A 144,179-nucleotide genomic window follows, 5' to 3' on the forward strand; every position below is an offset into this window, starting at 1 on the left:
ATGCGCCGCTTGCTACTTAAGTGAGACACCCGGTTCTTAATACTTAGAATACTGCAAATGCAAGGACTTTCATCGGTGGCCTGAGGCTCAAATCACGGTTGCGTTACCTCATTCGGTGGATGGATAGTGACTTAACAGACATTGATTTCAAGAAAATCTTCGAGATTGGCACTTTCATGAATAACAGCATAACAGACTTCTGTCGTACTAGCTGCTTGACGAAGCAACTTTACAGAGTCTCTAAAAAGTGCCTACCTGTCGAAGGTAAGAGGGGAGGGGCTTCTCTCCCTTCTCCAGGGATTTGATCTGGCTGGGGGTCAGCGACTGGAAGTTGGCTTGTTCTCCCTCCAGCCTGGACCTCTCGGCGCTGATCTTCCAGAAGGACGACTCCTCCTCGGGACGGCGGCTTGGCCCGTCGCCTCCGGACGCCTTTCAGAGGCAAATGCGACACAGCCTCAAGAGTCGGGTCCATGCCCACATACTTATTCTAACCGCATGCTTATTCCTCCTGGTGTAGAAATCTCTGTCAGCGTGTATTAGAACATGCCAGGAATGTGCAAAGCGGGTGTGTCGGAAGCTAGAAGGATTGTTGTCTTGGTAGCTCAAATACAGATATAGAGGAAGTTGAGCTTTACACAGACAGCAAAAACACACAAGATGAGGCTTATGGTCTCCTCATGAGGATACCTTGTTGCTCGCTGTGCTCTTGGAAGCCTTTGAGTCGGAGGAAGAGACGCCCTGGTCCGTTACACCCGATGTCAAGCTGAAGTCCAACTGGCTCTGTACGACAGGAACACAAACATGGCATTAACATGGAGCTTCTTTGGTTATTTCAAAGCAACTATAGCTCTGCATCAGGGTCAGTGTCCATTAAAATATATTTCACATTCAGATTGGTATTAAGATACAGATGAATAGCTTTTTGCTTGGTAGCTTAGACTTTGGGCAAAGCAAGAACACCCTGCCTGGCAAATCTAGGACAAATGCTTAAATCTGTGTTGGGGTTAAATGATCTTGAGACATGTTTACAGATCTATACTCGACTGCATCCTAAAAAAAAAGAGAGCAGAACAATGACTTCAGTACTTAAACTAACAAGCAAAAGTGCAGGGAGGCTAAAATAAGGGAGGCCCTGCGGCTTGCCACGGTGGTTGTAGACAACTTGGCAGAATATTTCTGCACAATGTGGAACCAGGCCTCAGTTGATTGACCAAGGAAGCAAACACGGGCATTTCAGTGGTATTGTTTAGAGGATGGAAAGGCCAAAATGTCACATATTAGATAGATTGATCTATTCGTAACCAGAGGGAAATTGCCGTGTCACAGCAACTCACATCAGAACAAATAGGCAATGGCAATAATGTAAAAAAATAAATAAATAATACACCATACAAATATATTTTCAAAATGTAAAGAATTGAAAATATGTATTAAAATTGGCAATTTATAATAAACATAAAAATACACAAACCAAGAAACCTCTATCTATAAACTGTATATAAGCAATATTAGACACGACGGACGCATTTCAGTTAACTATTTAGTGTCTAATCGTGAAGAAAATATAACTGAAAAATAAATTGGAAAAAAATGAATATAATAATATAAAATCTAAATATAACATTGATTTTTTTCAGTTGGAAACAAAAGTCACAGACGACAAAAAAAAAAAAAAAAAAAAATCTGTTTAAAAGTTGGACATACTTTCCAGTGCGATTGGTATTTTTAAATGTCTCTCATACAGATACGGCAAATAAGGCCTTCTTTGTGGATAATTCGGTGCGGTTTCGTGGGTCTTTACCTTGGTTTCCCATGAGAAGGGGGCAGAATGCTCATCTTGCCAAGTGATGTCCTACAAACAGGGACTAGGATTAATTGACATACACACACACACACACACACAAATGATTCAGGCCTTATCTAAAAATACTATCAATAAGCAATGCTGATCGTTGTCATGGCGGCTTACACCGAACCAGCGCGACCTAAAAGAAGCACCAGCTGATGTGTCCATTTTACTACTGGGCGAGTCTCGTTTTCAGCCTGACGTTTAACAACAACAACAACAACAACAACACATATATCACCAGCCTAGGACGACAACAACAACAACAACAACAACAACAACAGAAGTATATCACCCAGGTGCCATCACGAGTTTCATCCCAGATACCTCGTCCCCGAAGTGCACTATTTTCTGCCCGGTCTGGAGGAGTAGCTTCGGGTAGCAGACCGCCTCATCGCGGTCCACCCGGTGCATCGCGTAGCGAGCCCGGATCTGGGGATCCATCATCCAGTTGTCGATGGCGTTGTCCTGCTCGTTCGGCGTCATCTTCTCCCACGCCGAGCCGTGCTTGCTTTTGATCTTCTCCCGTTCTTGCATGATCTTTTTCGCCATCGAGTTGATGGACGAGAAATACTCGAACTTCTTCTCCTCCATTCTGTGGGCATCGAGCCCTGCCATGGTGGCGGCGGCCATTTTTAGCCCGAGTAGCAGCTCTGTGTGTGTGTGTGTGTGAGTGTGTGTGTGTGTGTGTGTGTGTGTGTGTGAGTGAGTGAGTGAGTGTGTGTGTGTGTGAGTGTGTGTGTGTGTGAGTGTGTGTGTGTGGAGGGGGGGGTGTCTGGGGCCACGGGATGACGTCAGAGTGTAAACACAATCTTACTCTCGTTTTTGCATTGTTATGAATATCTATCTTCCGATGCGCATCTGAATATTAAGGTATTGCTTTCGTCTTCGACTTGTTTTATTTCGTTTTAAAATCATCTATTCATTTGTGTATTTTGGGTTTATTTCATGGCTCCATTACTATGGAAGCAGATCTACGCCCACATTTAATACGAAGTAGAAAAAGTAGTAAAGTAGTAAAAACAAATATATTCATATACAGTATTTATACCATATCTCGTATCATATATTTCAATTTACTGTTTTCATAGATTAAATGCAAAACGTATTGTAAACTACCGTACACTTTGCTTGCTGGTTTTTATTTTGACTATTAATTATCCAATCAGGATCAGATTATAATTTATTTTTTTGATTTACATTTCAATATACAAGGAATGTGTCTTGTTATGGGTTGGTGTATTGTTGTTCTAACAATTAGCATAAAAAAATCTTAACAGTATACTAAAGAAAAATACAAAAATATTCGATAAGACGACACTGATAATCATTATTGATCACTTTTAATTCAGGGGTCACGGGAGCAACAAACAGTGCAAGTCAAGAAATTATAAAATAAAAATAACATGTTGTATACAGAATAAACAACGTGTTTTCTGCACAGGATGAATTTAATTAAAAGGCCATGTGATGATCGCTTATGGTGTGGGTATAAATAAAAATATAAATTGGATATTCTGAAAAGGATGAATAGTAATGAAATGTAGGTATATAGAAACGTATGTATACAATGATACGGGCATGGATAACAATGGATGAGTTGATCTGAATTCTTAACATGTTATTACTAATGTAATTGCATGTATAAGTAATAAGGATATAGTTTTCAGTGAAAACATTTCACAATCCCATGTTTCTGTTTCCTGTTCGCTGTTATATTTGCTGCTTATTTTCATCTATACCCTTGTTCAAATAAAAAAAAATGTATTTTTGCATTGTAGGAAACTGCATTTTTTCTGTATTTGCAATATATACGGTTACAACCTTCATACTTATTTACATTTCAAAATACAAGAACTTCGAGTAAGATACCAAGGTTCATATTTCATTTGTTGCATTGATTACCCACAACGGTACATTGGGCTCCCTTAACCTTCACTAAGCGATCATTATGTTGTTCAGATCGCCGATTGATTAATTTAATTTAACTCAAACAGTTCTCTTAAGTTGAAGTGGAAAAAAAAAAGATTTGTGGGGATATTGAGGCATATCCCATCCAAGTTCTCCAGAAACAAACCATGAATTACTCTCCAGACCTTTTTTGGTATTTCTTATGGCAGAACAAACAGATCGCACAATTTTGAAAAAATAAAGCTAACAAACAAGACTTTCAAGCCGTGTTCTACATCAAAAATGATGACATTGACTGTCAACGTGAGCAATCCCGTAAATATGACGGCGTGTTCCAGCAATGTGACGTCAGCTTCTCGATTCAAGATTCAAGGGGTTTATTCGTCACATACATATACAGACTTTCATACATATATGCAGTGAAATGTAATGAAATGCTCCCGGTGATAACACTAAATATGTCCTGGGAAAATTTCTTTCTACTAGACAAACTAACTGATTCCTAAAACGTAATGCAGTAAGTCTAATACTTATAGAATAAAGTGAAAATATATAGAATAAAATAAACTAAAATAAAATGGAATAGATAAAGGGAATAGGCTTACGTATATGGGATAGACTTATGTATATGGGATAGACTTATGTTTATGGGATAGACTTATGTATATGGGATAGGCTAATTATGTATATACAGATATGTGCATTAAAGTGGCATGTGAATAAAATGAGGTAGTGTTTGTGGGATAATACAGCACAGTATACAACAGTACGGCGCAGCAATACAATACCACCGAACAACGCAGAACAGTGACACAGTATGCGGTACAGTATGCTACATACAGTACAGTAAGGTAGTGGAGCCTATGTGTGTGGCTCAGTGAGGACCCCTGGTGAGGTCAGCATTGACAGTTTTAATGGCTTGCGGGAAAAGACTCCGTCTCAGTCTCTCTGTTCTCGCTGTGGTGACTGCGGAGGCGCGTGCCTGACCGCAGCAGCTGGAACAGGGTGATGTTGGGGTGATGAGGATCCTTCATGATCCTGTGGGCTCTGCTACTACACCTCCTGGTGTATAAGTCCTGCAGGGAGGGGAGGGTAGTTCCAGTGGTACGTTCAGCTGAACTCACCACCCTCTGCAGGGCCCGCCTGTACTGAGCAGTACAGTTCCCAAACCAGGCAGTGATGTTGCCTGTCAGGATGCTCTCCACTGCTCCAGAGTGCCTGAGGTGGTAAAGACGCTGCCTCGCCTTTCTCACCAGAGTGTCTGTTTGTGAAGTCCATGTTAAGTCCTCTGTGATGTGGACTCCCAGGTACTTGAAGCTGCTCACCCTGTCGACAGAAGTCCCATTAATCACCAAGGGCGTGTGCGTCCTCGATTGTAATCCTCGCCTAAAGTCCACAATCAGCTCCTTGGTTTTGCTGACGTTCAGGTGGAGGCTGTTGTCCTGGCACCAGAGTGACAGGTCAGCCACCTCCTCGCGGGAGGCCTTCTCATCGCCGTCGGTGATCAGGCCCACGTCAACGGTGTCGTCAGCAAACTTGATGATGGCGTTGGAGCTGGACCTGGCCACACAGTGATGCGTGTACAGTAGGGGGCTGAGGACGCAACCCTGGGGGGGGTCCTGTTTTCCTCTTTATTTAAAAAAAACCCAATTTGTTATAATTACATTTCAGATAAACATTTTTTATTAGTTCTGTCTTTGTGCAAGTTCAACTGTTCCACCGCGATACAAACTGTGAGCCACCTGAATGCTCGTACTTGCGATAATAAAAACTATTCCGCGTGTTGAAAGCGCCACATACTGACGTGATTAGAAACAGCACCGCGACAAAAAAAAAAAAAAGATAAATATCGTCATCCCTGCAGAACCACAACGTGTTGTTTTTTTTGTGCGAGCGGACGTGTCACACGATTCATTTCACGAAGAGAAGCCAAATGACGGGAACGATCAACGTATTGGAAAGAAAGCTGTCGGTGACGCAAGATTCGCGAACGATTTGTTCGTAGCGAATCATTTAAGCGACGCGTGTCGGGGCTCGGTCGCCTCAAAAACTGGAAACAATTCATGTAGACTCAATTAAAGTCCAAGGCAAAAAAAACAACCAAAAAAAAAATTGATATTATTGATTTGCGTGTTTTTTGACAGAACCCAAATACGTTTTTTTTAAGAGAATTATCTTCAAATACCCCCCCCCCCCCCGCAACTCAGAACGAGCCGACTCGTGTGACTCTGGTTCGCGGTGAACCGCAAGCGCTCCGTCGCACGCCGTGCGTTAGACCAAGCGAATCACACGAATGAAGAGTCGGGAAACCGGAGAACCCAACGACTCTCCCTCTCTCTGTCTCTTTTCTTTTTTTTTGTTCCATACACGGTCAAAGAATCGAATCCGAAACCAGGAGCCGAAGCCTCCGTCGCTCCGGAGTCGCTGCCCCTGAGTCATCGCGGAAGCCCGGACCACGTGACGCCGCCCCGTCACGTGCGGGCAGCGTCACGTGACTCGGCCAGCCCCTGCTAGCTGGCGGAGCAGACTCCGCAGGCGCTTCGCTGTATCATGTAGCGCGGGGCGTCCGTCTTCCAGCGAACAACAACTAACACGGGACAAAAAAAAAACAACAAACAACAAAACCCCCGAAAAACTCAACAAAAACATGGGGACAGGGCCCGAGGCAAATCGCCGGGTGTGGCGGACAAGCGGCCCGGCGTTACTCGTGTGGCTCGCAGCGGTGCTACTGGCGGCCCCGTCGGTGGCGGACGTTTCAGATGACAGCCGCCCCTGGTACCAACCTCTGTGCAGGTAAATACAGAATCATAACCCTGTGGAGGGGAGCTGAAATGAAGCAAATCGGTGAGAGTAAGGTGTTCAGGCTCCCTTTTTTATATATATATATATAAACACCCCGAAAATACGCCACCGAGCTGTCCTCCTCGCTAAACAACCCGCATTGTTTGCACTGAGCCGGGATCATGTCTCCCCGCCGGCATGTTGTCGTCGCTCACTGGCGTAGCAGGGACAAGCTCCAGTCTGAAATAGACTAATAAATGAGCGATAGACAGCTCGTCTACTGGTGGAACCAGCTTCGTTAATGTGTTACACCATGGCGCTGTTGTGTGCCGTCGCAACCGATTTCCCTGTGTGAGATCATGACCAGCCTCTATTTGCAAAGTAGATGTACACACATACAAGGGACCGGTGGCGTCGGTGTTGATGGTGTGGAAAGAAGCTCTTTCGGTGTCTGGTTGTGTTTGTGGTGTCTGGTTGTGTTTGTGCTTGCTACCCTGAAGCGCCTGCCCGGGTTGGAATATGTGATTGCGAGGGTGTGAGGGGTTTCAGATGAATTGGCCAGCCTGGTCCCTGGCCCTGTTGCTGAAAAGATCAAGGAGTCTGGGCAGGTTGACCCCTGTGATCATTTCTGTGATCTGTGATCTGTGATCAGAGCCTCTCAGCAATAAGAGCTGGGCACCACAAGCCCTTAAAATGTTCCATTCTTGCGCCTAACTTTTTCATATTACTAACTCTTTCCAGTTCTATTGCCTAGACCCCTATATATATATATATATATATAATAGAACATGCAGGTTGATCCTCAACCATTATCTGCTTAATGGTATGCTACTTAACATGTTGAACAGTCAACATCCCATATCTGAAAAACCTGTGTATGCAAATTTTACAATTCCTTACCTAATAACCTAGTTTCTGCTTCAAGGTGCTTTTGTAAAATTCCTTCTGATTCAGATATCAAGTTCAAGTTCAAAAGATTATTTGTCACGTCACCAATGTTATTGTACCTTGTTTGTTGTCTTTCAGCTATAAATGGGAAGCCATTGACCAGGATGATCATGTGAGATATACTATGAAGCTTTGTGACACTTCTCCAGACACGGATTGTGGCGCAGGCACTGCAGTTTGCGCCCGAAACCTCTCTGTGAAGACGGACCAGTCAGTCGGTGAGTAAAATGTGTTTCAGTCTGATTTGAGTCTTATCAGAGCGCCACTGTTGCATCTCACATCCCAGGAGAGACTGGTGGCGGACCAGTACAGATACAGTATGCCCTGGGACATCAGATTATGGAACGATAAATGAGTTAAAGTTGAAGTCGAATTAGGTCAGTGGAGACAAAGGCGAGTGGAATAGAATAGAGTAAAATAGAAAGACACGACATATCCTTGTGGATAGCCAGTGCTGTTGTGCAAGATGTCTATATTTTTGCTGTTCAGAGGGAAAATCAAAATCCAATGAGTTATTTGGTCATGCTGAACATTGAGTATATGTTGTAGCGGTCGCTGTTGCATGAGTCAGGGTGCCAGTCAGAGTTGTGGTCTGACAACATATGATGTCTATAATTAATTACAGCCAGCAGAACCCTACAAAAGACCTGATGTAGTAACCAGCCCCTTCACGAGCGGTGACACAGAGTTTTAACATACATGAACAAGCAAGTCAAGAAACACACTTGTTGGGAATTGTTTGGCTTGTTTTGTTGTTGTTGTCTATTGACATGGACGATCTGTGACCCTGGGTCTGTAACCCACCATGATGAGACATCTTATCCCTCATTACCTGAAGCAAAGCTTACATTTCCAAGTGTCCTTTCCTCTAAAAGAGTACACAGCGTAATATCAGAGCATCTTCGACCACATCTTTGATCCTTGGCCTGAGGGCTGACAACTCCACAAGGACCTCAGTTTCTCTGACTGCGCTTTAACAGCACACAACCTGGCATCTGCAGGTCTCCACTCCCCGCCACGTGCTGAAGGGGCTGATGTACACATTCTAAATGCTGATGTACACGTTCTAACCGAGGTACGCTCTGCCCCAGCAGGCCTTGGGGAGGCCAACAGAGTGCTTGCACCTTGGCTGATATCAGTCTCTACGGTGGAAATGTTGACGCATTCACAAATATTTAATGCGCTGTCAGTAGAGCGGGCCATATGGCAGTTGTCCCATGCCAAATATCACATGCTCTCTTATAACCCATGCATCCAAAACAGAGGGTGGATTTGCAGTGCAGTTTTCTCAGGATTTGGAAGGGATGTCAAGGATAGACTCCCTTTTTCTTGGTTTCCCAGGTCAGTAAGGGTTCCTGCCCATGCTTTTGCCCTCTTGGCACAAACGGTCAGAGGCATTTCAGAACAACACAAAAACTTGTCTCGCTGCCTCAGGTTGCGACCTTCCCTTCTCTGACAAGTCTGTGTCTGGCCTGGAGCCAGTGTCAGCGTCATCTGACCCAACAGTGGGAGTCTCCATGTCAGGTGCCAGGCGTGGGCTGAGCTTTTGGGGCGAGCTGCCCCTCACTCTTCCTGTGCTCAACAAAGACCCTTAGCGGTGTTGAATAAAAGGATGCAGGTTTGCTTTTACTCTTTAGTTGTTTTTTTCCTTGTTGTAGTTCTTCACATACTATTCTTTAGTGAGTTTGAGAAAAATAAACATGAAGGCTGGCTGGCTACCCTCCTGGGCAGCCAGCCAAATCGGCTGGCTGCCTAGGCGGGTAGCTTTCTTGAAGGCAAGTTTGGAAAAAGCCATATTAGCGATGGACCAATACCACTACCCAGGCGATACCAAATTGTAACTTTTTAAGTATCAGCACACCAGTACTGAACACAGATTGCTTATAATAAACAGTATGGACTTTATTGAATGAATATTACTTTGAGCTTATTACACAACCATTGACACACAATAGAGTTTTCTCCTTAAGACAGTTACCTTCTCAAGGCTTATTCCTCTTTCCATGTTATTTTCTGGGAGACCTTGTCCAGATTGTTTCAGACTCTAAGGGATGCCATTGATTTATATGTCAAATGTGGGCTATAATTAATGGCCATATAAATAAATTTGACTCAACTAGAGACAGTTTACATACAGTCAAAGAAGCAGAAGATTTGGTCGCTTTTCATTAAAGGCCACTTCCACCTAATTTCCAGTCCTGCTCCCTCCCACTGTTTTTTCCTCCAAAGGCAACATGGCGTTGTGGTTTGCAACCAAACTGCGTTACACCTTCGGTAAATGGTGATAAGCAAAACAAATGATCTCAAACACATCGCGCTAGTGTCAATATCCGAGAGCGAACGTGAACATGGCGACCACTGAAACAAAAGTTTTGAAGTGGAGTATTTTTCTGCCCTTGGCTTGCTCATTACAATGCTTGTAAACAGACTGCAGACCTTCACTTGCAAAGCAGCAGAATGAGTGAAGAGGGTTGGAAGATGTGGTTTTATTTGTCACGTGGTGCCAGCTATCAGTCAGTTCCTTGTCTGGATAGGTCTGTAGAAGTCTCATTTTTATGCGTGGCTTGTGTGGATAAATCTTCAGGGATTCAGTTAATGGCTGTTCCCGTGCTGTGAGGGCATTATTATCCTCTGCAGTGCTGACCAGAATGCTCATGATGACCTGGAGCAACATCCAGAACGTTCAGGGAGAGTTTGCTTTGTTTCTTAGAAATACAGTCTGTTTCCTTGCTGTTCCTGTCGCCAGTGTGTCCTCTGGGGGAGTCATCGCCTCTCCTCTTACGTGATACGGCCGGTGTTAATGGAGCTGTGATGCTTGATTCAGCGTTTATCAGAAATCAAGGGAGAATAGAAGAAAGGAAAAAATTAGTGGATAGACAGATGGGGCATAGAAAAGAGCGGCTTCTAAAGATCTTCAATCTGCCTTAACAAGAACGAGCACAAAGGTAAACAAAGAGCAGGATCTTGTCAGGTTCAAGGTGCGGTACATCAGCTGACTTTGCCACATGACATTTCCATTAGGGATGCATTTTTTAAATTTATTTTTTATTTTTAGCCGCTCCTCGTTAACCGATCATTAACTGTTAACTGACGAATGGGAATGGGTGCACAGAGGAACTCCTGCCCTGTTCCTACCTTCCTCTCTGCGCCCATGCACTCCCCCCGTCGAATATTCTAATTAAACAGTGGAATCCGATTGACTGACAAAATCCTGAGTTGGGTACAGCCCTAGAAATAATGAGTAATAATGATGATAATTATAATAATGGGACACACAAAAGAAAACCCCGTTATGTTTAATGGACTGTTCCTCCCACTGACGAGTGGAGCAACTGAAACGTTTAGGTTCTCCAGAAGGCCTTGAAACAATGATTATTGTGTTTGTATTTCATATCCTCCTGTAACTTTCACCAGCAAAAAAATGAAATACAGAAATATATATAATTTTATTTTATTATTTGCGGTGATTACAGTAACGATCCCTAGTTGCACATGTTGCAGCCATGACTTGTATTGAAGAAATAGATTGTATAGCCTATTTTTTACCACGCAACAAACTTTTTTTATTTTCTTTTTTTTAAACATTATTTTTTAGCTGTTTAACGGTTAGTATTAGTCGGTCAAAATTCTTATTGTCGGTCAAGGGTTAAATGATTACTTATGAATATCCCTAATTTCCATGATAAAGAGCACACACACACTCACACACACACACACACACACACACACACACACACACACAAACACACACACACACAGAGCTCAGTGTTCTATCCACTTCACTCTGTCTTGTCTTTAAGCTATCATCCCAGTGTTTCCCCTATATTTCTATTCCCAAAGAGTGGTATGTATTCCACATACATCGATTCTTCTTCCTGGAGGCAAGGGCCGCAAGGGCAAGCTGTCAATCTCAAAGACAACTGACAGATTCCCTAACCTGCCCGCTCTCTCCTTCCCATCTTCCATTTTCTTCCCTTTTTTTCTTTTTTCTTTTTTCTTTTGTAAATGTTTTTTTTTTTTTTTTTTGTGCACCAGTTAAGAAATTGCTTACATTCCACTCATACATATTATTCCCTATCCAAAAAAAGAAACGTCAAAGAAGCGTCCTCCCAAAAATTCAACTATGCTACAACTCCATCCAAGGGGAAACACTGCATCCTGTGTGTTTGTCTCTTGCTCTCTCTCTTTTGCTGTCTCTCCCAGTCACTGTAACCTGCCACACACACACACACACACACACACACACACACACACACACACACACACACACACACACACACACACACACACACATACACACACACACACACACACACGCACGCGCTCACACACACACACACACACACACACACACACACACACACATTTCTTCATGCCAACAAAAGGCCAATGGGCCAACTGTGTGTTTAATCTGAATCTGGTATTCTGTTTGTGTGTCTGTGTGTGTGGTACAGTACATGTTGTGGCCCAATGGAGGTGACCTCCATCTAGTTGTGTAGTTGGTGTTAGTAGGCCATTAGGGAACAGCCATACTGCTGCTGAATAGCATTCCTTTATAGCCCACTGGAGATTGGCACAATAGAGGTAAGAGACTTGCCGTGCCATAGACCGAAGAACACGTACATGTGCATAAGTGCTTGTCTATCTGTCTGCCTGTCTGGCCTTCAAGTTAGCTCTCTTCACATGCATTCCAGCAAAACAAAACCGAAAGGGGAATTTGAATTGAAACTGCGTGAATCTGAGCCACTGTATGTGGTCCTGTGGGTTGGGAGGGAGTCAGTATGATAGTGTAGTAAACAAACAACTGTTGGTTTAAGAAAATCCAATGTTCCATTTTCTTGTAGTGCTTCAGTTTTTGTACCATAGAAACAGAATACTCAGAAGTCCACCCAGAGATTTAGTATTTGAAATAAAAATTCTTTAACAACAATTCCTGTGCATCTTGTCTTGTTTGTCAAGCTAGTGAGATTAGACCAAACACACAGTATCTGTAACAACATTTTTACAGTGTTGTTTGTCACTCAGCACAAGACAAAGAAGGCTAAAAACCTCAACCATCACATAACTAAAGATTAAACATTAAAATCAGTTAAAAAAATATAATAGAAAAACCTTGTGCGGTTAGGAGAGGATTCTGAACCACTGACTACTCCTCATACATACCCAAGTAGCTTCCTCCATCTAACCTCTATTCCGCAATAGACTGACCCCACTGTGGACAAATCCTAACCCCTTCAGGGTCATAATATTAGGAAGCATTCATCATCTGGCTGCTGACCATGGGAGGAAAGGGGAAATGGGAAAATGGTGTTCATGTTGCCTTTCAGAGAACTTCCCACAGTTTCAGTGCTCAGCTTGAGTTCTAAAGGTTTTGCCTGCAGAATCAATACCTGTGAGGTTGCTTCTTAAAAAGACATTCCCTCCCAACATCAGGAGTGTTATCTCCTTCTGATATTTTACTTTAACAGCCCCACAGACTTTCCACTCTGATTACTGAGTAACAGCTGATCTCTGCCAGTTATGCACAGTCATGTCTTGTGCATTTATAGGTGCTCTATATGTGTTTTTTTTTTCATTGCGATTAGTTTTGAAAACCAAGTCAGAAAAGTAAATACCAACATAACTACCCTTAAGATTTGTCGATTTGTAGTCGGAAAAGAACCACTGCCTCAGCTACTGCTAAATATTATTTTTTATTGGTCTCCTGAAAGCTTCAAGGGAGATTCAAGGGAATGTCAACAAGCAGTTTTCAAGAAATGTGGATGGCTATCTGTGCTACTATTTGGTTATGATGGGTGATGGGGTTGACGCACTGTTACAGACATTAAACAGCGTTTGCTAATCAGAAAATCATTAACTCATGTTTATATCTATTCTCATATAAATTGGAGATATCATGGTCAGAGAAACACAAATATATGATCAATAAATGGCCAGATTGAGAAAAGCCAAACCAAATTTAATCCACGTTAATCCGGGGCCCGCAGATTGAAGTTGTCGCTTATAACTTTTGATGCTTTGGGGTTAATTGCCAACATTTTAGAGCCTTGAGAAGCCTTGTCTATGGAATATTTTTTTGCATTTTGTCATTAGAAAATCACACAAGCTAAAGCTAAATGATAGTTAATATGTATGTTTTTAAGTGTTTTTGACTCCTATAGTTTGTATGTTACAACTGGCTCGAATGCCGCAGTATAAGGAGGGACACAGCACTGGGTTAGTTGGGAACAGAATGGGTTTATTGACAAAAAAGGCAAAAGCGATAAAATGAAAATCCCCGCAGACATCAAGCAGGTAAGACGATACAGCGGCGGAGGGAGAGAAAACAGAAGCAGGGATTCTGGTCAGGCCTACTTGCTAAGCTAAGGAAACAATCATGACAATCATGATCATGACGAAAACCTGGCCTCGCTCGCAAAGTCCCAACACTGCGGTTCAGCTACAGACCGTACAATCTTCCGGCAAGACAAGAACATAGACTTGGGTAAGAGCAGAGGCGGAGGACTTTGCATCTATGTGCACAATGACTGGTGTACCAACAGCAAAATTATTGATAGTCACTGTTCCCCCGACCAGAGCCATATCATATGCAGACCCTTCTATTTACCACGAGAGCTAACAGTAGTTGTTGTGACGGCTGTTTACGTACCACCAGATGATAACGTTAGCACAGCTCTCTCCCACTTACTCACTAGCATAAACAACCAACAGCATGCTCATCCAGATGGTGTACACATCATAGGTGGAGACTTTAATCAAGCATGTTTAAAGACAGTACTCCCTAAATTCGTCCAGTATGTGAAGTGCCCCAACAGGGGCAACAACACACTCGACCCAGTCTATTCCAACATAAAGCAAGCTTACTGAGTCGCACCTCTCCCCCACCTAGGACAATAAGATCACCTCTCACTGCTCCTCATCCCAGCATATACTCCCCTCAGGAGGAAAACAGAGCCAAGCACAAAAACCATCAACCTGGCCTGAGCTCTCTCTCAGCTACAGGACTTTGACCACACAGCATGGGACGTATTTGAGCAACAGGAGTTAGAGGGATATACAGAAAGGCCTTCTATTCTATTCTAAATTGTCATAGTTTTTCACTTATTCCTGCTCCAAATATAGATCAATATAGATCAAACTTGAACCATGAGATGTCTGAGACGTTCTGCTTCTAACAAGACTCCAACCATGTCCGTGGGTCCAGCGGTTGTCATGGGACACTTTTAGCCCGAAAAATGCCAAGGAGAATAATAACAATAAAACTCCTAACTCTGCGGGCTTCTTTTGCGCATCACGATGTGGTGTTACTTCCAAGACTTAAAATTATTTTTTAGTAACATTTATCATAAAAGTTATGTTCACCAATGGCAGTGCCTCATCGAGACTTATCACATTCAGTTGGTCGTTGTTTTGGTATTCGTACATCTCGGCTGTGCCTGTGACTTGCCAATGGATTCGTTCTTCACAGCAAAACAAGAAGTTTCATCATTCCCTCTCCCAAAAAAGTATTCTCATCCTCATCCTCAATCATTTTGTGTACTTTCATATACTATATAGATAGCATTGTGACATGTGCATGTACAGCGAACCAAGCCATTTAGGCGAGGGCTTTGAAAAAGGTTTTGCATGAAAACCTTTCACAATTAATCTGATGTATGTATTAGCGGTTGTCGCAACTGACAATTCAGTTTTCTTCTCTGCTAATGCTCTGTACCGGCTTTTTGTTTACGTGTGTGTCTTTGCGCATAGGTGAGCTGTCACTTCGGAGGCTGTCGGGCACTGTGTTGGATTTCAACACAACTGCGAAGTGCCCGGAGGGCGGAAATAACGTCCAGACCAGCATCAGTTTCCAATGCGGGAAAACCATGGTAGGAGCATAGTGTGTGTGTGCGCACACGCACACGCGCACACGCACACGCACACGCACACGCACACACACGCACACACACACACACACACACACACACACACACACACACACACACACACACACACACACACACACACAAAATTCCCAAATGCAAATCCTGAACTTCAACTGCTGCTATATAACAGTAGGCAGGTATGACCAGAACTGGACATTGTAGCATAAAAGATAATCACCAGTTGGTCGTATTTGGTTCTGACAAAGAAGCAGTGTGTGAATCTAAACAAAGTATTATATTTAGTGAGCACTCCGGTGCCTTCTTTTGGCTCATTAAAACCCCCCTCCCATTCCACTTAGCACCCGAACACCTGCATGTCTGGGTGAGACGTTTCTCCTCTGTGGTTCCCCTGCAGCTCTGAAAACCATCTGCTTTCAGTGCGGAGAAGCAGTTATGTAATTAGTGCATATGTAAAGCACCCATAGAGAGGCAAAAGGCTTTTGGCTATTTGCTAGCCAGCAAAAGTAAATTACACTGGATCTTTAACAATGTTAAAATCTTTAAAGTGGTAATATGTACGATTATTTTATACAAAAATCCCGTAACTTATAATGTATTCAGCTTACACATTATAAGAAACAACCGCTCAATGTATTTGTGCTATGCATGTTCTCCCCTATATACCGATGAACATTCACAAAAATGAACACCATCCTGAGACGCACAGATGATCTTATGGATTACCCTTTTAAAATCGCTTTGAAATCCAGTTCGTTTTTTTAATTTTTTATGTCTGATATGCCTACATTTGATATTGTTAATATCAAGTGTGTCTGTATTGTCTGAACTGTTGGTCTGTAGCCTGTGTTTTTGTTGTTTGTTTTTAATATACATGTTTTTTGTTGCAAGATTAAATATTTTAATCTCAAGAAGTCAATTGGGTAAAATAAAGCTCTCTCTCTCTCTGTCTGATGCTGCAGTGGAAACGATGTGTGAATATAACACTGATGTGCTCAAGGTTTCCTCTCTAGTGTGTTTCCTGCCAGGTGATGATGAGAGGAGTCAAACCACAAGCATAGGCCACATCGTCTCCGATCAACAGTTTGAAATGATGTAATGGATATTAGAACAAATTCTAGGGTATTACCGGCAGCAGAATATCAGAAGAGATAGATGGGTCGTTGACCTTCTGGAATTACTGCAATTAAAGCGTGAAAGATGTTTGCTTTCAAACAGTTTAAGAGCACTTCATTGTGACCATAGCAAAACCGAGCCATTTCCTTTGTCAGTGCAATTTCATATTTAATTCACATGTTTCTCGTTGTAATTGGGACTTGCACTGTTAATTACGACAGGTTTTTTTAAACTCTTAACATCAGTGAGCAATGTGTTCTCCCATCCGACATGTTACATACTACATGTTGGTTCTGTTGTCCAGTGTACTTTAACGTGCGTTTAATGTTATCTAATGTTGTAAAACCTTGCTATTGTCTCTCACAACCACCATTCTTTCAACCCAAAGATTCAATGATTTCATTCTGCTTAAAACACCTTAAGCGTTGCCCTTATTGCATCGCACGTAGACAAAGAGGAAATCTCTCTCAGATATCGCAAAGAACTGTTCTGATCCATGTGGTCCTATCAACTGGTTGCCTTTGGGTTCTAGAATTGACTTGGGGATTTTTGACGGATACTTTTAATGCATGGATGCTTGGGTATGTGCTCCAAAAGGAAAGCATATACGTATGTTTTTAACTCCTCACAAGTTGAGTGTTCAGTCGTGGACGGTGGCTACAGTAGCGAAGTCGAGCATCTGTTTGTCTCTCCAGAAACCTCTTATTTCAGACTGGCTTGAAAAAAACAAACCTATAGTCAAGTTAAATGTAGCCACTCCCATGATTAATTACTGATTCGTTCTTATTATTATTGTTATTATTATTTTCAGGGGACCCCGGAGTTTGTGACAATGTCCCAGTGTGTGCACTACTTCGAGTGGAGAACCTACGCGGCGTGCAAAAAGGACACGTTCAAACCACACAAAGAGGTGAGTGGGACATCCAGTGGGCACACTGCTCCTGCAGGACACCGTGGATGTTTCACCTCGTGTTTGTAGGAGTATGTGAAATGATGGTAGCCTTGCTGTGGGTTGATAGAGAGAGACAAGAAAGACTGAGCAAAAGTGTGTGTGTGTGTGTGTGTGTGTGTGTGTGTGTGTGTGTGTGTGTGTGTGTGTGTGTGTGTGTGTGTGTGTGTGTGTGTGTGTGTGTGTGTGTGTGTGTGTGTGTGTGTGTGTGTGTGTGTGTGTGTGTGTGGTTAGCATACATCCTTTGTGACAACTGCCTGCGAAACTTGAGTTTCATGACACTCATTTTTGTAGTGGCGCGTAAGGCATGACTGTCACAAGGAGTTCTGAGAACAAGACACGCTACATGTTTTAGCCCGTAGAACGGACACTGGGAAGAAAGTGTGACCAAAACAAAAACTCCCCGAGAGGGACGGAACGTAGCACAGCCAATCTGAATTTCACACACGATCAGATACGATAGACATTGGAGTATGGGGCCTGTGCGAAATCCTGGACGTTTATTTTGAATCTTGGAAGTATTTTGAGGTGTCGTCTAGATTAGAATGTGCAGTGCAGTTCATTTAACGTTCATTCAACGTTCAGGTTGTGTAAAAGTATGTATGTATACTGTATATGCAGTATATCAGGATATCAGTACCTCAATATTATTTCAAGATGATTTTCCAATATTTTGTGGAGGGCTATTGATGCTTTCATAATATATTTCCAGAAATGTAAAATATCTGAGAAACAATCCTAAGAAATGTGCATGTTATGACCAAGCAGGTAGAGAGGGCATTGAATAGAACAGCTAGTCTATAAAGTTCAGGAAAAGTGCTTTCTGCTTTTCTTTACTGTAATGCAGCCTTAAAGACGACATTTAACTATGTCATAATATTATGGTCCCGGATGATATCCAGTCTCACATCACAATATAGATATTATAACAATTTATCGCCCAGCCACGGGACCAAACTTCTTCTTAACTCCAAATCTTTTGAATTAAGCCTTTTAAGCACCAAATATCAACGAATCCTAATCACAATATGTCTTTATGACATCACTACACACTGGAAGCCGATAAACGTGAATCATGGAAATATCGCCCAGCTCTGATTTGGGATCTAAATTCTGAAAGTCTGTAGAAATGGGGTGGAAGAGAGCTACCTTTCCAGTTAGTTACTACTACTGCGAGTTACTACCCTTCGTGAGGTCACCATGTTGTGGGGTAACGACTCCCTTATCATAACGACTCCCTTATCATCTCCCTCCGCATGCAGGTGCCCTGCTACGTGTTCGATACGGACAGCAAGAAGCACGACCTGAGCCCGCTGATTAAGCTGAGCGACGGCTACCTGGTGGACGACGCAGACAACTCCATCGATTTCTACATTAACATCTGCCGCAGCATCAGTAAATAACCTTTCGCTACGTATTCGTCCTCACTCTTGGTATGAATCTTGTCCTGATGAACACAGAGCTGTATTCTGGCTCCAAGTGATCAGTTGGATGAATTTGATTTTGGTCCTGCAATGCAAGCTAGTTTCCATTATACATTTTTTTTCAATGTGGAATTGAAAACTGACCAGTTAGCTTCTTATCAGTTCATGGACTGAAGTCACGGGGTGTAGTGGCCGCAGGGTGAAGCGTGGGAGGGCTCAGCAGTCTCAGCAGTCTTCTCCAAATTTAAAAAAGCAGTTTTCCTCTAGAAGAAATTAAATTGATGTGTTCTGACTGTTCATGCTATATCAGTTCTCTCTGTCTCTCTCTCTCTCCCCCCCAGATCGCCCAGAGAGCTCATGCCCCCAAGGCTCTGCAGCCTGTCTGACCGACAGCCAGGGCTCCTACACCATGGGATCTCCCAGCAGGCAGCTGGAGCTGGTGTCCAGGGACAGGTACCACACGCTAACTCCAGCTTCATCATCTATTATACACGGAGAACGTTTGCAACTATCTGTGATTCACCCTCGCAGAGACCACTGCTGAGCTCATCTTGTGAACCAGGGAGTGATGACTATGTGCCCTGAAGAAAGGTCTCAAGAGGAAGCTGGTTTCGGCAGTCCTCTAAATGATAGGGTGGCTATTTATCAACCCAGGTTTTATTAAATTGTTAGTTCCCATCATTCATAGCACAACCGGGCAGAGCGATGTGGTATTGCAAAACTGCAGCTTCTCACTGTGCTTAAATGCATTTATTAGAGGCAAATGTTTGGGCCATAAAACAATGTTAAATCTTTTTTTGGAAAACATAAACTTGCATTATTAACTTGCATATTCACACAAGTCTTGGCAAATTATTTGAAACAGCAATATCACATTTTATTTAAAAATACTCTCTGCAGTTGCCACAGAACATCCAGAGTGTAACGCTGTCTACAGTAGGTTGCCAATAGGTAGCGGATCAACTTCTAGTCTCTCATGTTGGCACGATGGAGGTGCAACAGTTTATAAAACCCTTAACCAAAACTTGATATAATGCACAAGTTGCAACCTATTTTTGGAATTACAAATAATATAATTTCTGACCGCATGTGACCACAGTGAGATGCTGCAACAGAGTGGTAAGTTTCTCAATAGCAAAGCATTGTTGTGCTGTGAACAGTTGGTCATGGGAACCAACATTGTAATAAGGCCTGGGTTGAAAATAGATGAACCTATCCTTTAATGTTTAACAGGATAAATTGGCACATTGATTCAAGTTGTTAGATGCAGCCATTCTATTTATTTTGCTCGATAATAAAAAATGCTTAAACCACATAATTATGCCTGTTTCTGTAATATCGTTCAACTTCACTCACTGCACCAATAACTACGTGTGTTATGAGTTCATATTTTTGAAAGCTGGTCTGCAGCAGTCTGCCACCATTGTTATTGTCTTCCTGATACTTTAATGCATAAATAAACTGACACTTCCTGTACTCCAGTATTAGTACTCTCTACCAGCCCTAACAGTACACTTGCACTGACACACAAAATTTATGCTCAGAAAGGCCAAGTACTGATAAAATATGAATGGCCAGTAAAAGTCAATATTTTTTTTATCACATGTAGCCAGTAAGGGAAGATTTTATCTTCAACCTCACATGAAAGCTCACTTTCAGTAGACTTATCTGAATTGCAAAATGGCAAAACAACGGTGGGTAAAAAATGGTTTTATTACCTGGTGTGAGGGCCTGTCAGCTCAAATATTCATAGGTTTCTTTTTGCCAAGAGTTTTTGAGGTTCGTAGTTCATCAAAAATGTTTCAGTGACAGTGAAATCCATGTATTGCAGCAGGGAGCGCCATAAAACACCATTTAATAGCTCAAAATTACTTGAATACTGGAGATGGCCTTTTAAATGCAGAAAAACAATATAAACAAAAAACATCTTAGAATTTTTCTTTCCACTCATCTCCAAGGCTGCAGCTGCAATATGAGGCCAGCGACGGTACTACTGCTCCAGGCTTCTGCAACGGACACACTCCTGCTGTCACCATCACTTTCATCTGCCCCTCAGGCCGACATCAGGTCAGAGTCACACACGCATAAGACATGGTATGCGGAAAACACTATTCAATATTCTAGGTTTGGAGCCTACTAGATGGGTAGATGGATGGATGGATGGATGGATGGATGGATATATATATATATATATATATATATATATATATATATATATATATATATATATATATATATATATATAAAATTTAATCTTCCTCAGAGGGAAATTGGAATGTCCCGGCAGCTCAGATCAACAATACGCAAAATGATAAGGCCATAAAACACTATAATAAAAATAAATAAATAAAAATGGCAATATATGTAAAAAATAACAAATTTGCCAATATTCACCAAAGCTAATGATAAACAGGTATAACCTAAAAATATAACTCCAGGCTGCAATCACGGGGTCCAGTAAGTCATGTGAGGTATATATTACAGCTTTCGGAGGTTCCCAGAATCTGTGCTCTGTGATCATATGCGGGGACGTTTGGAGCGGCGTCAGCTCCGCGGGGCCTCATCCCCGCTGTGTGCTGCGGCTAGGGAGAGAGAGGAGGAAGCACCGGTGCGGTTGCTGTACGATTGGCTGTTTGTGTCACATGTTTGAAGTGACCGAATTAGGGATGTTTACGAAGGTAGTCGAACTTACGTAATTTTAGTGGTGACTTCTTTCCTTGGATTACATTTCCAATAAGTTACGTTTCCGTGAAATATGAAAAGACGTTGTGGTATTTCTGTGATTAATTATCCATATCACAGCTTCTATTTTTACTGACGCCTTGCTGGATCTTGAACGCATCACTCACTTGCACAGTTGAGTGGACTTGACTCGACGTGGTCCCGAGTTTTTGTGGACTAATCTTTTTTTTCTGGATCCGCAAAAGTAATGGGGAACAAAGAGATAAAATATCCATCAAACACATCCACAGACATCTTACCAGGTTAAAAGGTACATAAATACACGTGCCTCAGCGACGCAGTCTACACTGGACACAGTGCGAATGTACATTCTGAATCAGAACCTGCACATTTATAGTACATAGTATGATGATGTCATAAAGCGGTTTACTGTAAATCTCATCTCGTTCCATTCGTTTTCGAACATTGGCGTGCGTGTCTGTGAAGCATGACAGCCTGGAGACTTGGGGCCAAATTTGGTCGGTTTTTCACTCATTTCTGCTCCGTATGTGAATCAATTTGGATGAAACTTGAACCATGAGATGTTTGTGACATACCGGTTCAAAGGACACTTCAACCGTGTTCGTAACTTCTGTTGTTGTTGTGTTCAGATGGTTTTGTTGTAGATACTTTGGCGTTCTATGACTTACATCGTGTCTGTGATTTGGGTCAGATTTTGTCGATTCTGCTCTGTATGATGCTCGATTTGGATGACAGTTGAACCACACGATGTTTGTGACATGGCGTTTCAAACGAGACATCGACCGTGTTCACAACTTCTGCCGTTGTTCTGTTTCAAATAGTTTTCAGACAATTTTCAAGATTTCTGAGAATTTTTCCCAAGCAATTTTAATAGGGGATTGTAATGACAGAAAAGCAATAACATATAACAGTCTGAAAATAAGACAATGAAAAGGTTATGTCCAAAAATGAGATATATGGTCCTATACAATAACTTATGAAATAAACAGTGAAGCAGACTCGCCTGTAGTACTAAATATCTTTAGAGTAGAGAAAAACACACTCCCAAATATATTTTTTGCAGTAGCTCTAAGTTTGCTAGCCACTCAGCCACTGGTAAGATAAAAGGCTCGTAGTCTTTTGTGAATTTATTGGATTTATTGGATGTCGTTGATGCCATTTTTCTCAGGCGGTGTTAAAGTAAAAGCACAATGAGCAAGTATAACAGAGCTCTGGAACAATAGCTGACATTTTACTTTCTAATAAAGATGAAATCTCATTTTGAAGATCGAGTGTGCTTATTATTCCAAGTAATTGAATAATCTTCATTTTGTTTATTTATTAATTATTTCATTCTTGTAATTCATATGTAACTGTCATGTTATGCTGGTGTGGAGTTTAATGTATGAGGGCAATTTGTACAGGTACAAGTACATAGTACAAGTACATAAACACAGAATCAGACTAGCTACCCAATACTGGTGTATGAAAGTATATTATACAAGGTTCTTACCCTGTCCTTGAGGGGCTTGAAGTACTTGAATTCCTCAGAAATGTAAGTCCTGGCTACATATAAGGTATGCATCAAATTATAGTTGATATATGATAGTATATACTGTATGTTTATGTTCATGTGAGAGTAGAGATGATACTCCATGTTTCATGCACCCTCATACACGAACCTACATATTGGAGCGTTGTATTGAGCCTATCATGAATAAAGTGCTTCTTTATCCTTAAAAGTGCTTGTTTAACCATTTTTGCTCAGAACTCATTCTCAGTGCTATGTGCTAACGGAATTTTATAATTCTTAGTATCTTCTTTAATACTAATCTTATTACTGGCCGTCCAGGGCAGTGATCCAAGGCTGACAGCCAAGGCCAACTGTCGCTACGAGGTGGAGTGGGTGACGGAGTACGCCTGCCACCGGGACTACCTGGAGAGCCACACCTGCATGCTGACGGATGCCCAGCATGACATCTCCATTGACCTCACTCCTCTCACACTCACCTGTGAGTAAACACCACCTTTACTTTTTAGGTCCCTATCTGATAAACATTGCATTTCAGCAGCTAAGTATTTGAATTCAATGTTAAAATACATGCAATCTATTTTTTGCAAATTAAGCTCTAGACCACAGAGAACAATTAAATTATTCTTCTAGTCATGCTTTAAATACACATGCAGCCCTATAGCCTTCAACAGATATGTGGCACCACATCCCAACCCAGCACAATTCGCAACAGTGTACTGTTGGCTGTTTTTTCTTTTTTTCTGTCTGAAATTAGATTATTGCAGATTTATATTCCTCAAGTTGTCTTCTATGTCTCAATGTATTTTCAAAACTGAGTTTGATTTCTAAATATTAGAAATCAAATATTTAAAAGTCGAGGCCACATGCTCTGTCAGCATTAGTTAAGTTACTCACCAACAAGTTGTTGAACAAACGGCGATCTTATGCTTTGGTGCAAACATGCAGATTGACATCATCCTTCGATATTTTGAGTGATATGTTGCGCTGTTGCTGACGTCACTTCCGTAAACGATGTTTTAAAGAAACAACAACAAATAAGCAAGAAATTTCACTTCTCTGTGAAAATGTAATCTCCCTGTTTTTATGGAATATGAGAAGTGGGTGGCAGAAGCTCTCAATGATATTGCTGAACTGGCAGCGGGAGGTGGCGGAGCGGGGTTCTCCCAGAAAACAAGAATGGACCCCGCCATTTGCATTCTGGGAATTGCTGTCCTCCGGTGATGTTTTCATGTCTGCGATCATATCTTTGTTATGTTTAGAAGTTACAGAATAATAGAGGGGGCATGCTTGTACAGTAAGCATGAACTTAGAATGAAAAAAATGAATTTAAATTAAAGGATTAACATCAATTATGCATTTTCCCTCTCTTCCGATTTTCACACTTCCAAGTGTGACCGACGTTTAGTGTCTGTTCAGACTTAAAAATGTGTTACGTGGCCGCTGGCTGTGCTCAGGGGCAACACCAGCCCCTTGTCCAAGGACATCAAGGCCATCTTGGGCAGCGTAGGAGTTGAGGCCTTGTCTTAAACAAGGTAATCAGTGAACTGAATGGGAAAGACATCAATTAAGTTATGAACTCCGCCTGCTCCAAGTTAGCCTCTGTGCCAGCTGCTGCTGCTTAGGTGGTGGTGGAGCTGCTGCAGCAGGGGCTGCTCCTGCTGCTGTGGAAGAGAAAAAGGACGAGAAGAAAGAGTAATCTGGGGAGTCGAATGAGGATATGGGCTTCGGTCTCCTTGGTTCATCTGACTTCTGAAAGCTTAAAAAGCAATAAAAATGTAAACATTTTCCAATATTTTTTTATAAATGAATAATTTAAATATTATTTCAGAAAAACCCATTCAACACTATCTCATTGGAGGAGTACAGCACTATCCAAATGTAACCATTTAAAGTACTAATGTTTCTAAATGGGTATTTTGTGCCGCAAAAGTCTGGAAATGCTCTAAAACTTAAAAGCCTGATTTGTATTTGCATATCTCACACACACACACACACACACGCAATGGAAAAGCAAACAAGGTGAAAATAGCAGCCGAATGCTACTAACTATTTTTTGTTAAGTTTAAATCTTCATAGCTTGTACACTGTTCTCTAAGGGCTCGGTTACACTTAGTTTCAATGTGACCTTTGTGATCCGATCACGCCGGGACGCATTAACTTTCAGCTCTGGAGAACCAGATCGGATCTGAGATCATCTGAGATCAGCCAGACCACATCCCAAGGGGGCTTGGCTCGCATAGAAGTGTGGATTCCACGTGCATCCACACACATCTAGTGCATCCCTCCACAGGAACCCAGATGGAGTACAGTAATCACATCTGCTGTGATCTCTTTAAAATTGCCCTACCACTAAATATCATTTTAAGATATGCAAATAGCAAAAATGATTCTGTTGTCTGGCGCATCTGATCACAAGAGTCGCATTGAAATGGCAAGTGTAACCAAGCTCTGTGTGTGTGTGTGTGTGTGTGTGTGTGTGTGTGTGTGTGTGTGTGTGTGTGTGTGTGTGTGTGTGTGTGTGTGTGTGTGTGTGTGTGTGTGTGTGTGTGTGTGTGTGTGTGTGTGATAACTCAAAAAGCATCTCATAGTTGAGGGAAGGAAATGACTATATGCACCCACGTAAAGTAATTTCCTTCCCTCAACTATGAGATGCTTTTTGAGTTATTTTAGGCCTGGACTAAACTGACCAAACTAATTTCCTGAGTAATCTTATTGACCTTCCTGGTTTTCGCACACTTCTGTGCCTTGTCACACACTGTGTGTGCACGTCCTGTGACATATCACGTGTGTGTGCCTAACGCATGATGAATGGTTTTTACTGTTCAAAAATAGAATTGAACTATAGTGATGCGTAAACATTGAATGGCCATTTGGTTCAATTAGTAGAGGAAAAATATCTAATAGGGGATCTTTTTTTTTTTTTAACAATCATAATAATACATATAAAACACATTTATCTCATAGATTGGTGGCTTCACAGTACAGCAAAGCACCGCTTGAGTCCAATCACATATTTGACAAAGTGTACGAAACCTAGAAACCCTGGTGTTCTATTGTGTCATGCCATACCAGGGGGGAATTTTTATCAGAACATATTGCTTCCGAGGCAACAATTGGCCATGAGCGAGCACGTACCCGACCTATTGAGCGCCATGCCGTTGTGCCCAAAGGGCGCACAAGCTTGAAGCGTGTGCATAACGGACCTGTGGGTTTGCAGAATGACTGGGGCACGCGCCCAACCTAGTGTGCATCAATGCGGGACTGTGACCAAGGGCTACGTCATCCAATTCGCCCGTCCCCTGCCACTTTCAGGGGAAAAGTTGAGTCCGGACAATCCAGATGGAGGTTCTCGTGAGAGATAAACTCCCTGCTAGAAAAAGTGGCGGTACGGAGTGTCCCAAGAGAGGGAGCCCATACGGACATGACAGCAGATACTTTGTGGTGTTGAAAAAATATGGAAACTTTTGCCTGATATTTGACCTGCGAATGTTAAACAAGCATGTAATGAAGATGACATTTCAGCAAGATTTATTCGACCAAATGACTGGTTTGTGAAACTAGATCTGAAGGATGCATGTTTTCTTCCGCAACCTTTCATCTCCAGCCACTGCATTACAGAAAATATCTGAGCTCTGCCTTCCAGGGCAAAGCCTATGAGTTCCTCACACTCCCCTTCAGGCTTTGATTAGCTCCACGGGTGTTCACGAAATGTGTGGAGGCGGCGATAACACCATTATGCCTGCAGGGGGTGAAAGTGTACAACCAGTCGGGGAAGTCAGCCAGGCGGCCATTTTAACTCTTTCTCACCTGAAAAGTCTAGGCTTCACTATCAACATGGAGTATGTGTACTAACCCCAAACCAGTGCGTCCCCTCTTTACGCATGGAGCTGGACTCTTGTTTGGATGATGGCCCGTCTCTCTTCAGCCAGAGTTCTGGCCATCAAGTCGTGCGCGTCACAGACAGGCACCTTCACCCCCAGGCGGTGGCGGACATCTGGGCACAGTTTGGCCGGGTGGAGGTGGGCCTGTTTGCGTCACCAGAGACGACACAGTGCCCATTATGGTTCTCCCTGTGGGGACCAACCCCCATTGGGTGTAGACATGCTGGCCCATCCTGAACAACATGTCACTGCGGCTGGTGACTCCCTACTGGCCAAGCCACCCATGGTTTGCCAATCTGTGCGACTGTGTGGGTTAGGAATGCACTGAAATTCCGGACCGATACCGATGTTTAACAATAGGAACCAATAGGAACTCTCAAGTGATGCTGAAGTGACTTAAGCCAACAGGGTTTCAGCATGAGTTCCGTGTTTACTTTTTATTTACTCAGTAACTTTCACTTATTTTACCTTGTCAGTCGATCAAAATATGTTTCTGAACAAATTTGAGTCCAGTTGCTGAATTCACTCATATTAGATCTACAAGACATCATTTAAAAGTTTGTTCAGACTTTCATAAGGCACGAGCTTGCATCGGGACAGCACACAGGGATTTTTTGTTTAATTTGTTTTGTTTCAATGTCAGAAAATACAATAAATCTACCATAACTTTTATTTTTATTAGTTTATTGGTAATTTTTTGTTACCGTCGAGTGTACATTGACTGGTCCCCACCCAGAGCGATGGGACTCAACCGGACAGACCGTGGACTTGCAGCTGGACCAATTACTGTGCACTTATGTCGCTGACTGTTCCTCTCGTGCCGGTTAATCCCTGCCCGGAGCTCAAAAAGTCCCTCAAGAACAGCGTTCTAAGAACTGCAAACATTCCTTGTTCCTGAAGTGCAGACACAAAAAAAGGGATGGTTCCTCCAAAAGTTCTTAGAACTATGAAAAAGTTCCTGCCAAAACAGCTATTGTCACTTGATATTATAGGGTCCCATGAGTAATAGATCACCGTCCCTGTGATAGGGAATGTCTAGGTTGTGAAGGCAACCATAGTTCCCTGAGAAGGGTCCAGATCTATTACTGCACTGCGTTATGGTGCCCCTCCGAGGCACTCACCAGCGACAAGTGAAAGAGAGGAAGGTGAGCTGCAGTTATGTACCCCCTGCTGTAGGAGTGCAGCATTGTCATTTCCTCTGCCATTCTGCGTGAATGAAGAGTATTGGATTACATTATCTGTCGATCAGTTCCATGAGTAATAGATCTGGTCCCATCTCAGGTAACCACGGTTGCCTTCGCAAACCTAGACGATATTGAGATATATTGTGTATATGTATGTGTATATGTATGCATATAATGCAACTCGTCTTTGACCGCACATCTTCCTTGTACTTTGCGTGCAGTGGAGGAGCACCCGTACTATGTGGAGTCCAAGCCCAGCGACGGGAGTGAGAGCTACATCTACTACCTGAACGTGTGCGGGGAGACCAAGGCCGGGGAGTGCGGTGACGAGAGGCGCTATGTGTCCGCCTGCCAGGTGAAGAGCAGCGGAGATGCCAAGAAGATAGCTGGCAGATTCCAGAACCAGACACTCCGGTACAGAAAGTCTATCTATCTATCTATCTATCTATCTTCGTCCCCCATTAAAAATAACAATAAATATAACAATAATAATACATTGCAATGTTGACAAAATCCATTGGAACACACACTCACACAGTCTCTCTCAATCTGCCGCTGTCCTACTGTCCTTCCTATCTCGCTCTCTCCATTTATATATATATATATATTTTTTTTTTCCCCCTATATATTTTATATTGTTTATAGTGCTTACCTTGATATGCTCTCTATTTTCTGCTGTCCCCTTTTTGCTGCTGGAACAATGTAAATTTCCCCGGTGTGGGAATAATAAGGGTTTATCTTATCACACTTGTCACTCTCCCTGCTTCTAACTGAATTCAATAAACCTTTGGCATGGCTGATTGACCTTCAGATTTACCTTCAGTATTACCTGAGAAATGCTGGACTGAGCTCAGGGTCTGCCTTTATAGTTGTATGGAACAATATACATGACAAACTTATTCCATTCCAATAAATTCCATCGTGCTTAATATGTCGAATCCCTTACTTTGACACATTTCCTGGCTCATCAGTGCTCTGGCTCCCCTGCCCCTCCGTCTCTCCGTGCAGCTACTCGGACGGGGATCTCACTCTGATCTACCCTGATGGCAGCAGGTGCTCGTCGGGCTTCCATAGAATGACCATTATCAACTTTGAGTGCGACAAGGACGCAGGTGAGAAGTGCTGCTTCAATCTCGTTTCACTGCTCCTCGAGAGGATGAACTCCATCTACAGTGGGGCAAAAAAGTATTTAGTCAGCCACCAATTGTGCAAGTTCTCCCACTTAAAAAGATGAGAGAGGCCTGTCATTTTCATCATAGGTATACTTCGACTATGAGAGACAGAATGGGGGGAAATAATCCAGGAAATCACATTGTAGGATTTTGAATGAATTAATTGGTAAATTCCTCGGTAAAATAAGTATTTGGTCACCTACAAACAAGCAAGATTTCTGGCTTTCACAGACCTGTAACTTTTTCTTTAAGAGGCTTCTCTGTCCTCCACTCGTTACCTGTATTAATGGCATCTGTTTGAACTCGTTATCAGTATAAAAGACACCTGTCCACAACCTCAAACAGTCACACTCCAAACTCCACTATGGCCAAGACCAAAGAGCTGTCAAAGGCCACCAGAAACAAAATTGTTGACCTGCACCAGGCTGGGAAGACTGAATCTGCATAGGTAAGCAGCTTGTTGTGAAGAAATCAACTGTGGGAGCAATTATTAGAAAATGGAAGACATACAAGACCACTGATAATCTCCCTCGATCTGGGGCTCCACGCAAGATCTCACCCCGTGGGGTCAAAATGATCACAAGAACGGTGATCAAACATCCCAGAACCACACGGGGGGACCTAGTGAATGACCTGCAGAGAGCTGGGACCAAAGTAACAAAGGCTACCATCAGTAACACACTACGCCACCAGGGACTCAAATCCTGCAGTGCCAGACGTGTCCCCCTGCTTAAGCCAGTACATGTCCAGGCCCGTCTGAAGTTTGCTAGAGAGCATTTGGATGATTTAGAAGAGGATTGGGAGAATGTCATATGGTCAGATGAAACCAAAATAGAACTTTTTGGTAAAAACTTAACTTGTCGTGTTTGGAGGAGAAAGAAAGCTGAGTTGCATCCAAAGAACACCATACCTACTGTGAAGCATGGGGGTGGAAACATCATGCTTTGGGACTGTCTTTCTGCAAAGAGACCAGGACGACTGATCCGTGTAAAGGAAAGAATGAATGGGGCCATGTATCGTGAGATTTTGAGTGAAAACCTCCTTCCATCAGAAAGGGCATTGAAGATGAAACGTGGCTGGGTCTTTCAGCATGACAATGATCCCAAACACACCGCCCGGGCAACGAAGGAGTGGCTTCGTAAGAAGCATTTCAAGGTCCTGGAGTGGCCTAGCCAGTCTCCAGATCTCAACCCCATAGAAAATCTTTGGAGGAAGTTGAAAGTCCGTGTTGCCCAGCGACAGCCCCAAAACATCACTGCTCTAGAGGAGATCTGCATGGAGGAATGGACCAAAATACCAGCAACAGTGTGAAAACCTTGTGAAGACTTAGAGAAAACGTTTGACCTCTGTCATTGCAAACAAAGGGTGTATAACAAAGTATTGAGATGAACCTTTGTTATTGACCAAATACTTATTTTCCACCATAATTTGCAAATAAATTATTAAAAAATCAGACAATGTGATTTTCTGGAAATTTTTTTTCTCATTTTGTCTCTCATAGTTGAGGTATACCTATGATAAAAATAACAGGCCTCTCTCATGTTTTTAAGTGGGAGAACTTGCACAATTGGTGGCTGACTAAATACTTTTTTGCCCCACTGTATGTGTTGTAGTGGCGTGTCGTGTGACAAAGAAAGATTCTTCTTCTCCTTCTCCTTCTTCTTCTTTTTCTCCTTCTTCTTCTTCTTCTTCTTCTCTGTAAATCATCAAACTTATTAAAAAAAACTAAAAACAAAATGTTAATACTATTTTGATACGAGTTCAGTGTCAAGTGATGTGATGGATATTATGACCAAGTATGTAGAGGCGTTGATTAGAACAATCTGAAGTTCAGAAAACACTACTTTCCTGTGACGCAGCCTTAAAAACAACATTGAACTATCATGATATTACGATAAGCAAAATCCCGGTTGATATCTATTCTCGATATCTATTCTGAATGTATGTTTTGCTGTCTCAATGTTTTCATGTAAGGAAGTTAAGTTTGAATCTTGTCCTGTTTTTGTCCTTTGCTCATTATGTTAGATTTCAGACACTTTGACAAATTTCAGATATCAATAGATATCAATCAATAGCTGTGTTGTATTTGCCAGTTGTCAACATATTCCATAGGCCTTTCTAGTGTTCAGAATTCAAATTTGTCTGTGGAGGCAGCGAACATTGCTTTCTAAAACAGACAACAGCACAGACTATTTATAATAGTTTATATAATTTAAGTCTACAAAGTTGGATCAGTAAAGCAGTGCATTTATCTTCGATCCCTAACGTGTGCTTACTGTGGCCCCTACCTGCTTCTTGTTACTCCCAGATCTACTCCTGCCGGTTTCAGTCTGTTGATTTAAAAATACATTTCTCATCTGTTGCACTTTTAGAAAACATTTATATAATTTCAAATTCGCAGACAACAACGGCCGTGGGTTTCCTGTGTTCGCGGGCGAGACGGATTGTACCTACTACTTTGATTGGCAGACGGCACACGCCTGCGTCAAGGAGAAGGAAGATGTGCTCTGCAGGGTCACGGACGGCAACAAACACTATGACCTGTCGCCACTAACGAGATACCCAGGTGAAACATTGAGGAGCAGAGAAACAAATGAGCATATATGAAGTAGTTTAGATACTGTTCTGCTTTCCCGCAGTCACTTTGATCATAAGCTCAAGCTTGGTTCAAAATATCTTGTTCATTAATTAATTCACAATGCTCTCTTGTCTTCCAGAGGCGGAATTGGCTCAGAACTGGGAGGCAATGGATACCAACAGGCCAGAGTCGGACCGACGCCGCTTCTACCTGAACGTCTGTCACAAGGTCATTGAGAGGGGTAGCGCTGAAGGTTGCCGGGGTGACGCCGCCATCTGCGCCGTGGGTGAGTAGCTGGCTATCTGAAAGTTTCTGTCCATTAGGTTTGTCTGTGTCCAATGAAAAGCATTTAAGTGTTGAGTATATGTTCTCATCCATTTATTTTTTTCTACGCCCTTTATACTTCAGGCACGGACAATAAATCCACCAATCTGGGGAGGTTCCTCTCCTCCCCGCAGAAGACCCAAACAGGAAATGACATTAGACTCATCTATACCGATGGCGACAACTGCCGACAGAACATGAAGATCAAAACCATCCTCACCCTCAAGTGCAAACCAGGTGTGTGTGTGTGCCTGCGTGTGTGTGCGTGCGTGTGTTGCTGCTCGCTATACTTCAATCCCAATTTTCCCTTATCCTTTCTAACGTGCACTGCCCCTCCCTCCAGGTGATCTGGAGAGCCCCCCCCTGATCCGTAGCATATCCTCTGACGGCTGCATCTACGAGCTGGAGTGGCACACCGCCGCCGCCTGCGTCCTCTCCAAGACCGAGGGTGAGAACTGCAAGGTGGAGGATCCCCAGGCTGGTAGGTGTCTACACACACATTCTGTCATGCCAGTAATGGAAACCATGACACATTCTTTGCAAAAAAAAAAAAAAATGCTCAAGCAAAAATGAAAATTGTGAGTTAATTAATTGTAAGCTACAAAGATCTCAAAAATGTAATTAGTGAGTAAAGAAAACAGTTGCCGTATAAGATAAGCTAAGACTTTTATGTTTTACTATTGATGCCCTGAGGGAAATTCAGGCGTTACAGAAGCAAAAAGAAATTGCAGTCAATGAGAGAGATGGAAATTAAAAGAGATAACACATACTGTTTGTACACTATCTATCTACAAAAGGTAATATTATTAATATTAAGTAATGCTATACTAACTAGTAGGGCTGCCCCCAAATCGTCGACCAAATGTTAGCCAACGAGAAGAGTCTTTGTCGACCAAGTTTTTTATTGGCTGGCTAGTCGCAGGAAAAAAAACAACTCAATTCAGGATCCGTGCCTCATCAAAATGAACCTTAAAACCTATATGGCTGGACCTGTGTATGAAACGCTAGGGGGCTTTTAATTTGAAACAAATTTTAACAAAAATAAATGTTGAGTCTCCTTACTGGTTGTTACGACACATTCAGAAGAATAATTACAGCTTTTTGATGAGGGACTTTTTTTCTGTAATTAACAGGCGGCTCACTTCTGAAGGCGACTCACTACTGATGCCCCAAAAACATATATCGAAATAATGAAATTAATATTGTAGACGTGCAACGATTAGTCGACTAATGGCTTGAACCGATGACTCATAGTCAACGAGGAAGATCTTTAGTCGGGTGCAGCCCTACTAACTACTGACTAGTGAGCCCAATATGAGCAGGTGGCACTTAGTCTACGGTTATTACAAGTTAGTGTTGCGGTATAACTAATAAAAGTGCCATACAGTAATAATTACATATACAGTAGTAATGTAGGCTGAAATCTCCAAAATTAAAAAAAAATTTACTTCAGCAAAGGTAAAATGAAGATAGATAGAAAGATGGATGGATGGATAGATGGGTGGATACTTTATTCATCCCTGGAGGGAAATTGCAATGTCCCAGCAGCTCATATAAAAACAATAGGCACTAATAATAACAAACAATAGAATAAAAATATAAAAAAATATACAATCAGGGGGGATATCAGTGGCTGGCTATATCAGGGGGGAAAAAGTGAAATATACAATAAACTTCACAGTTAACTGTACACATTCAAATAAAACTGGCTGGATAATGGAACATAAACCTGAACATTTTAGGCAGTATAAACCTGAGGAATTAAAGCAGTAAAACGGAATAATGGCAATACAGCCTTAAAATAAACCTTAGAAACCGAAATTGGTCAAGTGTGGCTACATAATAACACCCTGCCCCGCCTCACCCCCATGCAGGTTTCTCCTTCGACCTGTCTCCCCTCTCCAGGGCCAACGGGAGCTTCTACAATGTCTCCAGCGGCGACTATGACTACTACATCAACGTGTGCGGCTCAGTGACGGCGGCCCGGTGTCCCGAAAAGACTGGCGCGTGCCAGGTGGACAAGAGGTAGAGTCCACCGCCGCTATGACGGGGAAACTGGTAGACCCAGCATGGAATGGAGGACAATGTCTTTTTAGGCATTATAGGAAGTGAAATTGACTCCCACAAAGATGACGTCAAGCATGTTGTGAACACGAGTTCTTGCAAGACACGCACAACTTTAATGAACTCTGTGTGTGTGTGTGTGTGTGTGTGTGTGTGTGTGTGTGTGTGTGTGTGTGTGTGTGTGTGTGTGTGTGTGTGTGTGTGTGTGTGTGTGTGTGTGTGTGTGTGTGTGTGTGTCTGTGTCTGTGTGTGTGCGCGCGCTGAACAGAAATGCCAAGATGTCCCCTTTATATATACAATAGGGATGCCACAGTGAGGATTTTTTCCCACCGGTTAATGAACTCATGACAACACCGGACATTTTACAATGGGACGCCCGCCGAGTGTCCCCGTTAGGCATGGGAACTAATTACGCATGGAGGGAGACAGACCTTAGATCTACAGTATACCTGATCGAAGGTCCCCTATGGCCTCTCCTCCCATGATAAGCAGACTGTGCCGCAACTCTGCTGTGTGCACAAGCAGACACTTTACTTCTGTAGCATCAGACTAAGTATTGATAACACACTTAGTATTCTACCAATTTGATGTTTTTTATTTGATGAACGTCGGTGATGATAAGTGAAAATTAACTAAATGGGTTTTATTTGTATTCAACCAAAAAAAGCAAAACAACGGGGTTGGACAAGTAATGTAATTGGCGTATGCCACCATGTAACACCAGTAACACCGATAACCTCCGTAACCCTAATATTCAGTATACTATATTTAATATTTTTCCTCAGGAATATCCAAAACTAAACTTCTTTTGAGATGCTGAATATATCCCACAATTCTAAACAAATGTTGGGAAAAAATGGGGCTCACAAAAACGGGTTCAGCGGTAAGGATTAGGGATGGCTCGATACCTCTTTTTCATGTCCGATACTGATTCCACAAGTATGAGTATCAAGTAAACAAGTGTGATGTAGAATTTCCATTCAAATGCTGTATCTTTGTCACAAACACAACAATGTTTTAGAATTTGTTGTTTATTATAGGCATAATCATTTTTAAAGAAAATTGTATAATTTATAGTACCCAAAAGAATGTATTCTTCTGCATGCAAACATCCCTTTTTATTCTTTTTGTCTCTTATATTTTCTTATATATTATAGTTTGTTAATTTTTCTATGCTCTTTCCTTTTTATCTATGTTACTTAAGGCACATTTGAATTGCCTCCCTCTCTCCCTCTCTCTCTCTCTCTCTCTCTCTCGCTCCTCCCATGCCCCCCCCCCCCCCCCCCCCCCCCCCCCCTCCTCAATGAACAAAGAGTAAAATGGAAACGACCCGACTTGTCACGAACAGAATCCTAAAAAAAAAAGAGTAGAACTTTTTATTCCTGGACTCAGGCGTGAGCGCGCAGAGCGTGTTTCACGGTCTCTACGGAGTGAAGAATTTCCAAACTTTTTTTTTCATTCTTGCTTTATGTTGAGAATTTATTTTGGTGATGGGTATTGTTTTCTTATTAGTTGTGGTGTGTAGATACAGCGGGTGGTGCTTGTCTGACTTCACCAGGTTGACACGGAAGCACGGCTTTAAGATCTCCGCTGCCTCCCCATGTTCCGTGGTGGAGTGTGCGCTGGCCGTGGCGTAGGTTGTGACACATGTCGCTCAACTTTTAGTTAAGCATTTACGTGATAGTTTAGGCTAATGGATGGCATCGGATTATACTTTTTTTCCCCCCCGATATCCGATCCAGTGAGCGTATCAGATCGGGGCATCCCTAGTAGGGGTGAATTTATATTTTACAACACTGACTTCACCAGTTTTGTAAAATAAGCCTGTCAATGCACCATGAAATGTGTAAAAAGACAAAAAAACGAACGAACAAAAATAACCCTGTGAAGTAGTTCATCCTGTCAGTATTGATTTTTTTTTTGTTTTGTTTTTAATCCAAATTTCTAGGCATTGATAGCTGTCTTTATATGTTTGTATGAGTTTGAGCCCTGTCCTGTCTTATTCACTCGCACTCTCTCTCTCTCCCTCTCCCTCTCTTCAGCTCCAACTCCTGGAGCCTGGGGGAGTTTAACTCCCACCTGTCCTATTATGACGGGCTGATCAAGCTGGGCTATGCCAACGGATCCCAGTACAACAACAGGGAGCACACCCTGCGCTCCACCCTCATCTCCTTCCTCTGCGACAGGGAAGCAGGTGCCGGCGCGCCCGAGTACCAGGTAGAACAAGAACCCACCCCCCCCAAAATCTCAATTCAAAGCTGCTCAAACGAAGCTCATCAAACGTCCCTGTAATTTCAAAGTGCAGAGATTGTTTAGTAACAAAGCAATTTCAGGCTCAGAAATTTTCCAAATAAACACAAAGATTCCCATGTGAAATGTCAAAAAGTAAGGGTTAGGGTTAGGGTTAGGGTAGTCATCTATTCTGCCGCATTTAAAATTGTTTGTTTAAGAGGAGTTATGTAGTACAAACAAATAGCAATTGTGTATGAAAGATCCTGGTTAATTGGGGGGAAAAAAGACCAGGGTTAGCCAGGACTCCATGGGTCACCCTACTCTACTACTCATCTCCGTTCCTTTCCCTTTTCTCCTCCTTCTCTACTTCCCCTCCTCACTATATGCAATTTTTCCCTGCTTAACTGTAGCTGGAGGACAAATTCACATACAACTTCCGCTGGTACACGTCCTATGCCTGCCCCGAGAGGCCCCACGAGTGTGTGGTGACGGACCCCACCACTCTGGAGCAGTACGACCTCTCCAGGTAATGAAGAAGAAAGAAGAAGAAACAGACTTTATTTATCACGCAACACACCACACTATAACACATGCTTGCACACACACACACACACACACACACATGCACATGCTTTGATGGTGGCCGGTGAAATGGATTCTCTGCTTTTGACCCATCCTGGCTTGTCCTTCCTCCGGGGGCACAGCCAGGAGCAGTGGGCAGCATACGTGGACGCGCCCGGGGACCAGGTGATAAATGTCCATTGCTGGTCAGACAATGATGGGTGCATGTTTTTGGTGGGGGTCCTTACTGATGTGAGGTGGAGGAAACCCCATGTGAGCACGGGGAGAACATGCAAACTCCACACAGAAAGGCTCCTATTTGGGAGATAACCCGCCGGAGCACTGTTGCTGGCTAATGCTAATGCTGGCTTATCTTGTGGATGCGAGAAGATTTTCCTCTCTCAACTGAACTACGATTGAGGAACTTACCACTCTGTTGCAGCTTCTCACTGTGTGTAAATGCAGTGCGGCCAAAATCTGTGCATTGCGTTAGGTTTAGCGTTTTATTGACTTTTGCTCCTCCACAAATCAGCTCTTTTGGCTAAATCCATGCTAAAGTAAGAGAATAGAAACAGGAGGTCATGCCGTTTCCTACCGGCAACCTACTGTCGTCAACGTTTAGCTTTGGAAAGGTTATGCCGTGAAAAGTATTTTAAAATAAGAACTTATATAACTGTTACTTAAAACATGTTATTATGGGGATAATCTCACTTCAACACGCCTGTTGAAAAGGAGTATAATAGGTCCCCTTTAAGCACATTGAGAACCTGCCTCAGAGTGGGAAGTTTCTCAATAGTAAAGTGTTCAGCAAATTTGTACTATAAACAGTTGATAATGGGAACCAACATTTTAATGTAGCCTGGGGTGAAAAATAGTGAACCTATCCTTTAAATTTTCACCAAATTGTCTCCCTTCTCAGCCTGTCTCGCTCCAGCTCCACCAGAAACTGGCAAGTGATAGATCTCTCCGACCCCGACAACCACCGGAAGTACTACATCAACGTGTGTCGTCCCATCGTGGCCGTTGCGGGCTGTGACCGCAACGCCTCTGCCTGTCAGATGAAGTACGATTGGCAGCAGGTCCGTCCAGATCAGTTCTCACACCATCGCACGCCTACCTGTTCATCCGGATTCATTTAAAGCAGACTGTTGAGACCAATGTTTCAGCCTCTCCCCCTCCGTCTCGTAGGGCACTCTGACAGAAACCGTCTCGGTCAGCAACATGGGGGTGGCCAAGCGAGGGCCCATCATCGAGGGCCGTGACCGGCTGCTTCTGGAGTTCACGGACGGCTTGTCGTGCCAATCGGATGGCCTGCACTTGACCTACACCACACGCATCCACCTGGTCTGCTCCAGGGGGGCCGTGGTGAGTCAGGGCATTCGGCAGAAGGCGGAAATATGGTTTCTGTATCGCAGAATACTAATACAAAATTCTCAATTCTCACTAAAATTGGATATTTAAGAAGAATAAAAAATAATTTTTAGATTTTTTTCGTTTTTATATTACATGTTAGATGTCCCTAATTTGGGAAAATTTGATTTTCTTAATTGCTGTGTTCTGCTGACCCCAAACAAACTATAGGGGACGTTTTTTTCGCAGACAGGGTTTAATATAAAGTCAAATCTCTCAGATAATCCTATGTAAATAAATCCTGAATTTCTGAGAAGTTGTTTAATTTAAGATTAATTAGTTCTAGACTAGGAAGTCCAAAAGTAAGGTAATGAAAGACTAATCAGCTCCTTCTGTCTGGTCTTGGTGCTGGTCTTAGTCCAGATAATCCATTTCCTCTATTGTTAAAGTCGACCTGGAAGCCCAAATCTATTAATAGGGGTGTTACGATTCCGATCTGAAATAAAAAATCGATCAAAATGAGCATTCGATTTCGAACATGGAAATTCACATACAAGCAGGTTTGCGATTCTTCCTGTATTTTCTTAGGTGATATTCTCTGACATAGATCAAAATAAATGTGATGTCTAATGTAAATGTCATCTCTAATGGGATCTCTAATCTCATTCAATAACATATGATATATTTTACAGTATTTCCGCTTGATATGTCCACTTGAGAGGGCAGAAAAGAGACAGCAGTTTGTGAGAAGTGCCAATACGCACCAGTACACGCTCCGTAATCGTAGTGAACCCTATGGTTATAATATGGATTTTGATATCAAAGATTATATAATCATGTTAAACGGAACATGATGCTGTGATGTGAGAAAAAAGTCAGATTAGAGAAGAACGTACAGAGCGGACACGGACGTGGTTGGCGGAGGAGAAGAGACACTTGCAGTCGGGTTGAAAATGTTTGTTTCTTTTCAGTGAGCCAGATGATCAGTTCAGATTTCAGTTTGTCCAGATTTAATTTAGCTGTTAGCTATTGGTGTGTGCATCCCGATTCCCCGATGCATTACGATTGCTATTCTTTGGAATAATATCACTAACGAAATTTTCCTATAGTATTTATATGTTTTATTTTTACCTCAGTGTGGTGAGAAATACAGACATGCATAACTCCTCTATTTACAGGAGCTATTAGATACACGCTGGAATTGTTTTGTTCCATTTATTTTTTTTCTTTCCTCCAGTCGTCTGGACCGAGGTTCCTGATGTACCAGAACTGCACAGCTAACTTCATATGGGAGACCCGCGCTGCCTGCGCCATCAGAACCGCCGAGAACAACGTAAGTCCAGAGCTACGCAGAACTGCGTAGCAGCATGGGAGCAAAACTTCAAGCTCATCATATTCCACACTGGCGTGATCGATATGTTTTCAGTGATATGTTTGCTTTTTTACTGTAATGATGTGCTTCGCCAGAAGGTCAAAAATAGGAAGCATTGAAATTCTCACAGTGCAGACTTATTTACAGCTGCAAACAAACAAAACTGGTACCAAACAAAAAGTAAACAACAAAAAAAAGACTGAATACAACCGAGCTACAAGTCAAACTCACACTTAAAATCGTAAATACTGGCACGTGTCTGGAGCAGCACGTCCAAACCTTTCTTCCCTCTGCAAAAGACATAATTCATCTACTTAAATAGGATAACTTGGTGACTGGGGGTCTGTCTGCCAGTAAGAATTAATTGAAAATTTGGATGAGCTATTTACTAAATAAAAGAAAACAGGTATCAAAAAACACATTGTACAATTTATAATTCAGTAATTTCCATAAACTCTTTTTTTTGGTAAACTTTCAAACTTAAATGTATTGCTTAAATTCTGTAACGCAAAATATCTATTTTGAAATTTAGAAAACATGCTCGATGGGAAGTGCAACAAAATTACAGTTATGACAGTGGTACATGACAAGGATATTTTAACACGACAATCAGTGACTAGCATTCATTTTTCCTTCTTTTTTACAATTTCTTACAATGCAACTAAACAAGGTAAACATCAGGAGACGTGACAGTTTGAAAAAAAATGGCTTGCACACGTAACAAGAGAAAGAAATTATTTCATATCGTCATGTATTATATTTTAGACCTGTTCAGTGGTGGACCCGAACACTGGCTTCGAGTTCAACCTCCAGCCCCTGGCCTCCAAGACTGGCTATATGACCAAGGGCAATGGCAAGACCTTCATGGTAAGGACACGCATACACACTCGCAATACACCAAACACAAAAAGGCACACCTAACTGCCGCTCCTCTCTTCCCCCTCACCTCTACCTGCTCTCCGCACCTGCTCCGCAGGTGAACATCTGTTCCGACGTGGCGGTGTGCGGCTCGGGGGCTGCCGGCTGTGAGCTGGAGGGGGACACTCCCGTGGGCCTCGTGGGGACAGAGAAGACCCTCCACTACTCCACCGACGGGCTGCTCATGCTCACGTACAAGGGAGAGCTGGACAAGCCCACAGGTAACTCTTGTCGTATTCAAGCACATGAGCTCAAATTAAATCCATTAGGCCTCCCTGTCCCCAGTTCTTGAACAGTAAGGGTTCTCAAACTTTTTTTTTTGTATTGTTGTAGCCTTTAAGCAACAGATTGGGGATAAATAAGAATCTTTCTGACTGTACTTTCAAAACTGACAGTGCATTACTGCTCAGCGTTAAAAAGTGGATATTCCACATTGCAAATGAGGCAACTCTTACATGCAAATGTATTTTTCTCACTTCCACTCAATCAGGGACCAGGGACACGTTCACCATTAGTTTTGTGTGTGACACCGACTCCCACCTCGGCCAGCTGAAGCTAGTGAAGGAGGAACTGGGAACACCCACACACACACACACCACCCACGACGTGTTCTTTGAGTTCTCCACAGCGCTGGCCTGTATCCCCGCGCCGGTGGCTTGCCAGGTGACAGGTAAGCACCAAGATTTCTTTCCCTTCCACATTTTGAGGTGTTTTCATATATATCATGATATTGGGTTCAAAAGCCCATCATAAGGATTTCCAGTAAGTTCATTAAGTTATTGTATGGGAATTTACAGTATCATATCAGGCTAGATCGAACACCTGATGTCATTACAACATTTGAGTTCCTATCTTCTCATCACCCTTAATTTAGATCACAAAGTTGATCATTTCCTTTGACAGGACAATAATCTTTCAGCCTCAATACCAGTGAAAGATGAGGCAACCTTAATATCTATGCATCGTCCCCCCCCAGATTCCCACGGGAACGAGTATGACCTGAGCCACCTGACGCGGGACGAGGGGGACAGCCCCTGGATGCCGATAGACACCTCGGCGCAGGCCCGGACACGCAGTTTCTACATCAACGTCTGCAAGCCGCTGCCCCCGGTGGATGGCTGTCCCGGTCAGTACCTCAGATTGTTACTTACTTCCCAAAATACTTCAGTACTTTGTGATTCTTCGGTCATCTGATTGTGCGCTTATTATTTTATCTTGTTTTTTGTTACTGTATTGTAACTTTAAGATACTGTGTCATATTATTACATACTGTATTGTACACAGTGATACAATAATATTATATGACTTTAATATAATATTGCATACTGTATCACAATATTACTATATACTATAGTGTAACAGTGATATGTAATATATTATTTTCATTTTTCTAAATCTTTATACCTTTTTTTTTTTTTTTTTTTTTTTTTTTTTTTGAGGACCTTAATTTAGGAATGTAAAATTGAATTATGTATCACCATGTAAATGACATTGCAATGTATTATGTGAAAGATACAAGCGTGAGTATTGCCCTGATGACTTACTTACCGCCGTGCAGTGGGCCCGCTGGGGGCCTGCGGCAGCCTGGGGGGCACCAAGCTGAACCTGGGCTATGTCCAGTCCAGCCCGCAGGTGGCGGAGGATGGCTCGGTCAGCATCGTCTATCGCAACGGCGACCGCTGTGGCACCGGCACAGCGCGCTACTCCACACGCCTCATCTTTCAGTGTGATGACAGCCCAGTGAGTATTATTTATTAACTTAAAGAAGTAGCTTGCTAGTAAATCAGCTGAAAAAGTAATGACGTTTTTGTGTGTCTCTCACTAGGGTTCCCCCGTCTTTGACCGGCAGGATGATTGCGAGTACGTCTTCATCTGGAGGACCTCAGACGCCTGTCCTATCAGGAAATCTCAAGGTGTGAGATAGAGAGCGCGAGCGAGAGAGAGAGAGAGCCTCACATTGATGGTCTCCATTTGGTCTTAGCCTAAATCACACTTTTTATCTGGACTCACTGAAATGGCTTTCTTGGTCATAGTTTAAAGAAGTCTCAGACTTGCCCTAGTCTTGGTTTGAACTGAACCAGCACCAAGACCAGACAGAAGAAGCTGACTAATCCTTAAGTACCTTAGTCTAGGACTTCCTAGAACCCAATAAGCAACATCTCAGACAGGCATTTTCAGTGTAAGTAAAATGTAAGTAGGATTACCCTAGTCCTGATTTAGATGAAACCCGTCTTCTAAACCTCCCCATAGTGTCGTAGAGCACCTCCACTAACTGACTCTTCTAAACCCATCCCCCCTTCCCCGTCAGGCGACGACTGTCGTGTCCGGGACCCCCGGAGCGGCCACGAGTTCGACCTGAGCTCTCTGAAGGGCAGAGATTACCCCGTGCCCAGCGGGAAGTACATCTACCACCTTTCCGTGTGCGGGGGGCTCAAGCGGGAAATCTGCACTCAGCCGACTCCTCTCCCGGGAAATGACCTTGTCTCCTCCTGCCAGGTGTCGGACAACACCCACAGGATCGCAGGTAAACCAACCCGGGGATGGAGGGTCCAACTTGGACCATGTGTAGTATAGCCTCGTTCTAACTGCATTTTCACAATTTTTAATTCCCTGTGCCTTTCCTATCCAGGCATGGCGTCTCAAATGCTGAGTTATGTGGGCGACCAGCTTATTCTGAACTACACCAATGGAGAGACCTGCCACAAGATCTACCAGCGATCCACTGAGATCTACTTCTCCTGCCACCCCGACATGCACCCTGTGAGTCTCTCTCTCTCGCTCTACACTATTCCCTCCAATTTCCTACATGACCTAAAACAAACTATTGCCCCATAAAATTTGATCTTGCCTGCAACCGCCAGCTTAGGCCAGGTGTGGGGTATTTCTCCAGAATTGATAAGCCAACACACTAACCATTCCTCCAATCTTCATGATACAAACTCAAATGTTAAAGTGTGTTGTTGTTGAAAATGATGGACCACATTGCTACATAACGAAGTCTCCGCCATTGGTGTCAAGTCATGTGATGTTGCTTCCCATCTGTAGGGGGCGCCAGAGTTTATCAAGGAGACCCCAGACTGCACCTACTTGTTCAGCTGGCGCACCGCACTGGCCTGCGTGCCGGTCAAAACAGCCAGCTGCTCCTACAAGTGAGTATCCCTACACACAGACACTTACTGTATATGCACGCACATACTTCCTTCTTCCTCTCCGCATGATCTCTTTCTTTTCCCATTTCCTCTTTTCTCAATCCATTCTCATGTACCTCATCGTATGTTCTTCTTTTTCTCCCTTGTGTTCCGTTGCTATGGGACTTTATTTAGTAAAAATTTGATGTTTTTGTGTAAATACTTTACTTAAATAATAAATCCTGCACTTCTGTAACGGAGAGGCTCTATTTCCCAACAAGACTTTAATATGACGCTTTGAAATAAGTGCACTGCAGAGACAATGCAGACAATAACATAAGTGTTAAATATATGTTTGTTTAAGTTCAGCAATTTTGTGTCTCATTTGTTATCATTATTAAATTGTTGTATTTTATCAGATGCAAAACAAACCCAAAAACATGATATTGGCATTATATATCAGCCACCCCGATCTCAGCATCAGCCATTGAAAAACCCACATCGGCCGACCACTAGTACAAATGCCTGCGATACCTGATGATAAAATCCATGTCACCATAAAATGCATAAGCCTAAAAACACCTTTTAATACTATATTTGGCCACAAGTGTTCATGAATATCTAACCACTCCAGACACAAAAGACCTTGGTGGGGCATCATCAAATGCATGGAGAGATAGATGGGTGTTTTCTGCCTTGTAAGTGTCTGACTATAACTATCGTATCATGTGTGTGTGTGTGTGTGTGTGTGTGTTTGTGTTTGTGTGTGTCTTGCATCCAGTGACGGCCAGGGTCACTCCTATGACCTCTCCTCTCTAGCCGTGGAGGGCAGGAACTGGGTGGTGGAGCCTTCTACTGGCAGCACAGAGCAGCGCTTCTACATTAACATCTGCAGGTCCCTGGTGCAGCAGGGAGGTGAGGGATGCTGTTTGTGTGTGTGAGAACATGGTCAACATTGAAACATGAAAAAAATTATTAGAAGGAAAAAAAATAAATAAACTGATGAATTCAAAGAAAGAATGATAATAGGCAGACATGGATCAATAGGTAAACAGGGTTCTTACCAGGTCCTGAAAGTGCTGGAATTTTGTCCTCAGAAATGTAAGTCCTGGAATATCTTGAAAATAGCCCCTATTGTGTTGAAGTGCTTGTAAAGTGAAGTGCCCCCCCTGTTTTGTTATTCAAATCGTAACATAAGACAAATTTTCCAGAATCGCTTTTACAACTTTTTTACACATATCATAGATGACAATATTAATATATATATAGATATATACATTATATAATAGATATACTAATATAAATAACAGGCAATGAAACTCAAATTATATTATATTCTAAAATGATGAAGATCACAAGATTGCAAAAAATAATTATACTGTATTTGTTGTTTGTGAAGACCTTGAAATTAAAAAATAGTGCTTAAAAAATTCCTTGAAGGTCCTTGAATTTCAATTTGTAATTCTAGAATGAACCCTGGACAAAATAAAAATAAATGGATTAACAAAGAGCCTGCATACACAGACAGATAACACAAAGGCAGACACCAGAACAATGGCTTGATGAAAGTATGTTGAAAAGTACTTCTATGTTCATTCAATACACTTACTCAATCCAATTATTTTATTTGAATTGACCGCCCTAGAAACAACACGTACTACTGTGTGTTAGGCTCGTGGAAGTGTCCGGCAGGTGCAGCGGCCTGTCTGAAGGACAACACCGAGTATGTGAGCCTGGGGGAGGCGAATGCATCCCCCACCTGGGAGCGTAGCGTGCTGAAGCTGCAGTACAGCAATGGCCAGCCCTGCCCCGACACCATCAGGAGGAAGACCACCGTCATCCGCTTCCAGTGCAACAAAGACAAAGTGGTGAGGTGGAACGAGCGGGGAACGCGCACCCATCGTGTGTCCATAGCAACTACTCACTCTCTCTTTCCCCTCGCGTTCTGTCCCAGGACTCACGGCCCACCCTGATCTCGGCCATCGAGAAGTGCGTCTACACATTCTTGTGGTCCACAGCGGCCGCCTGCCCTCTCAACAGCAGTCTGCACGATGACTGCAGGGTCACCAACCCCGCTACAGGTCTGTCCCATTCTCACACACGCACACACACACACACACACACACACACACACACACACACACAGACACACACACACACACACACACATTTGTGTACTTGCTGCGGTATAGCAAGTCTCTGTCTGTATGGCAGTTGCTAGGGAAGGATTTTTTGTTTTTTTACACTATCATTGCAAATGATTCAACTTTTAAATGTTCAGGCTGGCATTATTTTGCAATTTTTAATAATCTATCACGTAACACATCAATGTCTAAAAGCACCAAATTGTTCATCCTATTTTCTGTGAATTTCTATCTGTAATGGCAATGCTGTCCATAAGTCAAAAACATCATAGGTCAAAGTCTTTGAGTCGTGTCAGGGAAAAACAGTTCTTTGGCTCCCAGTACACAAGCTTTATCTGGATAGATAAAGCTTGTGTACTGGGAACCAGTAACACCCTCAACACAGTTCTGTGTACCAGAGCTGCGTTGTGGGTGTTACGAAAAAATAAAATAGAATTTCCAAGTACCGATCATTTATTGACCAGTGTTGACATGGACAGCTAATACAGGACTATTAGACATGGTGATTGATATATTATCCGTTTAGACTTGAATATCTCAAACCGCTTTCCTTTAAAGTGGTAATCCGTTCAATTATTTTGTTAAAATGATCTCATATTGAAGTGACCAAGGAAAAGAAATACAAATTGATCGATCAGTAGAAGGCATATGGCATATAAGACTAGGGTAAACCAAGAAATTTTCAATGGAATTAGGCTTGGGCAGAATGACAAGTAAATCGGCAATTGACTCCATCATTCGGCAATTGATAATTATTATTTATTTTACCCGCCACGAAAAATCGCAGCATTGAAACGGTGTACCGTGCTGTTCACCTTTTTCTGAAACTGATCACGGGAGTGGAGAGAGGGGGCGGCGAGAGAGAGAGGCGCTCTCTCTGTAACCCCTGCGCCAGAGAGCAACAGACTGAGCAGCAGTGCACACAACCCATTCACTTGCGCGCACAAAGAGGATGTATGTGGACGTAGCACACAAATAAAAATGCCAATGAAATAAATCTCCAAAAAATAAACGAGGCAATAAATATATAAATAAATGTAAATATAAATATATAAGAGTACATATACGTCCGACGGCCCGGGCGGAGGTGGTGGTGTGCCAGAGCCCCCATGCGTGCCGGCCAAGTGCATGATTTTTCATCATTTTTCAATGCGCCGTGGGGTTTAGTGAGACACTCTTGTCTTTTTACGCGCCAACGTCCGCAGTGGAAAAGACCTATCAGAGAATTGGAGTTTTGTTTTTTTTATTGATCCTCCAGACAGCGGTGCGTGGGTGCGCTGGTTCCTGACTCCCATGCCGGTTTTCCTGTGTTTTCATTTTAGATCTATTGAACTGTCCCATTCCGTTACAAAAAAACCCTGTGTCCCTACCGTCCCGTGCTGCGTCACACATGTCTCTCTGTCGCTTGTCGAGACTTAATTTAGTAAAAACTAGATGTTTTTGTGTAAATACTTGTCAATAATAAATCCTGTACTTTTTAAACTGGGAGACTGCATTTGCCCCATTACGTTCTATGTGCGTGCACCCCCACCCCCTTCCCGATCTAATCGTAAATTGGCAATGGCTGCCCCCCAGTGATCGCCTATTGGAATTTTCAACGATCGCTCAAGCCGAAATAGAATTCTGGGACTTGCAGTGTCATCCACCCAACACACAACATCTGACATGTATTGGATATCATATTTTTCTATTGGAGCTATTATCTGAAGCTATTTTACCGATAGCCTGTTTCAGTTCATCTGGACTCATTACCATCACAAAGTTCCAATTTCTCCGAACGCCACCCACCTCCCTATTTACACCTTCAGCCTATTAAAACTGTGTTCTTCTCCTCCCCGAAGGGCACCTCTTTGACCTGAACCCACTGAGGGTGGAGGGTGGGTTTACCATCTACGACCACGACAACCCCAAGAAGATGTTCCGCCTCAACATCTGCGGAGAGGTGGTCAACGCCGGATGCAGCTCTGGCACAGGTACCACCTACACATGCCATGGGGAGGGCACCTTTTAAACGTCCATGGACACATTGATGGGGAGCTTCTGCGACTCGTGACTACTGATTACAGGGTTCTTACCAGGTCTTTGAGACGCTTGAAGTGCTTGAATTTCGTCCTCAGAAATGTATGTACTGGAATATCTTGAAAATAGCCCCTTTTGTGCGTAGATATACAAATATAAATATATATTCTAAGATAAAAATATAAAGATAACATTGAAAATGTTAAGTCATGATTTGGAACACACTACAAAACGTTTGGGTTGTGCTACAACCCTGGTGTTACGAATGAATAACGAGAGTTCTTACTATGTCTTAAGCTGTCTCCAGACAGCTCCACTGAATAAATCTGAAAGCCCCTTTAAACCAGCCAAGTCTCAACTTGGTCTTGACAGGCTGTGTTTGGGCCCCTCATCATAAGGCCCGCACCCCAGTATACACTCGGTTACCGCCTGTGACTCTTCCTTTTGACATGTTATTCAGGCCTTGAGCGAGCTGGTCAGTGAGGCCCCCGGTAAGGACTCCCGTTCTTTATTCGTAAGAGAAATGTCTGAACCGATGTGTCCTATGCAAGCCCCCAAAGGCAGAGACATAGACATCAGGGTCTGGGTAGTCCATTCCAAGGACCAGCTCGTATTTGTGACCTCAAACCCTAATTCCAGCATATACAGTAAGAACCCATTAAAAGGGTGCCGAGCTCAATTATGTCAACTACCCAGTGCCCCCTGCTGGCTCCTCCGTAGGCCAGGTCGGGGCTCCACGGCCTGCTAGCATGCAGCTAATGCCTTTTACTCATGGTGTTTATTCCTAAAACAGTGTTCTATCCCAAACTCTGGGCTGTTTATATATTGTTTGACCCTGTTGATATAATCATGACTTGGCCCTGCCCAACAATCCAGACCACAAAAATGGTGAGAAACAGTTTAACGGTCTAACTTCATAATTCAGTTCTACACACTTGTCTTTCTCATGTTTTCAGCAATTACTTTCTAATATGTATAATGTGTTTAGAAACAAATCACTGAATTCACTTTACAGGGACTTTAAGACATTCAACGCCAAAACCAAATCCCATTTCAAAGTCAGCGCCTGCACCCGTGTGCGTAACCAGTGGGTGCCCTCCATGAATCTGGATGCCAAATTGTGACTGCCCGGTGGCTTGCCATCCATTCCATTATGACAGGCCGATATAGCAACCAGGTACAGCTTGAGGTTGGATGGTGCCAAGCCTTTTACATGGCCTTGGATGAAACCCCAATATTACTATGACCACAATATTACAGCGTAATGGGTCATTGCCACACGCCACACACCAGCACTCAAAGGCCAGCTGGATGTGTATGGGGCCCTTGTTGACAGGGCTCTAGCGCTCTGAATTATTTCCACCACCTCCATGCTTTAAATAACTTTTAATAGCCGGTTCTCCTCAGGGGCCAGGCGACCAGTTTACACTTGTGACGAGTTGGATGGAATATTTCCGTCCGTTTCTGTCTGGCTGATGTGGGCGCACCCACGCCGGGGTACCCACGATGAGGGACCTCAGGTCCGCAAACTAAGTCTGTTTTGGCCGCCAAGGTGCCACTAGAACCAGTTCCACCCTGTCCTCCCTCACCTTGTCTAGCACCTGCTGCAACAGTGGGAGGGGAGGCAATGCATTTAAGCGAGCCCGAGGCCAGTGGCCAGTCTTGAAGCGAACAGATCCACCTCTCCTCCTCCTCCGAGTCACACAGACATAGTTCTTGGACTCAACGTCAGTCATCCTGGAATAGGAAATTCAGTCCTTGATGGTGCCATTTGCGCAGTAGTGGACAGGAAGAGAGGGTTCTTTTCATCAGATATTTCCTCATTCCAAGAACTGAGACTGCTCTTCTCTGAGACCATTTCTGGATATGAGAATTTTAAACCAAACATTGAAAAAAATCTCCAGCTTCTGAGGTGTGTTGCAGCCCGCACATGTCACCAAGTCTGCAGCCGACATAATTTTTTCCTTTCTCTCTTACTAAAGATAATACTGAATACTTTCCAATACTGAATGCCTTCACTTCGATACCTGTTCCTAAATGCTATTTTCTGATATAATTGTCTTTTGTTTAGTTTTAATTCAGAGTTTTAGGAATAGCCTATTCAACAGGGCAGAGATGAGAGAATATTGTCTGGAAATGTGTCTGTTCAGTATAAGCTTTATTTGTACAAAGATAAATGTTATTTGAAAAACATGACAGTAATTTTTTTGTATTTTTATTTGTGTAGCTACACTCTCAAAAATGGAAATGTGTCTGGTCCCTGAGTTGGTAATGGGTTGAAAATCTGGACACAACACAATGCTGTTGAATAGTCCTGGTTTAAGATATAGATGTGTACTCTTACCACACAAAGCTTTAATTTGTTTTTGTTTGTTTGTTTGTTTTTTTGGCTCAGTTACACTAAATAGATTGATGACACAGATATCGAATGATGCCATGGAATGTTTCGATATTTTTTTTTAATAAAGATGGGATTAGATCAGTTTCACACAGACTATAATAGTGTTAAATGATTGCCTAAAATGTGTGTTAATGTCCTCAGGTGTATGCATCAAGGACAGCAACAGCGCGGTGAGCGGCGGACAGGTTAGCAGGAAGCTGTCCTACCTGGACCAGGTGCTGGAGCTGACCTACGAGGGTGGGGACGCCTGCCCCGCAAACCCCGTCCTCCGCCACAAGAGCGTCATCAGCTTCATCTGCAGGTGCAGCCGCTGCCTTTCAATCGGTCGATATCGAAAATGTCAAGATGTACAGTGGTACCTCGACTTATAACTGTAATCCGTTCTATAAGAACGATCGTATGTTAAAACAGTCGTATGTCGAAGCAATTTTTCCCATATCAATTATGAAATAATTTAGGGAGAAAATAAACAAAATACAAGCACAAACATCGTAAACATGAAAAAAATATCGATAAGCCACAAACTACGTGCACACACGATGTAGGTCGCCGGCTGACCTGCTGCCGACGCACCAACTGCAAATTTCCACGGTCGTATCTTGGAGCAGTCGGTCGCAAGTCGATACAAATTTTCGCGACTATTGCTACTCGTATCTTGGATTAGTCGTAAGTAGATGCAGTCGTAAGTCGTGCTACCACTGTATAAAGTACATCACAGTACTCTGCAATGCTTTTAATCCAGTATTAATAACAGACATATACATATATCACAGTTTTACCGCTGTGAGTTAAAATGCCTTCAAAAAGTTATAAATTCTCTGGTGTCTGCATGAACCTGATGATATCTTTCTCTGCAGGTCTTCAGGCTCTGAGTCGTCCACCACCAGCCCGGTGCTGATCGATTCGGATCTCAACACCTGCACCCACTTCTTCTCTCTCCATACGTCACTGGTCTGCGAACAGCCTGTAAGTGTGTGTGTGTGTGTGTGTGTGTGTGTGTGTGTGTGTGTGTGTGTGTGTGTGTGACTGTGTGTGTGTGTGTGTGTGTGTGTGTGTGTGTGTGTGTGTGGAAGAAATTCTTCTGCAATTATTGGTGAGGTTAATTTGGTTAATTCAAGATATTTATTCTGCAGAATAAAGAGAGAGGTTCAGTATTGCTCCAAAGCAGTGTTCTGATCAGTCTGATGTTATTTCTGATCTAGAGGGCTTTATACAAAAACAGAGGGTGTGGCTTGGTTCAGAAGTCATTTACAAGTCTGTGCCCCTCAACAGTATCCCTGGATGTCACATCAGACAATAAATTGACAGGAACTTGTAAATGACCTGGCAGACGTGGATTACAATCCCTTACAATGCACCTCCAGGCTCCCCTGTGGTTATTCTTCATCTCCATACGAGGTAAACAGGAAGAAATGTGACCTGGTTCTTCCACGTTGAAATTGAAATTGTAGAGAGAAAGAACATTTCTCTTTACATAAATTTTGGGGATCCATCTCCGCGCTGGACCCCTAACTCTAAAAGACACATCTAGGGTCTGAGTGTCATTTTTAAGAAGGAAAAAGAATACAATTTAAAAATATCAAGACCTGTTCTCATAGAGGCTGGACGTGTTACACTTTGTCGTCTTTGCTGCCGAGTGCCATGGTTCCCATTGGACTCGCCATTTTTCCGAATGTTTTGTTTTTCTTCCCAAAAACAAATGTTTAAAATATCTGTATGAAGTTAATATTCTTAAAAACCCCACTATTTTTGCTTTGCAGACAACATATTTAATTCTGCTCCACCCTTACTATACATGCTTGGTCCGGCAATGTTACTGCTTCCTTCCATTCACAACACAGCCTTCCCAGCATTTTCCCGGAAATGTAACTAGGTCTTGAGGTGGGAAATTGCCAGAATAAATATCTCCAAATATCGATCCCTGCTCCCATTCACAGATGACCTTCTGCAGGAACGGTTCTGGAGCATTTCTGGGAAAGACTGCATGTGTGAAAGGGGCTTAACTCTTTCTGTCTCTCTCTCTCTCTTGCTGTTTGCCTCAGGTGAAGTGCTCAGTCCTCAATGGCTCCGCGCTCATCGACTTGACTCCGCTCATCCACTTGACGGGCTACTACACTGCCATGGGTCAGAAGGACACGGGTCTTGTCCCGCTGATTTAGTGCAATATTCCCTTGATATAATGACTTAACAGCTTTAAAATGGAATCTAGTACTGTATTTCCCCCCCAAAATTTCATTTATATTACTCATGGGGTTAGTTTATAACTCACTCTCTTCCCGTTCTCCCAGACGATGATTTGGACCAAAATGACGGCTCTCCGGACTTCTACATCAACATCTGCCAGCCCCTCAACCCCATCCCTGGGGTGACCTGCCCCCCCGGGGCCGCCGTCTGCCTAGATCCAGATAAAGGGCCCCCAGTGGTAAGTTACGGGACACAGACAACAACAGGGAATCAAATGGACAAGTTGCCATTTTGGATGCAGCGACTTTCTCCTATTATACCGCTCTCTTTTTCCCCCTCCTTCTCCTGACTCTCTTAACCTCTCTTCTTTTCAGGCCATCGGAAGGACAACCACAGGACCTCAGATTAACAACGCCACCCATGAGGTGTCGATCACTTACAGTAGCTCCACCCCCTGCTCCACTGACCCCGCCCAGAACTACACGTCCACCATTATCTTCACCTGCCAGCAGGGGCTAGAGCTGGTCAGTGCGCTCATTACCAGTACAGGTTACAATGCCGCCAGAAGTAGCACACACTTTATAGATGCACAGTCTCCAAGTATAAACTGTACTGAAACAACAACTACACAAGAGTGTATATACTTTCAAAATACACCGGTCTGGAAATCGCGCAGTTGTCCTTTAGAAAGAAAGTGGTGGCTATATGTCTTATCTTATCGTCCAAATTTATGATCATTTGAAGATACAAGTCAAAAATATCTCACGAAATGAGGTCTAATATTTGTGGTAGTTTTAGTCAGATAGTCCAATGTGATGAACCTCAGTCTAATACCATAACAATGGTTTTGCAATGTATCCTCAGATGTTATGATGATTTTCCTCGTCATTATGGTCAATTCTTCCACGTCACTCACTAAAAACAATTTTTCCCGTGGCCTGCGTGTCTCCAGGGCTACCCCCATATGCTGCGGCAGCAGGGCTGCATCTACGTGTTCGAGTGGGCCACGCCAGTGGTCTGCCCCGACGCCACGCACACTAGCGGCTGCCTGCTCACTGACGACCAGCTCCAGTTCACCTTCAACCTCTCGGCCCTCACCGGGGAGATCCAGGTAGGGTAGATTTAAAATCGAAGGGTGAAAGAAAAGTAACTCAATCTGTGAAAGTTAACATGTCAGTTCTCCATGATTCCCCTTAGGTCCCAGTTGGCTCCACGTCATACCGACTTAACGTGTGCAAAGAGGTGGCAGAGCCAGCCTGTAAGAAGAGCGCCGTGTGCCAGGTGTCGGGCTCGGGCTCACCATCAGATCCTGTCACGTCCGCCACGTCGTTCGGCATCAGCCAGGCTATGACCATGGACTACAAGCACGAAGACCAGGCTGTGCTGATGAAATATGGAGCCGGCGACGCCTGCCCGCCTGGTCAGTCACACTCCTGTCTGGCTTAATAGACATGAAATGGTGGATTAAGCTTCAGCCTTTTTTTTTTTTTACGTTTTTGTTGGTTTTCTGTATATACTAAATGCAACTGTGTATTCTTCAGGGGATTGTGGGAGTTGCTGCAAAGTTTCCCGACTGACTATCAATGTCAGTGTCATTATCTGTTGTTTTCTTATAGTTTATGTTATTTTCCTCTGAGTATTCTGCCTGTGTGTTCCTCAAATAAAGAACAGAAACTAGTAATGGAACGGTACCTGTTCAGAGTCCAAAACCTTCAGCCTTAGTGGATACAGAGTTCCAGAATCCAATCCATGACTGAACAGCATAGATAAACACAATTACTTCGGGGTCATTTGAAGAGCAATGATGAGAGTGATGAATAAATAATCCATTTAGTCAAACCTGAAAGTCATTGATGTTGGATTTTTGTACTAGTGATGTTCTCCGATGCTGATGAATATGGAATAGGGACAAGCTTTTCCCAGTAGTGACCGGGTTGTTAGAGATGGAGTTTGCATGTCCTTAAAAGACAGACACAGCCTTAATAAATTGTGAAGCGTTCAGTTTGATTCAAACACACGCCTTCTCGTCATCATTCCCGAAAGGACAAGTTCCTCTTCTTCTGACAAGTATGCTGCTTGCGGGTTAGATATGAAGGGGCCAGAACTATCTGCCTCATCAGTGTTGAACCTATATGCTTGTTTTCCCCTCCCAGTGACGGAGCGCGAGGAGGTGTGTGTGTTCCCCTTCACCTTCATGCAGAAATCGTACACAGAGTGCACCACCCAAGGCCGCACGGACGGCAGGGTGTGGTGCGCCACCACCGACAACTATGACAAGGACAAGAAGTGGGGCTTCTGCGCCACAGGTAATTTAAAGGATATTAAAGACCGATTGAATAATCCTGGTTTCGGTCTTTGCGAAGAAGTGTCCATATAAGAACTACAAGTAGAACTGCAATAGATGTTAGCTCGATTAGCTTTTAACCCAAACCTTACTTTTCAACCACTGAGAACAAATGGGCTTGGGCCAATATTAAAATATTGCGTATTTTCCACCACATGCAATATTTTCAACATGTTTGTCCCTACCCCATGTCCATTTCATTCCCCATTTTACTAATAGTGGACAAACACATAATGGATTTCAACTTTAAGCGTCCAATTCTTTGCCTTTTCTGTGATCCTAAAAGCTGTCTCATGAAAATAAATTTCTCCGTAGTTTAGAAAGAAAATCAATCTAATCCTTTCCATTTTTCCCCTGTGCCCTACTTGTCTCGATCAATAAAAGTCGTCCGCTCTCTCCCTCTCTCTCACAGTATCCAGTAAGCGTCAGTCCTCCATATTGTTCACGTGCGACCAATCGGCGGGTCACGGCTCACCCCAGCTGCTCTCGGTGACGGGCGGCTGCGCAGCCAGTTTCCAGTGGCGCACCAGTGCCGTGTGCCCCCCGACGAAGATGGAATGCAAGCTGGTGAGCCAGCATCATACGTATGACCTCCACATCCTGTCGTCCCTCACCGAACCGTGGAGGTTCAGCCACAGGGGAGACGCGTAAGTTTCTCGACAACTCTTTTGCAATCTATTGCCTCCCATACATTACATGACATGCTTGCTGTTGGATGTACCTTTTTATTTATTATTGCTATTGACATCCCACTCCCAGGCTCATTTCCAAACCAATTTATAGACTGAAGCCAAGCAAAGCTGATCTCTCTGAAATCTCTTGTCTCCCTCCCTCTGTGCTGCCTGTACTGCGTCTTTAGATACTACATCAACCTGTGCCAGGGGATCCATGGCGGGCTGACCGACTGTCCGGACGGGGCCACCGTGTGTCGCCGTACAGCGGAGGGCAAAACTCACACACTGGGTCGCGTCTACACGCAAAAGATGACATACACGGGTGGGTCATTTGATAAGATGGATACTCAAAGGGCAGAAGGACATCTTGGTTTATTGCATAATTTGTAAGAAAAGGTTCCCGGATCGGTCGACTCCACAACCATTTAATACGAATACTCTTCTATGCAAGTTACCGGAAACATGGCCAGACTTCCCCTCTCCCCCCACATGACCACCACCCATGTTTCTCCCTTTGTCCAGACGGCAGGATCCTTGTGAACTACTCCATGGGAGACGCCGTCTGCCATAACAACCGCAGGGCCAAGACTGTGATACAGCTGACCTGCGGCTCCACCGTGGGACGCCCCGCCCTTGTCAGGTTAAAATAAAATTAAAAATCTACTTTTTATTTCAATTCTCAAGAAAATTAAAAATGAACAAGAACACTGAAACACATTTCACACAATAATCATTTGCAAAATTCATTCAAAATTCAATTTATATGAGCACTTCAGAATAGAGCACAAAGTCAACACTGGAGATAATCCCACCCTGCTTATTATATGCTTTTACAGAATTTAGCAAAGGCTGATATGATTATAAATTGAAGAATAGCAAACTAACTGTTTAGGTAGAGTTTAGCTCTCACGCAGTCCATCATAACCTTACTGCTCAGCAATGCCTAACTGCCCGCGTTAATGACACTGTGTGTTAAACTTTCATTTGGCTGCTGCGTGCAACCCACACGGAGACGACACCTTCTCTCCGGTTACTCTGCGGTCTGCCTTCCCCCAACAGCGTGGACGATGCCACATGCGAGTTTGTGATCAGCTGGGAGACACGTGTGGCGTGCGCCGTGAAGCAGCGCGAGGTGACAATGGTCAACGGGACCATCCAGCTCCCCGACAATGGCAACAGGCTCAGTCTGGGAGCACTGTACTTCAGGTAACACACACACGCTGACATTGAGAAACACACTGCTCTCTCTGTCTAGGTATAGATTCTTCAGTGATATTGACATACATATAAGCACACAGCGATTATATGGCTGACAGTTCTACTTGTGGAGCCTAGGGTTGAGCAATATGTACAACTCTTTCTACCGGCCACTGTTAGCCCAACAACCGGCATGTAATTATCCTAGAGAAAGCCCCTTTCTCGGGCCCCCTATCCCCCGGAAACAGAAGTGTGTGTGCGCTCTGCACCGCCGCGTTGTTCCACCATTTTGTGAACCGAACTGAACTTTTATTCAAGATAAAAATCTTGAATCGACCAAAAGGAAGGGAAAAAAAAAAAAAAAGAGACAAAACACATTTCAGAATGACCTGGAAACAGGGGTAATGGTTTATTTATTCTTTATTGGATTTCTCTGGACCGCGAGAACAGCACCGGGCACTGTTAAAGCGGCGACGTGGAATACCAGTTCCTATTTGCGCATGCTTTGAATTGCGCTTTAAAGGTCATTCAATTAGCAAAATGAAAGGACAAAAACCATCCAAAAAATTTGCCAAAAAAACAACCACTGATAGACTTGGTTGCCGATATATTCGTCTAATCGTCCAAGCCTAGTGGAGCCCTCACTACGCCCTCGATCACACTTTTTTTTGTCCTCGTTTATACCCGCCCTGTCCTCCTCCCAGCCACCACCAGGCCACCGGAGACAACCGCCCCAACGGCGACCGCTACATCTATCACATCCAGCTGTCTGGCCTCACCAACAGCTCCCTGCCCAGCTGCGTGGGAGCCAACATCTGCCAGGTCAAGCTCAATGCGGACTACAAGCGCAAGATAGGCTCCTCCAGCCAAGCCAAGTACTTCATCAAAGGTAAGGCAGTCCACCTCGCAGGGCTGCTCCATTAATGCAGTGGACCTATGCATGTACAGTGCATGTGTTTATTAAGAACACGGACCAGATCTCCAGTTTCCATGGGGAAGGAGAGGCAAAACATATATAAAGTTTTGGGTACTCCAGCTTTTAAGAAGCTGGAAGGTGTATTGCCCTTATTTCACACTAGTGAACTTTTTTCAATTAAACAATAGCTGCTTCCAATCAACTCTTCACTATCTATAACTTTCACTATATTCTTACATTTATTTCACCAATACAAAATCAGTCTCTTCTGCTAAAACCAATCTTAGGCGACCGGACCCTGTTAAGAAGGTTCCTGTCAAGTTCTGATTGGACGGATTGGTCTGATTTGACCAGTCTGCCCCTGTAGACTAGTACTGCAAGACCAGTGTGCCGCATTAAAGTTAATCCACGTTCAATGGCAGAACCGCCAAACTTCAACCAAACACCTGAATATGTCAGAGGGTGTTAATATTTCAATATTGTGCATCATTTTACTTGGGTGATGAAATTCCATTAATTTTAACAAATTTAAGTACCGTATTTTCACGACCATAAGGCGCACCGTACTAAAAGGCGCAGTCTCAGTTATGTGTGCCATTACTGTATTTAACACACACATAAGGCGCACCGGATTATAGGGCGCGGGTTTTATATACCGGTACATATCCTCTACTACGTTTAAATACCTCTACTGCGTATTTAAAAATAGAGCGGGAGCAAAACTGAGTATGTTTGTGCTTTATTCATGTATTTATTACAAAGTATTAATCAAACCCATCGAAGTCATCATCCTCTGTTTCTGAATTAAACAGCTGCGCTAAATCAGACATGCCAGTTTCCCCTTCTTCGCTGTCAGGGTCACTTTCCGTGCCGTGCGGCTCCTCGGAAATGATGCCGGCTTTTGCGAAAGCTCGAACAACAGTGCCAGCAGACACGTTAGCCCAAGCATCTACAATCCATCCTCAAACTGTGGCGTAACTTGCCCGGCGCTGCCTTCCACTTTTCGTGAAACTGTGGTCTCCGTCGGTCATCCATCGCTCCCACGCCGCTCGCAGCCTTACTTTGAACGGCCGGTTCCCACCGATGTCGAGCGGTTGAAGTTCCTTTGTCAGACCTCCCGGAATAACAGCAAGCACAGCGTTCATTTGTTTCACCTTGTTTTTCACATCGGCTGTGAGATGGGCACGCATGGAGTCACAGATTAACAGCGATGGTGATGCGTGGAAAAAAACCACCTGGTCTCCTTACATACACCTCCCTCAGCCACTCTTTCATCATCTCCTCATCCATCCAGCCCTTTTCATTTGCCTTAATAATGACTCCAGCTGGAAAAGTCTCTTTAGGCAAAGTCTTTCTCTTAAAAATCACCATAGGCGGCAGTTTCTGTCCATTTGCGTGGCAGCCAAGCACAACAGTAAACGACGCCTTTTCATACCCCGTTGTGCGTATCGCTACCGTGCTGGTCCCCTTCTTCTCCACCGTGTGATTCACCGGGATGTCGAAAGTGAGCGGCACCTCGTCCATGTTGGTGATGTGGCTTGGCTGGATGCGTTTGTCGGCGATGTGTTTGCTGCAGTAGGAGTGGAAGCTCGCCAGCTTTTCATTATAATCCGCCGGACGTTGCTGCGCTACTGTAGTCCTGGTCCGGATGGAAAAATGGCACCGTTTCATAAAACGAAAGCACCACGACGGACCTCCTTGAAAATGTTCAATTTTCATTTCTTCCGCTAGCGTTACTGCTTTTAGTCGAACAGTGACCGTCGAAACGCTCGCCCCACTCGTTCTTTGCTCGATGATCCACCGCTCGAGTCTTTCCTCCAACTCGGGCCACCTCGCCTTATGTCCGCGGAACACACATAGGGCGCACCGTACTATAGGGCGCGCCGCACATTTTGAGGAAAAAAATAGACGTTTATATGCGCCTTATAGTCGCGAAAATACGGTAATTGATTTGAAGGGAACTTCAGTTAATTATTTCCGAGAGTTAAACCAACCATTTTTCTTTACCAAAAGGTTGAGGTTCCTTTCATGTTACACCCATATACTCGTTCTTATGACCATCTTTGGATCCAGGTGCCAACCTGGACGTGATAGTGCCCTCTGATTCGGTGTGCGGGCGGGAGAAGACCAAGAGGGTGTCGTCCACCATCATGTTCCACTGCAGCCCGTCGGCCGGCGTCGGCATCCCCAAGTTCATGCAGGAGTCGGACGGCTGCGAGTATCTGTTTATCTGGCACACCACAGCCATCTGCAACATGACGTGAGTAGACGACCACAACACATTCCGGATATTTATTGCCAACATTCTGTTTGCTCTTTAAAAAGTTTAGGTTTCTTTTTCTTACTTTTCTTTTTCTTTTTTGTCAAATGTTTTGCCTCATATTTCATGTCATAATATTTATTGTACATTACCAATTTAGTTTCTCTTTTCTGGTCACTGTTTACATTTTATTTCATTAGTTATTGTATATGACCAAATTTATGTTATTATTATTATTATTATTATTGTTTATTACTATTTATTTGTGTCACTTTATGTCTATTAGACTATTAGTAATAGCATTTTTCACATGTTGCCATTTTCATTGTTATTTTTTTATTCCATTGCTTTATTATGATTGCCTCTCTAAACCAAAGAAAGTGATACATGTGGATATACGTATGCTCACAAACCGATCATTAAATGCACGCTCACTTATTTTCAAAGCATATGTGGACAAAGTTCACCGTGCTTATTTTATGTTCAGGGCCTCATTCATTGGAATCATTGGATTCAGGAACAGTGTCTATGGAAATTAGTTATATAAATGAGGTTCTGACGTATTGCCATGCCAGTCCACCGTAGTAAATCCAGGCTGTTACTTCATGTATTAGATGGATGCCAAAATTGTGCGCGCTGTGTGTAATGGTTCCACTCCACAGTAGAGAACATAGTCTCAGCAAGCAATATAAAATGTATAATAGGTAGAAAAGTGTAGAATGTATAAATAGGGGCTTAGCAATATATCGATATAATATAGATATTGTGATATAGACCTAGATATCATTGATAAACATCGGTATCGTAATATCATGGCTGTCATCTTTAAGCAATTTTAAATCCATCAACTGCTCTAGCTGTTCTGATCAACGCCTCTACCTGATAAGTCATTATATTAACATTACTAAAAAGTTAACACATAAAGGTATTTCCCATATACAAGTATAACATTCTGTGTGTGTGTGTGTGTGTGTGTGTGTGTGTGTGTGTGTGTGTGTGTGTGTGTGTGTGTGTGTGTGTGTGTGTGTGTGTGTGTGTGTGTGTGTGTGTGTCTGTTTGTGTGTGTGTCCCCAGAACTGTAGATAGGGAGACCATTGACGATGGCGAGGGGAGTGCAGGTTCGAGGGTGACGTTGCGGAGCCAGGCGGTAGCGGTGGTGCTCAGTATCCTGATGGTGGTGCTGAGTGTCTGTCTGCTGGCGCTGTTCCTCAACAAGCGTGAGAGGAGGTGCGGCCTTTTTTTTTTAACCTTTTTTGATTTTATTTTTTTTACAACCAGTAAAGTCTGTTCTTTAAAAAAAAAAAAAAAGTAAAGTCTGTTTGTTTCTTTTATTTATTTATTATTTTATTCTCAAGCTCTTATCGGTATCTTATTGCTTAAAATGTTGATATTGCCGTGTGAATGAACTAAACGCGTGCTCTGCTTGTAGGGAGCTGGTAATCCAGAAGGTGTCTGGTTGCTGCAGAAGAGGAAACAAAGTCTCTTACAAGTACTCCAAGGTGTGTGTGAAAGTGTGTGTAATTGTGTATTTGTTTTTTTTTTTTGTTTATTTTGTTTATTATACTTGGGAGGACCAGTCTCTGAATTGACAAATTTCTGGATTATAAGTGCACCAATAACATGCCTCCTCACTTACCAAGTGTATTTACTCAAACCTCACTTTTGGTGTGTGTGTGTGTGTGTGTGTGTGTGTGTGTGTGTGTGTGTGTGTGTGTGTGTGTGTGTGTGTGTGTGTGTGTGTGTGTGTGTGTGTGTGTGTGTGTGTGTGTGTGTGTGTTTTAGTTAAGTGCCTTTTGAATTTAATTGAACAGTTTTCAACCCTATCAGGTCAACATGGATGAAGAGGGCGGCGAGGAAGAGATGGAGTGGCTTATGGAGGAGCTGGAGGCCCCTGCCTCCGCAGCCGCCGGCTCCTCTTTGTCCTCCTCGTCCTTAGGGCCCCGCCGTGGGGCCAAGCGAGCCAACGGCCACATCACCACCAAGCCGGTCAACACGGAAGGCCTGCGCGCCTTCTCCCTGGAATGCGGCGATGGAGAGGAAGAGGAGGAGGACGACAGCGAGGACGAGGTGCTGAGCGTTCCCGGCGTGCGGGTGCTCAAGTCCTCCGGGCCAGCCCGGCAAGGGGCCCAGGCCTCGTCCCGGCCCTTTGGGCTCCGCAGCGCCTTCTTGCAGGTACATCGACCAACATTTGAAAAGTAGCACATTTACTTGCCATTCAACGACGACTGCTTGTACTCTAAAAGTTTTATTGGACTTTGTGACGAGCCAATGGGGTTTGATCATGGCTTCCGGGTTACGGTGAAAGTCTGTAAACTTTCACTAATTTCACCCTATCGGTCACAACAACAAATTAATACTAACAACAACATCCAGTTGTTCTTCTCAGTTCTTCCCTCATACTGTATTTGATCTACAATGCCTAATTTAAAAGTTTGGTTGCCGACATCGCACCAGGGATTTTTTTGTTTCATGTTTATGTCGGAAAATAAACACTTTTGTTGAGAAACACTTTTTCTCAACATTTTTCTTGGTTTTGTTTGAAAAAACGCACAGCGGCTCACACGCTACAGTCTCCAGCCTACAGTCTGTCTACCGCAAGCGTATTTAAATTTATTTTTATTTTTTTAAGAAAAAAACACACAGCAGAATTATTTTGAAATACTTACATCTGCAGTTTCTTCACGGACAATTGGTATTAATTCATCTTTCTTTTAAAAGATTTGTGCTGGTCTCTGCAGCCAACAGAGTACTTTCCATGCTTAGCTCTTAGCATCGATGCTAGCGGGTCCAAAGTGGAGTTACTCAGATGGACAACTGACTGGGTTGTCTTATTTCATAGTCTGTGTGTTAGGAGGCCCATCAGAGGAGAGAGAGTATGTGCACAAGCACTGAAAAAGTGGGTTTTTCATAATAAGTTCCTTTTTAAAAAATAGAGGTTATGGGGAAAAAACTGAAAGGCTCATACGAACAACAACAACAACAACAAACACTCAAACTCCATAAAATCCAAATCCATCCAAGACAAAGCTCGTAACACCACAAAACACGGTCTTTTCCAGGAGGAGAGCGACGAGGATCTGGTCGGGCTGCTGGACGACTCCGACAGGAAGAGGCGGAGCCACGGGGGCAAGCAGCGGCGCGACACCGGCAGCTGCGCGGCCCCAAGCAGGGGCCGCAACAACGAGGAGGAGGACAGCGACGAGGACCTGCTCAGGGTCTGAGCGCCCCCACACCACCCAGCCCATTCAGCACCCGCCGTCCGGTCAGAACTAGTCTCGACAGGAACCTTTGTAACGGGGTCCAGTCACCAGCGCCCGCTCAGCTCTTCTGGAAGGAAACGGGGACTCGCTGTTTACAGTTGTTTACAATAGCCCCCTCCCGCGTGCACACACACACACACACACACACACACACACCCCTGACAGAAAGTGTGATGCCTACCTGATGACAAAGGTTTTTGCATTTTTTTTGTTTGTTTTTTTTTGTCAGTGCATCGTTCATGCGCAGAATGATTTTGGTCTTGTTGATTAGTTGATTAGCGTCGACGATGTACATAAATCAAAAAGTTCTAGGGTACGGTCTTAAAAAAAAAAAAAAAAAAAAAGCGGTCTATGGCAGTGAACCGCTCTCCTCTTTTGTGTGTTTTGTTTTCCCATTTATTTTACTATCATCCGATGGGTGAACAGTGCGACTGTGCAATGAGGGAACTGGAGAAGGCCTTAAGTGTGAATGCACAACGCGTGAGATTTCATATTGTTTTGCTTGTGTATTTAATTTAATTTTTTAATATATTTTATTTTTCCACTTCCTTATTCCACTCCCGTCCAAAGCCATAGTTTGTGAAACAAGCACCGCGATCCATGTAAAAAACACTTCCAAGAAATGGTCTCTTTAGTCTAGCCATGCTAAGCTAAGCCAAGTTAACTTTCACATCCTACATTGCAGGGCAGAGTTGCTGAACTGCAAACTGAAGGTGACGAGCCTCTTTTTCTTTCTCACCAAACGGGTCTGTTTTCAGGACGGGACGGGTCAGAATCCAGTCACGTAGTGCCATGAATGTATCTGGATTCCCAGTGGGGTCACTTTTTTTGATGAGGACTAGTAATGTAACGGTTGTCAATAGCGTTTAGCTATAGGGGGCGTGTATTCCACGAATGTAAGCGCTTTTTCCGAAACCAGTTCAGTTCATCGTGTAGCGGCCAACACAGTGCAGGCCAATCGTGAATTCGTCAATCATGTATTCAAGTATTAAATCACCATCAGTTAGTTCAAATGATTTTGGAACTTATACTATACGAAACTAGACTTAGTATTTATTCTGTTGTGTGAGTTGATCACGCCATTGTTGGAGATACGAAGCATAAGTTCAGAAAGGCCGATTCAGAGCCGGGGTTTCCGTGGACTTTGGGGAGAAAAGCAGACTGCAGCTCATCCCTGAGTTTATTGTGAGGTCATTGTAGATGCAGATTCCGTGGCTCTGTAGCGCACTACCTCTCCGTCATAGTCTCCCTCCAACTGTAAACGAAACTATGGTTAAACCTTTCAGGGTGTTTTTTCTTTTTTTCTTTTTTCTTTTTTTTTAAATCTTTGTACACAAGGCTTTTTCTAAGACGGCGCTCCTTTCCTAGCTTAAATTTAAACGTCAGGATTTTCAAGTATTTACTGGGAACAGGAGTCCAGCCCCCATTAGATAACATCTAAATTTCGCCAGGTTTGCGGAGTGAAGATTTCCATATCTACAATATATTGTGAATAACGTACGGCTTGTGTTTGGGGCCAACGATGACATTGAGACGATGAAGTGCCTGAGTCTTAAAAAATAAATAAATAAAAAATTAGTCAGTGTTCAGCTTTGCGTGTCAATAAATGAAGCTTTGTTCACATGTCAATCTGAAAACGTGACCAAGTGTGAATGTTTATACCGCTTTAGGAAAACGATCCGATTCTCTTGAAATTAGTATCGATGATGAGTGTCATTCTCGAAATAGATGTATGCCGCATGGCCTCGGGGGGGAAAAACAGCCCATAAAAAAACGACGACACAATCCTGGGGCATCTGTTCAGATTGGGCACTCTGTGGCATGGAGGGTACCATCTCTTATCTCTGCTGTATTAAGCAAAGCACAGACCCCCGACCCCACGGTTAAAACCGTTTATATCGTCAGAGAAAGTCGAGGAAGACTTCAGAAATTGCGCAACGTTCTATTCTGTTACCTCGCAGTACGACGCATGACGAGTTGTTCCTGTGATGACTCACTGACCCTGGAAGGCCACGGCCAATTTTTTTTTTTTCCTTGGCGTACATTATGTCCTCCAATGTTTTATTGCTTTTTGCCTGTTTTTTCTTTTTCCTATTTAAAATAAATAAATAAATGATGTACAAAATAAATTGCATTATTTGAATAATTATCAGCTGTTTGTCCTTGCCATTTTATTAACTATACGTTTTTTCCGCAAATGATTGTCACAACCTGGGCTTTTGATCAATTCGAATGGGAATTTTGGACTGAGAAAACTCGTTTGTTTTTTATGAAACTATTCCATAAATACGTGGAGATTGTCAACAGGTTGGATGAGTTGCTAAGGTATATAATTTATAATCAGGTAATATTGCATGAGCAAAGTTCTCACAAATTTCACTTTTGTTTTGATAGTTTCTATTTTAAATAAATAAGTTAAGCTTTTAGAGTCATGATGTAAAATGGCGATATCTATATCTTTTTTTATGTGAGCATCGAGAGAGAGCCGTCAGGAGCCAATGTATTGATCCGCCATCCAACCCGAATCTGGCTAATCAGTCACAGCTCTCGGCACTCATTCATAAAAAACTAGATACACATTCACCCCATCGTCACCGATCCAGACGCATCAATATTGGAAAGTGGATCATTGTCAAGACCATTTCAAAGCATTGGTGACATTGTTTGCCCCTGTCATTGATCATTAGATAACAGATGGATTATACACTCCCCACAAGTACAATAGCTGTTGAAATAGTCGTGGATGCATTAAGGAGCTCAGGTGCGTCAGCTACTGTACAATTGATCTCGCCTCATTTGGTGTCTGAGGCTTGGAGCTAAGACTATGGGTGAGGCTGCAAGGAGCCCACTAGCTCATCTTGGGCGGTGGATCGAGACTAGGGCTGTGCCTGCAGAAACTGTTCACTGCGGAAACATACATCATTGCTTCCCAGAACCCAGCATCACCATCAGCTACCTCCCTTCTCCTTTCTCTATCACCTTATCACTTCGCATTTCCAGCTTGGGGTAGGCCACATACTTGAGACATGAGACTCTAGTGAAGCAGCCGCCCATTCCTGCCTGTCTAAACAACACACATAACTTCGGAATATCTGTCTTTCTTCTCTGTCTGCCCATATACCCTGCATAATACAGACATAGACATTCATGTCTTTTATATTTCCTAGTTCAGCCTTTCGAGACAAACCCAAATGAGGTTGGGGAGCGTATACTAGGTGCAGTAGTGTTCCCAACCTTTTTTTCTGCCACGGCACAAATAAATCATCCCTGGACACCACGATCCTCTTAACCATTAAACACATTGCAAACCCACAGAGCTGCCCTTTTATTACGGACTAATAGTTAAGACCTAAAGTTAGACTTAGAAATGATTCTTTCGGAGCAAACGTGTATTTTAAAAAGACTCAGGAGACGCGAGTGACTCCAGCAAAAGAGTGGCCGAGCAAGTCTTCGATTCACAAACTGAAAATAATTACTGAGGACTAAATAAAAGTCCAAGGCAAAAACAAGTTGAGGCATTTGGCATAATTCATATTGAATGTGACTGATTTACAACAAAATACATTTTTGACAGCATTCAGTTATTCTCCGGAGAATCCCATTCACAACTCGGAGCCTAACGTATGTTACACTAACTGAACCAAACAAAGCGTTTCTGATTTAGTGAGTTGCTGGTTGACTTGTCAAGAACTGAATCTCAAAGAGTCAAACCTTTCACCACTACTAATAGTTCACACTTTCATTATGAAACTTGAGCTTGTTCAGATGAACACATAGCAGATATTCTGGCTGGAACTGAAGAATTAGTGCAGCCTTGGAATTTTGATCTTGCAGCACTGGAGCTACTTTCCATTAAGTTCAAGTTGAAGAGATTATTTATGCTTTTCAAGAGGAATTTGAAACATTTTCACAGCTACTGGATTACTTATTTACATTACTAATCTTATGTCTTCTTGCTATGAACAAAGATTTGCTAGAGCACATGTGCAAAACAAAGAAAACAAACTGAAACCAACGATGTTCGCCGATCGCATTGAACCAGACATCAATTTAGAAAAGAGAGGCAAGTGGAGGCCAAATTTGTTGAGAAAGGTTCATTGACCATTGTTCTGCAGTGAACTCTCTAAGTTCAAAGTTAGTTTGAGGACATTATGTAAGTGAACTTCTCTTTGCATGAATGTTATCTTGAAACTGTCAAGGTCTGTAGGTAAGATGATGTTCTCAGTACTTATTAAAGGGGACCTATTATGCTCCTGTATTATGTTAATAAAGGTCTCTGAGGTCCCCAAAAGATGTCGCTGAAGTTTTTGCTGAAAATACCAGTGAGATTATGCATTTGAGTCATTGTGACATGTCTCTATACCAAGGGTGGGCAAACTACAGCCCGCGGGCCATATCCGGCCCGAGGCGTTGTTTATTCCGGCCCGTGAAGCATTTACATTAACAACAATCCTATAATATATTTAAAATTGTAGTATTCCTTTCACTGTTCTTTCCTGTAATACTTAACGGTACCACCAGATGGGGCATTGCCAGGCCTTCTCTGATGTCAAGTCTGATGCCTCACCCATAACAAAATGAGCGGACAAAAAAAAAAAGCGCAAAATTGACAGCGAGTGAAATTTTTGAGTAAATGGGGAAAGCCGATGATTTTCTCGAGCTGAAAGCCGCACCCCGGCTTTGCGATTTGGTGTTCGCTGCGGACGTACTGGCACACATGAATGAGCTGAACGTGAAGCTACAAAGATGCGTTTGATGCTTCACTGAATGAGACAAAGTTTTCAAACATCCGACAGTTGGCACAGAAGATGCTGGTGTTATTTATATCTACCTATGTGTGTGAACAGACGTTCAGTGTGATGAACATAAACAAAACACACCACAGAGCGCAGCTTACTGATCAACACCTGAGCGCTGTCCTATGAATTTCCACAAAGAAAATGGCACCAGATTTTGATGCGCTGGCAAAAAAGGGGTGACCAGCAACACTGATTCCCAATAAATCCATCAATGGTGAGTTGCTGTATGTTTTATTTAAAAATGAATTTATTCATTAAAAAATAGGATGAGAGGAAATGGATTTCACGTGTATTTTTACGCTTTATGCTTGCTCTTTTGCCCTAACCTCATCTACTGATGGTCTGGCCCGCCGGTCAATTTTTCAAACCTAATGCGGCCCTCGAGCCAAAACGTTTGCCCACCCCTTCTCTATACCATAGTGTTCCAAAATGGGCTGTTTCAGTGTGTGTAGCTTTAATTGTAAATGAGCAGCCAAGCCCCTGGTTCTGAGCCAATGGGGTTTGAGCCCAATTTCCAGGTTCTGTGAGCCAGTGGGGCTTGAGCTTTACTCTGGGCTCTGTTTAATTTACTCGGCAAACTGATTTCACCTTATCAGAAAACTAAAATCTGTTTCTGAATTAAATACATCTACGGTTTTGTTTGGAGAAACGCGGAGGGAATCGCACGTCGCAGCCTACAGTACAGTCAACCTAACGTGGACACACACACACACGCCCACACGCACACACACACACACACACACACACACACACACACAGAAAGGAACACAAAGCGCAGTGGTTCTTAACCTTATTGGAGGAACTGAACCCTGCAAGCTTCATCAGTGCATTCACGGAACCCTTCATAATTGGAAAAATAAAATATGATTTCTTCAAAACATAGGTATATATTTTATTAGTGCACAAAATAAACCATGCATCAGTTGCACACAAAATCACTGTGTGCACAGAGCAAAACCAACAAACAGGAATTTCACACAAAAACATAACTCAATGAATATTTACTGCAAATCAATGTGACTTTTGCTGTTGCCTTTCAGATATAAGTTCAGAAATGCGCGGCTTCACCTTGGCAAGTGCCACTCTCATATCATTTTCGCAACAAAGTCTGTTCCTTTTCATAGTTTTTTATGTCTACCATCCTCAAAGGATTGCACGCAAAAGATACGTTGTAGCAAACGGTGTGAGTATCTCAAAGGCTTTCTTAGCAATAAGAGGGTATGGTACGATTTGGTGACACCAAAACGTTGAGATCGTTGTTGTTCTGAAGAGTTGCTGCTGAAGCTGGCTCTGCTGAAGTTCAATGACTTTGTCGAGGTGTTCATCGTTGACATCTGCTGTCGCAACACTAAACGTGAACGGCTGTCTCACCCATGCTGGATATGACTCTCTGGTGGGGAAGTATCCGTCGAGAGACTTTGCGAGCTCATCTAAGTGCATGGCAATTGCTTGCTTCAGGTACAGAAATGTCTCCAATATCAGACAGGTCTTCGATCTTGCTTACACAGTCGTCCAGCAGGGGAGAGTTTGCGAAGTTATCGTTCTCTGTTCCTCGTTTCCATAAAACGCCTTCAGGCTTTCTTCCGCTTCGATGTTGTCTACACCGCCCTGCATCTGTCGACTGAGATGATTGAGAGCATCGAAAATATCGGCCGTGTACGCCAAAATGAGAATGAACTCAGAATTTTAGAAGCAATCTGCGTGACAATGTTGGTACTCTTGCAAAAACAGGGCTAATTCCACACGCATGGCAAGAACACGATTCAGCGCCTTTCCCCGGGATAACCACCGAATGTTAGAATGGTACAGAAGTACCTCGAATTCAGAGCCCATTTCCTTACACAGCTCTTTGAAGATGCGGTGGTGTATAGCACTATTTTGCACGTAGTTCACACTTTCAACTACAATTTTTAATACTTCTGCCAGTTTTGGAGGCAAGGGTTTTTTTGCCAACGCATGCCTGTGCAGAACACAGTGTGTAACAATGATGTGTGGTGCATCGGATTTCACCAGCGCTCCAAAACCAGAGTGTCGTCCCAGCATTCAGTGAGCATTGTGTTCTTGTATTTCCCATCTCCATTCAGCTTTAGGAAGTGTTCCTTTAGTTTTGCCGGTGCTAGACTAGAATTGCTCAACTTGGCATTGCAAATCATGCATTGAGGACGCTGACTCCCATCACGTTCCTTTATACACGGTGAATCCATACTGTACGTATTCATCCAACCACTTTCTTTTTTTGCTCAACATAGTTAGTATGAAGGGATTGAAAGATTAAAAGAAAATCACAAGTGACGTACAATCACAACAGCCACAAGTCGACTACTGAGCGCACCAAGTTCCCTGCAGCACAGATATCAAAGCCAAGCAATGTGGCGTGAACAGCTGCTGCCAATGATGGCCAAGCGGAGCGTGACGTCACGAATAATACGAGTGGGCTGAATTTATTTTGCAACACATTTTTACTAAACAACTTAATATTTGTAATCTAACACGGCGAAGAAAAGTTGTGTGTTGCTAAATTGTCAGCAGCTAATTTGCTAGTGTGAACCGGGCTATACTGTGTGTGTCTTGACCCCTGCTGAACCCCTAAGAGTGACTCAACGAACCCCTGGGGTTCGATCGAACCCAGCTTAAGAACCACTGACATAGCGAATACATTTCCCTCATCTGCATTTTTGTCATGGACAGTTGGTATTAATTCCTCTATTGAAAGTTTTGTGGTGGTCTCTGCAGCCAACGACAGAGGACTTTCCGCGCTTAGCTCTTAGTTTCGATGCTAGAGGTTCCAGCCACGCTCAAGCCGTGGGTTGAGTTACTCAGATGGGGGCGGTTCTAATTAGAAATATAGCTGCAGGCACAATACACGGGGTCCAGTATATTTGTTTTCGGAAAGCATTTCAGTTTTCCGGGTTCTATAAACGCAGCACAAGTTGCAAAAGTTACAAACACTGTGGACTTACATCTGGACCAATCAATGTCCACTTGCGTCTGCATGTTGCCCTTTTGCCGTTCAGTTTAAATAACCCTGAAGAACAGTGTTTCAAGAATTACGATCGTTCCTGAATGACACAGTGCAGGCACAAATGAAAAGGTTTGTTCCTACAGTGGTTCTTAGTACTTCCTGTGGTGCGAAAATATGTTCTTTTAATGATTGTAGTTTCTGGGGTTTTGAAAAAATGCGGCGGAAGTTACAGTTTTCCGAGTTTCCTTTAAACGCAGCTCCGGCTCAAGCTGTCTAGAGCGCAAATACACAGGGTCCAGTATAGCTGACTTAGATACGTATTACAGTTCTCCGGATTCTGTGCAATGTGCCACTAGCCACAGATTTTTACGACCACTCAAAGATGAACTGTGGATTTATATGACATTGGTTCATAATCTGACTGTTCTCACTATGACGCCAGTTGTCTTCAATTTTCGGTAAATTTGTAAATTTGTATCAATATTTCTTGATACAAATGTAGATTGGTGTGAATCAAACATCGATGGGACCTCAAACAATTATCATAAGTTCCAACGTGACATAATAGTGATTTTTACGACAAAAATCTCACATAGGTGATTTATCAATAATCGTTATAAATAACTGAGCTAGCAGCCCTAGTTTTGTTTATAAAATAAAATAGACTTGCCAAAATGCCATTGATGTTGCAGTTATATTTCTCTGTGAGTTGGAATCTATTATCATTTTTGCAGGTGGTCGTCATTGTCACTGTTGAAATTTTCCTGACTTCCTCCAAACTTAGTGCATACATGTTGGTTTGTCAAATTAGTGGATGTTATTATGCACACTGTTTTTAACAGTTCTTCCTCTGGGAGTTTCAAGTCGGTTTCGTTCTCTGTGACCTCTACGTCTGATCTGGGCCCTAAAGAAGCAGTTACCTTGGGCCACAATGTTTGTTTCACAAGGCTCACTCATTACTAAAGCTTTATCTATCCTAAAATTATTATTTGAATGCGGATGTAACATTTTAAACAGAGTTTTTTGTTTATATATTGTCAAAGGAAGAAATTGAACGTTTGTATTGTCAGATTCATTGACTATTATTAAGTCAGTTGAATTTAAATTTGTTTAATCTTTAGTGCTGTCAGCAATATTTGAAGTATTAATACATTTGTGTTGTTTTATTGTCATTTGTCGTAAATATTTGTTCTCAAATTCTCATTTATTTGTTGTTGTTCCTCATGACACCCTGTATTTAGTTTCAGTATATTTACTATTGATATATTTATTCTGCATTTTTCATTGAATAAAACATTTTCGGTATGGCCAGTAGTGACAGTAAATGAGTGAGTTATATTTTCGCACTTTGTTACAGTTGCTGGCACAAAACTTGATTTATTAAGTTTATCTTTCAATTCTGTGGGGGGGAATCCATGTCTTTTGTTTATCTCTTTGCTACTGGATGGTTTGCAATCTTCACATACTCTCTCTGTAGTCCAGTGATTTCAAATATCGATTGACTTTGGCAGAATTAATTATTACTTTTACAGAAATGAGGACAGACAGATTCAATGTTATAGTAATCTACAGAACTACTGGGTGAGTCGTACTCATGCAGTCCAATTTGGTTCCTTGCATGAGAATCAACAATTGCATATTATGATCCCTGCTTGATAATTGCACATTTATTACCAGAAATTGTTAATGAGCATGCATCAGTATTATCTAACAGTGATTTCTTAAGTGCTCTATCAATTGACAAAGCTCAATTATACAACACAGAGTCATAGTGATATACACCAATGCAGCCAGTAAACAGCTCAGCATACGTTATTTGGAATGTTGTATTAAACATAGTTTGTCTTGTTGGCAATTCTGTTATTGAAATAAAATCTCTTCCTGGAACATTATAATTTATTCTACCAGACTTTTTCATATCCTGATAAAGATAAAGATTGTTTCCTCTAATCAAACATTGTCTAGTTCATTTTGTGTGCGTGTGCAAACATTTTCGATCTTGTTCTTAACAACTGCTGTAAACTCATAGCACACTGTTCCAAACTGTAAATCATCCTGATGAAATGAGCCTCTCAACACTGACAGATATCGCAAATTAACACTTATATTGAAGGATTTCTCATATTGTGACTGACCTTGAGGACTTTATTTTTGGACAATTGCTTCTTTATTGCCTTAGACTTCTGGCTATTTTCCAGCATCTAGTTAGTTTTAATTAGTATGTTTTGTAGTATTGTATTTTTCCGGCAATAATCTACAATTGGAAAATTCAATTTAATAGATTACTTGTCTACATTGTAATGCAGACAACATTTATGGATCTTTAACATTAATTTGGCATTTGAATTATAATGGATGAACATTCAGGGCAGGTAGGGGGAGGCCTTCTGGAGGGTGACCAGCGGCCAGAGCGCCCTAGGACTAGAACGGCTGGACATCGGGAGAGAATCTGGAGAAAGGGCAGGTGGAGACCGGGGGGCTGTAATTTACACCGGTTGAATGCTAACATACGGCAAAAGTCCTGTCCCCAGGAGGCCGCAAGAAACTGGAGGAAAGCAGGCTCCTCCCCTTCCAACACCTGCTTCGATATTCCAAAGTCCTGGCAGGAGAAAGGCAAGGGGAGTCGCAGAGACTGGGGAGCGCTGGGCCGCAGAGACTGTGGGTGGCCTCCGGGGGACTGTGCCCTTTCCTGGGAGATTTCTGAAGGTCCTGAGAGAAAAACAGACAATATCTGACTTGAAGGCTGACAAACAAGTACTTGCTCACTGGTGATGTTATGGACGGGTCCTATCGGCACCAATTCAAAAGTCTAAAGACACAGAGGATAAAACTGAGTTCTTGCCTTTCTGGTGAAAGTTTATTTCAATAAAGGAAAGACGGTATCCTCTGTTGACATAAAACGGCTGATGTTGCCCCTTTGTTTTGGAAGAACAAGAAGACAGTGATCCCTATGTCACAACCACCCAAAGTCTACCAGGAGAACTGGAAGATGTTATTGAATGACAGCATGTTTTGATATTAAACATGGAGAGGTGCATAAGGAGGGAGGGTGCAATTTGCTCAGTTCAAAGGTATCTACACTGACGTCTGAGAAGTGTTAATGAACTTCTTTCCACACTCTATGGATTAACCCATGGTTAAAAAAAAGAAAAGGTTTGCTTCAGCGATTAACCTTTTCTCCATCTTTAAAAACCTAATGACAGATGCAGCGCAGGGCATTTTTATGGACGGAAGGGCCACGCACAGCCCAATCCCCTCTCTGGCCAGATTGGTGCAAAACTCTTCCAACTCTTCCTCCCCCAAAAGTATTCTCTCTCTGCTCTACTAGACTAGTCCACCACTAGTGCATCCGCAGCCATGACCACTTTCGATGACATCTTGGAGGAGGTGGGAAACTTTGGCCGCTGCCAGAAGCGGGTCTTCGCCCTGCTGTGTATGGTCTCCATGCCCTGGGCGGGGGTCTACGTGGGCATTGTGTTCCAGGGCTTCACCCCGGAGCACTGGTGCCGGGACCCGGCCATGACCGAGATCGCTCAGGGCTGTGGCTGGAGCCCGGCCGAGGTCCGGGCCCATACTGTGCCCCTGGTGAACAGCTCCGGTGCGCTGGTTCCCAGCACCTGCACCCACTACGATGTGGACTGGAACGCCACTGGGATGAGCTGCAACGGGCCTGACCTCAGCAAGGCGCCTGTGGTGTCTTGCAAGGATGGCTGGGAGTATGACTACGAGGGGAGGCAATCTTTTGTGACCGAGGTAAGGGGCTTTTTCGTGTGAAATGGTGGAATGGGTGATTTGAATGTAATTTATTTTGTTTTACATGTATACTGTATTAAAATATTTTTCAACCACTATGCTTCGGTACACTAGTGTTCCGTTGGAGCTCATCGGCTGTGCCATTAACATTTTTCTAAAAATTATGGAAAATTTGCTTTTGTGTTGCAAGATCAAAATTGCAAGTCCGTTCTCATTAATCAGTTACAGCGAGGACACCAGTTCTGTGTTCATCAGAACCATTTTCACTCTGAAAGTGACGACTTTTGTAGTGATGAAAGGTTCGACTCTTTTTTCTTAGAAAACGAGACATTCGATTCAGAACTCTTTGTTCATTTGATTCAGTTGGCGTAATGCACGGTGAGTGAGGAAGGACTTCCAGTGTGAGATGATCGAGAGCTAATTATTTTCAGTTTTTGAATTGACAATTCACTCGCTTGCCCACTCTTTTTTTGGAATGACTCCTGGCTCCTGAGTCACACAAGTCACACAAGTCTCACAAATTAATCGTTTGAGTCTTGCATCACTATTAGTAGACTAGAATAATAAGCACAGTTCCACATGTTTCTGACGTTCTTAATGGTTAACAGGATAGTGGTGTGGGATTATTAGAAAAATATTAGAAAAATGCATCAAAGAACTAATACATTTTCTGAATGTGGGTGTGTTCTTTGCGTACGGATGTGTTCCTAGTTCGACCTGGTGTGTGCAGACAGTTGGCTGGTGGACATGTACCAGGCCACCCTCAACGTCGGCTTCCTGGTCGGCAGCATTGCTATTGGCTACCTGGCAGACAGGTGAGGCCAGGATTGGTTAATATGGTTTGGTAAAGTGTGGAGTTATGGATAATGGTAGGATCCACTCTTAGCTCAGCGACTGAGCAGGCAACGCCAAGTCCTTCTCATCACAGAATTAATAAAAATCCATATTAAGACTATAGTGCACATTCACGCTATACTATATAACATAAAACCATTTAATTACATCTGCGTATTAGTGGTCTTGTTTAGATCTTTATATCTGTTTAACATTTATCCCCTTTTCCAGGTTTGGCAGGAAGCTGAGTTTTCTGATGTCCAACCTGTTGAACGGGATTGCAGGCATCCTGGTTGCTGTGGCGCCCAACTACGTATCTCTGCTGGTCTTCAGAACCCTCTACGGCTTTGGAGTGAAAGGAGGATGGGTGGCCGGCTACGTTCTGAGTAAATACAACCCAGGATTAGAGCCACATGAGAAAAGAGATTATTCTGTATAAAACAAATGGAACTCAAAAACATCTCAAGAACTAACCCTGATTTTTCCATCCCCTTGCTTCTTATCTCTCTCTCTAACTCTCTCTCTCTCTCTCTCTCTCTCTCTCTCTCTTCTGCTCTCTCTCTCTTCATCTCTGTGCATCCATCCAGTAACAGAGATTGTGGGAGTGGACTACAGGAGGACGGTGGGGGTGATCTACCAGATGTTCTTCAGCGTGGGCATCCTCATCCTCCCCCTGTTGGCCTACTTCATCAGAGACTGGCGCTGGCTCCAGGTGGTCATCACCGTGCCCTACATCCTCTTCCTCTCCTACTACTGGTCAGAACTTGATCTCTATGTGCATTTTATGTGTTTGTTTTTCAGAGTTAAAAAAGATTGTAGGTTTACGAACCCTCAAGAGCATTCAAAATGTGTCCCACAGGTTTATCCCCGAGTCGCCAAGATGGCTCCTCTCTCAGAACAAGTCTGCCAAAGCCGTGGAGATCACAGAGGCCATGGCCAAGGAAAACAAGAAAACACTCTCCAGGAAAATTGAGGTAGTGGCTAATCTTGCAATGAAGGGCATTATGGAAGTACTTCCAGCACATATTTTCAAGAACAAAATAAAATTCTGCATCTCTCCCATCAGCACAAGATATCTTCTTACTCTTACTCTATTTAGTATACTCAGCTGTAGAATAGAGTACTATCCTCTATACTAGCTAATCTGCAGAATTATTTGGGTTGAGGATCACTTTAGTTTCTGGGGGTTGTAGTCCATAACCCTTTTAATATTAGGACAAATGCTGTAATTTTCTGCAGACGATGAGAGACGACAATGCTGACACCTCAACGGCTTCCTTCATGGACCTGATCAGGACTCCAAACATGAGGAAACACACCTTAATCCTCAGCTTCAACTGGTGAGGGCTTGTTTCAGGCGTTTCCATATCCATGGAATATGCATCATTTTCTGGATATCGTAGTTTAATGTTTACACTGCGTTTGACTGCACCTGATAGGATTTTTAAACCAAACACAACAGGTGTACAGAAAACATTGGCATACTTAGTGAGCTAGAAATTTAGGAGTGATGAGCTTGAATCCTCCCATTGGATAGAAGAGTAGAACCCAATAGGTGGATGCAGGGGGGCAGCAGGCAGCAGGCAGCAAACCAGGTAGGGCAGGAGGGGTGGCTGCCTCAATAGGCCAGCACATAAGGGCGTGGAAGTGTGTGGCGCTGTTGAGTTGTCTGACAGAACTAGCTACACAAGCTACACCTAATTTCTTAAATGCCACATCCTTTGGAGAATCCAGTTTAACAAGTGCTGCCATTTAGTAAGCACCCATGTAAATAACTTACTGCTTAAATAGGTATATATGAATAAATATGATATATTGTACATTAAACGCTTAGAAACTTGTAGTATGTCAGTAAAAATGACAATGGTTTATCAGACATTTTTTGTTGTCCTTTAACTTTACCACTATTCACATTATTTGGTTCACTAAATCACTGTTTTTCAACTGCTGAGAGCTCTCCAAGTGTGCCATGAAAAAAATAAAATAAAATAATGGAGACTCGATCAAAATTGCAAAACTGTTCTTACTGATCAAATTCATCCCTTCCTGCCAGAATAGCAGCTCTGAGTTAATCAGAACCTGTTTAACTCTTCAAGTGAGGACTATTTGTAGTGCTGTAAAGTTTGACTTTTTTTGGAACACACGATGAGTGAGGAGGTGATTCCTGTGAACGATGAATGAGAGTCTGTTGGCTCTGAGTTGTGAACGGAATTCTCAAAGGGTCACATTAAATATGAATTATGCCTTGGCCTTTTTTTTTTGCCTTTGGTCATTGTTTTCAGAGGTTTGAATTTGTTTTGTTTTAAGTTTATTTTGAAGATTAATTTGCTCGCCCCCTCTTTAGCCAGGTTAACTCCCGAATCCTTAGTCATTTAAAAGATTTGTTTGGTACGAATGAATCGTTTGCCAATCCTGCATCACTACTAGCAGGCCATAACAAAAAGAACAGTTCACCTGTTTCTGACATTTTTAATGGTTAACGGTGGTGTGCCATTGGATTATTTACTATTGGGAAACATTGCACTTAATGTATACCCTAGTATACATCAGTTTGTATGTAGACTATTCAATAACCACAGTCTTACCACTCAGTGGGGGGGACTGCAATGCTGCAACTCAGAAACTTCCCTTAACCATCACAACTGGCAAATATTAGATACCTTGGCATTGATATCTTCAACAATCTGTCAGATTTGTTTACCCTAAACTTCACTCCATTGCTCAAATCCATTGAAGAAGACCTTATTTGATGGAACAACCCACCCGTCTCACTTATTGCTCGGCGCAGGGCTCACCATGTGGCCTCCTTCGCTGGGGGGCGGTCTCCTGTCGTCATACCGGGCTGCTGGGGTACCTCTCCTCTGGCTCTCAGTGTGTGGGGCTGCTCGTTGCTGGGCAGTCGGGCTGGGGGTAGAGGTTCCACCGTCTGTTCTGTGTATCCGCATGCTCGGCGGCTAGGGGCTGACCAGGGACCTGATGGGGTTGGGGGCTGCCTGGCATGGTGGAGGCGCATGGCGGGCTGCTCTGCACCCGTGGCTGATCGCTGTAGGTTGGCTGCCACCAGGTACAGGAGGTGGGCTTTCTTGGGCATGGTCGGGTCCAGGGGAAGGGGGTCCACGTGGTTGTTCCCCGGCCTGCTGCGCCCCTGCATCACTTTGGTCGCGCTTCGCCTAACTCATACTCAGCGCATACACCACACGATAGGCCGAGGGCTTGCGGGATGGGTGCAAGCTATGTTGGTGTGGATGCGGCGGGCAGCTGCCATCTTGCCTGTCACGCTCCTGCCCCAGCGTGCTTCCCGTCTGTCCCAAAATTTTAATCCTTCTCACATTAGCTCAGAACACACTCACAAACCAATCCTACTCTGAACAAGGAGGGGTGTGAGTGATTCTGATTCGACTTGCCTGAAGGACTCGCACTCTCAACCCCGCAATTTAAACTGCAATAGCCAATAGCACACATCGAACACTGGAGTTTTCCGGGGTGGCGGGTCGCTGGCGGGTCAGTGTTGGGGCATGGTTGGCCCGGGGGCGGCCGGGTGGGCCCCCCTGCCGGCTGGGCTGGAGTCCTGGCGGCTTGCGCCTGATGGCTTAAGGTGTGCTGCGACCTGGTGGGGCTGCGGAGAGCGCCGCCGGGTGATTCCAGGGCCCCTTGGGGGGCTGCTTGCTGTTGTGCGTGTGGATTGGGTTGTAGGGGGTGGCTGTCGGCCTTTTGCTCCTGCTGCACGGCTTCTCTGAGGCAGGTGACCCGGGTGCCGGGGGTGGTGGGTGGGGCGTCTGGTCGACTGCGGTTGGGCGGGCCATGCGGGGCCTGGGTGGGCATGGGGGTCCTGCCAGCTGGCCTGCGGGTCGGGCCCTTCGTGCGGGGTGTCGGTCTGTCGGCGCGGGGCCTGGATCCGGGCCTGCAGTCTATGCCTGGTGCCTGCGGCTGCGTCTTGTGTCCCACACTTGGGGGTAGGTTGTATGTGTGCGCACCGGGGGTGTGCGGTCTCCTCTTGCTCCCTGGGACTGGGTTTTGCTCCTCGGGGCCGGGCGTAGGGGTTGCTCCATGGCCCATCGGCTTCTCTGGGGGACGAGGGGGTCTTCTGTGGCCGCAGGGCAGGGTGCTCAGGGCTTACCTTGAGCTGCAGAGTGTCTACGCGGCTGCGGAGCTCGGGGGAGGCTTTGGGGCCCTCTATGCTGCTTGGATGACACGACATAATACCGACCTTATACACCAGAACCAATTGGGATAAGTCATGTACACTCACCGGTGGACACCTTACACACACACACACCTTACACACACACACACACACACACACACACACGCACACACACACACACACGCACACACACACACACATGCACACACACATACAGGCGGTCCCATCACACACACACACACAAACACCTGCTTCGAGTGCACCCCAGCACCCCCTTGGTTGCATTACTCTCCTTTTCTCCCTCATTTACTGCCATTGCTATGACAGGAAGAGGCCACGTGTGTAGTTACAGTTTCCTGGACCGAATGAACTGTATTTCAATACATGTTGTTGTCCAATGTTGTTTGGTTTTATGTTTATTTGTCTCACCCGTGGTGATTCTCCCCCTCTTGGAGTAGTGATCGGTTGTTTATAGACATAAACATGATAAATAGATCTTAAAGAGGGGAGTTGGTGTTGGTTCTCTATAACCAAAAACTGTGCTCTTGTCATTCTACAGGTCATCCACAGGAAAGAGTTATTGCAGCAGTTCTTGATGATTTAAGAATAAATATAGAGTTGCATTGCAGGTTGAGAACTCCACTTGCAGACTAACTCTGTCCTAGATGTAATGGCATACAAATACTCTTTGTTGTATGTCCAGCCTGCTGATGAGCATGCTAAATAACATTTAAAAAAAGAAAAGTATACCCTAGTATGGCAATTTAGAAGCCGCTTGTGTCTTCAAAAATGTTGTTTTGTGATTTGTGATAATTTCTATGACTTTACAATTAAGGTCATGTTAGTGACAGCAGTGATTAATGCCTGTAGTTATGAATGTGTTGTATTGAACTGGGCATTTCTGAACTGAACTACTTACTCACATAGTCATCAGGAAATTGACCTTTTCTTTGAGATGCTTTAAATCAGCACAGTCAGCGTTTGTTTCTCGGCCTCTGCAGGTTCACCAGTGCCGTGGTGTACCAGGGCTTGATCATGAGGCTGGGCATTCTTGGGGGGAACGTCTACGTGGACTTCCTCATCTCCGGGCTGGTGGAGTTCCCTGCCGCTTTTCTCATCCTCTTCACCATCGAGCGCATTGGCCGCCGCCTCCCCTTTGCTGCCGCCAACATAGTGGCTGGAGCTTCCTGCTTCATCACCGCCTTCATACCGGACAGTGAGCCAAAAACCATGCTGTAACCGTGTTGTTTCATATTCAACTCTAACCACCTCCCCAATATCATAATTTCTCATGCATTTTCTATGCACATAAGGTATGTTCTGGTTCAAAACGGCCGTGGCCTGCATCGGTCGGCTGGGCATCACCATGGCCTTTGAGATGGTGGTCTTTGTCAACACTGAACTCTACCCCACTTTTGTCAGGTGAGAGGCCGATACACGTTACACGTCACATATTACACATTCTTTAGTGTACTATTCCACTCCATACTATTCCAAGAAATCCACTTGTTTACAAGTCAAGATTGACACTTGGAATTTATTTGAATTCAATCACGTTGCGTTTCGATTTGAATTCCATTCCATTCTTCTTGGCGGCTCCATAAAAAATTGATAAGATGTGAGTGGCTTGAAGCACCGGGATAGGATTAAGATGTGACTGTGAGGGCAGGTTACAATAGCACACTGGCTTCAGCCCACAGCTCACTGTAGGAATTCTGCGAACTGGAGCTGCTATATTCAATCACAGTTCTACTACGCAAGCCAATGTGGAGCAATCTGGAAAAGAGAAGAACTTGATTGTGACCTGTCTCATCTGCTCTGAAGTTGGCAAATTTGAAAGACAGGGGGGTCTCTGAATTGGAAGCGGAAAGGTTTTACTAACCATCCCCACTCATAAAACATTATGTTAACGATCAACAGGTAAAGAAAAGTGAAGAAATACTGTGGTGATGGACCACTTCAAAAGGGTTTTGACCAAAGTTGCAACTCCATGACTTTGGAGTTGTCACTTAAAAGACTTCGGACTGGGACTGGACTCGGTCTCGCCTCTATATTGATCTTTATGTTTGGAAGCCATTTGGCCTCTGGAATATGGAGGTCACTCGGCCTGCGTTCGTGTTTTACCCGATGCCAGGAACCTTGGCGTGTCTGCGTGCTCCACGCTATGTGATGTCGGCGGCATCATAGCGCCCTTCCTGCTCTACAGACTGGCGGTCATCTGGCTGGAGCTGCCACTGATCATCTTCGGTCGGTTTTTCAATTCATAAGCAAGTGAAATTGACATGATTTTGTAGAGTTGAGTTGTGAGGCTTGACAGTGCATTTTCCTGCAGGGTCCCTGGCGTTCATTGCCGGCGGCTTGGTGCTGTTGCTTCCCGAGACCCGGGGGGTCCCCCTGCCCGACACGATCGACGACATTGAGTTCCCCAACAGGTAAGATCTGTCTCCCGCTTCTCCCCATCTATTTTATAGAGTAAAAACACAATGGTGTGGTTTTTAACAAGGCTATGGGTGTGTGTGTGTGTGTGTGTGTGCATGTATGTGTGTGTCTGTGTGCGTTATCCCTTTCTTTCCTATGCAGAGCCAGAGAGAATGCTGCGCTGGAGAAGCAGCAACTGGCCAACCTGTTGCCCCCCATCACTCAGAACACAGACCCAGTCGCTGTGTGAGCCCCATTGCTGCATGTCAGGGGACGTTGTGTGACCGAAGTATTTATTTATGTGTTTTTTAAGAGCTCTGTATATACAGCATATATATACTGTATATATATATATATATATATATATATATATATATATATTAGACAGAGAGTGTGTATAGACTAAGAGAGAGAGAGAGAGAGAGAGAGAGAGACTTTAAGGTTCCTTTATTTTCAGTACGAGAGAGAGAGAGAGAGAGAGAGAGAGAGAGCATACAAATTCCAAATGGAAAATACCTCTTAAAATTATTCCCGACCCCCTGATTTGGACTAGGGACTCTGTTGTTCTAGTGGTTTACCTGCGTCAGTTTAAATGATCAAAACCAATTCTCTCCAATTTGAGCCATGGGTATGTCAGTTCCGTGACATTCATAGAGTACGAACTTAATTGGGTCCCTGGCCCTTTTGCTGGCTGGACCCCTAACAATAACATCCATTCAACATACAGTATGATTGACCAGTCCTACCATTGTGGGCTATTCCATAGTAGAGTCATATGGAAGGAAATCACAATCTTCACAGTTAACAAATATCTATTCTAAGATTTTTGAATGTCAAAAAAGGGTAACATACTGTATCATAAAGGGCAAAATGCTTCAATACACAAATGGGTAGTTCGATTTTTAAATGCAAAAATAAAAATCCCTCTACAACAAAAAATGAATAATGTCTTACTTGTGTTCACGTGTAAACCGTTTGAAATAATAATATGAACACACGGACTGGATCCTGGAGTGGAGTGGAATGGACTCAGAGGACGTGCTACAGTACACATTATCCTGCTTATTACACGGCTACTTACTCAATAAAAGGATACATTCAGACGGAAAATTTATTTTAAATTATTCTAATGATTTGAATTGAATTGTGATACAGAATCACTCCCATAGTCAGCAGTATACACATTTGACCTTTCCTTTAAATTCTTTAATGACTTAATAGTCATTGTGTGCTGAATACCTTGTGTCACCCTCGCGAGCACACTGAGTGAATATCTTCTGTTTACTTTGGCTGCCATGTGTATTTTTTTCAAATCCAAGGTCGCCAGGGTCCGTATTTATTAACTGTATCAGGATAGGAAATCTCTCCAAAGATTCTCAGTGACGCAAATTTGGCCCTACTTTGAGGCAGGAGTAAAAGCCTTTCATCAACTGTCTTTAACCGAGGAAACTACAGGAAGCTTTATAATAATAATAATAATAATAATAATAATTATTATTATTATTATTATTATTATTATTATACACTTTTCATAAGTTGATTGTTGGAATATACACGCTTGTCCCTGAAGTGCATTACTTATTCAGTTCACTTATAAAAAATATATTATATAATTCATATATATAATTCATGTATATATAAATTATATACTATTATTATTATTATTATTATAATTATTATTATTATTATATTATGTACACATGTTCATATTTTTCATAGGTTGCAGCATATGAAGATCATTGACCAATCAGAGACGCATACACAAAGACTAGAAAAAGACTTTCCAAGCTGTGATTTCTCAAACACATGGATGGTTGCGGACACGTGCAGGCACCAGTTTGGACTTTCGCTGATTCGGACTGAATCCGAGGTGAACAACAGACGGTGCCGCAAGCCTCAATTTTCAATTCGTCTACAATTCCGAGTCGTGGACCTTTTCAACCTGGACATCAGATCGTAATACATAAATAATGGCTAATCGTAAGCATTTCATGTAACTTTTTTTTGTTTCGTTTTACAAAAGTTAAGTAAACATTAAAAATAAAAACGTTCAGTAAAAGTAGCGTAATACGCAAGAGTTACTTTTTATTTTTTACAAATTCGACATTTAATTCTCCTACTGGGGATGACCACCTTTGACGACGTCCTGGAGGAGGCCGGGGCATTCGGCCCCAGCCAGAGGCGCGTCTTCGCCCTGGTCTGCCTCGTGTCGTTGCCGTTCGCGGGGGTGTACGTGGGCATCGTGTTCCAGGGCTTCACCCCGGACCACTGGTGCCGGGACCCGGCCGCGACGGAGATCGCGCAGGGCTGCGGCTGGAGTCCGGCGGAGGCCCGCGTGCGCATGGTGCTGCCGGTGAACAGCTCCGGAGCGCCGGTTCCCAGCACCTGCACCCGGTACGACGTGGACTGGAATGCTACCGGGCTGAGTTGCGACGGGCCGGGGGTGGACGTCAGCCAGGCGCCGGTCACAGGGTGTAAGGTGGGTGTGTCTTTTGTCGAGTCTTTATATTTTTATAAATCTGACTATTTTCTGTTTTCCTTTTTGGCCATTTGTATTTGTATTTTTTTTCCTTTTTATTTTTACTACACTTTTTATTCTATTTTATTCGATTTATTCTCCATTTTCTTTCAAACTGCTTTTTTATGCAATTTGTCTTTCGACAAACGCACCAAAAGTCACCAGACAAATTTTGAGTATATGTACAGTATATGCACCCGGCAAATAAAACAGATTCTGGTTTTGTTTCTAATACTATAAAGCGCAGACCTTTCAACCCCATTGTAATATCACAGCCTTAATCAAATTATGTAACATACACAGAGTTCAATAGAAAGGATCACAAATAAAAATACTATACAATACTCTATACAAATGCACATTACAGGAGCTTTTGTGAACATATGAAATTGACTCACTGTAACTAAGGGCAACACTATGTAACTTTTTTTTTTTACCTTAGAATAACGGCTTCTTAATCATTTTGATGGTACACTGACTTGTAATATGGAGAATGTCATCTCTTCCATTCCCACCCACCCACCCATTTCTAAACTTGCCGGTCAGTCCGGTAATAATGCTGATACAAAACGTAGCCGCTTCCCCTACCAGACGGGGCGGATGAGACGGGCCAATGGCGTGCTGGGCAACTGCACCCCACCCAAATTTTGTCAGTCGAATAGGATTTGGCTGTTCAATGTGAATATTCAACGATTCTGCAGGGGGTCTAAATTACTACAGGCTAAATTATTAAAGACTGTAATAAACCTCTTGAATCTTGAATCTTGAGTATTGATAAGCTCCGACTGTACCGGTACTGTTAACAGTATTGTAGAAATTAAGAAAATGTATTTTCTATTTATTTAGGCTTTAAACCGTTTCTAATAGCAATAAGATTAAGATATTCGTCTGAGAAGCATTTTCGCTATTATCAGAAGAGACATTTCTCCCACTCCGTCACCGGAGATATGGAGAAATGCACAAGTGGGGTGGGGCCGGCTCCATCTGTTTGGCTCCCTGTTCCGAGTGACAATGGCACGCCTAGCGCAGATTGCGCCTCGATTGTCCCCTCTCCATGCATAATGCATAGAAAATAAAGCAGTGTTAATTATGCTCTTAATTTTTAAAACTTTTTCTCTTAAAAAAAAAGACAAGAGTACCCTCAAAGTATCGCATCGATAAGCAGTTTCGGTAAGAGGTACCATTCAAATCACAATGATCCCCATCCCTACTTGTGCCCTGTTCCTCCAAATAAAACAACTAACAACACACTTTGCACGGGGTGCACGGAGAGCCGTGTTTGCGATTCACACATCTAAAGTATATATTTATGATTCCTCTTATTTATAATTCCTCATTGAAATGTGTGGCAGTTTCGCCTGCAACATACCACCCAAGTGACGTTTTCAGCTCACTCCAACACAGAGACACAGGCGATGGGGTTGAAAACACACCCGTTTTATTGCAGAGAGTGGGCAAGGTGGAACAAGCCCAGAGCAGATGGAAGACATGTCCTGACAAGGGCTCCTCCCGTTTGTGTGGGGATGGGGGTTGCTCATTGATTACGCTAACAAGCACCAAGTGAACAGTCAACCTGGTCTGGGGCCCAATTACCTAGACCCAAGACAGGTGTGGCTGCTTAAACCACACCACCCCACACTACATACCAAACACCAAACTGAGGCCAGGGAGAGTCCCTGGCTGGGTGTTGCTGCTGCCAGTCGAGAGAGGGCTGGTGCTGTGGCCGCCCGTCGACCTGCTGGGGGCTTCAATGGCCCTCACGTTCATTGCGCCATTGGGTTTGTTTCACACGCTGACACGCGTGTGTCTGATCGGCCAGGCCGAGCACATCCGGTACCTACACCCAAGGTTGAGCCGCGGGGAAAGAAGCTCCGGGGGAGCCATGGGCTGAGTGCTGGCTGCGGTGGCAAGGTCCGTTCAAGGGGCACTGTAACCTTGGTGTACGTTATATTTGCGTTTGTAACATTGACAATCAAAAAGTTCCCATCTAGGAGTCACATGATCGCTCCTGAGGCAGGGAGGATACCACAAGCACTCCTGCCTGGAAAGGAACCACCCCCCTCAGGTGCAACCACTTCACTTTTAATTATGAGAGGCTATATATGAGACCCACCGTGTACTTTAGGGTCATTTGGTGACTTTCACAGTTTTTCTGCATCATTTGAAAGTGGAGAATCAGAGCTTCCAAACAAGGTGACACTTGTGCAAATCAAGCAAATATTTTTAAAGCTATGACTTGTTAATGACAAGGGTGTGGCAAACCGTGTTCCTGAGATAATCACCTCCAAAGTTTTACCCACACCAGGTTCATTCAGCCAGCTCCCAGAATGCAAATGGGGTGGGCGGACAAACAAAGCCTCATGGCTAATTAACATACTGCTGAATGGGCCAATCACGAACAGCGTCAACAACAGACAACAAATTTTGTTTTTAAAAAAGGTATTAACACTGACTTGGATCTATTGCACTGGTTAGATTAACCAGTGCAATACTCCGTATCACTCCGCATCGTTAATCCATAACAATACGGAGAAGAAAGTTTTCACAGACAAGTGAGACCAAAACACCCCCATGCAGCGCTTCAACTGTCTGCTTACGGAAGTGACGTAGGTGCGTGACGCGAAGGGTATTTCTTCTTCGCCGTTTCACAATGGTGAAACAGTTGAACACGTTGTGAAACGATGAACAGTATGTGTAAGAGTAGTACGATTTAAAGGTTGAATTCTATGAAAACGGTTTCACATTGTGACTTCATATCACATGGAATATGGATGAAGGATCTGCACCTGGACTCTCGCTTTAAAGGAAACAATCGATAGGCGTTGTTCAGTACTGTTCTGCCCTCGGTAGGTGAACTGCGTTTCCTCATGTAATCTAACGAGAATATTTAACTCCACGGTTTAAAATTTTTCTTATATATATATATATATATATATATATATATATATTATAAATCAAACTCGGTTTTGAAAATACGTTGAGATATAAAAAAAACCACAAAGGAACATGAATCTGGAAAAATCCAATTTTCCTTGAAGAAAGGTTTTTTCAACTTATTTGGCTGCTCCTGGCGATTTTAGAAATGCGTGAGATGGCGGCTTTTGCTGTGGTGGGACACATATATACTGCCTTTCTGTTCTTTCTCTTGACCTCAGCCATGTAGTTTGTGTCCTAGAGTAAACCACTAACCACATATACACCTTGAAAGGAAAAATAAAAAACATCTCTGCATTTTTAATCCTTGGACTCCTATCTCATCTATGGCCAGAGCTTCTGGATGTTCCCACTGAGTCTCTACCGCAACCTGGCATCATAGCACCACCACCTGAGCTTCAGCCACAGCAGGGAGTAGCTGCAGTGCAGGAGCCACAGCTGCACCAACTCTACTTGACCCCAGAACCCAACCCTGCACCTGACAGACCCCAGCATTATTTGTGGTAAAAGGGAAAGGAGACTTCTAACTCACTTTAAAGACTATAAGGTCAGCTTTATTACAAACCAAGATGGAGGTCTGTCACATCAACATGCACATGAGGCAGACATCTCTGTGGCTAGTTCTTCTTTACCTGGCGGCCATCGATCCAGCCAGGCTTAAAGAGAGGCCGTAAATCCTGCATAGCTAGCAGCCTTGGAGGAACAGATTAAACAGATGGAGCTGCATTAACTCTGCAGGCAGCAACATTAGGAGGAGGAGGCAGAGAAATATTACAGGAAGCTTGATGACCAGGCTTGTTAGGCTACACAAGGCCGGGAATACCTCACTAACCACATGTCAAGGATGAGGAAGCTCAGGCAGGCTGAGCGAGATCTGGAAGAAGCAAAGCTCCTATCTTTATTAATTCAGGAGAAACATTCCAACTCAAATGGAGAAACCTCTGTGAGTTCCAGCCTCTCTCAGGTTCTTCCCGCTTCCATTTTGGTGGCAACATGCCCTCTGGGGACCATAAGCTTACACAACCAGAGCCCCAGGTTTGACCTCCAGGAGTGTTACTGCCACAAGACACAGTCTCCATTACTGCCTCTGCATTGATATATGAGCACAGTGGCCTTCATTCTCAGCCTTCACAGCTGCTGTCTGTTCTTTCAGTGCACTATTCGCTTAGAGCTAGAAACAGGGGGCCTTCCTTTTCCCAAGTTCGCCCTCCATCCACTACTTTGCAGCAGTCCAGTTGTTCTGGATATTACTCACTGAGCGTTCCTACTCCACCTCAACAACAGGTTCCCTTCCCACAGCCCGACAGCAGTCAAAGTTTAAGTGAACTCCTAGTCTCCTCCTGTCATGGTATTCCAAAGCCAGGGCTTCCATGCTTTGAATCTGGTAAGGCGAGTGACTTTCTTCTTTTAAAGATGGCCTTTAATCGCCTGCTTAATGATCAACCCCATCTTTTTGAACAGTACAAGTATCAGATCCTGCTTGAACGCCTTAAGAATCAATCAATTGGCTAGAGCTTAATTCTACGACCACCAACCATAGCCTGCTGCAATGAGAACTTTGGATTCCAGATATGGACAGCCCAGTCAACTGTTTCAAAGTGAGATTGCTCTCATCCATAACTCACTTACAATGAAGACTGGGGATGTTGATGCCTTCGGCGTTTCCCTTGTCTGTTCCTTGGTTATATTGCTAAAATCTATAGAAGGAAGAAACAGAATTAAACTTAACTGTGGTTAGCATGTTGATAGGTTGCTTGGCAAATTACATGGCACTCTCTGCTATTCCTTCATTGAACACTGTGTGCAAAGGCAGTGTTCAATGATGTGTATTACAACTGTCCTGAATTCTCCCAGCTGAGCGAGTTTCTTGGATACAGGAAAATAATCGTTGTCGGAAGAGCTGTAGGACTCATTCTCCTGAGGCCTGCACACTGAAGAACCCCTGTGGATCTTGTAATTAGATCCACTTAACTATTCTTTATGACACAATTTCTTCGACGAGAAGCACATGCATGATGGTGAGCACGCCACATCCAACCGCTTACCTTGATCGTCCAAACAGGTCCCCTCGTATCATCCGGAATGTGGTCCCGGTGGTGCCGCATTGTCATAACAAAAGAACTTGAAACATATGCCATCTTTGATGACAGCTCAGAGAAATCCATCATTCTACCTGCAGCTGCCAAACATCTTGAACTTCAGGGTGACTCAGATATCCTCAACATTCAAACCATTAGACAAGTTGTTTTGGAAGTGAAAGGAGCCCCGGTCAGCTTCCACATCTCACCCATAGTTGACCTGTCGGCAAAATACAAGGTAGAGAACACATTACAGCAGAGAAACGGACTTTCATGGAGCATTACCCATACCCCATCTCAAGAGGGCTCAACCCCTGGTACTCTTAGGATACGATCACCCACATCTAGTCGTTCCAACAGAACCTGTACATCTTCACCCTGCAGGTGCCCAATTGGAGTATGTATAGCCCTTGGATGGGCTATTCAAGGTCCTACCCATCTGAACCTGTCTACCATGCCAGGACAACAGTGCTACTTCTCTGCTACCCCTTCCTCAATAGCTACAGGTGAACTCAAGAGGAACGTAGTGAAGTTATGGCAGTTGAATTCCTTCCCCCATCTAAATGAAAGGGAAGTGACCCGATCCAAACTGGACCACTATGCCCTTCACCTCCTTGACTCCCTGACTGAAAGATTCACCAATGATGGACGGATGTGATATGCTTCCCCTCTACTCCATTATCCAGATTTCCATCATTAAAATGCCACTAAAACCTCTGCTCTTCCCCTTCTCTTGAGCACTGAACGGCAACCAAAGAGAGATCCATGTCTGGCAGAGGTCCATTCTGCAGAAATCTGTAAACTTGTTGAGGCTGGTTATGGCACCCAGCTCGAGCCAGGCTCAGATAGCAACTCAGCGGAGTCCTGGTCTTCCCCCCCATCATGTAGTCAGTCAACAGAGAGAAAAACACAGGCTGGTGTTCAACTGTTCTTACCAGCACCAGGGTTGGAGTTTGAAAGATAACCCCTACCTGGTCGCATTCTCGGTCCTTCCCTAGCGGGTTTTCTTCTTCGTTTCCAGCAGCAGCAGGTCCTAGTCGCCAGTGACAGGCTATGTTCCATCAAGTGCGTTGACTACCTAAAGACAAGTCACTCCTTCGTTTCATCTGAAGAGAGCAGGAAGAACCTAGTACGTACGAGTGGCAAGTTTTCCCTTTGGTACAACATGTAGCTCTTTCTGTGGCCAGGGACCAGTATGGTGAAGGTGATGACCTCCAATAGTCCATTGAGAAGTCCTTTTATGTGAACAACTGTCTGCAGAGTTTTCCTTCTGCTGATGCTGCTCGATCCTTTGTGGACAACTTGGGGAGCTTGTTGGCCAGGGGAAGATTTTAAATTTAACGGGGGGCAAGCAACATTCCATCTGTAATTCAATATCTACCCACCTCAGCCTGGTCTGGGTCCTGTAAATTATGGCTCTCACACAGCACTAGTCATCCACAAGAGCCTACACTGGGGCTCCAGTTGAACTGCCACACAGATCATTTGGGGTACAAGTGCAGGACCCTTGGAACCCCTTATCCTAGCACTCCCACTCTGAAGGGGATCTACAGAGTTCTTGCAAGTCAGTAGGATCCTCTTGGCTACATTCCTCCCATTACCACCAGGGAAAAAATACTTGTACAGGATCTGTGGAGTACTTTGAGGCTGGGATGATCCCATTGAACCTGCTAGTCTCACAGAACATTGGGTTTCCTGGGAGGCCAATCTAAACTCAGAGGTCACACTTCCCAGATGTTATGAACCACCCTCTCTTGACCTGCTGTGCATTAACAGAGAATTGCATCAATTTTGTCAGAAAGTTTATGGTTCAGTGGCTTTAGTTCACTCTGAAGACCAGCATGGCCAGGTATCCATTGCTTTCCTCAAGGCCAGATCCAGGGTGGCACCTAAAAAACAAATTTCCGTGCCATGGCTTGAACTGTATGCTTCTTTTTGCGGTGTACAGTTGTCTACAATAATCAGACAAGAAATCACCCTGCCAACACACAAGATCTTTCAGTGCTGCAGTGGCTCCGTTCTGACTGTTGCCGCTATAAATTCTTTGTTGGCGCACAAAGCGCTGAGACCCAGGAACAGATAAATGCATAGGAGAGGGGATACAGTATGTGGGGAGTTCCCTTAACCCTGCTGATGACCTCACCCAAGGCAAAACACTCTCCTAGCTGATACAACCACAGAGATGGGGTTTTGGGCCCTCCTACCTTCTTCTTGACAGTTCCCAGTGGACTTGCCTTCCTGCTGCACTATGATGAGGACACAAGCGAGGTTAAAATACCTAACAGATTCCTCAAAATCTCTGTATCCTCTGTCCCAAGCACCTGGTATGTCTCCCAGTGCAGCACCTGAAAGGACGTAGTTGGCACAGTTTTGTTTCTACTAGCCCCCTATCCAGCCTCTCAGCCACAGATTGAAGCGGAGATCCTTCTACTGAAAAAGGCCCAAACGTACAGCTTCCGGCAGATCTACTAACGCTTGAATCAGACAGGCCTCTTCCCTCCGCCAGGAAGTAATCTTCCCTGGCACCAGAGCTGGATCAGGATTTTGGCATTATCGAAGTTGGAGGAAGGCTCAGGAGATCTGAAGATCTTAAACCTGATACTATACATCTGATTCTGTTAGACTCCAGTCACCCTATAGCTAATTTTTGATCCAGGAGTATGATGAGGAACTCCTCCACCTAGGACCTGAATGACTCTTGGCAGAGCTGAGGCAGAGGTACTGGCTACAGAGAGGGAGAGCTGCAATCCGTCAACACCAATGGTCCTGTCAACAGTGTCAAAAGTGGTGCACTTCTACTAATATTCCCAAGATGGTGGTCTGACCGCCAGCTAGACTGAGTCTGTTCAAGCCAGCTTTCTGGTCCACGGATGTAGACTGCTTCAGACCTTTCACCCTAAAAGTAGGCAGTAGATCTGAAAAATGCCGGGGAATCATCTTCAAATATATGACCACACGATGTGTTCATCTGGACATCCTAGATGGTTTGGACTCGGATGCATTCCTGATGGCCTTCCAGTGTTTTGTTGTGAGGATTGGTAATCTCTTGAACTTGAAGTTGAAGTTGAACCCTAGGAAATCCTCTCAGACTGTTGGACAAATTTCCAGGGAGGACATGCTGAACTAAAAAGGGCATTCCATGACATGGTCCCTGCTCTTCAGGAGCAGATACAACAACAAGTCACTTTCAAATTCAATCACGCTGGCTCTCCAAACTTTGGCAGTACCTGGGAGAGAAGAAAGAAGAAGAAGAAACAGTCTTTATTTGTCACACAACACACCACACTACAACACATGCTTGCACACACACACATGCACATGCTTTGGATGGTGGCCGGTGAAATGGTTCCTCTGCATTTAACCCATCCTGGCTTGTCCTTCCTCCGGGGCCACAGCCAGGAGCAGTGGGCAGCATACGTGGACGCGCCCGGGGACCAGGTGATAAGTGTCCATCGCTGGTCAGACGATGATGTGTGCATGTTTTTGAGGGGGGTCCTTACTGATGTGAGGTGGAGGAAACCCCATGTGAGCACGGGGAGAACATGCAAACTCCACACAGAAAGGCTCCTATTTAGAAGATAACCCGCCGGCGCACGGTGCCAACAGCGCCCCAGGCGGGAATCGAGGAGAGAGGGAGATAAAGTATGTTAAAGATGCTCTGACAGTGGTTGTGGGCAGCCAGTTTGTGCCTTCAGCAGTCCTGCATACTTTCCTGGTAAAGGTGGAGGGGGATCTTTAACATAAATCCTCTTGTATAGGTCTCCTTAGATGTTGAGGGTCTCGACCCTGTCACCTCAAATCTGCTTTTGATGGGGCGCCGGGGTGCTTCACTTCCCTAGCAAATTGGGAAAAGATGCTGGCGTGAAATCCTGGCCGACCACTTTTGGGCAAGCTTTGTCATGCATCACCTTCCAGACCTACAGCCACAACCAAAATGGTACACTTACAAGGAGAACCTAAAACAGAGGCAGATGGTTATGATTGTCGATCCCCAACGTCCTCCCTCCCTGTGGCCTTTAGGAAGAGTGACACAGACCTATCCTGGAGCAGACGGCCATGTGAGGCCAGCCGAGATCAAAGTAAACCACCAAACTTACCTCCGTCAAGTTGCACGACTAGTACCTGTCTCAGAGATCAAGGAGGATTAGTAATGGGATTCTGTGTTTCAAAACATCTATTTTGGGGGGCGGCTGTCAAGAAGTTCCCCTCTAGGAGTCACATGATCGCACTGGAGGCAGGGAGGATACCACAAGCATTTCTGCCTGGAAAGGAACCGCCCCCGTCAGGTGCAACCACTTCACATTTAATGATGAGATGCTATATATACTGCCTTCCTCCCTTTGTTCTTTCTTTTGACCTCAGCCATGTTGTGGTCATCCTAGCTTAAACCACTTACACGCCTTGAAACTTACATCTTAGCATTTTTAGAGCTTATAGAGCTTATTGTGCATAGTCACTGGGTGTCATGACATTTCACTGCATATATGTATGACTGTATTTATATGTATGTGACAAATAACCTCTTGAATCTTGAAATGGAAAATAAAACAGCATTGCATTTTGCATTGCATTTTTGAACCTGGACTCCTTCCTCATCAATGGCTCTCTCTCAAACACACTCAGCCTACCCCATTCAATTTAGAATCTTACATAGACTGTTATTGAAATATGACCGATAAGGTTCAATTTCGTCTGGTAAAATAAATGATTTCCGGACACCAGACTGAATTTTACCACAGTGGTCTAAAAGTTCAATTGCACTCAGAAACTGTAGGCGTGGCAAATCCCAAATACAAAAAGTTACAAAGTGCTGGTTTAAACATTCAAACAATAATTGTAGTTTCTTAAAATTACTTTCTTACATCAATTAGGTGTGTATGATGTGACACATCCCAATGTGATCGTCATGTTACAACTTTCTCTCCTACCATTTTGTACGACGACATGAACTGTTAAAAATATCACCAATTGCAATATTAAAATCCTATCTGGATCAGGCATTTTTTCGATATTTGTGAAACATCTTCTGTCCTCATCTAACACGTTGTTTTCTTCACTTATTTACAATTAAGGATGGCTGGGAATATGATTATGAGGGGAGGCGATCATTTGTCACAGAGGTAAGAACATACCTTAAACTATTGGTTTCCATCACTTATAACTGCTCTTAGCACAACCTTGCTTCACGTTTTACAATTGAGAAACTCACCATTCTGCTGCGGATTCTTACTTGGGTTTGAATGCGGTCCAATCCATAGATGTTAAAACCTTTGAAAAAATGTTAAATCTCCCAACATTTTAATAAAGCATGCCTCTTTAATGCCCTGAACTCGACTCAACAAAATAGTCAATAGTCTGTATTAATATTTGAAGTAGACCAGTTAGATAATGAAAAATCGCAATTTAACACTAATGTACATACACGTAGTTTAAAACATGTTCAGTGCAGAAATGGAAATTATATTGACTCAAAGTGAGTGCACCTGGTGTTTCAGTTCAAACAAAAAGACCCTAAAGTGTCCAGCATGGTTGCATAATATATTTTCCCGTTTACAGTTCAACCTGGTGTGTGCAGATGCCTGGCTAGTGGACATGTACCAGGCCACCCTCAACATGGGCTTCCTGGTTGGCAGCATTGCTATTGGCTACCTAGCCGACAGGTGAGGCCATTATCGGCTCATATTATATGTTAATAGCAATGTGATGGAGGCACACTTAGGTCCCCACAGGTTTATTTATGTTCTTAATATTACATTCACTTAAACCTCTTCCTCACCATGTGTCTAGGTTTGGTAGGAAGATGAGTTTCCTGATGTCCAACCTTTTGAACGGAGTAGCTGGTATCCTGATGGCTGTGGCACCCAACTACATCTCCATGTTCGTGTTCCGGACCATCTTTGGCTTTGGGGTCAAAGGAGGCTGGATGGCGACATATGTGTTGAGTAAAGACAACATCCTTATTTATATGACTAACTAAGCAGTTAAAGGTTACTTATATAAAGCTCAATTCAAGACGACACAGATGGAAGAGTGGGTGGTCATGCAAACCTGTATGATCATTACTTTTCCCTGTGGGCCCGTGTGTTTTTGTATTAAATGGTATGCAACATTTTTCCTATTGTTAGATTGAAATTTCTTCATTTAGGATTCGACTTTTATACATTATTCATACACCAATGGATGCAGCCACCAGTTGCAGTAAGTGGTTACTCAAGGGAACTTCAGCATGCTATCAGCCAGAGCCATGATTGAACTGGCAATCTTACGATTACTCGAAGACCTGCTCTACCTCCTGAGATGACAGTACTAACTTAACTCCTTTTGTATATATGATTAATTTTTACCTGGATGTGGCTTTTGCAGCCCCCCCCCAAAAAAAAGCGTCATATCTAATCTCAAATAATGTAGTCTCATCTGATTTAAACGTTTTTCATATCGAATACAATCAAATCAGATGTCATGCCTTCTTCAATCTTATTGTATCTATTTGAATCTAATATCAACTAATCTAAATCGACATGCTTCCAAGAGTGTCTTGCTCCTAGCTTTTCTTCTGGATATTGTGCAGTGCACCGATATTGTCACATTATATTATTGACCAGTTACAGAGCTGGTTGGGGTGGAGTACAGAAGAACCGTGGGCATCCTGTACCAGATGTTCTTCAGTGTCGGAGTCCTCCTCCTGCCTCTTCTGGCATACTTCATCACCGACTGGCGCTGGCTACAGGCGGCCATCACCGCACCTTATATCGTCTTCCTTTCTTATTACTGGTGTGAGACCATTTCTGAACCTTTCTAGGGGTCTTCATCCTCCATTGTCCGTCTATCAAGTGTGAATTGGAAGTTATGTTGTCTTGTCCAGCACCATTGTTCTTCAGTACATTTGGAGCAGGCTTAAAATTCACCAACTGTTGCTGGTGAAATTGAGTACAATGGATTTTCACTTCATAACTTGAAAGCCAACCTAGCCAAAGGGGCATCATCTTTGGCCTCGATTTTGTATTTGTATCTCTAACGAAAAAATATGAATAATTGTTTTTGAAGATTTGAATATGCCACATGCTTTATGCCTCATGCCATGTCCTAGGTCTGAGTTGGTGGAGAGTCGCTGTAATTTTACCCTGCAGTTGTAATGGAAGGATATTCAGCCTTTATCCTCATCAGGTATATCCCAGAGTCTCCAAGATGGCTCCTCTCTCAGAACAAGGCCTCCAAAGCTGTGAAGATTACTGAGGCCATGGCCAAGGAAAACAAGAGGTCCCTCTCAAAGAACATCCAGGTAGATGTGCTTAGCTGGTTATCTTGATATGTAACAAACTCCCACAGTTTGACCAGATCTTTCTTTCTTTTGTTCAAGTCATTGGCAGACAGTAGTTTAGAACCCATTGCCGTTTCATTTGTGGACCTGGTCAGAACTCCAAACATGAGAAAACACACCCTCATCCTCATGTTCAACTGGTGAGAATCCATGGACAAAATGTTTAGGTGAAACTTGCACAATGACTTACCCAATTAAGGCTTTCATTACTTGCATTGAAATAAAGGTTCACCAGTGCGGTGGTCTACCAGGGACTAATCATGCGGGTGGGAATAACAAAGGGGAACGTTTACGTGGACTTCCTCATCTCTGGCCTGGTGGAGTTCCCCGCCGCCTTCCTCATCCTCTTCACCATCGAACGCATCGGCCGCCGCCTTCCCTTCGCCACCGCCAACATAGTGGCTGGAGCTTCCTGCCTCATCACCGCCTTCATACCCGACAGTGAGAGACTTCTTTCTTAAATTACCAGATGAGACCAGGGCTGCGTAAAGTGCCTGCCTTTAGGAATTGTACTTATATGTTTGTACCCTGCAGGCAACCACTAGTTTAGCAAGTAGTAAGGCATACAGCTGGCTTCATCTCGTGCAATTCACTCCTTTCATCTGTCAGTGTTTCACTCACTCATCATGTTGTTAACAGCGCAATATAGCTTTGCTTAACTTGTTGAGATCTAACGGAAGTGCAATATATGTTAATGATTCTATTTATCCTATTAAATTAACATAACACAGTGTTCCGTTTAGTTGTGTTGGATATTTTACTTTTTCCAATTTGAATGTAGTACATGATGCTAAGGAATGGCCCCTCCATGCCTCCAGGTATGTTCTGGTTCAAGATGGCCGTGGCCTGCATCGGTCGGCTGGGCATCACCATGGCCTTTGAGATGGTGATCTTCGTCAACACTGAACTCTACCCCACTCTTGTCAGGTGCAACCTTTATCATATACTTTATCTAACTACTACCATAACTACCGTCACCTGATATGGGATTAGAGCAATTGGGAATTTTATCTCTTATCTTTTTGACTTGTCCTCCTACCAAAAGAATCAGTATAACACCTGGCAAAGACAGACGGGAGCAAAACATGGACAGAAATCCTTAGCATGCTGAAACACAGGTAGCTTGGTAGGAGGATAGGTAGAAGCCAGGTACGTAGGCATGTAGGTAGTTAGGTTTTGGAGCTAGGGAGGTAGATGGCCACCTAGGTAGGACGGTAGATAGGTAGCTAGGGAGGTACGAGGTATGTAGTTAGGTAGGTAGCTACATGTAGGTAGGAAGGGTGATAGATACAGTAGGTAGCTAGATAGGTACTAGGTACGTAGCTAGGTAGTTAGGTATGCAGGTAGGTAGATGGGTAGGTAGGCATGGAGGTAGTTAGATATGTGGGTAGGTAGCTACATGTAGGTTGTAGGATGGTATATAGGTAGCTAGATAAGTACTAGGTACATAGCTAGGTAGTTAGGTATATTGGTAGGTAGCTACATGTAGGTTGTAGGATGGTATATAGGTAGCTAGATAAGTACTAGGTACATAGCTAGGTAGTTAGGTATATTGGTAGGTAGCTACATGTACATAGGATGGTAGATAGGTAGCTAGATGGGTACTAGGTACATAGTTATGTATGCAGGTAGGTAGATGGATAGTTAGGTAGGCATGGAGGTAGTTAGGTATGAAGGTAGGTAGCTACATGTTGGTAGGATGGTAGATAGGTGGCTAGGTTAGGTATGTAGATAGGTAGAGTCTCTGTATGTATGAAGTAGTTAGGTATGTAGGTAGGTTGATAGATGAAAAGTGAAACAGGTACACTGTACACCACAACTTCAGAATGTACGGTATCCAGGGTAGGGCATGGATTTTGGAGCTTTTGTGCAGTGCCCTTTGAATGCTTTCTTGGCAAGGATTTACTCTGTGATCATAACACTCTTTCACCTATATCTGGCTAAACTTTAATGTGGCTGTTGTCGATCCTGCAGTGGTAAAAGTTTGGTTTGCTCCACAGGAACCTCGGCGTGTCCGTGTGCTCCACGCTGTCTGACGTGGGAGGTATCGTAGCACCATTCCTGCTCTACAGACTGGCGACCATCTGGCTGGAGCTACCGCTGGTCATCTTCGGCGAGTCTATATATAAATAGATTCTTTAGAAAATTGGCCACTCAATCTTCTTATTGTTAGAAGTCTTGATATATTGATGCTAACCACTCTTATACCCAGAATGGTCAGGGAATTGATATGTATTTGAATGTAGTACTTGTAGTACTTGTAGTAGTTTTAAACCCACATGTATCACGGTAGTTGGATTCTAGAAAAAGTACCGTAACCTTTGGTTCGGATGGGGTGTTCATTACAGGAGCTCTAGCGTTCATGGCCGGCGGTATGGTGATGCTTCTTCCAGAGACCAAAGGGGTTCCTCTACCAGAGACCATCCATGACATCGAGTTCCCAAACGGGGAGAACTGTGTGAGGGTTTTCAGTCCAAAATCCCGCCATCTCAAAATACGATACCTGAATAAAACAGTTGTTTATCCAATAGCTTTAAAAAAAAAAAAAAAATCACTTATATTTAATTAATGTTTTGTGGAAGGTATATACTTTTTTAAAGATACCATAATGACTATCTCTGTATCTCTGTGGTTAAGTGTTTTAGTTTTTAATTGAATTTGAATTATTTTGATTAATTTATTATCATTATTGTTATTTATGTAATTAATTAACTAATTAATTAATTAATTGATTAATTAATTAATTAAGTTAATGTATTTGTTGATTGATTGATTAATTAATGCATAGAATATAATTCATAATATATTGTTAGATATATTGTTATCTATATTACATATAATATAATATCATATAATGTAGTGAAACAGACTACTTTTTTGTTTTCCAGAAACAAGTTAGAGCCACAAAGGAGGGCACAGAAGCTTTTACAATCCAACAAGATGAATAACAAGAATATCAATGAAACAACAACTGTCTGACTTCCTGTGTGTGTGTGTGTGTGTGCGCGCGCCTGGCTTTGTTGAAGCCAAGGTAAGGTGACCATCATTCTGTAATACTGCACACATCCATTGAGTATATCACACTGGCCCTTTCTCCCCACTGACAGTCAATGGAAAATCTGAACTCATTACTAGATGGTTACGACCCAAACTGGCTTAAACCCATCTGAGGGGTATTCAATGGACTTGCTGTGTCTAATTTATTTATACCTCAGTGAATAGCCATACATGTGTCTGCCATGCCTGTCTTTGTAAATTTTACACCAAATGCTTTAATTACATTTAGTCATTTAGCAGACGCTTTTATCCAAAGCGACTTACAATTATTCAAACACCGACGGACGCAGCCATCAGGAGCAATTAGGGGTTAAGTGTCTTGCTCAAGGACACTACAGCATGCTAGCAGGAGGAGCCTGGGATTGAACCAGCAACCTTTGGATCACTAGACCACCAGCTCTACCAGCTCTACCTCCTGAGCTACCATCCCCCTTAATGACTCACATCCACTGAAAAACTGTTATTGTTACCATTTTTATTCTATAAACACCTTCATTGATTTATTTTCTCATCTTTTGAGTATTATTCTTACTGCACACTTTTTCAACCTTTTACCAAAGACCAATATTACATCTATTCATTTTTATTTTTTCATGGGCTTGTTTTGCTCTGTCAGTAGCACACGGCAAAATGCCCGACTAGTCATGACCGGTTATGTACCAGATTCCAGGATAACAAGAGTGGACATTCTGAATCACAACTGTACACGTCTGTTTTAGAAAGTCTTTAAAACAGTAATGCAGACCACTCCGCGTTTTCTTTCAATTACATGACCGCACTACCATGTGAAAAATGCGGTGTGTATATATTTTACTTTCTCCCTAACTCGTTGCGATAGTTCTGTCAATCCAGTCGACAAACTTGGAGACGCGGGCATAAACTCCGGGCTTCATGGCATTGGCGCAGCCCAGACCCCAGGACGTGACGCCCTGGAGGACGAACGTGTTCTGAGAGTGACACACCAGAGGACCACCGCTGTCGCCCTGTGGGGGGCAACACAGACAAAGACACCTTTAATACAGTGTTTCGCAACCTTTTTTTCTGCCACAGTACACTTTTTAAAACTACGATCCGGTTAACCACTAAAAACGCCAGAAACACATAGAATTCCCCTAATTGGCTTATTATGGCCCACTGATAGTGATGCGAGATTCACAAACGATTCTGTTGTAGTGATTAAATCGGGAGTCGAACTCCAGTGAGCTCGAACTGACCTGCTTCGATTCACAAGCTGAAATTAACTACTACTTAACTTAAATACTGAGGAAGCAAGAAAAAAAAAATGCCAAAGCAGTACAATTATTATTGAATGTGATTGCTTTACTTTTTGCATTCCACTAAAATAACAGAAATTAATTACATTAGGTGCAAATTAATTTTACAGAATTAGATGACTCTTGTGAGAATTCCATTCACAACTGAGTGCCTAAAGCCTCTTCTAACTCTCATTCATTGTTCAGGAAGTCCTCCCTCGCTCACCGCGCTTTACACCAACTGATTCAAAAGAACCAACAGTGGGAAAATGAAATGGCTTGTTTTACTGAATGACTCGTCAAGACTGTCAAAACCTTTCATAACAATGAATAGTCGTCATTTTCAGAGTCACACACAGTACACAGTTCACACACAGTACCCCCCCCCCGTCCCCGTACCTGGCAGCTGTCGGTTCCTCCCTCAATGTTCCCGGCGCACATCTCGTGGTCCTTGACTCTGCCGTTAAGGTAGGATGGACGATTGCAGATCTTGTTCTCGATCACAGGGAAGCCAGTCTCCTTCAGAATGCCCACTCCACCCGTACCTGGCGGCACATGAAGGATTAATATAATATATTTTTAATTTGTCCACCCATCCATCCATCCATCATCATCCAGCTCTTAACTCCTATGCCTCGTTTTCATACTAACAAAGTACAGTACAGGTACTCCTCACTTAATGCCCAATTTCCGTTCCGAGGACCAGGATGTTAAGCAAATTAGTCGATAAGCGAGGAGCTGTGTTATACACGTGACGGTCATTAAACAGGCCGGTCATTAAGTGAGGAGTAGCTGTAGTCCATTCAGGTCTAAATAAACTAGGTATGCATAGAAAGCATTTAGCTGTGACATTTAACTACTGACTAAATTACCCGAAATTGCCTAAACACACACACACACACACACACACACACACACACACACACACACACACACACACACACACACACACACACACACACACACAAACACACACACTGTATTGTACCTTTAGTCTCTCCCCAGCCAGTGACATAGCACTCGGTTCCGCTGGGAACCACATAGTCCTTTTCTGGCAAACAGACTGCCAGGACCTTGTCATTAATTAGTGCAGGGCTGCAAACACACACATACACACACACACACACACACACACACACACACACACACACACGCGCACGCGTGCGCAATTAGAAACAGACGTTACCGTTACTGTTACAACAGTCGAAATTGGGAAATGTACCTTTAATACATGTGTATACTGTTTTGCCTAGATACGAGAGAAGTCAATCAAGTCAATCATCAGACAGCGCCTTGTATTCCTTGAGTAAGTTGAGCAGCATGCTACGAATGGACGCATATTGTCCAGCTCCTATTTCCTTTTTGCCTCTCAACTCAGGTGTAACGTTTCGGTTACGTGTGGCTTCTGTTTTGTTCATCTATCGTAACACAATGGGCCGTGCAACTGGGCCTGGTATGGTTGATGTGTAGTAATAAATGCCAAGCATTGGGGAAATCCCAGCACCGTGGTGACATGAGTTTGTCTATTTTCTTCCTCCACGCTCTCCAAGTCGCCTCGACCTAGGAACACGGACCTGAACTGTTGCTGTGCACTAGTATCCAATCAGTCATGACATTCCAAATAAATAATATTTGCCTTGTTATGTGTGATGGCGGTTGTAAAGTGATGACTGTAGGTTCCCAGCCAACACTGCCCTACTTACGTCGCCAACTTGAGGAGAGCGATGTCAGCCCCGTTGGGCTCCACAATCAGTTCGCTGAGTGCCCTCTCCTGTTTGAATGCCTCGCTGCCTTGTTCACTATGGATACCCAGCACCACCCTGTAGGAACTTGGTCTTTTGGACCTTTAAACAAACAAGTACACACAAACATACACCAATAATGCAGGTTGACACGGCTGTAGGGATCGAGCGATACCAACCTAATTTGTCTTGTACTGACCTCTCCAGGCAATGAGCAGCGGTAAGGACCCATTGAGGGGCGATGAGCGTGCCTCCGCAAAAATGGATTCCAGTACTGGTGGAAAGGGAGTGGGGATGTTCAAGTTCAGATTCAAGTTCAAGTTCAAGAGATTATTTGTAAGATACATATACATACATTTACACAGAAAACATAAACATCAGAAGAGTTTTTCATGTGGGTGAAGAGATTTAAATTCTTCCTTATTAAATTGTTATAATTAAAACCTTGCACCTTCAACCAAATACTAGCTAGCTACTGTATCGCTCCCCATCCCCATACTCACTTGGTCCGGAGGCTGATCTGCCACGGCCAAGAGTGAGGTTTGGACACACACCCTCCCACGATACGACCAAAGCAGCGCATTGGCTTGTAGACAGGTGTGCCGCACTTCAGTGCCGCTGCCAATGGCGACAAACAAAAATGTGAAATCTTGCACTTGAGCAGAAGAAATACACATGGGAACCCGCATGCTTTACATTTCACATGCAATTGGGAATGCCGATTGAGCTAACAGTAATTATCTTCAGATGCAATATGAGTTATTCATTGTGGCTACCGAATTAATGTACACCAATGATTAATGTCAGTTCTGACAGACAACTGTTAGATTTAATTTTTAATGATCTTTGTTTATTATGCATTGTTGAGTTTGGCAGAGTTAAGGTAAGGTTCATTTAGGAGGATTTAAATGTATTTTTAATACAACACAGACAATTAATTCTATTATATAATTATAGAACCTAGAATCGCTATTGTGGTGCCGCCCCTTGCGACACCTCATGTTGGTTACGCACATTATAGTATTTTTTGTATTTTTTTAGCTTATTGTGCGAAATCACCAGGTGTCATGACATTTCACTGCATATATGTATGACCGTATGTATATGTATGTGACAAATAATCTCTTGAACTTGAACTTGAACTTGAAAACATACTTAGTAAGCGAGAAATATAGGAGGTGGATGTAGGGGAGGTGGAGGGCGCACAGCAACACAGCAAGCAAGCAGGTAGCAAAGCAGGCAGCAAGTGCAGGAGGGATTGGCTGCTTAAATATGGTGGCCCATAAGCGTGTGGAAGCCTGTGGCGCTGTCGAGTTGTCTGACAGAACTATGCAGCATTAGTCCCCTATGCTGCCTGGTTTAGAACATTGGGGATTTTACAAACTGGACTTGTTGAAATTGCTGAAATTAAGTCATAATACCACATACCACAGTCAGGGATCTGGCAGTAGTCCCATTTCTTGTTCCTGTCGGTGGTATAACACCAAGGCCCGTAAACGTCGTTATCTGGGTTTCTGCAGCTCTGGTAAACAGTGGGAGAGGAGATGGCCTCAGTATAACACAGAGGCCACTCAAACAAATTCTGGTTGTATTGATTATATTATTTCAAACTGAGGCTTTGAGAATGTCCTTACGTTGCCATCCAGACCCTTGTCGGGATGGGTCTGAGGGGTGAAGCTGTTGTGCTGGTGGGGGCTCTGAGAACCCCAGGCCTGGCAGGTGATCCCCAGAGTTGTGATAGAAGTAGGGCCACGGTACACAGCCCCATTCCCCACCTTGCAGTCTAATTCACAGAGAAGATGAGAGTGGATGGACAGATGGATGAATGGGAATTGGAATTTGATTTATTGATTGATTGATTGATTGACCGTGCAAATGCTATTTCCTAAGAAATCCTAGCGGAAGCTCACCACTCTGGGGTGTGGTTTGGGTGCCGGTGGCATGGGCCTCCGGTTTGGAGGGCTTGGTGGGTTTGGGTCCCACATCGCACTTCTCCACGTTGCAGTACTCCCAGCGGCTAGAGGGATCCATAGTGTAGCACCAGGGAGCTCTGTCGCCCTCCGGGTTCCTGCATAGGTTCCTCCTCAGATCGCTGCCGAAGTAGAGGGAAAGTGTGGCACTAAGTAATGAATCTCTTCTGGGCTTTTGACATCCATACGACTGTCGTCGGGGAACTAAATATATTTTTAGTGGTGACTCTCACGCTGTCGGGAAGTTCCGTGGTGTCTTCATGTGATTATGAGGACTCATGGAGCTCCAGGATTGGCACTTCTTGCCGCTGATCGTCTCTGACGTCACACCGCGGTAGCTTGTGCCGTCCCCCTCGTAGCAGTTCTCCTCCTCGGGCGGGATCACTGGCTCACCTGCCAGGCAGGACAAACAGGAAGTCAGGGCTGACTCATGGGGAGAGGCGGAGAGCCTGCACCAGTACTCTCATCAGCATCATCTTCATCATCATTGTACCTGGACCGGGCCCATCCCCGCAGGTGGGCACCTTGCAGTACTCCCAGCGCGTCTCAGAGTCAGTAGTGTAACACCAGGGCATCCTCTCGTTGTCGGGGTTACGGCAGTAGTTGTTGTCGAGGCCCCTGAGATATGATGAGACACAGATGTGTTAAGAAAGGGAGACACAATGCACAAAGCAGATGAACTGATGGACAGAAAACACAGATGAAAATGCTGGTGATCATCCATAACAAAACCATATATTATTCCTCCGTAAATAGGTTTTTCAGCTTAAGTATTGGTTTCTAATGAGTTGAATGCAAGCCTTGAATTTTGGTTTATACTCATGGCAGGATGGAACCAAGCTTAATAAATTGTAATAGTGGGGCTGATTCTTGGTCCTCTGAGGTGGGGTGAGTGAAACCACAAAACAGTCGAAGGAAGGAAGAAGCACTTTGTTTGAATGCAGATGACAAACCTGTCAATGAAGTCAACCACGCCCCAAAATATAGCCCCCTTTACGCCCTATTATCATCTTTATGGAACAATCATTTACAAAATGACAACCAAGACACCCATTAGAAGAGGTACACTTTGTTTGAGAGCTTAATTACTTAGGTCTGAAAAAAAAAGTGTTGACTAAATAAAAAGCCGAATTGACTTTAACACTGACAATAAGACTATGCCTCCATCTCTGATGAGAAGGAACAGCTTTCTTCTCCAAGTGTTTTACCTGCATGGGTAGTTGTCCGGTGTGCGATTGTGCTTGTGTGGCGTCTGCTGCGACCATGTCTGGCAGGTTTTTCCGGACTCTGTCACAGCGATTGTTCCCCGGTAGGCCTTGCCCTCGCTTGTGGCACAGGTGAGTTCCGGAACAATGGTGGGAGCCTCTGATGCTGGAGAGGCAAGGAGATGTAGAGTAGGAAGTGATAGGGATTGGGGCGGTTGTGTTAGAGTAATGGAACATGGGGGTAAGTGTTTAACTATCACTTAAACCTATATATGCATTTGTGCGACTAAGGAGACACCCCTGTGTATTTACTGACTCACTGCAGCGCGGAATAGAACAGAAGTCCCAGCGCTTGGAGGGGCTCGTTGTGAAGCACCATGGTCTGGGGTCTCCGTCTGGGTTCCTGCAGTAGTTTTGTTCTAGATACTTCTCTGGGAGACTGGAGAGAGAGAGAGAGATATGAGATTACAAGACAGAGTGCCATATAGCCAGGGTCCCAGAGTGTGAGATTAGGGGCTTCCGCGCAGCAGGAACTATTGCAGGACCCAGTAACTTAGTTTGCGGCACTCAGGAACTTTTTCCACAGGTTCCACTTGGATAGTTCCTGTTCCCAAAAAGTCCCTGGAGGACTTAAATACTGTGAAACTGATTTACTGTAACACTAACTGCTTGCTCGTAGTACTCACTTCACCTTGCTTCTTTCGTTTTATCAAATAAAATGGAAAACCAAAACCCGAAATGCAGCAATGGACTGATGGTCTAACAGATGTGTTGCGTGCAAAGATGACATATCAAACCTCACTAGCAAGTTTGGTGTCACCGCCACCTGGTTTACATATGGTATGGTTCTGAGGTAAGGTGGGAAAGCAATCAACTCTTTCAAGTTCAAGTTCAAGAGATTATTTGTCACATACATGTACATACGGTTATACATATATGCAATGAAATGTCATGACACCTGGTAATTATGCCCAATAAGCTCTATAAGCTCTTAAAATACTAGAAATACTAAAATGTGCATAATCTACACGAGGTGCTCGCGCAGGCGGCCGCAAGGGGCAGCGCCACAATTGTGATTCTGGGTTATATAATTATATAATATAATTAATTGTCTGTGTTGTGTTAAATATACAATTAAATCCTGCTAAATGAAACCAGGGACTGCTAAGGAATCCTGGTACAGAAGATTCAGGCCCTAAATGGTTTCTCAATTAGATCCTGTACCTTGGTAGAACAGCGGCGATAGCGAAAATCCATAGGACACTACAGAGACGGCCTCAAGAAAAGGGAGACATCGCGCTCAAGGATACAGCTAAAAAACTAGAGCTTGACAGTAACAAGTGGGAGTTGGAAGTTTTTCCATATCAGGTGGTTGGGGGTATTACTTCAAACTATTCTGTTAAGTGGGTTTGTAAAAGGGCTTGTAAAGTGCTTTGAGTCCATGAAGATAAACTTAACTCACGCGCTGGGGCTGTAGCCGTGGCTCTGTGGTTTCTGGGAACTCCAGTGCTGGCATGTGTATCCCTTCTCAGTGGTGGAGATTTTCCCCCTGTAGTCCTCGCCGCTGCAGTGCATGCACTCTTCTGTAAAGATCAATTTTAATGCACAAAACAAAATTACAACAAAAAACCCAATTACGATAACCAAAAACCCAGTTACATAAAAAGCCATTGAAACAATAACTCATTGCCTGAACCCCCAAATTATTGTTTAGTCTAGACAGCATTAAAATGCAAAGTCATTCATCAATTCGTCCATTCAGCCAATCATCCACGCTTCCATCCATAGTTTACACCTTTCATTAACTCTGTAATCAGATTGCCACCGTGGCCAACTATAGTTTGTCTACCCATGCATACACCCATCTATCCATCTTCACTCTTCACCCCCCCCCCCCCCCCCCCACACACACACTCCCCACGCCCATCTTACCACTGCAGTTAGCCACTTTGCAGTGCTCCCAGCGCTTCTGGGGGTCGGTGGTGTAGCACCACGGCCCCCCAGCATCGTTGTCAGGATTTCTGCAGAAGTTCGACTCCAGGTCAGCTCTGGGATGGGTGTCAGGGGTGATGCTGTGGCAGAATACGTTGAAAGCAAGGAAGCAGTACATTTTTTAAGGGCAGAAGATATTATACAAAGCACTGAGCATCAGGCATCAGGTTCTATTAACATAAATATGTGTAATATATTGGGACACATAGGACAATTTGTGAGATATAGTTTCATGAAAATTCTTACTTTGGGTTGTGCGGGTATCTTCCTGCCCATCTCTGACACGTCTTCCCGGTTTTCGTTCTGGACTTTGTTCCCCTGTAGTCTGTTCCTAAACCGTTTATACACTCCAGCAAGTAGCCTAGACTAGGCAGATGAACAGTGCATAAGCATTGTATTCTGAAGTGGTATGCCTATTTGCCTCTTGAGAAATTAACACAGGAGTCAGAGAGAGGGAACCTGCCTTTATTCTCATAAAGTGCTGCGCTGTTTCTGCGCAGGATCGCCTCTGTTTTGGAGTTGGCTGCGGCAGTTATGCATTCCTGTTCCTTCTCTATGTACATGAACGACCTGCAAACAGCTAGTGTCAAGTTAAAGACACAGATGCGGCGCTAGGCGGTGGGGCCTCCCCTATAGTAATATACATACTTGCATGTGAACGACCTCTCTGTGTCACATTTTGTGGCACATTCTGCCACCGTGTTCACAGTGTAGTCCCTCTTCTGCAGTGAGATGATCCAGGCTCCCTCGGTTTTGGCATAGTTTTCCAACGGGTTGCCGAAAACTGCCGTAAAAGAGAGTAACAGGGCATTCAGAGGTTTTCACAGACTCAAAACGTATCTGGTAAACAGTGGAAAATTGTCTTTTCAACCAGGCCACAACACAATACAATATGTCTATGGACATATCATTGAACATTGCTTTCAACTAGCACTGTAAGCAGCAAGCAATGTTGTAACGTGTCTATTCATTGATATTTGACTTATCTTGACTTATTTGTCCAGTGATGCAACAGTGTGACAGGAAACAGGGTACAGCTTCAGTGGTTGCAACACTAAAACTGTTCATTGACAAGTGAATCATTCGAGAACTTCAGGCAGAAAACATTGAACTGATATCAAAGTGAGGTCCGAGCAAATACACTTGGTAAGTGAAGAGGCATATTCCTGGTGCACTTCTAAACCAAAGAAATCTGGTCCTCACAAGTATATAAAAACACTAGATTCAGTATATTAGTAACCAGTTAGGGTCTGGGATATACAGTACTGTATGTATAATACCTCAAATTCCCTCTTTTTACGAAGACATAGCAACAACTTTATTTCATTTGTCATTTTTAGTCAATGGTTTTATCTTCAGTGTCTGGTTGCTTGCTTTGCTTGATGTTGAAAAGTCGTTTACCTTTGTCATTGTGAAGATGTTGCCAATTAAACAATAAATGAAAGGTATTGAGATCATATTGACGTATATCTCTTTTTAATTAAAAGGCATCAGAATCAGAATAAGTTTATTCCGGAATTTGTCATGGTAAGTCGGACTTTTGTGTTTCTCTACATTAAAAAAACAACAAAACTTAACAGTTTGAAAAAAATAAAAAAAGGATAATAATTATAGTTATAAAAAATCAAATAAAATCAAATAAAAAATCAAATAAAATAAAAAATAAAAAATAAAAATAAAAATAAAGTAAAATTACAATAAATCAAATAAAAATAGGCAAATATACGCAAATAGCCGAAAAGAATCATTACTGTATAGTGTGATTAGCGGCTTCAAATTACTACTTGGAATTATATCAAAGCCATTTATGCACCATAGACCGCTTGGCTCATGCCAGGACTGAATTCTAGATCACCGACCATGTTGAAAATATGAATAAGCGCTTTGATTTACATTCAGAAATAATTCATATAAATTTATATTCCACACCTTTCATATCAAATCTTTTATCTGAATAATTACTTGCAAAAGGAATGGCAGTATGTCAAGTGTCTTACCAGTGTAGATGAGTATTACCAGTAGGAAGGCTGTTTTGTTCAAGTCCATGTCGAGGCCCTCGCTAGTATCTCATAGTTAACTGACTTGCTTATAGTACAGACCGTTACTCCTGGGGTCCTTTTGGTCCCGTCGGTCAGGCAAATAAGATAGGTCTCAATCATCAGTCAATCATTGGCCCGACAAGGACAGTTAAGGGAGCAATGGTTCAAAAATCTTGTTTGCCCCTTGGAAGGTTTTTGGGGCACAATGGGATGCATCTCAACAGTAAACAGTTGCTTACCTAACCCAGATTCCGTATTTATTGCACATACTCATACTGTATGAGAGAAGCATGTAATGCAATTCATGGTTTTACATTCAAATTGAACCCTGCTGGCAAAAAGTGAAAATCTCCACAACAATCAACCAAATAAAAAAGAAATAGACTAAAATTTAGAGAATAATTTCGCTGCGGACCCCCTGCAATTGCTTCGAGGACCCCACACGGGGTGGCGGACCACACTTTCGGAACAAAATTGCCAATGGTTAAAGAATTAAACATCGTTTCATTGGCTTCCAGCCGAGTCTGAGCCTCTAGGTTTGATATGGAAATAGTGTAGGTTTAGATATCCGCTGGAAAAGAGAATAGGCCTTTTGGGATGAGGAGCCATTTACTGTATTGTGGACCCCATCTCCATTCATTTGCCTCATTTATATATATATATATATATATATATATATATATATATACACAGTATAGTGTGGGGCCCCTGCTTCAGCAGCTCGCTGATGAATGTGGTGTGATAGAGCAGTACGAGATCAATAGCAATGGTTAATCTTCAGCCAAACAGGAGCAATGTCCCCATCAGCAAACACATTATTACAAAACAGAGCTACAGTGATGTTTTTTACTTTTTAATTTTTGGTTGGACTTGTTCAACAAAATTCCAAATGCGGGCAGTTTGTTTGAACTTTAACAGAGTAGAACATTTTTGAGCGCGTTGCTTTTTTTTTATTATTGTTGTGACATGTTTTTACTGTAGGTGCTAGATTGAAGTGAAATCAGAACCCAGGGGAAAAAAAGGAAAAGGCCAAAGCTATAGTACATCTGAATGAAGAGGATTATATTTTATTCACGACGCAACACACGCTGACACGGGCCCCGCCCCACCCACAGTAATTCACTTCCTTGACTTGCGTTGACCTTAATAGCCATTCTTCTTCTTTCTTACATTTACAATAACAACCTCAGAAGTTGGTGTTTGGCGAAATCAACTGCAAAAGCATAGATGGACCATCAGAGGCCGCTGTGTCGGAATAACGGTCAAGGCCATGTTGAGCAGCCGTTGAAGAAAGAGCTGATACCCAGCCACAAAAAGCACAGACAGAGAAGGTGGACAAACACGAAGGGTGTGTACTTTGTCACCGACAGATCTCACGACAAACTCATTGTTAATGGAGGGCTCAAAGGTTAAAGGTAATAAAAGCGTGATGTGGCTACAGAGAGTAATGTGTGCCGCCGAGTTCATGGATCGCCAGAGTAGTTCTACACTTGCGTGTGTTTGACTTTTAGCCCCGGCTGCCAAAGCAAGAGTTTACTCATTTTTATTTTTATTTTTCCTCAGAGGCCGGACATCCTGGGGAGGCTGAAGAAACGACAGGGGGTAAATGTGTGAAAGAGGTTCATAATGACTCACTGGAAATTAGAACTGTTAATGGAGCGACCTTGAAGGGGAGAATAAAAGGTATTGGTTCCTGGCAGTCACACATGTCACTAATGGCTGGATTCATATCTGAATGGCTCATTGATGCGCTCAAGTACTGGGATTCTGGTTTCGCCCACTTCTGTCCTCTCTGCTTTTGTGTTTCACTTTGTGTTTTTTTAAATTCTCCCTCCTGCATCATTTTAGAGATGATTTTATGTCCGTTAAAGCAGAAAATGGCTAAATCACAAAATGTAACTGTAGGAGCCTCTGCCCACCAGTAAGGGTTTCGGGAGGGAGACAGAGTCTTTCTGGCCATGGTGCACCGACATGGCGAGAGTTTTTATTGTCACCTTGAACAATAAGGTACGCTGGCCACAAGTATCAATCACAATTGTTAATGATGAATATTATAACAATAATAATGACGATAATAATAATAATAATAATAATAATAATAATAATAATAATACTCTCAGGCGCAGGAGGAATGGTGTTCCGCTGCTGGGCTGCTGACGAGCCTGTCCCTCTCTGCAAGACAGACAAACATTAAGAAATCTCCCTGCCTCGAGTCCGACCAATCTGCGCCCCGTGGATGCTGATTTGGGCAATTCGAGACAGCTTGGCAGCCACGCGAAAGGAAAACGCGTTAGCGTCCACAGCCGGTGCTTGACCACGCCCCAGTAACACCACAGTAACCTTTGTGTTGGGTATTGAGGTAACCTTTGTATTATAACCTTAGGTGTCATTATTAGGTGTCGGGGTTAGGGTTAGGATAGGTTTGTTTATAGGGTTGGTTGCATTGGCCCTTCTCTTGTTGGTTAGGGTTAGAGGCTAAGACCTAAACCAAGGATAAAAGGTAACTATTGACTTTATCTGGTAAAATCTTTCTCTTTTCTCATTACAGTTGGACAAGTCCAGCATCATGCCACCCTCCAGGGACCCTCCAAGGCTTACTTACCCTCTGAGGACCCTTTTTGTCCTAAGGTAAGTCGGACTTGGAAAACAATAGTAAGTATTGATAAAATAAAATAAAATATGTAATATTTTTTAGTTAAAAATGTGTATGAATAATACATTCTTTAAAAGATCGGTAAGGGTGAAAGTACCCCAGATATGTGTAAAGCACATTGAAATAAATATAAAAAATAAGTTCTAAAAAGAGAAGATGTACTTAAAACATGCTTAAATTGATAAAATCACAAAGGATAACACCACACACATAATAAATATAACAGAAAATAAAACACTAAAATCACAAAACACATATCACAGTTAATCGTCCCCGTCTGATTCTAATTAGGATTAGGATAGGTCCAATGTTTTTCAACCCAGGCCGTATTAAAATGTTGGTTCCCATTAACAAATACATTGAGAAACGTACCACTCTGCTGCAGCCTCTCGCTGCCCTTAAATGCAGTCCAATGGGGCAAACGTTGAAGTTGAAATCTTTGTTTCAAACACGGCTTATATCTGCACAAACTCCTTAAAGGTTCAGTTAATCTAGTTGCACAAAGGGTTGGGGTTGGGGATTGGGGTTAGTGTTACGGAAAGAAATGTCATTGAGAGCCACATTCAAAGGGGATTTAAAAAACCATAAAAACCTTTTTACTTTGTCCTTTTAAACAAAAGAACAGGTTGTTCTTCGCTGAGAATCGTGCACTATATCGATCTCCTGCTATTTAATAAAGTGGAGAACCTTAAGTGCGTCCATGGAACCATTGTTGGCGAGAGCGTGTTGAAGGCCATGGTACAGTATATCCATAAGGAGAGTAGTGGAAAGTTGTTGTGTTATTATCTCTGTGACATCCAAGGCTCACAACGAAATCAATATCCCATTTTCACCACACAATTAAGAATCCTCCCTCCGTATATAGGGCCGAATGGTCCGGCATCCCTTTTTGTTTGGGTCGCTCATGCTTTTGTTCAAATTGTTTATGTACATTGCGTATTCTGTATCATTGTTTGACATGGAGCTTGTTGTTAGGCATTAATCATACTTACCGGATGCGGCTGTGCACGAAAATAGTTATCTCAGAGTTTATTATTTATTCATCTATTTATTTATTTGTTTGTTTATTTATCTATTCATGAATTCATTTTAATGTTAGGCCTTAGAATAGAGTTGGACACATAAATCTGGTTAAAATAATAAATACAGTGAAATATACAAATATAAAGTGAAACTAAAGTTAGGCTTTTTCTTATGATGGTTTTCCTTTTTCTTATTGTTTTGTTACAGTTCTGTAAAATAATAAAGAATTTTTCAGATGATCGATACATGGCCAGTGATTTTTTTTTTTTGCTAGTGAATTGTAATAAAAAGGTCAGGGTAAAATTTAGACATACCTTTTTGGCTGTGTAGGCTGTGTTTTAACCTCCTTTTATTGTATTGATCTAATTATTATTAGTTTAATAATATTTGTGGTCCACAGTGTCACAAGGAGGACCCTTACAGCTCTAAATAAACTGGGATTTTTTTCGTGATTATTTGCATAAAATTGATTAATTACATGATGAACATTTCAGTTTGTCGCCTTTGAATGCCATTGTCTTTACAGAACAATACAATCTTAATACAATTTATTTCTCTTAATACAATGAATTGTATTAAGAGAAAGAAAGTAATTTTAACCATAAAAAAGAGGCCCTTGCAGCTGCTTCTTAAACTAACATATTCTCTTGGAATGAGAATATGTTAGTTTGTTCACTAAAAACAATATTCACTAGCAATTCGTTTGTTACAAACTAATCTTTTGAATGCCTTCTCAGCTAGTCTTCTGGTCATCAACCCCTTTGGCTAGATGAATGGTTCCAGATGACTTGCAGGCATTCACACCAGCACAATGGCACGAAAATTTACATCAACAAGTAACCGGGCCACACAAGTCACTCAGTCTTAAAATGCGAACAGTGTCTGACCCCTTTCTGTAATTTACATCGCAATATAGCTAGTTATCGTTTGTGGCATAGCTTCCAGGCAATTGCCCAAAATAGTTGAAAAGCAACACAACCCAACTCTCTCCAACAGAAGCGCATGTGGCTGGAAACTGATGAGAGATCACAAAATAAGTTCACGCACGCTGCATTCCCTGACTGTCTCAGCTATGTCTCTGGGTTCCAGGGGTAAAATCGGAGGTCAGAAATGGGAGCTGGGGGTCACAATCACGATGATCCATAAAACCCAGGATGCCTTTAAACTTTTAATCCCCCCAAATATAATATATACTTGAGCGTAAGTGCTAATCATTTCTGTAATATATATAAATAATGCTCATAATTTCTGGTTCACTTTAAAATGATCTTTTTTTATTTTACATTGTTTGAGTTTGGCGTCTGGGCTCTACTGCCCATCACTCCCGGTGAAGTATACAGGAAACATAGAAGAATCATCATTTTATTAGTCTCACAGGTGCTAATGCAATTCACACACACACACACACACACACGCACGCTCACACGCACGCACGCTCGCACGCACGTGTAGTCTCTTGATGAATTTGATGTGTTGATGAAGAAGGAGAGACCGCTGACGCTGACTTGAGTAAAATACTAGATTTGTTACAAAAGAACAGCATCAGACCAGACTTTGCCATGGACAGTCTGGGAGAGAACCGAGCCGGAAGGATTCTCTGTCGAATGCAACTCGGGCGGGTCTTTTATACTGGCCCACAGACAACATTTACCATTTGGTTCCCCTACATAGGTCACAGGTCACATTTCACTTCCCTTATCACCAGGACCCCTGGTGATGTGCTCTCTCTCTCTCTCGGGACCCCTGGCACCGTCTCTTAGTAATTATCTTATACGATGGGGCTGTCTTGGGACGCCACACATTCCAAGACACCTCAAGGGTAGGTTCATTTCTGGATGTTGAGGCACTAATATTCTGTCTGATAGCTATAATTTTGTTACTGAAGAATGCAGGGAACTCCTCACATTTTTCAGTGGAGGGCATCTCTGACGGGCTGTAGATGGGATGATGTTCATTAGTTGAACAACAGTGAAGAAGAGCACTTTACTATTGTTGAGGTTTTCATTAATGATTTTAGAGAAGAAAGACTGTCTGGCCTGTTTAATTTCTATTATTGTATCGATTGAGTCTATCCTTGTAAATTTCATGATGAACCTGAAGATTTGTCTTTCTCCATTTTCGTTCTGCCTGGCGACACTCTCTCTTAAGCTGCCTAATAACTGCTCCATTTCTCCAGGGGGCTTTTTGTTTTTCCATGTTTTTAGTTTTAATAGGTGCAATCTTATCAATGATATTTTGTATTTTGGAGTGGAAGTTGTTCACAGGATCCTCAGTTGATGATGCCTTGAACAGCAGTAAGTCATTTACAATTCTCTCAAAGGTTTCCATGGTATTATTGTTAATGATACGTTTTTTAAGCGTTTAGGCCCCCTTTGTACCCGTCAGCTAGTGCGGTAAACATTTCCAAGGTAACAGCGAGCTCCATCAATCAGAGACATCGATGTTACACTTCTGCGCCATCGTGTTATGCATCTTGATGCAATTGTCTCATGGGTAAAGTAGTTGCATTATTAAAAACCTGAATATTAAACAAATGGATGGGTGAAAAACAACATGCATGTCTTACTAGCGGTTAATTTGGTCAATGGCACAAGCAATCACTGGATGATTAGTAATCCTCATAACTTAGCTGTAAGGTTGTGGAAACTTACTAGAAATATAAAATGCTGTCCATGACCTGGTCCATCCACACAAAATCATTTGAGGCAGACTGCAGGTTGGTGAATCAAATTGTCATCTTCTGGGGTCCCGTTCTGCAAGACATGACCAAAATGGAGATGAAAAATAAGTCTCGAAGGCTGTTTTTGCTTAATGCATCAATCAAACAAATAAATCATACTCAGTTACAGAGGGGTTTTTTCTACAAAGACACCAGATATTGATTGTTTATTTAAGAGAGGCAGCTCCACACTGTTGGATTGTATTGATATTATCACAACTTTTTTGTAATTATGTCATTATAAGCATGCTCACTACATGGCCTACAGATGTTTAGTTAACTGGATCTGGGGACACCTGGGAAAGCACAACTGGGTTTTCATGCCTTCTTGTGTTGTGCTCCATCAGGATTAACCTGGTGAAGACCGGGACTAAACAGGCTTTAAACCTCACATTTAAATAAAAGAAATAAGGCTGATTTATAACGTAATTTTACAGACATTTGTTATGTACAAATTTATTCGTTCATTCAATACACCTCTAAGACTTTTACAGAAGGCTTGGACAGCTGTCAGTCTTTTTGTTTTAGTTATGACATGTTTGTATATGTGTCACAACTTACTTTTTTTAAATAGAGGCTGGTGGGACTCTAGTGAAGAGATGGGCTGAGGCAGGTGGACATGCTGCGGGAAGACAATGACAACTGCACGTGGAAAAAACACTAGTGTCAAATCCGGACTACCTTGGAAAAAGAAAATAAGACAGAAACAAGGAATAGACATTAGGCTGTCGTCATAACCACTGTTGCACAGCTCCAGGCCTTTTTCTCAACAGAAAATTATGCTTCTGCAGGGGATTGTGGGGTAAGATGGGTCCTGGAAATTTGAAATGCACAAGGGAACAGCATTGACATCATGCATACAGTATTTTACCCAAATAACAACATCTTGAGTAAGGACCGAAATAGTACGTTGGAGATGGTGACTTGTTGGCAGAAAGCAACTGATTAGGAGAGGGATTATGGGGTTAGATGGGTGCCCACCCCACCTGGACAGCTGAAGCTGGACAATGGCTAGCAATTGCATCCGACTTCTCAGGTCGCTCACATAATGAGCACGGGAATCCAGGAACAGCCACTGCTTTCAGCTCAGAGTGGAGGTCCATAAGCTCAGTGACTTCTAATACACAGGAGGGAGCACATAACATAGCATATAATTTGAGTAATTCATATCGTCTTAACTGTTGACAAACTGTTACCAAAGTTAATGCAACTACAAATGGTGTGTTTACTGCTTGTTTGTTACGCTGGCAAATGTAGTCCTACTCCTGTCACTCAGGTGGTGCCAAAATCTCACCAGCGGGGCAAATGTGTTTGGCATCATGCATATAGTATAGAGATGAAAACTTGCATTAGACACCTGAGAATGAACTAACCAATAGTATTTTGGTCTTCACCATGGATACAACATGTTCCCCTCTCTTTGCATTTTCCAACTTTATTTGGAACTGCGGTTGTGCTGCTGCAGTCCTCGCTTGGGCACGCATAGAATTTCCATTGACATGCACTGCAGCCGGGTAAAGCCTGAAATGAGAAGTATTTGTATGGGATTCCTCCAAAATAGTTAAGGGCTATAAGCTAAAATTTTACATTGGTGGTGCCAGTGGCTGGAAGTTTTAGATACTGGCACTGGCAAATAAAAAAGACAGCAGCAGATACACAAGTCATATGTAAAACAAAAAAAAAAAAATGTTTTGATGCGCACTGGGCAGGTCTTCACTTCACTTGCACTTACTAGGTATGGGAAGGCCACATTTTTTTGGTGCGAACTGCAGAATCACACTGTGGAACCCCTCCTAGTCAGATGTAGGGCTCAGCCTTTTCATATCACCAAGAACACACTTGGTAATTTGCAGCTTCTCCAGCTTACAGGTGGCCTTTTTTTTTTGCAAGAGGGGGAATGAAAATAACGAATTAAAAAAAGATGAGTGCACAGTAGCTGAGAGTATGTTAGAGGATTGTAATTAAATTACATAATTGCTATTGAATAATGCTGTACCAGCCTTCAACCACTTACTTTTGTCAGCAGAAGCGGGTGGAGGCACTTGAGGAAAAGTGGATTTTCATGCACATGCACATTTTGGATGTGGTTGAGAAGAGGTGTCCACTTCTCTACTGTCTCCCATCCAGTGAATGAACAGAGTGCTGACCAGTAGAGATGATTTTTGATGCTCTTTGTCCACATGTTGACCTTTTTGCTGTCCTCCTTGGAAATGGCATCTACCTTCATGGGGAGCAATGTCAACCGTTTGAAAATATGTAATTGATTTTTTTCTACATTTAATGTTAGTGTTGCACAAGATGAGCTGTGCTGCATCACACACATTATAAAAGTGGCCGATATCTGGTTTCTGTCCCCGGATAAACTTTTGAACTTTGGTGTGTGTTTCGGTCTGTCACCAGGGAAGCCACTTTGAGACCGACCTTTTTAGAAACTCCAGACCCAGTATCAGAACCCTCCTTTTCCATACGGACACTGCTTCTCACTTCATTGCTCTGTGGATCATAAACAGACACACACAGATCTTCCACAATCTTGTATGAAAATAGATTGATTTATTTTTGTCAATCTCTGCGTCACTGTATGCCTATGAATATAATTTTTTAAATAAATGATTTATCTATCTTTATCTTTATCTCGCTATCACATTGAGGGAATTTATGAGGCTGTCGTTGCTCTTCCCCAATCTCCTGATGAAGTTCACTGATAAGACACGACAACTGGTCAGCCAACTCCGGTTCAACAAGCCTTCCTCTCTCCCATCAAAGACTTGCTTCCATTGTTTGCATCCTAAGTTATGGAAATAAGCACGGCAAGCAAAACAACAGGCTAATGTTAGTGTTGCACCCACTATGGTTTCTAGCACAAGTAACAACAATGAAGTTAAAGGGACAATTATTTTATTGAGGCAGCTCTGATTTTATCTGCCCACCTTAACCTCCTCACGGTTGATCTCTCAGTTACTTATAGGGCAGGGGTTAAGTTCCACAAACACACACCATTGCACACTATGATAATAATTGATGAACAAATGTACACACGTGAGTATTCACACTACAACTGAGGGACCACCACATCTCTTAAGTCTGCCCTGACCGCCAGACTGGGATTCAGGAGGAGTAATTAGTGGGGGAAGCTAGCCGATTTGCTAAAAACAAATCAAACAAAAGAAATATAAGAAAACTAGTCTGCACCAAGGGCGAGACCCATATGTTTTTGCCTGCTACCGGGTCACTTTCCAGGGTGGACTAGACAGAAAAATAAACCCAAACAAACTAGAAAAAAAACAACAAAAATGAGTGTACGGCAAGAATAGCTAATGGACCACTGATGCTCTGCTGGTACGTCGATCTAGTTCCTACCAACTACCAGCCGCCTTCAACCCAGCAGAGAAGCAGGTCTGAAATACATTGAAACATTACATTTCACACACATTAAAACCTGAATATAAAAACACAGACACAAACAAAAACAACCGTGAGCCTACCATTACACGTTGCACGCTCTTGCATGCTCAGCTTTTCTGCACGTGAGCATGGAATGAGGTGCGCACCTGCCTCACTCCTCCAGCCAGAAACACCAGCTGCAGCCTTACATTCCGGCTGCAGGTAGCCATATATCTGCAACTTTACTAATTGCCGCACCTCCCCTTTTTTACTCGGTGCCACCTGCCACATATCACCCCCTCAAAATGAATCGGCACCCTGGCGATGTACCAATTCAAGACACAAATAAAACAAACTGGCTTCCGATCAGTAACCCCTGTTAACACTTCCCTATAGTGAAGCCTCATTATTCGGTCATATAGATCAAGGCAGTTGATAAGAGGTAGTGTGTTTGCTTGCAGTACTTCTAGTAGATTTCCGGGGCCTAACACTGGGGGCTTTTCTGTTTCCTGAGTCCTGGCCTGTATCTGCTCTCAGTCCACCTGACACCTGGCAGACCTCTCAACTCAGTCTGATGCACTTGTCGCAGCGCCCCACACCTCACTCCAGGGGACACTGCACCACCTGGTAGGGGGTCGGGTCTCAAACATCCTGGATCTCGTACCGGCCCTTCACCACATGATTCTGGACATACACAAGGTCTCCCTCACTCAAGGATCGATCTATGACTAGATCCTCTTACTTCTGGTCTATGTACTGTGTCCTTGCAGCCAACCGCTGTCGTACATGGCTGTATGACTCTCCCCCAGTTCTCCCCCTGGCCCTCCTCTCTTCTACTTTTCCCAAAATCTACAGGCAACCGGGGCGAACAAATGGAAGCAGTGCTTCACCAGAACATTTGCTACTGTATTGGCCAGCTGATCCTTGGTGGAAATGGCCAAGGTTTATTTGAAAAACACATCTGTTTTGTTTTGTCTTTTAACCTGTGCTGTCGGCATGCTGGGCATACAACACAGAGTATTTGTATGCCATTGCATTCAGGACAGAGTTAGTCTGCAAGTGGAGTTCAAGTTCTCAACCTGCAATGCAACTCTTTATTCATTGTTAAATCATCAAGAACTGCTGCAATAACTCTGTCCTGTGGATGTCCTGTAGAATGACAAGAGCACAGTTTTTGGTTATGGAGGCCACCACCAACCCCCCTCTTTGGAGAACAATTTATCATGTTTGGGTCTATAAACAACTGATCACTACTCCAAGAGGGGGAGAATCACCACGGTGAGACAAATAAACATAGAAACAAACAACATTTACAAAAAAACATGAACACTGGATGACAACATATATTAAAAAACAGTGAATTAGGTCCAGGAAAACTGTAACTACAACTGGTCAAGTGGCCTCTTCCTGTCATAATTATGGCAGTAAATGAGGGAGGAAAGGAGAGGAATGCAACCAGGCGGGTGCTGGGGTGAACTTGAAGCGTGTGTGTGTGTGTGTGTGTGTGTGTGTGTGTAAGATGTCCACCGGTGAGTGTACATGACTTATGACTTATGTTGCGGCGCCTCCAAGCAGCGGAAGGGGCCCCGAGGCCCCCCCGAACACCACAGCCCTGTGGACACCCCTCGGCTGCAGGAAATCCCTGGGTACCCTGCCCTGCTGGCACACGGAAGACCCCCGAGCCGCCAGAGAAGCCAGAGGGCCGTGAAGCAACCCCCACACCCAGCCCCGAGGAGCATGACCCAGTCCCAGGTAGCACAAGGAGACCCCGCACTCCAGGGGCACACACATACAGCCAACCCCCGGGTGCAGGCACATGACACAGCCGCGCATGTGGATGAGAAACCTGCAGAATGCCCATAAAAGGTTTGACTTTTGGCTGTAAAGCTCACACACTGCTGACACCATTTCTCTACATCTCCATACAAATTGGGCCAGTAGCAACGGGAATGCACTACTTGCAAAGTACTGATGCCTGTGATTATCGTGCAGCTGACTGAGAACGTCTTTATGCAACCACTGTGGCAGTACAAGATGGTATCTCTCCTTAGCACCATCAGGAGAATTTACCCTGCGATATAATACCTTCTCTTCTTTCTTTAGGCATCCCTATTGATGAGCAAGCTCGTCAATAGGGACGTCAATTCTCTCACTCTCCTTTGAATGCGGTGCTCCTGGCATCCCTGCAAAACTCAACATGGGGAGTTTGTTCAGTTAGTACAGTTGCCATACTCACTGTAGGTATGACTCTGCGTAGGGTCAGCCAAATATCGGAATAACCTACATTAGTAACTGGTACATATACTACGCCTCTTTCTCTCCTTTTTTTACTCGGCGCCACCTGCCACTTTGGGTAAAGTACAAAAAATAAATGTCCATGAAAATCCACTCTTCCCCAAGTGCCTCCCCCCGCTTCCGCTGACAAAACCAAGTGGTTGAAGGCTAGGTTGGCACTATTCAATATCAGTTATGTCATTGAATTACAATCCTGGAATACACTCTCAGCTGCTGTGCACTCATTATCTTTTAGGATTTTGTTATTCTCTTTTCCCCTCTAGCAACAAAGGCCAGATGAGAGTATATGAATTAATCACTTAGTTATATTTATATTTTTATTATTCACTTTAATTCAACTTTGACGAGACCAATTATGACCTGGCACCATTTGTTGCTGAGCTGAAAGCAGTGGCTGTTCCTGGATTCCAGTGCTCATCGTGTGAGCGACGTGAAAAGCCAGACGCAATTGCTAGCCATCGTCCAGCTTCAGCTGTCCAGGTGGGGTGGGAACAGATCCAACACATGGTGACCCAGCACCCATCTAACCCCACAATTCCTTTCCTAATCAGCTGCTTTCTGCCAACAAGTCACCATCTCCACCGTACTATTTCAGTCCTTACTCAAAATGTTGATATTTGGGTAAAATACTGTATGCATTACTCCAATGCTCCCTTGTGTATTTCACAAAGTGAGCTAAGTGTCACAAAAATGAACACTCTGCAGATGCAACATTTTCTGTTGAGAAAAATGCCTGGAGCTGCGCAACAGTGGTTATGACGACGGCCTAATGTCTATTCCTTGTTCCTGTCTTATTTTCTTTTTCCAAGGTAGTCCAGATACTGCTATGAACCAATCTGGATTGGGCCTGCCGAGGACCACTTCCCTGGAGGCGTTGGGGAGCTCTGCACCAGCAATTATACTCTCATACTGTCTAGCTTTAACATTGCATAGAGAAATACAATACTATTTTAGTGATGCATATTATTTTATCAATGTTGCCCACTCAGTATCCACTGCAGCCTAGTGAATGCTGTAAAAGGGATTCCTCCTTCTGTGGCCCCTTCTCAAGATTTCTTCCTCCCCCCAAAGGGCTTCCTGGGAGTTTTTCTTTGCAGGGGTTCAGACTGGGGCAGGCCATTGATTTCTATGTGATATGGAGGTTTGTGAAGCTCTTTGAGACTGTGTTGTGATTAAGGTCGATATAAATAAATAAACTTGACTTGATATTGATTAAAAAAAATATTAAAATCATATGCTTTGAGTCTTATCAAAATAAAAAGCAAATGATATTGGTTTCGGAATGAATTGATCCTCAAGATACTGTTACGTGGTGAACCCTTCAATTGTTTATTTGAACACAGATTAATGCATACATTAATCATCACTGATATGATTGCAACAGTACAACTTGGTCTTTCAGGCCTAAACTTTACCAGTTTTAGGATGACAGGCGAGCCATTTGATCAACAGAAATGTAATTTCTACACATTCCAAATCAATAATAGTTATACTATACTACACATGCTTCATACAGTGTAGTATCCGCATGTTTTCCCCACTATACCAAATCGATTCTCTGATGCCAAGCATCACTTTTTAATTCACATTTAGGACTACGCTGCCTCCCTTTCTTTAATACTGAGGAAACAGGTTTTCTCTGTTATCCTAATGCAGTTACATTAGGCGCCTGTGTACTCATCAGCCAGTATAGTAAACATTTCCATGGTAACAGCGAGCTCTACCAATCAGGGATGTCGCTGTTAGACTTAGGATTATGGGTAGTTTAGTCTTCCTGAAATTGTTAATAAAAAATGTTTTTCTTTTGATATCATATGGACTTGTGGCTTCTACAGGGGCCAAAACAAATTATTATATACATTGCGTAATATTTACATATGTACATTTACACATGTTAATTGACATAAGTGATTTTCAAAGCAAAATTATTATAAACCTTTCAACCATAACCCTAACCCTAGCCAACTATGAAGACTACTTCTGCGCCATTGTGTTATGCTTCTTGATGTAAGTGCCTCATTGGTAAAGTAGTTGCATTATTAAAAATGCAGGGAATATACCGGGGAATATACCTGCTTTCTCTGAACACAACATTTACATATGTCATTTGCAAAGCCCTGAATTATATCTGTTAGGCCATTTTAAGTGCCGCCCACCAATCTCTCCATAACATTGTTGAGTAGAGCACTGCACCGCCTGTCATCATTTACTTCACCCGTAACATCTCAATGTGCCCCAGGAAATTTACGGTGGCCCTGAGAGCTCAACACAAACGCTTTGGAAAAGTGAAAAACACAGCCGCATTAAAGAAAAACACAACAGCATTAATGAAAAACACAACAACATTTACAGAAAACACAACCGCATTTTCAGAAAACACAAACGCAAGACCACATTACGGAAGTGAGCCACACAATTACAGAAGTGCGCCCATTCGGATTGTGACAATGAAATGGGCGGACTATACATGTGGAAGAGGAAAGTTCTTTCCCACGTTTGAGAAGTAAGTAAAACGTTGCTCGCTAGTTAACTACGATCATTATCACTATGTGTAACATTCCAATATGTGTTCAGGGATGCAACCAATTAGCTTTTCGGCGAATGTAGCCTTTTCACGTCAATTCGGGTGACTTGTGTGGATCATCTAGATCCGCGGCACGGCGATCAATTACATTTTTTTTTTTTTATCCTTCCGAGATAACGATTGGTCGATTAAGTAGTGCACTCGTTCTCCGGTAAGAAGACGGGGACTCGTCTTTGTGGCTCAGAAGTGATCCAACCCAGGATGATGGTCCGTTCTTGAGCTCCGAAAACGTAAGTGATGCGTTCATTGGACCTTGGAAAACCGCACCAGGGTTGTATGGCAACTTCGGTTGCTCTCTCTTTCTCACCTTACATGTGTTTGCATCCCTGTGTATTTATTGATTATTTCCTTTTGGACACACTACCTCTTTTGAATATTATTTTCACATTCGTCAATCAGATGAATGTAACCTAAGCTGTACCCATGTGTGGAGACAAAGCGATATTAGACTGTAGAGGTCGTTCGAAGCAAATGTTGTGTATTTTTCAACATGTTCAAACAAGGGCTAGGAGACCTGTCAATCCATCATTGAAACAAGTGCGATGGATTAGCAGATGGGGCGCTTGAATTTTTAATACCACGCTCCACCCACTTCTTCAAAATACAAAAACTGTTCAAATCTGGACGATCCACACAAGTCACCCAAATTGACGTGAAAAGACGACATTGGCCAAAAAGCAAATAGTTTGCATCCCTAAACACATATTGAAATGTTGCACATAGCGATAATAATCATAGTTAATTAGCGAACAACGTTTCACTTACTTCTCAAACGCGGGAAAGAACTTTCGTCTTCCGCATATGTAGTCCGCCGGCAATGATGGTCCGCCCGTTTTATTGTCACTATCCGGTGTGGCTCACTTCCGTAATCGTGTGGCTCACTTCCATAATGTAATGTGGTTTTGTGTTTGTGTTTTCTGTAAATGCGGTTGTGTTTTTCTTCAGTGCGGTTGTGTTTTTCGTATTTGCAAAGCATTTGCGTTGTGCTCTCAGGGCCACTGTAGGAAATAGGGAACAATGCAATACAATCAACACAATAAAAAATAAATAAATAAATAAATAAATAAAAATCGAATTTCTCTCCCTCTGAAGAAATAATTGTAATGCATATGTCACCCCCTTCTAACTACATACCAGAATATTACAGGATAATCAATTGATGGAACAAACATGTGAATGTGCATAGTGACGCCTAGTGGTAGGACTGGTAGCATTACAAGCAGGTCACGTTTGGAAATTATAGTTTTTGATATTGATATTGAATGGGATAAAGAGCATCATGATAAAGTTAACTAAAAGCACTTAAGGTGAGCCATAGCTTCAGATTTTGGCTTGTGTCTACAGTGTCTGTGAACAGCAACAGCCAAAAAGCTATTTCACTATTTCTAAGCTGGATAGAAGAAGATAAAGCAATTACACGAACAAGTTTTCAATACAGATACAGTCAGGTACAAGGCAAGACATCTTGACATAGCTCAAACAAGATTCAGAACTAAGACAGCAGGAATAGAAATGAGATTCATGTGGATTGCTTTACATATTTGTGTGGATGGAATTGAGCTGTCAAATAAATGCCGAAATGAAATAAATGGCAGGACGAATGGGATAGAGGAAATAAGGGCCCGAAACCGCTGTGCGTCAGACTTCCTTTCTATCACTCCTATTAGACAAGAATGGAACAACCCGGCTGTGACGTTTTCATTTACTCGACATGACAAGCAGAAACACGTCACTTTTGGTCGCGTTAATGCGTCACTTTTTGACAAGTTAATGCGTCAAAAAGTGAAACGTTAACACAAAGTTTTTCTATGTGTTAACCCCTTATTTCCAACATGTGTATACCACTGTTTATAGATCTGTATGTATATATATTTTTTGTTATCTAATCTTATGTGGTTTATTCACGAAAGAAAGTTGGACTTAAACAATGGGTAACAACCCTGTGTTCCAATGGGAGGCCATGTATTTTCATATTCCTGTGGTTATATAGTGGCATCCTGTTCTTTCAGAAGACAGTAGGGGTGAAATCCCCCCCGCCACACACACACACACACACACACACACACACACACACACACACACACACACACACACACACACACACACACACACACACACACACAAAGTCCAAGAGCACACAGGGTCCAATGTATGCTGGCCCAGCTGTCTCAATCTCTGCCATTACTGTAAGAGAATACCCCCCACCCCCACCCCCACCCCCCACTCCCCAACACACACACCCACACACACACACACACACACACACACACACACACACACACACACACACACACACACACACACACACACACACACACACACACACACACACACACACACGACTCCAGCTCCATCAATCTCTCTCCATTTGACAGAAGCTATGGCCACCTGTTCTCTTACACCAGCCCATCACAAGCAGGAACCCCAGGAGCGGTAATGCACCGCTGAATCGAGGTTCAGGTTTTTTGGCCGAATTTCAAGACGACTTTTTCCAGTCAAAGAGCAAGGAATACCCTACGTCTATTTTTTGCTTATAAGGCCTCAAAGTCAACTCTGATTTGATGTGATGCGGTGGCTAATTTGGCAATTAATTCATACTGCAAATGTTGGACGCTGAGTTTTTTTTCTTCCTTTCCTGTTAATGGGAAGACCGAGTCATTGTGCTTACTGTAGGTCAGATGATCCAAAGAGTTTTTGTACTCCAGCAGAAAATGGCAATAGTTACTGCTTCAATGATCATGTATATCAGAGCTATTCATGTAGCGTAAAGAAAAAAACAAAACGTACCCAGTTTGGACCCGTTGCTCCGGAGCTGCAAGCGAACACCATGTGTGAGGACAAAAACACGTATTTTTGACTGTTTTAAACTTCTACAATTTGTGTGGACTTATGTCTGGACCAATCAACGTGCACTTACGTCACTGCATGTTGCTCCTCTAGCGTTTGGTTTAAATATCCCCAAAGAACAGTGTTTTAAGAATTATGATTGTTCCTAGATGATGCAGTGCGGACACAAAAGAAAAGGTGGGTTCCGCCAATGGTTCTTGGAACTTCCTGTGGTGCGAAAATGTGTGCTATGAAGATTAGAGATTCCTTCCGTTTGTAAAACGCAGCACAAGTTACAGTTTTCCGAGTTTCCTTTAAACGCAGCGCCGGCTCAAGCTGTCCGTCTCGGGCTGCTTTCACACATGAACTCCAAACAATGTCCGGATAATCAAGATTCAAGATTCAAAAGGTTATCACATACATACGGTCAAACGACACACGGTGATTACGCACAATAAGCTCTATTAGCTCTAAAAATACAATAAATACTTAAATATGCGTAACCGACACGTGGAGCTTGCGCAGGCGGCCGCAAGGGACGGCACCACAATCGCGATTCTAGGTTCCATTATTATTATACAATAGAATTGTCCGTGTTGTATCAAATATACATTTAAATCCCCCTAAATGAAACTTACCTTAAAACTTAACTTACCTTACCTCCAGTACCTACCTCAGGTCCAGACATTGTCTGATCAATACCAGATTTTTGGGTCCAATGCCGAATCCGATTTTGGAGAGTCCTAGCCCACCGATTACCGATGTTTTGACCAATATTTTGTCAAAATGCTGAATCTTTTAATCAATTTGAAAAACTTACTGGATATATTTTTTAAGTTTCTGTATTTGAGAACATTTAACTTATAAACAAACACACAAAGAACTTTTTGATGGATAAAAAAATTTAAAAGATGATTGACATATGGATTGAGTTCAACCAACCTGTCTGTGCCTTCTGCAGTTGTCGTGTTTGAGATACTTTTAGCCCTGCGGGCTGGACACCTAATAATAATAATAATAATAATAATAATAAATATAGCTGCAGGCAGCAATACATGGGGTCCAGTTTAGTCGTGTTGGGTGCCTTTTACAATTTCCCGGGTTCCCTGAAATGCAGCATGATTTTCTGAGTTTACATGAGCCCAGCATGGGCTCCACTCGGTCTGTCATTTCCTGGTTGCTCGTCTCGCAGAGCAACCACTATGCGGTCTACACAGCGCAACCCTCCTGTCCTTAAAACAACTGTCCATGTTTGCCTGTAAACCAGAACTTCTCATTGTTAGAACTCACTGTGTTGTCGGTGGAAAAAGAGCTGCACTCTCAGAGACGGGTGGCTGTTTGGTGCCGTGTCGGGCACATAATTTATTTGTGGTGCTTTTTACTTTGATTATATTTTCAGTAAGTTACGAAATAAGAAAAAGGTTGTGGTATTTCTGTACGTAATTACCATTGCATGGCTTCTATTTTTCCAACGCCTCACTGGATCTTAAACACATCACTCAGTCGTACATTTCAGTCAAATTTTTAAGGATTCGTTTTTATTATTTTTTTCATTAATCTGGCAAAGTTATGTCGACCACGGATTTAAAATGTCAATTGAACGGATCTTCCAGGTAAGAAACTTTATAAATATACATGTAAATCGATTGTTTGGTTATGTGGAAAGACTACGGAGTGACTGAGTCCACGACGCACACTGGACAGGGTCCAACTGGACATTCTCAATCGGGATTTGTACATTGATAGTAAATAGTATGATGACGTCATAAAGCGTCTTACTGTAAATCTCATCTTGTTCATTTTAGAACAGGACGTGTGACGTGTCCGTTAACCAAGACCAACTGAATATTTCGGGTAAGAGTTGTTCGGTTTTTCAGTAATATCTGCTTCGTATGTGGATCAATTTGGATTCAATTTAAACCATGAGATCCTTGTGACATAGCGGTTTATTTTATTTTTTTTATCTTGTGTTATTTATACGTGACATAGCGGTTTAAATGACACCTCAAACATGTGTTATATTTTCCCGAACCTTGTTAGTACATGAACGCATCACTCATTCTCACAGTTGAGTGGATTCGACTTGATGTGGTCACGAGTTTCTCTGATTTACTGTTTTTTCGTGATTTTCCATCCGGCAAAGTAATGGGGACCGAAGAGATAAATATCAATCGAACAGATCCACAGCTGTCTACAAGGTAAGAAGGTACATAAACACATACCACACAACCACAACAGAGCAATGGAGTCTATGCCACGCACCAGACACCACACGCATGTACATTCTTAACCATAATGTGTACATTTATAGTACATAGCATGATGACATCACAAAGCGTCTTATTCTAAAACTCATCTTGTTACATTAGTTTTCGAACGTCGGCGTGTCTGATGCACAACTTCCCAGCTACTTTGGATCAGATTTGGTCGGTTTTTCACTAATTTCTGCTCCGTATGTAAAACGATTCAGATGAAACTTGAACAACGAGATGTTTGCAAGGTATCGGTTCTAACGACACCTCAACCATGTTTGTAGCTTCTGCTGTTGTTCTGCTCCAGACAGTTTCAGCCCGAAAAATTTAGAGGTAAATAATCAAAATAAAGCTGCAGGCAGCAATACATGGGATCCAGTTTAGTCGCGTTGGATCCTTATTACAGTTTTCCGGGTTCTGTGAAGCGCAGAACAAGTTAAACTTGATGAGTTTTACAAGCACCCAGTCATTGTTTTACGAGCACCCCTTCGTTGTTGTAGTAAGCTGCAGAACTACTGGGTGATTTGTACTAATGCAAGCTAAATTTACTCCTTGTGTGTGAATGAAGAACTGCATACCACGATCCCTGTTTGATAATTGCACATGTATTAACAGAAATAGTTAATAAACGTGCGTCATTATTTTTTAATAGTGACTGCTGAATTGCTCTAACAATTGGCATAGCTATTTTATATAATGCAGAGTCCTGATGATCTACACCAATGCAGCCAGTAAACGGCTGAGCATATGTTATTTGGAATGTTGTATTAAACATAGTTTTTCATCTTGGCAAGTCTGTTATTGCAATACAATCTCTTCCTGCAACATTATTATTCAACCAGACTTTTTCATATCTTGTGTTGTTTGAACCAATATGTCACAAGGATCTTCTGGTTTAAATTGCATCCAAATCGATCCTCATACGGAGCAGATATTAGTGAAAAACCCATCAACATTGATCCCAAATATTCAGATGGTCTGGCTTAACTGACACGTCACGATTCTAAAACAAAATGAACATGATGAGATTTACAGTTGGACGCTTTATGACGTCATCATACTAATCACTATAAATGTACAGATTCCAATTGAGATGTCCATTTGGACCATGTTCGGTGTGTACTCAGTCACTCTGTGGTGGTTCGACGTACCAACTATCAATTTATGTGTGTATTTATATAGCCCACCTGGTAGATATCAGTAGATCTGTTTGATTTATATATGTAGCGCGTTCGCTACCCAGGTTCCTTACAAGGACGCGTGACACAGGGTTAGTGGTGCAGAAGTGCCGGCACTGTGGGTTTTATTGTTCACAGTTCTAGACAGAAAACAACAAGGTACGTTATAACAATGAAAATATTTAGTTTAAAGTGAAAAGGAAACTACTTTTTTTTAAATAAATATCATGAATAAACATTTTCCTACACCTAAACTTAACAAACTTGAATGAAAAGGCACCGGACCCCACCAGTTCCACTGGACTACAGATAGATGTAATTGACACACGGCAACACAGGATAAGGGAAAATTGCACCCGGTAGCAAAAACATAGACAAAAGACATCAATTCCATCCCAAAGACACCTTAACTCAAGTGTTCGTCAATAAACAATAGAAATTACTGTCATTACTGACCATACCAAGATTTTTTTTTGAAAATAAAGACATTATAAACATTACAAAATAAATCTATAATTAGTAAAGATACTGGAACTAAATACAATGAGTGTCATGAAGAACCACAACAAACAAATTGTAATTTAATAACAAATTCATATTCATTACAAATCACAAAGAAAAAACAGAGGAGAAATGCTATTAATAATCACGAGACAATCATTAAAACACACAAAAAAGGGAAATATTTACATTAGTTAAAACTACATTTCAAGAAAAAAATAAATAGAGGTCCAGAATATGTACGTGCAGTCTGCCATCGACTGTTTTTTCAACATCAAGTCACTAAATGTCCAAAAGAAGAATATTTAAAAAAAGGAAAAAAAATGCTTCAATCTCAATTAATTGTATAAAAGAAACATATTTCCACAAATGCACAACAATTATAATGACAACTTTATTTTCAAAACTATGGATTTCACGTGCCACAGAAAAATGATTTCAGGGAAAGTTCCACAAGAAAGCACTGTAAACAATTTGACTTTAGATCCTATTCCACTGGAAATAAAATACTTTAACTCAGTGGATTAGCACTTAATTGTGAGGAACTTATGAAACTTATGAGGAATTTATGAAAATACTAGCTTTACCAAAAGGTCGACAAAATGGACTGGACTAGTCGCATGTGTACCTTCAAATATCAATAATGTAACAAATGTACTTATATGTTCATAAAGATAAAATAAAATGAGCCTTGTTATGTTTGAAAATACATAACAAATGGCATAAGGATGTGGAATTTAACAATATATGGAATAATCCATTTTCCAAAACTGTAGAACATCCTAAAACCACAAACAACAATAACGAATCTGTGTGCAGTGATAATATTGAAAATACAGCTTTAAGTTCAGAAGATGAAAATATTGATGAAACATTAACTGATCAGTAACAACATGGTATGTTTATGGACACATGTTTGCAACTAGTGGATATTGTACAAGAAGTATTTAGACCAGCACTTTGATGACATTTTGTCTGGAGCACCAGAAGAAGGGAACAACCCTGTACGATCATTGGCAGATGAAACTAATGAAGCAAAATGTTTCCTAGTTCTAATTCCAAAAGGAAGCGGTACTTATCATGATGCTTGAAAAGAAAGATTTACGTTAAGTAGGTATTTAAATGCACAAATTCTAAATGCAGATGGTAGATTTGCCAAAAATATTGATTATATTTTCTGTGGACAGTATTTATCTGAATTCATCTGGTTGTGTCCAATGTGTCAATTGCCTTGAGAAAAGGTTATGACAAAGACAAAAAAACGAAGTTTACTTGTGAAATGTTAACAACTAAAGATACAAGTCGAAAATTGTACAAAAATACCTTTTTGCTATAGTTAGACAACTAGGATATACCAACACAGTTTTGCTCGTTTTCTTCGGCTGATTTACGATGGGAAGAAGTTCTTCAATGTAAAAAAGTGAAAGACTTAAATTGCTCTGAACGATGTGAAATGCTGAAAAGGAATCCAGTTACAGCAGCGCAAATGTTTGTTCATCGATTCCACTGTTTCCTTAAAGATGTAATAATGTCACCAGCTGAACCAATTGGTAAACTAATAGATTATTTCTACAGAATTTAATTCCAACAACGTGGGTCACCTCATACTCATTGTTTGTCCCGGGTCGCCAACGCTCCAAAAGTAGACGAAAATGCCGAGTCATGGCTTTTACTGACGACATCTATGACATTGTATTCTCTGTACAACAACACAACAAGAGGCCCTCTAAAACATGCAAGAAAAAAGGAACAATATGTAGATCTAATTACAATTAACCAAACATTCATGAGTACCTGCACTATTCTTAATGAGGAGCAACTACAGAAGGACTAACAGCAATTAGTAGTATAGAAAAAAATAGAAAAAGTTAATGGTAATTATAAAATGACGAAAAAAAAAAAGAAGCAGAAAAAATTGTCATATAGTGTACATTGTGCCTTACATTTCAAAAGCAGAAAGAGAAATGGCATTATTACTACAACAAGCACAGGAAGAAGCTTCAAAACACAACATTATCAAATTGGGTTCTTTATAACTTTTCAACAGAGGAATATTGGCCCAAGAAAGTATATATACCACTTAACAATTATGATGTCATGCACCGTCACCGTTACAAAATCACCAACTTGATGACAAACATTTCCACCATCCAACGACAATTTACCACAGATGGCTACTTCCGTGTCAGGTACACCCATAACAATTTGATGTCTGTTATTAAAGTTAGAGAAAATGGTTAAAAAAAAAGCAAATGAAGGTGAATAATTTATTTACCTTGCATAAGACGGCTTAGTTTGTGTAAAACATATCAAACATATCAAGCTTTCCTTATAAAAATCCACTTCCCAAACATTGTTTTTTGTGTGTGAATCAATTACATATAACACAATGATAAACATTGCTTAATCTGACAATTTCACACAAGTTGTCCATATTTATTTGTTAAGATTGCCATTTTGATATTATACAGTCATAATTTGACATGTGGTCATTATAAATACTGTAATTATTTTGTCCAGCTGTTTTGGACAACTCGTTATCTGACTTGTCATTTCTTGTCCAAATTTCCTAATTACTCTACTAACTTACAAACAATATTAAGACTGTAAACTCAGCTTTTTAGAACTGTTATTTGAACTGACCTATCTTATACAGCACTTATGTCACATTACAATTTAAAATCAATGGTTGACATCTGGTTGAAATGGAAATGCCCCATTATGTAATGCCATGAAAGTTTGATTTGTGAAATTACATGGACATAACTTCATTTTGTTTATAAGTTCAGTAGATTTTGCCGCATTACAAAAAAAAACAAAAAATGTAACGTGCCTAAAACGAATACTGGACCCCGTGTATTGCTGCCTGCAGCAATACTCGGTAACACACTTGGTAACACTGTACTTGTTTGACGTTACCAACTTTCGATTTACGTGTGCAATTATACAGCTTCTTACCTGGTAGATGTCAGTAGATCTGTTGGATTGATATTTTATCTCTGTGGTACCCATTACTTTGCCGAATTAATGAAAAATACAATTAAAAGTAGTCCACAAAAACATAGGTAAATTCGACTGCTATCGTAAATCTCCGTTAATACATAAATCTATCCGAATACATCATAATTGACATATACAAGACGTCACCTACCATCACTGATACTCCGGGTGTACATTATAAGTTTTAACGATGACAAGATGTAGTCCAAGGTAAAAAAGAAAATACTTTTTTTTTAATAAACATCTTGTATAAACATTTTCCTACACCCAAATTTAACAAACTTTAATGAAAAGGCAGAAAGTGTTTGTAATACAGGTACTCCTTACTTAATGACCGAGTTCCGTTCCTAGGAACAGGTTGTTAAGCCAATTGGTTGATAAGCGAGAACCCGTGTTATTTCACGGTAAGGGGGTGCGGCGATTGCGAAGGCTAGAGTAGTGAATGCTGACAGACTGCGGGAACGAGACTGAGACTTAGAACAGTGATGCGTGGTAAGATGCTTGATGCTGAGACGCCACGCAAGCGTCGCGCACGCTGCAGTATTGCACACAGTGTACAATACAGACTGGTCAGAGAGCTGGTCGTAAGTCCGACCGGTCGGTAAACAGGTAGGTGGTTAACTGAGGAGTACCTGGATTGACAAATTCTTCCATAATAATGCCAAATGAATGTTCAAGTTCCATAAATGTTGTCTGCATTACAAATATAGACAAGTTATTTAATAAACTGAATTTTCCAATTGTACATTATTAACATAAAAAATATAATGAAGTAGTTATTACAACTAAACTGTATTTATATATTTCTAAAATTAAATGCATTTATTCTTGTCTTCTTCTGAACTTAACAACCTACAAACAAAATAAGGACTGTTAGCTCAGCTATTTAGAACTGTTATTTAGAACTAACCTATCTCATATGACACAAATTACGTCACTTTAGAAATAAAGATCAATAGTTGACGTCTTGTTGAAATGGGAATGCTTCATATGTAATGTCATGACAGTTTGACTGGTGGAATTACATGAACATAACTACATCAAGTTTGTAAAGTCAATAAATTTTGATGCATTTCACAAAAATCAAAAGATTGTAACACATACCTAAAACTAATAAACTGGACCCTGTATATTGCTGCCTGCAGCTATATTTATTATTATTATTATTATTATTATTATTATTATTATTATTATTATTTATTATTATACTTTCCCACCTCTTAATTAAACAGCTAAAGTCCCATTGAGATCACAATCTACTTTACAAGGGATGACCTGTGTACATACACATAGTTTAACACAATGATCCAATGACAAACAGAATCAACAATTGAGAAATCTAAAAGGCAACAGGAGGACGTGTATGTTGGTTTACTCACAAGTACCAATGCCTATATGGACGTGGCCGTGGAGGCCCGTATACAAGTCTATAGTTGACATTAAAAGTCAAGATGGGCATATCAAGTTGCCGCGGTGTGTATTGTAATGCAATTGCAATGTAACCTTCCTTGTGTCAAAACATGGAACGGAATCTTAAACTTGCGTTGTGTTCCAAGATTAGATCGCTCGGTATAGTGCATTGTATGTAAAATGTTGTGCTGTGTCAATGTGTTTCTATGTATATCTGCTTACATTTTTAAATGTAATTGCATATATATATATATATATATATATTTGTGTGTGTGTGTGTGTGTGTGTGTGTGTGTGTAATTATATATATATATATATATGTGTGTGTGTGTGTGTGTGTGTGTGTGTATTTTATATTTTGTAAGTTCCTGCACTTTGTATTTTATTTATTTATTTAATTTATTTTATGTTTTTTATCATCATCATTTTTTATTTATTATTTTTTTGTGAAGCATTTTCTAAAGAACTTTACATCCCTTCCATGAATTGTGCGTTACAAATAAAGTTATTATTATTATTACTTTATCATACTTACTTATGTATATATTATGAATTTAATGTACATTTATATAGTATATATACAATTTATCCCTTATTTTGATTTCCGACCCAAAACGTAAAACTTTGACCAGTCCTTGATTTGCTTGGATACATTTTCCTGCCTCTTATAATTAAATGCTATATATACACACACACACACACACATATATATATATATATAGAGAGAGAGAGAGAGAAAGAGAGAGAGAGAGCGAGAGAGAGAGAGATATCTATGTACAGTATCACATGTATATGAGTTTGAACAGGCAGTGTGCTGACGTTGCCTTGAAAGATCAAAGCTCAGACATACCATAGAGAAACAAAGCCAACAAAGCCAAGAATAAATGTTGTTTGTGATGTGGTGTTGAGCTCGAATGTGAGGGATGTTTTGTCACTAGCTAATGGGTGTAGAACGCTGAACAAAATTTAAAAAAAAAATGAAAAAAAAAACTTGGCGCACAGCAGGAACATTTTGAACACATCTTGGGTTCATCAAAGAAGAGACCCAAATCCTGTTGTCCTTTTTCTCTCTTTGTATATGCCTGTCGTTTCACTCCTCTGAACTTCTTTTACCATACATCACCTGTCCAAAGCCCAAACGTTTTTGAGTCCAGCCACACACGGCGATAAACACAGACCCTCACAGGTGTTGGGGGGTCTCACCACAATGCGACCCACCTCTTCACACCTCACCAGTCACTGCTCATCCTCCTCTTCCTTCCCTCTTTTGCTCTCTCTCATTCTCTATCACTTTTCTTTACTGCTCGGCTTGTTGAGCTCCATTAAGAACTCCCCTAAATCCCTACACACACACACACACACACACACACACACACACACACACACACACACACACACACACACACACACACACACACACACACCCTGAGGCAAAGTAGCGTTGCTAATGGTTGGGAGACTCTTAGAGTGACTTGGGGGCAGGAAACGGGCACCCTAGAAGAGAGGGGTTCAAGGTGGGGCTCAGCTCAGGTTACCTGTCCAGGTAAGCCTGTGTTTGTTTAGTGTTTAGTGTGTGTGTGTGTGTGTGTGTGTGTGTGTGTGTGTGTGTGTGTGTGTGTGTGTGTGTGTGTGTGTGTGTGTGTGTGTGTGTGTGTGTGTGTGTGCGCGCACAGTTTTAGCATTTGTGAGGCACTGTTGAGTTTGAGTGCTGTGATACCCAGTCTATTGTTGTAAAGGATTTACACACACACACACACACACACACGCGTGCGCGCATGCACACACACACACACACACACACGCCTACATACACACACAGGCTGGGACTCAGTGGGCTCATCAGGTCTGTAGGTGTGAGAGCTATCTACCTCGGTACCTCTCACACACTCGCCTCAGCGAGATTAACAGCTGGAATTAACAGCTCAGAGCAGGACTCTGGCGGCAGATATCCATGATTCCATGATTCGTCCATCCATCGTCCTGAATGACACTCGCCAATGTAAAGTTGGCAGAAGCGTAGGTCTGGCTGTGGCCGAGCTTTTAATACCTCTGAGAAGTCCACACACAGCTGAGTGAGAAGACGCCTGGAAGTCTCAGGTCATGTCTGGGACGTTGATATTCAACTATAGGCCTACAGTACAAGGAATTTTTTTGTGGTCAGGTTTGGTGGTTTGGTGTACACATAAAAAACAGTCTGGAAAAAATTGCCAAATATACAAAAATAGCCAAAAGTAATGAACAGAAATAGCCAAATGTGTAATATATGTAATATTTGTAATAAAATATAGAAGTGAATAGGTTATGAAATAAAACTTATTACTAAGTAATGACTAAATTATTACAGTGTCTTGATTCATATTAGTTCACATTCGATTGTATTCTCATTAAATCTGCACAAGCTGAATAATGGAATTACCAGGATTAGAAAAAACTTGGTAGAAAAATCTTAGAAGCCAAAAACTTTCATTGTTCCACTGACTGAAGCCAGCAAAGGCAACATGCATTTTCCCTATGTGTGTGTGTGTGGGGGTGTGTGTGTGTGTGTGTGTGTGTGTGTGTGTGCGCGCGCGCGTGTGCGCGAGCGTTTCCATCCAGACCTGTCGGTGTGCAGGTGTGCGCGTCAACGTTAGTGGAGGCTAACTGGATGTGAGTTTACAACACAAACAGCACGCTGACACATGGGGTGGGGTGGGGTGGGGGGGAACCCGATCCGCCGAGGTGGTGGAGTATACTTGCATCAACAAATCCAACGACAGGGCGTGTTAAACAAATCACGCCAAAAAGCGGTCCACCATGTGCCTGTCGGACCGCTCCACGATCCGCTGAGAAAATATGTGTTTGATTAAAGGGGGCGGCAGCTTTTATACGCAAGGTTTCCCTGCCAAAACCGCTGCTGTTGACACACACACACACACACACACACACACACACACACACACACACACACACACACACACACACACACACACACACACACACACACACACACACACACACACACACACAGTTTTGAGATTTGTTTACCTTCATCACACACAATGCCTAGAACTGTCAACGTCAAAAATGGCAACAATGTCTACACATTGTTTACAACCGCCAGTTCACTGCTAATTCAGCGCACACTGATATGTATTTATGTATTTAGGGAACTTTTAGGCCAGAAACACATATCATGCATAGTTTGTTAGTATCCTCTGGCCTCCATCAAAGACGACAAAGGTTCTAGAATATTGCACCATTTCACTCGCAAAGTTGCAAACTTCACCGGCTACTAACATGCACCAAAGTGTAGGACGCGACATCCGGAATGTTTCATTTGTCTTTATTCCGTCATAAAGTTAACTGTAAATTCTCGGTATAGAGTCTGATAGGTGACAGCCCCCAATGGAAACTGCCGTAATAAGTACAAGTGTTTGATGTGACGTGCCACACACACCCCTCAGGATTAAAAGTCTAGGTCTCTTGGAAGGAGTCAGCTGGGAGCAGTGCACATGCTGTAAATCAGCCTAATATGTGTTTGAGGGGTCGCCGAGAAATGAAAGAGACGCCGGCCGTTGGCACTGGCGGTCTGGCAGTGCCTGCAGTGTGATAATTTAACAGACATTACATAAAGCGATTATTTATTTACTTGGGGGGAGAAAAAAAAATTGGCTCCCCCTCGTCACCTGCATATTGCTTAGAGATTTATACAAGCCTACTCAAGACATGCATCCACTGGCTTCCCTATGTACGGTTTGCTTCAAAGAACATAGTGTGTATGATTCTGCCTGTATACACTAATTAGCTAAAACGCCTGCCACATTGAGATGTGGCAGGCGTTTTAGAAACATCAAACGAAACAATGTTTTGGTTATAGTAAAAGTTGGGAAGGAATTTATTTTTTATTTATTTTTGTTATGCAAAATTATTTTGAAAGAAAATGAATTGGACACAATTCATCTAGTTCATATATGATGTTGGGGTCATGATGTTCATGTCCAGGCCAGTAAGTAATGCAGTGTGGCGTCATTTTTTCAAGGAGGTCAATTGGCCAATGGGCATTTTTTTGCTATAGGCCTATATGCAAATGTTCTTATCAGAATAAACAGATTCAGATAGCGGGATAGCTATCAGAATCTGCCTGTTTCAACAATTTTTCTAGTATTGTGAGTCGTGAAACACTGTTTTTTTCAGGTGGGTGTTTTGAATTGAATAGTAGTTAACACCTTATTTCTCAGGCATCCCCATACTGTAGCTTAGTTATTCCGGATACACCTCATATAGTGGCACCATCTGGGCCACTGGGGAACTTTTTCATGCCTATTGCATTTGGAATTGCAATATAATTGCAATGATTGCAATAGGCAGGCAATAGTCGTGCTTGGCTATGAAAATAATTCAAAAGGTTTGTGCGTTGTACCGGTGCGTTTCAGGTATTCAGCCACTGATCTCCCTCTCTTTTCCCCCGACCGTTTAATAACAGCCTGCCACTTCTCAGTCTATTGTTGAAGAGACTGCCGGGTCCATCACACCTCCTAAAGAGTGCTCAACAAATTCTCAAGGTCATACTCTTTCTTCTTCTTCTTTTGGCTGCTCCCGTTAGCGGATCATCTGCCTCCAATACTTTCTGTTCTGCTCATCTTCCTCCCTTACACCAACCGCCTGCATGTCCTCCCTCACCACATCCATAAACCTTCTCTTTGGCCTTCCTCTTTTCCTCTTGCCCGGCAGCTGCATCCTCAGCATCCTTCTCCCAATGTAAGTCTCATCTCTCCTACACACGTGTCCAAACCATCTCAATGTCGCCTCTCTCACTCTTTCACCAAACTGTCCAACCTGAGCTGTCCCTCTAATGAACTCATTCTTAATCCTGTCCATCGTTGTCACTCCCAATGAAGATCTCAACATCCTCAACTCTGCCACCTCCAGTTCAGCCACCTGCCTTTTTGTCAGTGCCACCGCCTCTAAACTGCTCAACATAGCTGTTCTCACCGTCCTGTAGACCTTCCCCTTCACTGCTGCAACCCTTCTGTCACAGATCTCTCCGGACACTCTTCTCCACCCACTCCACCCTGCCTGTACTCTCTTCTTCACCTCTCTCCCTCACTCTCCGCTGCTTTGGATGGTCGACCCCAAGTACTTGAACTCATTCGACTTCTCCACCTCCACTCCTTGCATTCTCAGCTTTTCGCCGCTCTCTCTCTCATTCAGGCACATGTATTCTGTCTTACTCCTGCTGACCTTCATTCCTCTTCTCTCCAATGCATGCCTCCACTTTTCCAGGCTCTCCTCAACCTGCTCCCTACTCTCGCTATAGATCACAATGTCATCCGCGAACATCATAGTCCACGGAGACTCCTGCCTGATTTTTAATTTTTTTATTTTTTTACCTGTGCTGTCGGCATGCTGGGCATACAACACGGAGTATTTGTATGCCATTGATCCAGGACAGATTTAGTCTGCAAGTGGAGTTCGAGTTCTCAACCTGCAATGCAACTCTTTATTAATTCTTAAATCATCAAGAACTGCTGCAATAACTCTGTCCTGTGGACGACCTGTAGAATGACAAGAGCACAGTTTTTGGTTATAGAGAACCACCACCAACCCCCCTCTTTGGAGAACTATTTATCATTTTTGGATCTATAAACAACTGATCACTACTCCAAGAGGGGCGGGAATCACCACAGGGGAGACAAATAAACATAGAAACAAACAACATTTACACAAAACATTGGATGACAACATGTATTGAAAAACAATGATTAGGGCCAGGAAAACTCCGCAGCCCTGTAGACACCCTACGGCTGCAGGAAAGCCCCGAGTACCCTGCCCTGCGGCCACAGGAGACCCCCGGGCCCCCAGAGAAGCCCGAGGGCCGTGGAGCAACCCCCATGCCCAGCCCCGAGGAGCATGACCCAGTCCCAGGTAGCACGAGGAGACTCGGCACCCCAGGGGCGCACACACATAACCAACCCCCAGGTGCAGGCACAAGACACAGCTGCCGGCACAGAACCTGGGCTAGGGCACAAGGCACGCACCGCAGGCCCAGATCCCGGCCCTGCGACGATAGACTGACACCCCGCCCGAGCTGGCAGGACCACCATGCCTACCCACGCCCCGCACAAGGGGGAGGCCCGCAGCCGACCAGACGCCCCACCCAGCGTGAGTGTTAAGTGCCCAGCGCGGGGCACCTCCATGTAACCTGTTGTTCGGAGTTGGATTGGTGTGTGAGTGTATGTGTTCTAAGCTAATGTGAGTGGGATTCAAATTTTGGGACGGACGAGAAGCACGCTTGGGCAGGAGCGTGACAGGCAAGATGGCAGCTGCCTGCCGCATCCCCACCCACATAGCCTGCACCTCGCCCATCTTGAAGCCCTCGGTCTATTGTGTGGTGTATGTGCTGAGTATGAGTTTTGGCACTGGGAGAGATAGGCAAGTCGCGACCGGAACGATCCAGGGACGCAGCAGGCCGTGGAGCAACCACGCAGATCCCCTTCCCCCGGACTCAACTGTGCCCCAGAGCCGCTTGGGTGTCCACCCAACCGCAGAGCCCTGGCAGACCAGGAGGACCCCCGCATGCCCCAAAGCACCACGACATTTCACTGACTTAGGAAGACTCAAGTGTTGAATGATGGACTTTTGTCAGTGATAAAAGTAGCCCAGATTTCATTAAATGAATCATTATTTTTGGATATTGCCAATAGTTTTTCCATTGAGATGTAATCTATTAATAACTTCAACCATTGGGATTAGGTGAGATTATCTCTCTTTTTCCAATTGAGTAATATTGTTTTCTTGGCAATTATTAAGGCGATCAAAATTGGTGGGTGGCGTTTCAGTGGTGGGTCGTCTGAGGAGAGGTCACCGAGAAGACATAGAGACTGGAATGCTGCAACCCAGAAAGCTTGATAGCTTATTGGTGATGTTGGTCCAGAATGCTAGGATAGGTGGGCAGAGCCAGAAGGCATGAAAGTAGTTATCTCTGATATCAAGGGAACAGTGAGAGCAAATGTCTTCATCCACAAAACCCATTTTGAACATTTTGTGTTTTGTGATATGGGCTCTGTGCAAGATCTTATATTGTATGAGTTGCATTTTGGAGTTGCAGGTCATAGAAAAGGTGTTATTGCAAATAAGCTTCCACAGGTTGATATCGGTGGGAACAGCAAGGTCTCTTTCCCATTTCATTGTAGGTAAAGATAAGGTGTCATCTGTTTTTAATAAAAGTTTGTATATTCTGGAAAAGGGATTTTTCAAGTGACTGACATGGGTGAGATGTTCAATCATTTGAGGTGGTTGTAGGATATTGTTCGTCAGTTTCATTTTAACTTTTAGAGACTGCCGTAATTGAAGGAATTGAAGGAAGCTGTAGCCACCGAAATTAGACCTTTGGGTTAAAGTTGGAATGGAAACAAGCAAATTGTTTTCAAAAATGTGTTCAAGATGAGTAATTCCTTGTATTTTCCAAGACCTAAAGATTATTGGTCTGTTATTAACCAGAAAATCTGGGTTGTGCCAGATTTGGCGTGAATTTGTTTGGAGATAGAGTGTGACCACTGAGTTTGAGGAATCTCCACCAGGCTGACAGAGTTGTTGCGATGAATGGGTTTTTAAAGCAATTATGTTTCCATATAGATTCAGCAAGGACTGGGAGATTGGATAATGATAACTCCTGAAATTCAGATTGTTCAATGTCTTGCCATCCATGGGCCAATTGCTGCTCTGGTTCTAATCATTTAATTATAAATTGAAGATGGTTTGCTAGATAGTAGTATCTAAAGTTTGGAGCTGCTAGGTCTCCACAGTCTTTGTTTTTCTGTAGTGTTGCTAATTTAATTCTCGGTTTCTTGTATCTCCAGTAAAATTTGTTGACTATTGAGTGTAGAGTATTAAACCAATGTACTATGGTTGCACTGGGGTCATTGAAAATACATAGTTTATTTTTGGAAGTATATTAATTTTCATTGCTGCTATCCTACCGCTTAGTGAGATGGGTAGGTTGTTTCATCGAATGAGGACTTCTTCAATGGATTTCAGCAATGGAGTGAAGTTAAGGGTAAACAAATCTGATAGATTGGTGGAGATATCAATACCAAGGTATCTAGTAATATTGCCCGTTGTG

The 144,179-nt window shown here is 42.7% G+C and overlaps 5 protein-coding genes across 5 annotated transcripts in view; 3 read left to right on the plus strand and 2 right to left on the minus strand.

Annotated features, from left to right (window-relative positions):
• cUnh1orf198 (chromosome Un C1orf198 homolog) overlaps nt 1-2,498 on the minus strand; it is a 6,166-nt gene extending 3,668 nt beyond the window's left edge. Inside the window, exons 1-4 of the mRNA XM_079996563.1 lie at nt 2,174-2,498; nt 1,802-1,852; nt 688-780; nt 256-429 (exon numbers count right to left, since the gene is read on the minus strand). Of these exons, the coding sequence (XP_079852689.1) occupies nt 256-429; nt 688-780; nt 1,802-1,852; nt 2,174-2,479 (624 nt within the window). The 5' untranslated portion in view covers nt 2,480-2,498. The remainder of the gene's footprint in view (nt 1-255; nt 430-687; nt 781-1,801; nt 1,853-2,173) is intronic.
• A 3,940-nt stretch (nt 2,499-6,438) lies between these two features.
• igf2r (insulin-like growth factor 2 receptor) lies at nt 6,439-65,357 on the plus strand. The gene is made up of 51 exons (XM_080023559.1): nt 6,439-6,550; nt 7,565-7,704; nt 15,236-15,354; nt 17,297-17,395; nt 18,697-18,829; nt 19,200-19,311; nt 20,817-20,925; nt 23,393-23,552; nt 28,361-28,553; nt 29,148-29,251; nt 31,713-31,877; nt 32,029-32,175; nt 32,298-32,450; nt 32,557-32,694; nt 34,088-34,238; nt 36,320-36,494; nt 36,920-37,035; nt 37,990-38,149; nt 38,259-38,435; nt 39,658-39,753; nt 40,558-40,659; nt 40,769-40,931; nt 41,201-41,380; nt 41,687-41,836; nt 42,269-42,450; nt 42,536-42,623; nt 43,019-43,234; nt 43,340-43,470; nt 43,756-43,859; nt 44,620-44,753; nt 45,510-45,706; nt 45,793-45,919; nt 47,824-47,955; nt 50,544-50,703; nt 51,260-51,368; nt 52,445-52,526; nt 52,691-52,824; nt 52,961-53,110; nt 53,539-53,697; nt 53,784-54,006; nt 54,740-54,892; nt 55,343-55,577; nt 55,790-55,926; nt 56,127-56,244; nt 56,664-56,810; nt 57,506-57,690; nt 59,791-59,977; nt 61,052-61,204; nt 61,407-61,476; nt 61,805-62,149; nt 63,037-65,357. The coding sequence occupies exons 2-51, from the start codon at nt 7,611-7,613 to the stop codon at nt 63,196-63,198; spliced, it is 7,416 nt and encodes a 2,471-aa protein (XP_079879685.1). The 5' UTR covers nt 6,439-6,550; nt 7,565-7,610; the 3' UTR covers nt 63,199-65,357.
• An 8,998-nt stretch (nt 65,358-74,355) lies between these two features.
• LOC307227563 (solute carrier family 22 member 2-like) lies at nt 74,356-82,165 on the plus strand (the record flags this gene model as incomplete). Its single annotated transcript, XM_079996926.1, has 10 exons — nt 74,356-74,751; nt 75,463-75,566; nt 75,817-75,971; nt 76,173-76,341; nt 76,445-76,559; nt 76,825-76,925; nt 80,731-80,945; nt 81,043-81,151; nt 81,864-81,976; nt 82,062-82,165. The coding sequence occupies 10 exons, from the start codon at nt 74,356-74,358 to the stop codon at nt 82,163-82,165; spliced, it is 1,581 nt and encodes a 526-aa protein (XP_079853052.1).
• Nucleotides 82,166-84,272: 2,107 nt separating this feature from the next.
• LOC307247417 (solute carrier family 22 member 2-like) lies at nt 84,273-100,165 on the plus strand (the record flags this gene model as incomplete). The annotated part of the gene is made up of 12 exons (XM_080023570.1): nt 84,273-84,626; nt 94,750-94,797; nt 95,234-95,337; nt 95,465-95,619; nt 96,280-96,448; nt 96,842-96,956; nt 97,035-97,135; nt 97,222-97,436; nt 97,814-97,922; nt 98,996-99,108; nt 99,344-99,453; nt 100,103-100,165. The coding sequence occupies 12 exons, from the start codon at nt 84,273-84,275 to the stop codon at nt 100,163-100,165; spliced, it is 1,656 nt and encodes a 551-aa protein (XP_079879696.1).
• Nucleotides 100,166-100,873: 708 nt separating this feature from the next.
• On the minus strand, nt 100,874-110,260 carry plg (plasminogen; the record flags this gene model as incomplete). The annotated part of the gene is made up of 19 exons (XM_080023581.1): nt 100,874-101,035; nt 101,705-101,850; nt 102,294-102,400; nt 103,009-103,149; nt 103,247-103,321; nt 103,551-103,665; nt 104,476-104,569; nt 104,682-104,830; nt 104,958-105,139; nt 105,251-105,410; nt 105,511-105,635; nt 106,226-106,388; nt 106,543-106,661; nt 107,685-107,805; nt 108,155-108,294; nt 108,461-108,575; nt 108,678-108,784; nt 108,863-108,998; nt 110,212-110,260. 19 exons carry the CDS (start codon nt 110,258-110,260, stop codon nt 100,874-100,876), a joined length of 2,406 nt encoding a protein of 801 aa, XP_079879707.1.
• Nucleotides 110,261-144,179: the final 33,919 nt, after the last annotated feature.

The sequence above is a fragment of the Zeus faber genome (genome assembly GCF_960531495.2).
Source record: "Zeus faber genome assembly, chromosome: 2".
NCBI classification, from domain to species: Eukaryota; Metazoa; Chordata; class Actinopteri; order Zeiformes; family Zeidae; genus Zeus; species Zeus faber.

Coding starts and splice junctions, on each gene's coding strand:
- igf2r (XM_080023559.1), top strand. CDS start 7,611: ATGAAGCTTTGTGACACTTCTCCAGACACGGATTGTGGCGCAGGCACT. Junction 19,312..20,816: donor GAGCTGGTGTCCAGGGACAG/GTACCACACGCT, acceptor CTCATCTCCAAG/GCTGCAGCTGCAATATGAGG. Junction 53,111..53,538: donor GCCAGCAGGGGCTAGAGCTG/GTCAGTGCGCTC, acceptor GCGTGTCTCCAG/GGCTACCCCCATATGCTGCG.